Raw genomic sequence first — 144179 nt, forward strand, 5'->3', positions numbered from 1 at the left:
TTGGGGAAGGGAAAGTGTCTTTTCCTTTTACTGCCTTTATAGTCTGTAGTGTTGAATCCCCTCTACTCAGTGTTTTACTATAACCTTCTTACCACTTTTGGTTATTCTGGCAGTCCAATCCATAGGCTGGTTTTATAGCGAACAACCTTTTGAACATCTAAAATTAAAAGAAAACCACTAGCCCCCCTCAGCTAGGCTAGGAAGCAATGGCTCACCTTGACTGCTCTATGAGAACACCTGAGAAAACGAAGAGACTCGTGTCAGAAAGTGTCCTCCAAGTCATCTTTGGGTAACAATGTCAGGCTCAGATGAGAGGCGTCTCCCTTCACCCGGGAGATGTCATTTCAAAAGAAAATAGTGTAACAAATAATGTGTATCTCTTTTAGAAGCAATGCAAACACCTCCCTACCCTCCCTCTACTTCTGTGCCCTCACTCATATCTTCTTCCCTTCTTTAGTTACTGCTCAACAAGACCAAAGAATTTATTAGTAGCTGTTTATTGATCAACGGTTTGATATAAAGTTATTTCAGATCTTCAGAATTTGCCCAAATGGAATCACAAGCATTACAAAGTTTTCTTTTTCCCTTAAAAAAAGGATAGGGGCAGGTTGGGAGTACTAGCAGTAGTGACATTTGAGAATAAATTAACAAAAAAAAATTTAGTCTTATCATTTATTGGTGACAAACACTAAGTTTTACTTACATTCCATGGGAAGAAAAATTCCAGCGTAAACAATGAATCAAAGCAGTACTTGCAAGCTACCGTGCTTTCCATCTGGACCATGTGCAGGACCTTACCGCACACATTTCTGTGCACAGTAACACAACATCAAAAGCAACAGTTTTAGAGATAAACATAGGTAGGTCATTCTTTTCAGCCCTACATGGAGATGTAATCAACAGTATAAAGCACTCGGGAAAACCAATCTGCAGTTTTATATGTACTACGTGGAGATCATATCCTATAGTGTAGTGAAAGCTATGTGTCCTCAAGAGCCATATGTATATACACACAATTTTAATAACCTTTAAAACAAAGATCAAAGTTCATTTAAGTCCTGTTGCATTAAAAATGAAATAGCAAAGGAGCCAAATGATCGTTTAAAGTTTAAAATTCCTAAATTGTCCAATTTATACAACTGTGGGAGACTTCATCAAGATTTCTGAGAAATCCAGGACTGTTTCAGCTAAACCAGAGGGCACACAATTTGCTTCACTGAAATGGTCCTGGGTTAGTCCAATAAAATGAAAATGTATAACCATGTACACATGGATTTAACCTTTGCCGGTTAGATTATTGATAAAGTCAGTCTCAGAAAAGTTTCTAAACTGTGCTATATAACTAGATACAACTGGGAAACTCAAATGAAAATTTATATAGTGTCATTTCAATGGAAAGAAGATAATGAAACAGAATATGTATGTCTTTTGGAAAAGAAAGCAGTGGTGATGGTGATGGTGTAGGTACCACAGGAGGTGATGGGCCAGCACGCTAGAAAGGTTAGTTTGCGCTGAGTAGGAAGCATTTGATTTTTCTCTGGTGCTTTCAGCTCTGGGCCGGCTGGTCCAAGGCCTCTCTCTGACGTGGGTGTCCAGGATTTGTCCCAAAGTGTTTGAGTGAGCCAGTTTGAGAAGGGGTCGCGCTTTCTGCTTTCTTTTTCTTCTTTCACACAGCGAAACAATACAAACAAAAATGCACCTCAAAACCAAGCAATGAGGTGCCTGGGGCATAGACCTGCTGGTTTCCAATTGAGCCGGGGCTGCTTGGCAGGCCCCATCTTCCCTTCCCCTGCAGCAGCTGCTGCTGTGTGAGGACAAACCATAGCACACATGAGCACAGCCATGGCACCTCCTTGCGTTCCCGCCTTCGTCACCACTGCTGTCTCCAGTTCTTTACCCATCATGTCTCTCGGCCCACTGGAGGTATCAGAAATTCCAAATTTTCAAAGCAGTTTCAGTATTTTCAGTATATGTTGGGGATTTTACAATGGTTCATGGCCAGAAGGGGTTCAGCACCTCCCACACCTTTAAGGAAGAAAAAAATGAAAATGGCATTCGTTTTGAAACTTAGGGAGAATTACACACATGATAAAAAAAAAAAATCATAGATAATGAAGTCCAAAAGCACAGGCCCTAGTTTATGATAACTGGATTACAGTCAAGTTTTCACAGGATATACTGTCAAGGGAAAAAAGCAGGGAGGAGAATGTGTGCATGGATGTTATCTGGGGGGGAAAGGAGGAAAATAAAAGTATATAATGTATTTGCATACAGAATGAGGAAGTGTCCATACATAAGAAACTAATAAAAATGTGACTTCTAGGTAGGGGGTGGGGATAATGAGATGGATCGGGATAGCATGAGGGCAAGAGTTACCACAGCATACCTTTTAAAATTATTTTGATTTTGGAAACATGAATGTATTAACTATTCAAAATTAAATTTAAAAAGAAAATGGAGCTGCACCAGTGTGACTCAGTAGTTGAGCACTGACCCATGAACCAGGAGGTCATAGTTCGATTCCTGGTCAGGGCACCGGGTTATGGGCTCCATCCTCAGTAGAGGGTATGCAGGAGGCAGTCAATCAATGATTTTCTCTCATCACTGATGTTGCTCTCCCTCTGTCTTCCTCTCTCTGAAATCAGTAATAATGTATTTTTTTAAAAGTGGAGTTCTACCGAAGCCGGTTTGGCTCAGTGGATGGAGCGTCGGCCTGCGGACTGAAGGGTCCCGGGTTCGATTCCGGTCAAGGGCATGTACCTTGGTTGCGGGCACATCCCCAGTGGGAGGTGTGCAGGAGGCAGCTGATCGGTGTTTCTCTCTCATCGATGTTTCTAGCTCTCTATCCCTCTCTCTTCCTGTCTGTAAAAATATCAATAAAATATATTAAAAAAAAAAAAAAAAAAAAAGTGGAGTTCTTTGTCCCAGACTTGGAAAGCTTTCCAGAGAACAGGACAGGAAGGGACTGAGGCAAATGTTTCACTACTGAGTTGAGCATACAGTTTTTATTTAATGCAAACAAGGACAGAACTGCCTTTCCATGTAAATCAGCTCACTCACACAGACATTGGTCCATTTCCTGTTCTTGGCATCTCTGTACTTTGTTGGTCCAACTCAGACAGCAACTTTAAAATATTCAGTGCAGCCTAACAGGGAATAAAAAGAAAAGTCTGACCTTAGCCACTGCTCGAGACCACAGCATAAGACACTGATTAGGGAGGGGAGAGATTTTCCTATTGCCCAACAAAGAGGTGGTCCCACTAAATAACCTTTTTCTTTAATGTTTGAACTTTTAATTTAAAATTTACATTATTAAATCACCTGTTAATTTTATTATATATTTCCTTCTAGTATTTTTAACCTTGTGGTAACGGGACTGTTATATCCTGCTTTAAACCAAAAACCATATTTCCTTGTTAGAATACATTATCTTTGGAGACATTAATTTGATGGATGCATTATATTCCATCAGGTGAATATGCCAAAGTTTATGCAGATAAATCAATTTCTTTTCGATTTTAGTATTTCTTATAACAATTTCATCTGAACATAATACCACAGTAAGGGGCTTTCTGTAGCTGCCAGAACTTGGGCCTGCAATTCCTGCTTCTGGTAAGAGGTGGACTGAATATGGTATCTGGAAGAGTTCCAGGATCCACAGTCCACAAGGGAAGGGTTGGCTAAAGCTAATGAGTTCCCATAAACATAATGTGAAATCAATCCAGGCGACTAAGGAAAAAATCTTCAGAAATATGAAATCTATACAATAATTAACTGTCTACAGTCTGTTGGAGACCCCTTTACCTATCTTTCTGAGACCAGTAACAGGGTGGAACCAGACCCCCAGTGTGGGAGAACATACCATGTCATGGCAGGACTCCAAATCCTTTCCAATACCATGGCTGATCAGAGGTGGCTGAGAGGAGCAATTGATAAGAGATACAAACTCGTTCTTGTTGTTTTTGGGGAAGTCTTTGTATTCAACCTAAGGAGGAAAAGAAAACTGAGGCAAAGGTAGGGAAGTATGCATATGAACTGGACTATGGCTCTGGGCCCAGCAAAGTGGGAAATAACACGTCTCTCTCCCTGGTCTCAGCACCTGACATGCTCAGTCAGCCATGAGGAGGGCCTGGGGCTGCAGGCAGAGCATGGCCACAGTTTCCAGGAACCTAAATGTCTACTCAAAAACCCATCTAAAGAAGCCATGCCCTTCCCTACCAGGCAGAAAGGGCCAGCACAATGAATGTGTTCTCACTGAAATCTAAATTCTTAACTACCGCTAGGTCAGACGCTGTTATTATTATGGTTGGCTTGGATAGTTAAAATTTTTATTACCAAAAGTCACAGATTTTCTCTTACCATACAGGCTTGTGATACTTTCCATACCTTTCTACCCTTCCTCAGGATGACCCTTTTACCATGCTTGCCTTACCCATCCCCTAGACAAAGAACTTGATTTAAAGAAAAAGATACAGCCCTGGCTGGTGTAGCTCTGTTAGTTGTACGTTATCCAGTCTACCTAAAGGTGGCCAGTTCGATTCTCGGTCAGGGCACATGTCTGGGTTGCAGGCTCGGAGGCAGCTGATCAACGTTTGGCCTCCAATCAATGTTTCTCTCTCTCTCCTTCTAAAAGTCAATAAAAAATCTTTTCAAAAAAGCCCGGCATAGCTCAGTGGTTGAGCATCGACCTATCAGGGCACATGACAAGGTTGTGGGCATAATCCCCACTGGGGGTGTGTAGGAGGCAGCCAATCAATGATTCTCTCATCATTGATGCTTCTATCTATCTATCTCCTTTCCTCTCTGAAATCAATAAAAATATATTTTTAAAAAATCTTCAAAACAAAACAGGAACAAGGTGCAAAGCTTGTTTTCTGAGAGAAACCCAAAGATGCCTGCACTGAGGTACAGACTACACGGCTCAGGCTTAGCAGTTACCTGGAATCCCTGGACTCTGGAAAGATAATCCAACTGCTCAGAGGGTCTTGTGAGAGGTCCATGGGGTACGTGGCCTGAAGAGATATTATTCTTTAAAATGGTCTCAGCTGTGGGCGAGGTGCCCCCATACAACAATTCACGGGCTATCATGGCAGTTACTGTGGCCTTGGCAGGATTCGGAGCTGCCCGGGTAAAATCTTTGGTGTGATGTCCTTGACTGACTCCTACGGCCTGGGCAACCTCGGGCACCATAGGAAGAATTCCAGCAGGCAGCTGCTGATGACTAAGATAAGGCATCCTAAACTCGTCCTCTTTATTGCCTAGAAAGGGACACACAGACGAATCAATGCAAGTGCACACACACTGCCTGCCTGGAAAGACGTTAACAAAACCCCACCCTGGCCTATTCTCAGTGCACACATTAGCACACAATGATGCAGAACTGAACACATTGTAACTCATTCACTGGGCACCTGCTATTACCAGGAACCATGCAAATCCCAGAAACACATTCAGATTGAAACAATATTAACATCACACTTACTAGTCCCATTTTCATCCCCAGAGACAGGCTCAAAAAAGGTTACTTTTCTTCCATCCCCTGGTTTCTTTATGGGTGTCTTTAAAACAAACAAACAAACAAAAGGGTATGAGTATAAAACAAACTGTTGGAAAATTAGTTCCTCTTTCTAAAAAAAAATTATGAATTCCAACCAGCATAATCTTTGATTTTTACACTTTAGGAATCTGAGGAGGCAATCAGCAGGAAGCCCTCCTCCCAAAGCCTGACCACCATATTGCTTCAGCCGCCCAGCAAGCCTTAAGGCAAAGCCTGTGCTCCCCCCAGTGTACAGACCCACCCATGCCAGCCTGCCCATCAGAGCATCTAACAGTGCACCGGACCAAATGCTGAGCCTCCTTCTGCACTCACAGGAAGAGGGGAACACTAAACCAAAAAAGAAGAAGATACTAGATTGGCAGAGCCCAAGGTGGAGAAGCTACACAATATTTCTTGGAGCTAAAATCCAATTAAAAGATAAGGTGACATTTCTGTACATTGACAAACTTAGGGGGAAATGTTACTAGATGAAAATTTTGTCAAACACAAGGTCTCCTTTCTGAGAAGGTACCCGAAAGCCAAGTCAAAGATCTACACAGATTCTCTGATGAGTGTTTGGGGTCCTACTTATTAACTATGTGGCCACAGTGGGTGCCACTTCTCACCACTGATACAACTAACTGGCAGAGGTGAATGAATCAGTCCTGGGTTTTTCACGTTTATTCCAATAGGAGCTTTCAGTAACTAGAGAAAGGTCAGTCAAGGTTAAGGGTACTGCTTAACAATCTTGGCAGAAGTAAAATTTTCAATATAGGGTTAGTTTTACATAGTTTTAAATTTATAAAGAAACTAGTGGCCCAGTGCATGGATTTGTGCACATTGAAAGGAAATTAGAAGAAATATTTTAATATCGCTATTTGCCCTTTCTCTATAATAGAAGTGTCAGAGATGAAAGAAAATTAGTAGAATGTATATGAAAATAATAAATTGGTTAATAAACAACATGATATAACAAAGACATGATATAAAGACAATAAAAACATATAAAAACACTGATTAAAGCAATGACTGATAAATTGATTAAACTTATTCAATATCTCCCTGTACACCACATAAAAGTAAAAACACTTTCAGAGTGCTTGAATAATTTCCCTTGTGAAGAAGTATTTACAATTTTAACGTCATAAGCTCTTCGAACTTGAGAGAAAGCAAAATATCACTGACCATGTGTAAAAACAGGTTCAGGCAGGAATAGTCCTAATCTGTCTAGAGTATGTCCTTGTGATTTATTAATAGTCATTGCAAATGCTGGCATCACGGGAAACTGTCTTCGAAATAATTCAAATGGGAGGCCAGTGTCAGACAGGGACAAATCAATTCTTGGAATCAGAACAATCTCTCCTTCTGCAGATCCTGTTAATACTTCAGCTTCAATTATGTTAGGTCACAATCTTTTTTTTTTTTTTTTTTTTTAATATATTTTATTGATTTTTCACAGAGAGGAAGGGAGAGGGATAGAGAGCTAGGAACATCGATGAGAGAGAAACATCGATCAGCTGCCTCCTGCACACCTCCTACTGGGGATGTGCCCGCAACCAAGGTACATGCCCTTGACCGGAATCGAACCTGGGACCCTTCAGTCCGCAGGCCGACGCTCTATCCACTGAGCCAAACCGGTTTCGGCTAGGTCACAATCTTTTGATAATAAATCTAGTACCATTACAAAGACCCCATTTACTATTTTTTTAATAAATCTTTATTGTTCATATTACAGATTTCCCTCTTTCCCCCCCCCCCCATAGCTCCCCTCCACCCGATTCCCTCTACTTCTGCCCCATGCCCTTACCCCCCGCCACTGTCCTCATCCATAGGTGTAAGATTTTTGTCCAATCTCTTCCCTCACCCCTCACACCCCTTTCCCCCTGAGAATTATCAGTCCACTCCCTTTCTATGCCCCTGATTCTATTATATTCACCATTTATTCTGTTCATCAGATTTTTTATTGACTTTTTAGATTCACTTGTTGATATGTATTTGTTGTCACTTTGTTGTTCATAATTTTTATCTTTACCTTTTTCTTCTTTTTCCTCTTCTTAAAGAATACCCTTCAGCATTTCATGTAATCCTGGTTTGGTGGTGATGAACTCCTTTAGCTTTTTCTTATCTGTGAAGCTCTTTATCTGACCTTCAACTCTTAATGATAGCTTTGCTGGGTAGAGTAATCTTGGTTGTAGTTTCTTGCTGTTCATCACTTTGAATATTTCTTGCCACTCCCTTCTGGCCTGCATAGTTTCTATTGAGAAATCAGCTTACAGTCTTATGGGTACTCCCTTATAGGTAACTGTTTTTCTTTTGCTGCTTTTAAGATTCTCTCTTTGAATTTTGCCCTTGGCATTTTAATTATGATGTGTCCTGGTGTGGTCCTCTTTGGATTCCTCTTGTTTGGGGTTCTCTGCGCTTCCTGGACTTGTAAATCTATTTCTTTCACCAGGTAGGGAAAGTTTTCTGTCATATTTCTTCTAATAGGTTTTCAATATTTTGCTCTCTCTCTTCTTCTGGAACCCCCATAATTCGGATGTTGGTACGCTTGAAGTTGTCCCAGAGGCTCCTTACACTATCTTCATATTTTTGAATTCTTTTTTTTGTTTTTCTGGTTGCATGTTTTTTGCTTCCTCATATTTCAAATCTTTGGTTTGATTCTTGGGGTCCTCTAGTCTACTGTTGAATTTTTATTATTCTTTATTTCAGACAGTGTACGCTTAATTTCTGACTGGTCCTTTTCCATTATTTTGGCATTCTCATTAAGATCCTTGAAGGTCTAAGTTTCTCGGAGGTTTCTACAAGATTCTTGAGTAACCTTATAACTGTGGTTTTAAACTCTATATCCAGTAGTTTGCTTTCTTCCATTTCTTTCATTTGTGACGTTTGTCTCCGCATTTTGGCTGCTTCCCTGTGTTGATGAAGTGGCTTTGTGTGGTAGGTGACCTTTAGGGGCTAGTGGCTCAGCCTCCCCAATCACCTGAGGTGGACACTGTTGGTGCACCCCTTTGTGGGCTGGGTGCACAGTCTTGTTGTAGTTAAGCCTTGATTGCTGTTGATACACTGGGAGGAATTGACCTCCAGGCCAATTGGCTGTGAGGATCAGCTGTGTCTGTAATGGAAGAACTGCTGTGCTAGAGACACCCTTATGGGGCAGAACTTGCTTCAGTGGGGCTTTGGTGCTCACCGAGTCTGCCTCTTGAGTGTGTCACTTATGGATGTGAGGCATTGAAATCTGGTATGGTCTCACACTGACCACTAGGTACACTGGCTCCTGGATCTCCAAAGGAAGTGCGAGTCAGCTACTGCCTGAGGCCACTCTGCAGGAGCTACAGGGAGATCTGCAGATTTCTCCTCTTTGCTTGGGGTTTGAAAGTTTTGGAGCTGACCCAGCTGCAGTGTGTTAGGTTAAGCTGCGAAAGGGCAGGCCATTTTTATGCAAAAGCCGCTGCGCAGTTTGGGTGGGTTTGTAAATTGGGTGGGGCGGGGTCTCAGGGAATCACCAGGGTGTAGCAAACAGCGATGGCTGCCAGTCAGCTGTCTCTGTGTCTCCGGGTCTCTGCGTCCCGCGCCCCAGCACAGTAAACAATGATTACTGCGAGCACCTCTGCAAGAAAGACACCCTCACTTTCCGACCTGACGCCAGACAGTCCAGCTTCTCCCCATAGGAAACTGGAGTTCAGAGCAGTAGGGAGCTTGTATCTCCTTCCTGATTGAAAATAACAGCGCACTCAGTCACCAGCCCGATTCGCGCGCCTCCGTACCTCTGCTTTTCCGCGCCCCTACACGTCCTACCCGGTCTCAATGTGCTTTTTTCTTTCCTTCTAGTTGTAGAACTTCTACTCAGCCAGCTTTCCCGTGGTTCTGGGTGATAGCCGTTTTGTCTTTTAGTTATAGTTTTGGTGTGGTTGTGAGAGGCAGCACGTACAGGTGTATACCTTATGCCGCCATCTTGGTTTCTCCCCACTTACTATTAAGATTTCTCAATAGCATGATGAGTACACCTACTATCAATTTTAATTTATGACATGGCATTCCCAAAGGAATAATACTATTAAGAAATTCGCCTTGGCTGGTTTGGCTCAGTGGATAGAGCGTCGGCCTGCAGACTGAAGGGTTCCAGGTTCGATTCTGGTTAAGGGCACATACCTGGGTTGTGGACTTGATCCCCAGTAGGGGGCGTGCAGGAGGCAGCTGATCAATGATTCTCATCATTGATATTTCTCTCTCTACCCTCTCCCTTCCTCTCTGAAATCAATTATTTATACACACACACACACACACACACACACACACACACACACACACATATGAAACTCAATGGGAAAATTTTCCTTTTTGGCATCATCTGATGAATCGATGGAATCATCACTCAAATAGGTGTGAAAATCTCCATGGAGTATATCCAAAATGTCATTTAATTTATGAACATGCTCATTTTTAGGACAAAGAAATGATCAACGACAGATCGAAACACACGCGTGCGACTGGCACCAGCGAGAGCATTATATGTATCTCACATATGAAAGTCAATGTTTATTTTTAAACTAGAGGCCCAGTGCATGAAATTCGTGCATGGGGGGCTGGGGGGGAATCCCCTCAGTGCAGCCTGCACCCTCTCCAATCTGGGACCCCTCAGGGGATGTCCGACTGCCAGACATCCCTCTCACAATCCTGGACTGCTGGCTCCTAATCGCTCACCTGCCTGCATGCCTGGTTGCCCCTAACTGCCCCCCGCCCCCACTGGCCTGATCACCTCTTACTGCCCCCCTACTGCCGGCCTGGTCACCCCCAACTGCCCCTCTCTGACGGCCTGGTCACCCCCAACTGCACCCTGCCCCCCCTCCACCCCCGTCGGCCTGGTCGCCTCTTATTGCCATCCCCCATTGCCAGCCTGGTCACCTCCAAATGACCCCCTCTGCCGGCCTGGTCACCCGTAACTGCCCGCCTGCCAGCCTGGTCGCCCCCAACTGCCCCCCCTGCCAGCCTGGTTGCCCCCAACTGCCCCCCCCCTGCTGGCCTGGTCACTCCCAACTGCCCCCCCCCCCCTGCTATCCCGGTCGCCCCTCACGGCCCCCCCCCCGCCAGCCTGTTCGCCCCACACAGCCTGCTTGTTCAGTCATTTGGTCGTTCCTCACTAACCCCCCTGCCAGCCTGGTCATAGGCAGCCATCTTGTGAGGGCATGAAGGTTAATTTGCGTATTACCTCTTTATTATATAGGACTGCCAGTGTGCATCATATGTACCAGATGGTCAGTCAGTTGGACAGACACATGGTAGGTCACTTAGCCCTTTACATCCTCCTATATAATAAAAGCCTAATATGCTAAGCGTCCGACCCTTCGACCAGTCGCTATGATGTGCACTGATCACCAGGGGGCAGATGCTCCGACCGGTAAGTTAGCTTGTTGCTAGGGTCCAGCTGATCAGGACTGGGCGAGATGGGCCAGACACGCCCTGGAGACCTCCCTCAGTCCCTCCCCAGCCCCAATCATGCACCAGGCCTCTAGTATATAGATAAGAAAACTCAAGTCTAAATGATGGCTTTTGCCCTAACTCTAAAATCACACTGTCTCAATGTCACAGAAAAATCAAAGCCTGCTCCACAACTCATGATAGCCCAAGTTGATGCATCTTTTATATAGACCTCATTCTAAGAGTGCAAATGATAGAATCACACATTCATTAATTTCAAACCCTATTATCCAGCAACCCACTAACGGAAAGGAACAAGCTGCTCTCCAGCAAAGCATCCTAGACCACAAAGATACTGGTACAATAACATGACGCAGAGTCATTTTTGTGGCCATGGGCATGCAACTCTCTTTCTGACTACATTATAATAGTCCAAATGGAGAAGATGCTGCACAGCAGGGCTGCTTTATGGCCAAGAGGTGCCAGAGTCCCCCAGATTAAGGGGAGGTCTTCTTGCAATTAGAGAGCAAGGACACAGAGCCTCAAGCAGTCACCTTCTCTTCTGATTTGAGGGCTGGTTTGGTGGGCTGAGCCTGCGGGACTTTGAAACCAAGAATCTCCAGCATGTTCTCAGCTGCATTGCGTTTTGCCACCTTCTTATTGGTGCCTGTTCCCTCCGCGGTATGGTTTCCAACCTTCACCTGCAGAAAGAAGGCAGGACTCATATCAGTGCTTAAACCTTCAGCGTAAAGACCAGTCAGGAACTGATGTGCTGGCCAAAGAATCCAGCAATGGTCAGAAGCCAGACAGCTTACCAGTGGCACCTGGGAGCTGGTCTGCACCAGCTGCGAGAGCAGACTGGCAAATATGCAAGAATTGGGAGAGCTCATTTTTAAAGGCAGCCATTATCAAACAGTATATTACATAAGCTTATAATTAAATAAATTATTTTAACAGGTAATGAATACTTAAGACACATCACTTTCTCATTAGACTACATTTGACAGTTACCTATGCTTTTGAAGTACTTTACATGTTATATTTGAATATTTTTACTGATTTTGAAAGAGAGAAGAAGGGAAAGAGAGAAAGACAGAAATGTTGATGTGAGAACACACTGATTTGCTGCCTCTTGCACACCCCCTACTGGGGATCGAGCCCGCAATCCAGGCATGTGCCCAACTGGGAATTGAGCCAACTTTTTGGTGCACGGGACAATGCTCAACCAACTGAGCCACACCGGCAAGGGCACATCTGTTATATTTGTATGGTGGAAATATTATATAATTGTGTGCTGCTGCTCATCTCTTCCCAGCTTCATAACCAGATGTGGAAACAGCCATGATTGGGGTTTTACACCACCAAAATCTGCAAACACTATAGAGCAAGAATTAAGTTGTTTTGTTGAGTGTCTATTCTGGACTTAAGTGATGGAGAAAGGGTAATAATGCAGATTAAGTTTAAAAGTATGTCAAGTCTCAGCTATGACATTATAACTAGAAAAAACTGAAAATTCTTCTAGTCTTCAAAAATTATTATGATTGAGCAGAGAAGTTGCTTCTATTATTTACAAATAAGAGAAGTTCCAACATGTCTTTGATGTTTTACTTTCATCTCACTTGTTAATGTAAACAAAAATACCAACCAATATTAATGCTAGAACTACACTCATTTGTCAGTGACATGAGTAGCCTGGAAAGTACAGGCATTTATCTATAGTCTGATTTTATAACACTGCTGTTACTGATAGTCACACTGAAGTTAACAATGTATCAGATTTACAATAAAGACTATTATACATGTGTAATATATTACTTGTAAACTGTGTGCTACACATCCTTTCTTATCAGTGAAATTTATAAAATATCTATGTATATATTTATATATATACATACACAGGGTACGGCAAAAGTAGGTTTATAGTTGTGAGTACACAAAACACAGAATTTATTCTTATATTAGTATTTATTAATTATTGTACTACTTCACATATGAACAACTATAAACCTACTTTTGACCTACTCTGTATGTGTGTAGATCCATACATGCATCCCTCCACCACACTCACTACCCTCACCTGAGAGCTGGTTGGTTGTTAAACATATTCCAGGACAAACCACAGTCTATAATCCCCTTCCAAGATAGTCTGAACCAAATCAAAAGTCCTATGTGACAACATTGACAGTATCAAGAAAGCCTTCCTGGCCTGTGAAGAGGGGCCTGGGATTGAACCCCCTGACTAGCCATCTACCAGCCATTTGACCTTGGGCAAGTTAATTAGCGATCCTCTAAGCAAGCTGGTTTCCTCTCCTAGAAGAGATGGATCATTCCTCTTCTTGCCTGTGACTGGGTAGGTGAAACACACCAAGCTAAGTAATGATGCTTTAAGTTGTAAACTGCTACACTAAAGTATCCTGATTTTCACCAGAATACACTATTAAATGCAAATCACAAATTAAGCTGCCCATGTGAACATCCACTTAATAAGCTAAGTATGAAGAGAAACCCTCTGAACTAATCTGAAGTGCCACCACAACCTAAGGAAGAGCAACTTGGACTCCAGATTCCACAGAAGGTTTATGAGGAACAGGAAGAGAACATTTAATGTAACTTATAAAATTTATCTTCTGAAAATAATATAAACCATCAGGTAGATGTAATAAAGAAATAAATCTACCCCAAATCCCACCATCCCAATGCTCTTCTAACGGACCCCATTTGTGTCCAAGCTCCTACCTGCTGACAGCAGCCCTGTACAGAGAAATAAGGCTTTAAGGCACCAAGTTACTGCAAGCAACATGGACTTAACATGGACAATGTTGATGACAGGGAGCGGATCACTGGCCCAACACGCTGGACCTGGGATCTCGTCAGGCTCTGAGATGGGACAAGGTCAGAGAAGGGCCCTCCACAAGCTGCACTAACCCACCTGCATCACAAACTCCCTGCGGCGCGGGAGGCCTCGCTCTGTGAGAAGCATGTACTCCGGCTCCTTCTCCTTTTTCGCCTGCTGGATCTGGGCCAGTCTGCTAATAGGGTTCATCACCTGGCCATGTTCTGGGCCGCTCTGTACCTGAGAAACAATTATTACAGAAACCATGTGCCATGTTAGTCACAGAAACAACCTTGCCAATTCAGAGATCAGGACATGACAAGAGTTACTTTTATATTGATCCAATAGCTCCAAATTTAAGCTCCTCTTTTTTAAAACTATTTTTAATTGAAAGATGTTTAATGATTTTCTATGATTGTTCTAAAGTGATTTTAAGGTCTTCCTGGCAAACCAACATCAACATTTCACTATGATTAGGCAAGCATCATTGTAATCTCTGCTTTTTAACAATTTCAACAAATTACAATGAAAAGGTAAAAAAAAATAAGAACACTATTCCTAAAACTTCCCATAACTCTGTACTGTAAGATGGGTTCCCAGCTTTCTTAACAATGACTCAAAATCCAGAAACCATTAAAAACATACTAAAAGAAAAAAAATTTTTTTTTTTTTTAAAGAAAAAATTTTTTTTCAAGCTGATGCCACATAGAAAGAAGAACCCCACAGTGGGCATCTTCAGCTCCAAGGAGTCCTCACCTATTCTGACAAGGAGTGACTTCCAAGAGAAAAATAAAATTGCTGAAGTATGCTAACTATTAAACAAATAAAGAAAACTTCAAAAGCATGCTAACTTTTCTATGTATAGATGCTAACTTATGTGTAAGAAAAATTTGGATGTTGATACAGCATGTAACCATATTGACAATACTGACATTCATAAACGTCCCCTCATGGACTCCTGTCCCTTCTTTGGGGTTGGGGTGGAGAAGCAGTATAATTTTTGATAGATTCATTGGCATGACTCAAAACTCCAAATCAAGGTTTATACTGAGATGTCTTGCTCCTATATCTGCCCCTAGCCAGCTTTCCTCCCATGAATCTCCTTCACAGTGGAACAGTACAGCAGTCCACGAGATAGAGGAAGCTCGGTTCACTGCTCTTCCCGCGAGTGGGCACTGACTGCCCTTATGATCACAGGGCTGTGAGCACACCCACTTCCAACAGACATGTGCAAGCCAGCGGGTAACTCCACTGAACCCAGCTCAGTGTCCTTATTCCCCTGACCTGGGACTCCCAAGAGAACTAGAAAAAGTGGCCGTGTAAAGGGTGTCTGGGGCCTGGTGTGTGCACATTAGCTCCCTCCCCTTCCACTAGAGTCAGTAGCCAGCGTCTTGGGCTCCCCAATCGTCTGCAGGCAGTGAAAACACCCTCTTCATTCAGATAGGTGCTTACCCTGACTATGGGTTTTGTTTTCTTTTTGATTCGGGGCTTCACCCGTTCAACTACAGGCAGGGGTGGTAACTTCTTCAACTCCTCAAGAATAGCTATAGCAGCATTTTTCTTTGAAATCTTCTTGCTCTTCCCTTCACCTTCCCTCACAAACTCCCCAACGGACACCTTGGTCACAAAGCTCTTCATGTGGGGTGGGCCAGTCTCCCGGGCGACCTGTTTTAGAGGGAAAGACTGAGTGAAAGCATGACAGACACTTATTACAAGCTGCAGGGAACACTGGTTAATACACTACTTCACATGAGACACAGGTAAAGGGGAACTAAGGACAAAATCCATTAAGTGAAGGGAGCCTAAATGTCGGCAAAATGAAACAGTGATCATGCTGAATACTTTTTCTTATTTTTCAAACTTTTTAATGTTCTGGGGTCTGAAGTGTCCAACACAGGGAAACATTTTCTATTACCACCTTCCTATAAAAATGGCTCACATCTCCACAGGGTCACAGAATGTCCTGAGTTTAGGGTGATCCACCGCAAACAGCATAAAGGAAGCTGGCCCAGCAAAGCCCAGAAATAACTGCAGCACAAAGAGTTTGAGTTTAATATTTGCTCTGAGCCTCCAGCCAAGTTTGACTTTATTAAATACTGGCTGCTATGCAGCTGTAAAGAAGAATGAGAAAACCTCTAACATTGAAAGTGATTAAAATCTACTGGCTCAGTAAGTTAAAAAAGCAAACTGCAGAAGAGTATACATACTGAGTGGCCAGATTATTATGATCTCTGAACGCATAATAATCTGGCCACTCAGTGTGTGTACATATATACATATATACGTATATACAGACACACACACACACACACACACACACACACACACACACACACACACATATGTATATTAGAGGCCTGGTGCATGAATTCGTGCATGGGTGGGGTTCAGCCAGCCTGGCCAGGGGTAGGGGACATGGGCGGTTGGCTGGCCTGCCTGCTGGTCGAACTCCTGGTTGAGGGGACAATTTGCATATTAGCCTTTTATTATATAGGATATACACTGAGTGGCCAAATTATTATGCGTTCAGAGATCATAATAATCTGGCCACTCAGTGTATATGATTCCGCTAACTTCTGTGTTAAAAATAGAGTTTTACATATGTTTACATATACACATGTATGTATAGATATGTGCTTATATGGTGATTTAAAACATACACACACACACACACAAAACAAAAACAAAAGAACAGGAAGGACAAAGCAGAAAGCAATGGAATTAGTTCCCTACAGCAGGTGGGAGGGATTGGGGTAGAGAGGGAACAAGATGACACTTCTGAATGTGTCTTTTGTCCAGTTTTGACTTTTGAAACCATTTAGTGTTCTAAATATTAAAAATAAATCAACAAAGAGGGAAAAACACTAAAATGGAATATGAACAGAAACCTAACTGCATATCAAAATTATTACATACTCACACAAAAGGAAAATAAAAATCGAATTCTACCCACTCAGCCAAGACACCCTTGGAAAGAACTAAGAAGACTTAGATTACCAGATTTCAAGACTTTCTATAAAGTTACAGCAACTGCAGCATCATGGTATTGTTGAAGGACAAACCGATCAATAAAACAGACAGAATGCAGAAACAGACCTATACATATAGTCGCTTGATTTTTGGCAAAACACCAAAGCAAATCCAAAGTCATCTTTAAAAATATGGTACTGAAGCAACTAGATATCCACATGAGAAAAAAACTAAACCATAATCTCAAATTCAATCACCAACAAAAATTAACTGGCACTAGAATACAAACCTAAAGGTGAAAACTAAAACTATACAGCTTCTTACCCTGGCTGGTGGGCTCGCTGGTTAGAGCAAGGGGCGGGGAACCTTTTTTTTTTTTTGACAAGTGCCATTTGGATATTTACAGCATCATTCATGGGCCATACAAATTTATCAACTTAAAAATTAGCCTGCATTTAATTAACTCACCCCTAATGCCTTGGAAGGGCCAGGCCAAATAATTTCGTGGGCCTTATAAAGCCTGCAAGCCAGATGTTCCCCACCTCTGGGTTAGCACATCGGCCCGCACACCAAAGGCTCGTGGGTTTGGTTCCTGGTCAAGGGCACATACCTAGGTTGCAAGTTTGATCCCCAGCCTGGTCAGAGTGCATGCAGAAGGGAACCAATTGATATGTCTTTTTCACATCAATGTTTCTCTCTCTCTCTCTCTCTCTCTCTCTCTCCCCCCACCCCCCTCCATTCCACTTTCTAAAAAAAAAACTAAAAAAACCCCAGCTCTACAGCTTTCAGAAAACATGAGAATTCATGAAATTAGAAAAGAATTCTGGAACACAAAAAACACTAATGATAAAAAAATTTTTCTCAAAATTAAAACTGCTCATTAAAAAACATTTAAAAAGTGAAAAAGGGAACCTATAAAATGACAGCAAATATTTGCAATATATGTATCTGAAACAAAGGAATGATATCCAGAATATTTAGAGGGAATGATATCCAGAATATTTAGAGAACTCCTACAAGTCAATAATAAAAAGATAAACTACTCAATTAAAGAAAAGCTTGAACAGGTATTTTACAAAGTAAGAGCTCTAGCCCTAACCGGTTTGGGTCAGTGGACAGAGCACGGCCCGAGGACTAAAGAGTCCCAGGTTCAATTCTGGTCTGATACCTCAGTAGCAGGCTTGATCCCTGGCCCTGGTCAGGATGCATGTGGGAGGCAACCAATCAATGTGTGTCTCTCTCTGTCTCTCCCCTGCCTTCCACTCTCTCCAAAAAAAAGTCAATGAAAAAATATCCTCTGGTGAGTATTAACACAACAAACAAACAAATAAAAATAAGAGCTCTACATGGCCAATAAGCATTTAAAAGAGTGCTCACCATCAGTCTTGTGTTCCCAAGATGAGAACAAGAGGCATCTCAACAGAGGCCTTGACTGCCCTACACCGAAAGAGGTGTGCTGTCAAGAGCCCAGCTTGCACAGTCCCTGCAGACTGATTTTAGGGAGCTCCTCCAGGTTACCTCCCCCACCACCCCTCCTGACAGACTAGATTCCAAAATTCTCCCTCCCTGAACAGTGCTCTCCATGTCCTCAGAGCAGCCACCCTGATGGCTCATGTCAAATTCAAAGCCCCAACCTGGTCCCTCAGCAACCATTTTCACTGTCTATTCACATCATGATCCCACCAATCTACACTTGGAGTTTGACCTAGAATGTATTTACTGTGGTCAAATCACAACAGCCTCCCAGTGATTTTCTAACTAAAACTATGTATTTTATAAAAAAATCAAGTTGTATACTTTTTTTGAAGTACTGTATGCATGGCTCCTGTCTTCTACCAAACACCTAACCCAGCTTCCTATGTGACAGAATTCACTATCAAAAGCTTAGTTAAGCCGAAACCGGTTTGGCTCAGTGGATAGAGCGTCGGCCTGCGGACTGAAAGGTCCCAGGTTCGATTCCGGTCGGGGGCATGTGCCTTGGTTGCCGGCACGTCCCCAGTGGGGGGTGTGCAGGAGGCAGCTGATCGATGTTTCTCTCTCATCGATGTTTCTAACTCTCTGTCCCTCTCCCTTCCTCTCTGTAAAAAATCAATAAAATATATTTTTAAAAAAAACAAAAACAAAAAAAACAACTTATGAATTTTTTTTTAAAAAAAAAAAGCTTAGTTAAGAAAAAATATTCTGTTCATTTAGTCAATAAATATTTGCGGAGCATCCGATATAAGCCAGGTAATCTGTCAGGCACAAGAGATACAACTGTTAGGAAAAATGGAAGCCCAAATTTGTTCAACTTTTGATATACGAGTTATTTAATATAAGTATTCATATCAACTGGTTTGGTTCTCAATGCCACAAACTGTAATGTTTTAAATTATTACTTTAAAATAAATAAATACTTTAAAAGATATTCACCACCAGAGGGCAATCCCACAATTTCTTTTGTGACTACTTGAGAAATCCCGGCTACAGTTACATATTCCTGCACACACATCTGAAAGCCAAATCTGAAACCTAAGCAAAAGTGGAAGTGCAATGAAAGAACATCTGGTCCCTAAATCCCACAGAGCCACACCTAAAATGGCAATCCCTCACTAAGGTTCCAGAAAGCTCCATGACTCTCAGGCAGGGTTGCAGTGTGAGCAAGTGATAAGCTTCACAGGGATTCAAGGCCCTGGCCCCAGTAGTCATCTCTGTAACCCTGAAGTGACCCAGGAAGCCAGACATCTGACTCTTACAATCTTGATACCACTCCCTCCAATATTTGCAAATCCATTTTTTGTGCCATTCTAGTCCCTCAGGAGGTGGGGAAAAGGAACATTTCTTCCCTTCCCAAGGATATCTTGTGTCTTCTTGGGGTAAAGCTCCCACCTAGTTCCCACCTAACAACTAGTCCTGTCATTCTGTATGTCCCCTGTCTCACTGCCTCCCCAATCCCTATCTCCCACCCCCAACAGAGGGGAAAAAGCTGGAAAGAATGAAGGTCCAGGTAAGAAGATACCAGCCCTAGAACCACCTGGTGCTCTGAGCTCTGGAAGGGGAACAATATAAACCTGGTCTTAAATGCCAGAACAGGAAAGGGGTAGGTGTGGGGGGATGTGGGGTGGCCCTGTGATTCAAGTGCACCTCTCCACCACCACCCGTGCCCCATGGCAGGCAGGTTAGCACTGCTAAGCTGTAGGAAAGAAATCATCATCAATCAGCTGATGGCAGGGATAGGGAACATCTGGCCCCCCTGAGGGCTGTTTAAGGCCTGTGAAATAATTTGGTTTGGTCCTGTCCAGGCAAATAAGGGTGAGTTAGTTAAATGTTTGACCAACTATAGCATGCTAATTTTTATGTCCACAATTTTGTATGGCCCCTGAATGATGTTATGGCAAATTAGACATATGGCAAATTTATAAATATCTAAATGGCCCTTAGCAGAAAAAAGGTTCCCCACCCCTAAAGACTGATTAGGATGCTAGCACATAATATAAGATAGATTAGATAGATAGATTTATTTCAGAGAGGAAATAAGAGGGGGAGATAGACACATCAATGACGAGAATCATTGGTCAGTTGCCTCCTGATGCTACACTGGGGATGAAGCCTGCAACCCGGGCATGTGCTTTGACCGGGAATCAAACCGTGACCTCCTGGTTACAGGTCAATGCTCAATCATTGAGACACACGGGTCGGGCAGAAGGTATATGAAAAGTCAGGCATAAAATATGGGGATCAGCTTTAACTGCAAAAACACTACAAAAGTTTATGAATCACTTTAAATTGTTTTAAGCACAGTGGGATTGTGCCCATAGCCAGAAAGAAAAGGAGTAGATTTTGGTAGACTCTGTATTTTAATATTGCTTATAAGATAAATTTACAGCACCTGGGTGAGGCTGGCAGTGCAGGGATGACTGGGCTAAGTTAAAGACGGAGGAAATTGAGGCTCCGAGATCACACAGCTGCTAAGTGATAGAGGTGGGAAGAAGCCCAGACCTTCTGACCCACAGTCCAGGGCTGCACCCACTCTGCTGGGCTTCCTGACTCAGAGTTTGTTTTCATAAACCACTTGTTTTAGTGCTGCTTTAGGAACAGCCTGAGTTAACCTCAATAGCTATGATTTCATTGACAATAAAACAGATTTACTACAAAAAAAATTGTTTTAAGCATATGTCCCACTGCAAATTACGTTTGCCTAAAATAACAATGTGTGAGTTTAAAGCTCTTTGGAAGACTAAATCTATCCTATTTACAATGTTGAAAGACCAAAGGATTGATAAAGAAATCTGCATTGTATATTAAAACATAACCTTGGGGGGTGAGAGTGGCGGGGAGAGGTCAATTGGGGGGAAAAGGAGACATATGTAATACTTTCAACAATAAAGAATTTAAAAAAAAAACATAACCTTGCATAACCAAGCGTGGAAATCAAAAGAAAATAGACATATGGCAAATTTTAAGGAAAATGTTTCAAAAAATTCTCCTTTACCTGCCTAGTCTATTTGGACTCACTTTGTCTTTGAACGAAAAACACTGTTATTGTCCATTTTCTTTTTTTAGACATTTTATTTCTTAAAATTTTTATTGTTGAAAGTATTACAAATATCCCCTTCCTTTTCTCTCCATTGCCCCTCTCCACCTGGACCCCACCCCACTCCAGGCCTTCACCACCCTATTGTCTGTGTCCATGGGTAATGCATATATGGATGTAAGTTATGTGTTTATTAATCTCTTCCCACCCCCTCACCCCTTTTCCGAGATTTATCAGTCTGCTCCATGTTTCCATGCCTCTGGTTCTATTTTATTCATCAGTTTATTTTATTTGATTCTTTGTTCATTTGTTTTGACTTTTAGATTCAATTGTTGATAAACATGTATTTATTGCCATTTTATTGTTCATATTTTTTATCTTTCCCCCCACCCTCTTCTTCTTAAAAAAGGACCCTTCAAAATTTCATGTAATACTGGTTTGGTGGATGATCTCCTTTAGCTTTTTCTTGTCTGGGAAGCTCTTTATCTGACCTTCAATTAGAAATGATAGCTTTGCTGGGTAGAGTAACTGGTTGTAGGTCTTTGAGTTTCGTCATTTTGAATACTAGTATTTCTTGCCACTCCCTTCTGACTGCAAAGTTTCTGTAGAGAAATCAGATGACAGTGGTATGGGCCTTCCCTTTTCTCTTGCTGCTTTTAAGACTCTCTCTGTCTCTTTAATATTTGGCATTTTAATTATGATGTGTCTTGGTGCAAACCTCTTTGGGTTCCTCTTTTTTTGGGACTCTCTGCCCTTCCTGAACTTGTATGTCTATTTCTTTCACCAGGCAGGGTAAGTTTTCGGTCATTATTTTTTCAAATAGGTTTTCAATTTCTTGCTCCCTCTCTTCTCCTTCTGGCACCCTCATAATTCAAATATTGGTACGCTTGACATTATCCCAGAGGCTCCTTACACTATCTTCATATTTTTGGATTCTTTTTTCTTTTTGCTCTTCGGATTGGGATTTTTGTTTTGTGTTTTGTTTTGTCTTTTGCTTCCTCATATTCCAAATAGCTGGTTTGGTTCTCAGCGTCCTCTACTTTATTGTTGATTCCCTATAAATTATTCTTCATTTCAGTTAGTGCATCCTTCATTTCTGACTTTTTTTAGTTGGTGATAACAAAGTTCCTTGAATTTCTCACTATGTTCCTTGAAGTTCTCAGTAAGTTTCTTGAGTATCCTTATAACCACTGTTTTGAACGCTGTATCTAGTAGTTTGTTTGCTTCCATTTAATTTATTTCTTTTCCTGGAGATTCCTTCTGTTCTTTCATTTGTGACATGTTTGTTTCCGCATTTTGGCTGCTTCCCTGTGTTTGTTAGAGCCCCTATGTCTCCTGGAATTGGTAGAGTGTGGCCTTGTGCAGTAGGTGTCTTGTAGGGCCCACTAGCTCAGCCTCCCAAATCACCTGAGCTGGACACTCTAGGTGCTCCCGTTTAAGCTGTGTGCACTGTCCTGCTATTGGTGCCACTGGGAGGGATTGACGCTCCAGGCCATTCGGCTGTGAGAACCAGCTGCGACCACAGTGGAAGAGCTGCTGTGTAGGAGATGCCCCTATGGAGCAGGACTTGCTTCAGTGGAACTATGGTGCTCATTGAGTCTACCCCGTGAGTGTGTTGCTCATGGATGTGGTAGGTGTCCATTTTCAACTAACAGTGGTTAATTATTGTTTTTAGACCGTAAAGCTCCGAGTATTTTCCAACATGGTGGCCGGTAGAACTGGAGTGAGGAAGAGAGTGTAAGGGAATGAGAGGGGAGTGTGTGGATGTGCGGGTGTGTGAGTGTGTGGTGTGTGTGTGTGTGTGTAAAACAATCAGATCTCACAGGAGTCTTGGGGGCAGGCAGTTCAGGCTTTCCTGGACAAAGAGCCCCTGCTACGGCCACAGGCACTCTCTAGGCAGGTGGGGCTCTAGATGAGAAACCACACCATCTTGAAAGGGGGAGCAGCAGAAGCTAGGAGCCCAGCCTCTCCACCTTGACCAACTATAGCATGCTAATTTTTATGTCCACAATTTTGTATGGCCCCTGAATGATGTTATGGCAAATTAGACATATGGCAAATTTATAAATATCTAAATGGCCCTTAGCAGAAAAAAGGTTCCCCACCCCTAAAGACTGATTAGGATGCTAGCACATAATATAAGATGATAGATAGATAGATAGATAGATAGATAGATAGATTTATTTCAGAGAGGAAATAAGAGGGGGAGATAGACACATCAGACTAGCCTTGGACACCACCCTGGACCTCACAGTGAGTTGAACGCCAGCGGGACATTGCACGGGCTCCCACCCAGACATACTGTGAGGCAAAAGCCAGAGGGACCCTGAGTGCCTGCAACTGACACCTGCAGGACCAGTTCTGTGGGGGAAAGGAGTACAGCTCAGAACAGGGACAATCAAGGCGTGAGACTCAGGGAAGACCCAACCTCTAGGCTAAGGAGTCACCAACCACTAGATTACTAGGTAGACTCTGTATTTTAATATTTTAACCTCTGGGACCTCAATCAGGTTGCTCAGGGCCAGAAGGGACAGTGACTCATATTCACCTACACTGGAGCAATTTCCAGGAAGCCCAGGTCCACCAAGGAACCAGATTCAACAACATCAGAGCAAAATCTAGAGAGGCCCACAAACAGCAGACCCAAAGGTATTTGAGTTTGTGTGTGTGGTTGTTTTTTTTTTTTTTTTTTTTTTCAGAGTGTGTGTGTATTTTTTGGTTTTTGTTTTCTCCTTTTTTTTCTTTCTTCTTGCATATCTCAAATTTCTCTCTTTCCTTTGATTCTACTCTACTTTAGCCTGTTCTTTTTTTTTTAATATATTTATTGACTTTAGAAGGGAACGGAGAGGGAGAGATAGAGAAACAACAATGAGAGAATCATTGATCAGCTGCCTCCTGCACACCCCCCATGGGGGATTGAGCCCACAATCCCGGCATGTGCCCTAGACTGGAATTGAACCTGAGACTCGTCAGTCCACAGGCTAACGTTCTATCCACTGAGCCAAACTGGCTAGGGCTAGCCTATTCTTATTAATTTTTCTTGTTTTATTTTTCTTCTCATTTCTTCATTTTACTATCTATATCTTAATATACCCATTATTACATTTTAAAATCATTATTATTATTTCATTTATTTTGTTTCCTCTTCTTTTTTCCTCCTATACTAGATCTTTTAGCTTTCTTCTTGCTTCCATGTAGCCATTTTTTCATCTTCTTCTTTCTCCCTTTTTCTTTACATCCCCTCTAAGTTTTTGGTCATGTGTCTTTTAGTATACTTTTTATTTTTTCTTCCCTTTGCTTTCTCTTCTTTTTCATTCTTAGTTTATCCTGTTGTTGCTGCACTGAATAGCTTGATTTTTGTGGTGTCTTTGGTTTGGCCCTGTTGTGTCTTATTCTGTTCCCCCATCAGCACCTATAGAACAACTGGCACGATGACACTGGGGGTGAACCTCATTGGCAGCAAGTCAGAGGGAAGATCCTTCCTACAAATGGGACATCAACAATCAAGTCCCAATTACAACAGGCGAGCCCAAATAACACAAACAAGGGGCATCCCTGGAGCATACAACGCAGGTGAACAAAGACTGCACCACTGGACTCTGAAGACACTTTCTACATTAGGCAATCCCACAAACACTGGGAGGCATAACAGTTATATCTAATATATAAAAGCAAATACAAAGAGACAGCTAAAATGAGGAGATAAAGAAGCAACCCCCAAATAGGAAAAAAGAAGGAATCTCCAGAAAAAGAACTAAGTGAAATGGAGGCAAGCAACCTATCAGACATAGAGTACAAAGCTGTGGAGAGTGGCTACAGGGTTTGAACAGGTTCAAGCCTCGGACTGACTTGTGGCAAAGCCACATACAAGTCGCAAAAGGCTATACTTGTAAGCTTGACCTTATATTCCGACCCTGCAGTCCTAGGTAGCTGAGGGCTGAGGGCTGTGGGCTGTGGGCTCTGCGGGGGGGCAAGGGGAGTGCAGCAAGTGCTGCCTAAATGAAGCTTGATAGAGTTCAGAGAATGGCAACAACAGGAAAAAAAGCAGATTTGAAATTCGCAAGAACATTGTAAACATCTTGCCCTTGTTTTGCTTTATGTGATCTGACTATAAAATAAAGCTTTGGCTTACAGGCTGTGTCACTGTTTCCTCATCCAGGCACTGTGATCCTACCTGGCCCCAACTGTATTCTCTTGTCTGTATTCTTTAATCCTTCACCGCCCCTCCTCAGGTTCACCCCTGGCCATCCTGGATGTGGTTCACAAAGCAATGGTATAAAGATGCTTAAGGAACTTGGTGCAAATTGCAACAGCATGAAAAAGAAAATAGAGGCCATGAACAAGAACCATACAGAAATGAAGAATTATATATCTTACATCAAGAACACACTGGAAGATATGAAAAGTAGACTGGATGAAGCAGAGGATCTAATCAGCGATTTGGAAGACAAGGTAGAAATAAATACCCAATTAGAACAGCAAATAGAAAAAAATAATTAAAAAGCAGGAACGTAGCTTATGGGAGCTCTGGGACAACATGAAAGGTAACAACATCCGAAGTATACTATCTAATAAAAGAGTAATATGCAAATTGACCGTCACTCCAAGACACAAGATGGCTGCCTCCATGTGATCAAAGATGGCTGCCCCCATTAGGACACAAGATGGCCACCACAAGATGGCCTGCAGGGGAGAACAGTTGTGGGCAGTTAGGGGTGACCAGGCCGGCAGAGGAGGGCAGCTGGGGGAGACCAGGCCAGCAAGGGAGGGCAGTTGGGGGCGATCAGGCAAGCAGGGAGGGCAGTTAGGGGTGACCGGGCCAGCAGAGGAGGGCATTTGGGGGAGACCAGGTCAGCAGGGGAGGGCAGTTGGGGGGGGGGCAGGCCTGCATGGGAGAGCAGTTGGCGGGGGACCAGGCCTGCAGGGGAGGGAAGTTGGGGGGGACCAGGCCAGCAGGGGAGGGCAGTTGGGGGGACCAGGCCTGCAGGGGAGGGCAGTTGGGGGTACCAGGCCTGCAGGGGAGAGCAGTTGTGGGCGATCAGGCCAGCAGGGAGGGCAGTTAGGGGTGACCGTGCCAGCAGAGAAAGGCAGTTGGGGGAGACCAGGTCTACAGGGGAGGGCAGTTGTGGGCGATCAGGCCAGCAGGGAGGGCAGTTAGGGGTGACCGGGCCGGCAAAGGAGGGCATTTGGGAGAGACCAGGTCAGCAGGGGAGGGCAGTTGGGAGGAGCCAGGCCTACAGGGGAGAGCAGTTGGGGGGACCCAGGCCTACAGGGGAGGGCAGCTGGGGGGGACCCAGGCCTGCAGGGGAGGGCAGTTGGGGGGGACCAGGCCTGCAGGGGAGGGAAGTTGGGGGGGACCAGGCCAGCAGGGGAGGGCAGTTGGGGGGACCAGGCCTGCAGGGGAGAGCAATTGTGGGCGATCAGGCCAGCAGGGAGGGCAGTTAGGGGTGACCGAGCTGACAGAGGAGGGAAGTTGGGGGAGACCAGGTCTGCAGGGGAGGGCAGTTGTGGGCGATCAGGCCAGCAGGGAGGACAGTTAGGGGTGACCGGGCCAGCAGGGGAGGGCAGTTGGGGGCGACCATGCCTGCAGGGGAGGGCAGTTGGGGGGGGGCCAGGCCTGCAGGGAGGGCAGTTAGGGGTGACCGGGCCAGCAGAGGAGGGCAGTTAGGGGTCACCAGGCCAGCAGGGGACGGCAGTTGGGGGAGGCCAGACCTGCAGGGAGGGCAGTTGGGGGTGACCGGGCCAGCAAAGGAGGGCAGTTAGTGGTGACCGGGCCAACAGAGGAGGGCAGTTGGGGGAGACCAGGTCTGCAGGGAAGGGCAGTTAGGGATGACCAGGCCAGCAGGGGAGGGCAGTTAAGGTGACTGGGCCAGCAGAGGAGGGCAGTTGGGAGCGACCAGGCCTACAGGGGAGGGCAGTTGGGGGTGGCCAGGCCTGCAGGGGAGGGCAGTTAGGGGCAATCGGGCTGGCTGGGGAGCTGTTAAGCGTCGACCAGGCCTGCAGGGGAGTGGCTAGGGGTGATCAGGCTGGCAGGCAGAAGAGGTTAGGGGCAATCAGGCAGAGGCAGGCAAGTGGTTGGGAGCCAGCAGTCCTGGATTGTGAGAGGGATGTCCCAGATTGGAGAGGGTGCAGGCTGGGCTGAGGGACACCCCCCCCCATGCACGAATTTCGTGCACCGGGCCTCTAGTAGACTATAAAGCAGGGGTCCTCAAACTACGGCCCATGGGCCACATGCGGCCCACCGAGGACATTTATCCGGCCCGCCAGGTGCCGCTGCCTGTCCTGCTTAGCAGCTGACTCGTCCCGGGTCCGCAGTGCGCATAGGAATTTGTTCATAGTTCGTTTTTTTTAAACTATAGTCTGGCCCTCCAACTGTCTGAGGGACAGTGAACTGGCCCCCTGTTTAAAAAGTTTGAGGACCCCTGCTATAAAGTCTCCAACAATTAAGTTATTAATGGGTGAACTAGGGGGTGGATGGGGCAGATGCTGGATGACAAAGCCTGTGTCCTTTTAAAATTTACTCTAACAAGGCCTAGCCGGTTTTGCACAGTGGATAGGGCATCGACCCAAGGACTGAAGAGTCCCAGGTTCAATTCCAGTCAAGGGCATGTACCTCAGTTGCAGACTCGATTCCTGGCTCCAACTGGAGCACATGCGGGAGGCAACCAATCGATGATGTGTCTTTTTCACATTGATGTTTTTCTCTGTCTCTCCCCTCCCACTCTCTAAAAATCAATGGAAAAGTATTCTTGGGTGAGGATTAACAAAAACAACAACAACAAATTCTCTAACAAGGTTTTTAGGGAACACTTAAGATTCTTAACATTTGGGATAACAGATGCTTTTGAGTCTTATGAAAATAATTGACCCTCTCTAGAATACACATGTGAGCATAAATGCAATGTTCCTCAGCCCATTTTAGGAGGTTTATAGACCTACTGAGGCCATCCATGGACCCACTACCCCTAACAACTCCTAGAAGGAGAGAACACTGCACTTGGCTAAACATACAGTTTGAATCTTAAATTTGAAGTTCACATATATGTGATTATTCTAATGTTATTTAGGAAAAATATAATTCCAACTATGAATGCAACAGAACTTTATAATACAAAATCCTACATGTAAAATAAACTTACCTCAAAATTCACAGGCAAGTTCCGTTTAAGTGCAATCTCAAACACTTGACTTATTTCAGATTTATTGAGATTTTCTTCCTCTGATTCTCTTCCATTCACCTAAAAGAATAATGATTGTTTAGTAGTTAACTCTTACTAAAACCATCAACATCCCAGCTGTGATAAATCTTAAAAACACTGAACCTTGGCTTTATGGATTGAGCATCAAACCAGTGAGAACAAGGCCACACGCTACCATGTGTCAGTGAATTTAAAAGGTTAAAAAAAAGTGTTCTATCAAACTTAGGTCAGACTACACCTCATAAATCCACCATAAACAATGTACACATAATGGACTTTTGGGTATGAAAATTAGCCTAATCATGGCATAGCGAGATGCCCTGGCTGCTCAGGCAGAGTGACTTCTAAAGCCCTCCTCAAGGACTGGCAAGTCAGATTTTGGAAAAAGTCAAAATACAGGCAGACTTGTGTGGGACTTGGCAAGTTCAAATATAAGTCTCTCCACCTAAGGTTTCTTATCTGGATATGAAGTCCTTGGAAACCACTTTTTCCAAAAGGATGCAGTGGAACTATTATAAAACAGCCAAGCATCTCATACTTACTGCTGCTGGTAAAAATAAAAAACTAATAAAGTCTCCTGAACAAAGGCTGAAACTCTATATCTGTAACCAGGTTCATTTACAGTCCTCCAGCCAGGGATTGACCCTAAAGAGGGACAGAGATCAATTCTGTGCATGCTGATAACACTATTCTATATTGCGCTGCCATGATAATAGAAAAAATTAAATAAGCTTGGTAATAGCAAAGTGCTCCCAAAACATGGCAAGAAAGCTGTGCTTTTCCTCATATTATTGGGACTCTGCAGTCATAAAATTGTAAAATCCCACTTCCAAGATCTGAACTATCTGACAGGAACTTGCGGCTGAAATTGTTGAGTGGGCAAGGTGTATAGGACCATCCAGGATTTTCTTACGTCTTATCAAGTAGATCCTACACCTACACTGGATCATTATTTTAAGGTGTAATTAAAATAAATAAAATTGAAAGTTTTTTTTAAAAAAATACAATCAAGAATATAATCTTGTACAAATAAGTTTACCCCAGATATTATTTATAATGCTTTCTCTACCTTCTAATGTTCTTCCAATCTGGTTTCATGTCACTCTCTGCCTGGTCAAAACTAGTTGCATAGTATTTCTGGTGGTTTATTAAGCTAAACACACTTTTATTCCTGTTTTTTAAACCCTCAGGAGAAAGAAGGCCTGCCTTTTTATAACTGAATCCTTAAAGCCAGAAATCTTCAATCAAGGTACCTTAAAAGGCGTAGGTTTCACAGAGGTTTGGGTTGACATTTATTTGTTAAATTGGTTTTAAACTAAAAAAAATAATAATAGTAATACTGTATTTTAAAGTTAAGTATGTTCAACAAATGGTGCTGGGAAAACTAGATATTCACACGCAAAAAAATGAAGTTGGACCCTTACCTTACATCATATACAAAAATTAACTCAAGATGGATCAAAGACCTAAACATAAGAGCAAAAATTATAATAAAATTCTTAGAAGAAAACATCGGGGAAAGTTTCATGACACTGGGTTTGGCATGACTTCTTGGATGTAACACCAAAAGCATGGGAAACAAAAGAAACAAATAAATTGAATATCATAAAAATTAAAAACTTTTGTGCATTAAAGGACACTATCAACAGAATAAAGACAACCTACAGAATGGGAGAAAATATATCTGGTAAAAAACTGATATCCAGAAAAGAACTCCGACAAAACTCAACAACAACAAACAACCGAACTCAAATATAGGAAAGGCTTTGAATAGACATGTCTTTAAAGAAGATATGATGGCCAAAAAGCATGTGAAATAATGCTCAACATCACTAGGGAAATGCAAATCAAAACCACAATGAGATACCACTTTACTCCCATAAGAATGGCCACAGAAAATAGCAAGTGTTGACAGGGATGTGGAGAAATTGGAACCCTTCTATGTTGCTGGTGAGAATGTAAAATGGTGCAGCCTCTATGGAAAAGTTTGGTGGTTTCTCAAAAAGTTAAAACACAGATTTACAATATGATCCAGCAATTCCACTTCTAGCTCTATACTCAAAAGAATTTAAAGAAAGGACTCAAACTGATACCTATTAGCAACATTATTCACAATCACTAAAAGGTGAAAACCCAAACATCCATCAATAGATGAATGGATAAGCAAAATGTGGCATAGTCATACAATGCAATATTATTCAGCCTTAAAAAGGAATTAAATCTTGAAACATGCTACACCATGGATGAAAACATTATGATACCTTGAAAACATTATGATAAATGAAATAAGCCAAACACAAAAGATAAATTTATCTATTTAGATGATGTATCTAGAACAGGCAAGTGCATAGAGACAGAAGAATAGAGGTTATCAGAGAATGGGGACAAGACAGGGGGAGTTACTGTTTAACAGGTACAGAGTTTCTATGTGGAATGATGAAAAGGTTCTATAAATGACTAGTGGTGATAGTTGCACAACATTGAGAATATATTTAATGCCAAAGAACAGTACACTTAAAAAATGGTCAAAATGGCAACCTTTATGTTAATGTATATTTTATCTAAATGTTTTTAAAGCAGCAAAAAGTATGTTTCATACCAAGTATTAACACACAGAAGTCTGTCAGCACATTAACTTGTGCTAACAGGTTAACCCACCTTTGTGCACAAAAGAATTTTTGACAGCTATTTATTTGAAGAGTATCCAGAAAAATTTTAAAATAAATTAACTTTTAAAAAAATGATAAATTCTCATGCTAAGTAACTGTATCAATGAGTATGTTCTCCTTATGTGCAACCAGAACAAAAGTTGGAAATAAACTAGGTGGTGAGGCTGATATAAGACATCAATTGCCATGCTTGTGCCCAATTTTCAATGTTTTTGTTCATTATTACCAGTCCAATTAATTTTAACTTTTATTTTTAATTATGACCTATTTCAAACATACAGGAAAGTACAAACAATGTAACAGGCAACTGTACTGGATTTAACAAATGTCAACATTAAGTACTATTGACATTAAATTTTTTTTTATGAGGAACATAATGAAGCCCTTCTCATTCTCCTTTCCAAGGCAGAGTTAACCACTCTTCTAAAATTAAGACTATCTTTCCCAGCCATGTGTGCTTTTTTAACGGATGAAAACAATATATATAAAATTCTGTGATGTAAAAAATCACATAAATTGTTTTAACTAATTGTCTTAATAAATATTATAAAATTCAAAATTTTAAGTTTACACTAATGAAATGTTACTTTTCTTTTTTATATATTGAAGTTCCACATAGGTCTGATAGAAAACAGTAGTCTACTGCTAAATCTAAACTCTAAGCTAGTGGCTCTCAACCACAGTAATATTAGAATCACTTTGGAGCTTTACAAAGACAGCTGTTGGAGCCCCATCCAAACAAATAAATTCAAATTTTTGTAGGTAGGGCTTGAATATACATTTTATTTACAGTATTTGTTTGTTTGTTCGTTTTTAAAGTCCCCAGGTGACTTTACTAGCAACCAGAGTTGAGATTCATTGCTCTAAGCCGTTGCTTCCAAGGGAATTTCAATAGGGACAAAGCAGCCAGTAAAATAAAAATGCAAAAGAGGAAACAAAGATATACATTTATTTGGAAGTGAGATTATGTTGCTCTTTTACATAAATAATTTTGATTTTATCTAAATTGCACAAAATGTTGCAATGGGGAAGCAGCAAATGACTCAAAACAAATCCACAAATACCATTCCCAGTAAGATGGGGAAAGTGTAGTAGGCCCTTAGTCTTACCTTCTTGAAGTGGGAATTACTGTTAACATCAATCCCATAGTGTATGGTTCAGCAATAAAATCTAGGCAACATTAAGAAAAGAAAAAAACACTCTGAACCATGCTTAACCCTCATTATGCCAGGAAAAAATAGTTATCACCATTTACCATCTGGCTCCAATAGACCCTTTTTATTTTTCTATATTTCAAGTCATTTTACAAATAATACAGAATAAAGGATAACAAAAATCATTCCAAAAAGAAGTCAAAATAGCAAACCCAAGTTTTTATCCTAGGTTTGTAGTTTGGAAGGCATACGTACTTGAAATGAGCAAGGTCCTTTTATACAACCAACTGCTCATCAGCTGGCAAACCTGAATCTAGAGCAAAGCCCACTTGTAATGATGCCAGATTTTAAATCCATCTCCAATAGGTTCTAGCTTATCACAACTCTGATTCTTCTTGTACTGGTACTGTCAAAACACACTCTTGAAACCAACTCATAACTTTGTTGACGGGAGAACAGCCATCTTCTTTGTTCCATAACTAAAAAAATGCTTTCATTTTTAGAATAACCCCAAAGAAGGATCAATCTAATGGTGTTTTGTTTTTTTTTTTCATTGCTGTTATCATCTATTTCCTTCCAAACATCTTTGTATGTACTCTCCTCTTACATTTGTTCACTTATTTTGTGGACGGTAAGTGTTAAGAAATTCTGGTGCCCAAATGTCATAAAGGATCAAAGGATGTTGTCATACATACTTAAAAAAAAAAATCAAAGCTGGATGGTCCAGGTTTATGTTAGAAAATATAGTGTGATGAAGTTCTTCTTGCTGAATGACTAAAAGAGAATACACGTTTCCTTTTCATACACCATAGGAATATATTATTCACTCGCCGATTCTTGAGTATGGGAAAACTTATCTAAGGTATCTTCTGAAGAGTCACAATTTGAGATTTTACTTAAATAATCTCACCATCGCAATTAGAGTTTAGAAATGCTGCTATCTGTCTCTTTGCATTTATTTTCTGATTTGTCTAATAATAATTTGTCTTCCTCTGTCAATTTTCTTCTCTTTGCCAGTAAGGATGGAAAAAGAAAAATTCTGAATTCTCACCTGGGTTCAATGAATGCTAAAAGTAGAGTAAAAAGATGGCATCTCTAGTCTTCTTTTGTATCTTCTTAAAAGACAATGCAATACATTAGGCAATGCAATAAGAACATTACAGGATGATGTAATAATGACAATTACTTTACTACTATATCATCTACCTAGAGATTTCATCATTCTTCCATTTTCTTATTATTTTAGTCTTGCTTAGCATATTTGGGAATATATGATGAATAGTACTGAAATGATATGTAGGATGACAAACAGCAAAAATGTTTAAAAACTAGAAGAATTAAAATTCCATAAAGATTTATAAAAAGGTCCATGGACCTACATAATCATTGTAAGATAGAATAAATAAGTATATTTTCTCTTTTCTTTGTAAGACATCTAAAAAAGAATAGAAGTCATGCAGTGTAAATCCTTACAGAGCTTGGAAATAAAGCTCAAAAATAAAAACTGAGTTCAATGGACCCTGATCATGTAATGAGGATTAAAGTCTCCAGTTTTAGTTTTAGTTCTACCTAAATATATCCCTGGTCCAAATGACGATAAGGACTCAAGACCAGGAAGAAACTTCAAACAGTACAATCTCTGAAAAGTTTGTCGTTTACCACTACCACCAAGAAAAAACTTTAAAGTTTGATATAACCGTCAGGACAGAAACTGCACTCACACACACATGGCTTTTTTGTTTACCTAAACACAATCAGGATCACACTACATGCACAATAACAGCTCTGGTCTTGAGTCCCTCCATTTAATAGATTATGAGCCTCCTTTCATGCCTATGTATACAGATTTACCACACTCTGGTTCTCCCTTTGATAAATGTATACATATAGCCATTTTCTTACTAATGGAAATGGCTATCCCCATTTAGGCTAGCTCCTGTTTTTCCCTATTACTGATACTGTAGCTATGACCATTTTACTCCTAACAGCTTAGACACTTAAATACTTTATTAGCACAAGCCTTAGATTTAAAATAAAAATGCTTTCCCAATCTTTGCATGATGGGCTGCTCCCTTGGCTGGGAAGGTACTTCCTGCCCTGCTCTTTTGCTCATCCTTGGTCTCAGCTTTAATGACTTCCTCAGAGAGAACTTCTCTAAATATTCCATCATTACTCCACTCTAAACAGGCGTTTTATGCTTTCAATACATGCTGTTTTTCCATTCTAGCACTCACTGCACTTTTTGATACTAATGTTAAGGTCTGTCAACTCCATTCAACTAAGTCCCACAGGGGGAGGGTCCCAGCACAAAGCCTGTTATCAAGGGACCAGACTATCCCAGCCTTGTAGACAGAAACTACTGCCTTTAGTGGCTATGTTCTAGAGAAGATGAACTGATTCACCACACAATCACATGTTCCAAAACTTTCAACAGCACAAAGGACAATTTGTTTAAAATGACAACTTCCAATGCTGGTAGGCTGTGGGCAAACAGGCTGCTCACGCCCTGTTGGGAGAGGACTAAAATGGTACCATGTTTCTGGTGGGGATCCTAGTCACATACATGACCTGAAATTCCACTTCTAGGACTGTGGCTCCCAAAAATAGCCACAGACATACACAAAGATTTAAGTACAACAAGGTTCTAGACGACATATTTTGTAACAGGAAAAACGGCAAATAACCTAAATAACCATGCCTCTGATGAAAAAAAATAAACTGGTATGTGCATACAATGGAACTATTAAAAGGTGCTTAGAGCCGAAACCGGTTTGGCTCAGTGGATAGAGCATCAGCCTGCGGACTGAAAGGTACCAGGTTCAATTCCGGTCAAGGGCATGTACCTTGGTTGCGGGCACATCCCCAGTAGGAGTTGTGCAAGAGGCAGCTGATCGATATTTCTCTCTCATCGATGTTTCTAACTCTATCCTTCTCCCTTCCTCTCTGTAAAAAATCAATAAAATATATATTTAAAAAACAAAATAAATAAAAGGTGCTTAGAGACTTCACTGGTTTTCTCAGTGGTTAGAGCATCGGCCCACGTACCAAAGGGTTGCAGGTTTGATTCCTGGTCTAGGGCACAGTCAAGGGCACATACCTGGATTGCAGCTTCACTTCCCCACACCTGGTTGGGGCAAGTGCAAGAGGCAACCAGTTGATGTCTGTCTCTGTCTCTGTCTCTGTCTCTCTCTCTCTCCCCCTCCCTATCTGAAAAGCAATGGGAAAAATGTCCTCAGGTGAGGGTTTCAAAATAAATGAGGATTTTTTAAAAAGGTGCTTAGATACACGTTGAATCTGAGTCCTCCATGGAATTAAGTGGCATGACATTCATGATATGCACATCAGTGAAACAATTCGGTTACTGTACAATATCATCCCTTTTTTATTTAAATATGGTTTATTGATTTCAGAGAGAGGGAGAGATAGAAACATCAATGAGAGATAGAATCATCGATCAGCTGCCTCCTGCATGCCCCCTCCTGCAACCCGGGCATGTGCCCTGACCTGGAATTGAACTATGACCTCCTGGATCATGGGCTCAATCTCAGTGCAACATCAGCCAGCACATCATCCCATTTTGGGAAAATTGGTAGGTGCATGTATTTACTTGTATATACACTGACATCACCAATATGTTTATGATTATCTACAAGTGGTAAATTTATAAATCATTTTTCTTTTTTTGAATTAAAGAATGTGTATAGTTCATATGCATTACTTATAAAAAAAAAAATCAAATTTTCTTTTGAAAATATCTCTCTTTACCCCCCCACTACCCATCTACCAGGGGACCTGGTAAATCAGGGGCAGCTTGTTTAGGTGGCAGGCCAAGTGTTTCATTTACTACTTCAAAGAAAAAGTTTTATCCTTTTCAATTCTCATTTCTGAAGCACTAGTTAAGGCCAGTCTCTGAGCCATTTCTTGAAGGTCACTGTCTCTACCTCAGCTATACAGAACTAGAGAAGGGGCAAAGAGGAGAAAACAAAGGGCACAAGTAGATTTGAACCTTACTCTTGGCAAAGCTCCTCACAGACATGAGATGAGCCCAAAAGAGCATGTCTCCTACAGCTCTGCCCACAGGCCTGAGCCAAGCACCACTGCTCTAGTAACTGATGGTAGGCACTTTCCTTTCTGACAATAAACTGAGTACTTCCAAGGGGAAAAATGGCCTGGGAAACACTGATAATACTTAGGACTTGCGGTTCCTGAACCCTGACCATACTTTACAATTACTCCAAGAGCACATTAAAAAAAGCAAAAGACAAACCTCTGGATCTCACCCTAGAGTCCAGCCGTGGGCAAACTACGGCCCGTTTGGCTGTTCTATCGGGCCCGCGGAGCCGAAAGAGCGGAGGGTTCTCTTGCTCTCCCCTCCGCTCCTTTACTTTGAATTTATATTAGTTCACACAAACACTCCATCCATGCTTTTGTTCCGGCCCTCCGGTCGTTTAAGAACCCATTGTGGCCCTCGAGTCAAAAAGTTTGCCCACCCCTGCCCTAGACCTACTGTATTAGAATCATGTAGGTTGGGCCAAGGGATTTAAAAAAAAAAAATTCCAAATGATTCTGAAGCAGACAACCCATATATCAGTATTCAGCGATCTTTTAACAACTGCTGGCTAGGAGGAACCAAGAAATACCTGTTCCATCTGACTCCAATTAGATTAGCATCAAAGTCAAGTCAAAAAATGAAAAGTCTCCAACATGACTCAAATTACACTAGCTTTGGTGTTTTACCAAATCTCATCACTGAGAAGCTCATCCTTTTAACTTCACCAAATCCTCCTCTTCTAAATTACAGTCCATTCTCTTTTATTTGGTTGCAGTGGACCCTGGAAACAGATCATCTCTGTTAAAATGTGTGATTACATTGGAAGATGGAGATAAGCTGTAATAAAACAAAAAGAACTCCTCCTTCCCCTGTGTGAGACCAGCCCTGAAGCCACAGAGCACCATCCTGAGCTGGGGCATCTTGAGGGGGGCAAGTGAACACAATGAAGCACAGCAAGCACCCTGCCAAGGGTCATACCTATCACCACACATTTAGACCAGTGTTCTATGCAAGATCTTTTTCTCTGTGAACCTGTTTCTTGAACAGGAAAAATCCAATGCTTCCCAGGCATATTTTTAGGTGGTATTTCATGCTGTGATTCAACAACATCATGAAATCTCAATGTTTTCTACCTAGTGAGTTTCTTCTGGACCTAGGAAGGTAAGACTATGCCTTACCAGAGATATTTACTAAGGTTCTGACCCCTCACAGTGGCATGGAGTCGCTGATTTCCTAAGTCCCATATTCCTATTTATCACAAAGAGTTAAAATACTTTTCCTATTGTGTTAGTTTTAAAACATGGCCCAAGTTCTCTGATACTCCTTTCATCCAAAAGTAGGGTTCTCAACACTGTGAAATGTACTAAAAGCCACTGAACTGTAGGCTTAAAATGATTTAAATTGTGAATTTATATTATGTGAATTTTACCTGAATTTTTTAAAAAGTACAATTCTCGCCTGGCCAGTGTGAGCGTAAACCTATGAACCAGGAGGTCACAATTCATAACACATGTGGGCTCAATCCCCCGTGGGGGACATGCAGGTGGCAGCCAGATAAAAAATTCTCTTTCATCATTGATGTTTCTAGCTCTCTTTTCCTCTCCCTTCCTCTCTGAAATCAATAAAAATATATTTTTTAAATTAAAAAAAATTTTTTTTTAGGTACTATTCTCTATCTCCTCCTCTTGAATCTAGAGTCTGTGCCTGCTTGACCTGTAGAATAGGGCAGAAACGATGCTAAACAAACTGGCAATTGTTTCTATTCCGTCTTCTATGATATTCACTCTTAGAACTCAGACACCATACCGTGAAGATGTGTAAGCAGTCTTTGCACAGTTAATTAAGAGAGGAACTGCGGTCTCCGAACCCAAGCCCTCAGTTCCTAGACAACAGCCAGCAATGACTTACCAGCCATGTGAGGGATTCTCCAGCCCCTGCAGAGCTGCCTCAGCCAAAGCTATGAGGAACAGATAAACTCTCCCTGCCGAACTCCGCCTAACTTGCAGATTCGTGAGCAAAATAAATGCCCATAGGTGTTTAAGCCACTAAGTTTTAAGATAGTTTGTTATGCAGCAATAGAGAACTGGTACTTGAATATAATAAAGAGTGGCTGGTCAAAAATGGCTTCAGAAAATTCTCTAACCTGGTACCGTAAATCACAGTAGATTCTGACAAGCATAATCTTTAGCACCAAAGAATTCATTCATGCATGTTCTTCACAACTTAACTGAGTCACATTCTTTCTAACATATTCACTCAAAACTATGCATTTGACTTCCTTGTTAAGAAATGTTTTTAAAGAGAGAAAATAGGCAAGAAAGCTACCAGGGCACAAAATCTCTTAAGCTATCAAGCAACAAAAAGTATGGACAGCTCTCAATGCATCTTCTTAGAAAAAGCAACTTGAGGTGAATTTTTCATACCACCCTCTTGCTCAGCCCAAAGCGTCTAGGAGCTTCAACTCTGCTCTCTCCTTACCTCCACCCTCTCAGGCGGGGGCTCATTCTGCAGGATTCTCAAAGCTTTTGCAGCAGCATCGTGTTTTGCAGCTTGTCTTGTCTTTCCTTTCCCGTTAAATTGCTGTCCTCCCACAGAGAGTTCAACTTGATAAAGTAAGGGTGGTACTGGAAATGGGTAAAAGTACCTAAAAATAAAAGGGGGTGAGGAAAATTAGTCTCAGATTGATAAATCACCCATACATTCTCTGGAAAATTGCAGGTACTTCCTTCATTATGGGTCTTAATTGTATTAGTGTTTGCTTGCCAATGAGGACTCCTCATCATACATGCAGGGCAAATTTATTCAGGATTAAAACTGTCACATAGTATTTACAAAATCTAAAGTGAATAAGCTTTGCTGAATCAGAAAACTTAACTTGCTCTACTTTCTCATATCTGAGAGTCTTACTTGCATGTCTCCACAAAAGGCTGGGAATTTTTTAACAGAAGTCTTTTCAAAAGGACCCTCATTTCTGGAAATCCCAAAAGCCTGTAGCCTGGGAGAGGCTGGATTACAAACTTCAGAGTTTGTATTTTTAAAATGGTTCTGATTCCCCCCAAGTAGGGCAGGGAAATGAAGACTTCCAATTTTAATCATCTCTCTATCCACTAATGTCTTATGACCGAGAGCACATGGCTTTCAGTTTGAATGAGTATTGTACTATACCTATACGCCAAGGCTATTAAAAAAGCACAGAAGTTCAAATGTCAAAAAGTACCCACCAAATAATAATCAGGTAATCACTGAATGCTGAGATTCCCAGTATTGGGGGAATCATGATAAAAAGTGACTCAGTTACACAAAGCAGTTACAAGGGTGATCTTTAACCAAACTGCTTGGGGGCACACAGTGAGGAACATGCTCAGGCCCTTTCCAATGACAAAAGACAAAAGAGCATCAAGATGCATTCCAGCCGAAACCGGTTTGGCTCAGTGGATGGAGCGTCGGCCTGTGGACTGAAGGGTCCCAGGTTCGATTCCGGTCAGGGGCATGTGCCTTGGTTGCGGGCACGTCCCCAGTGGGGGGTGTGCAGGAGGCAGCTGGTCGATGTTTCTCTCTCATCGATGTTTCTAACTCTCTATCCCTCTCCCTTCCTCTCTGTAAAAAATCAATAAAAATATATTTAAAAAAAAAAAAAAGATGCATTCCAAAGATACCAACACAATGAAGACTGACTTCAACATCTGGCAGGCCAAAGATGACCAAATTATCATGTGCCCCACAATGTACAGATTTCATTATTCTGTGTGAAAGATGAGATAAATTTTCACCTGTATTTAAAACACATACATACCTTGGGGGATAAGCACCTCCTCTCATGTTGTAGTTATAGGTGGATTGCATCCGAGAATAAGGGTCAACAGGCTTATACATTGGTTTTTTTCCAAGTTTCATGCACAGTGCATTTAGCTCTACAGTAGGGGTTATGCTGTCTGCAACACAGAATTAACACAAGAACTGTTTCTTTTTTCTTACATGAGAATGATAGTCACTAAAATAAAAAAGAATAGCATGCTTTCTATTAATTGAATTCATGATACAGTTCATGAAAGAGTCTAAGTACTTCACTGGTAGGCATCAGGTCAGGAAATCCAAGAATCTGCTATGATCTCTAGATATTAATACACAGTTAAAGACACAAAATGTACTCTAAGGCCGCAATCGCCAACCTTTCAGACCTCATGGACCACCAAGTGGTCCATGGACCACTGGATAGCAACTGCTGCTCTAAGGGCTATTAGAGGGAGCGACAATTTAACACAACATGTTATCAGTGAAAGCCACATATTCCAGTTGTCACAAATATAACTTCCATGATTAAAAAATCCCAGATGACCCCAGCTGGTATGGATCAGTGGTTGAGCATCGACCCATGAACCGGGAGGCCATGGTTCGATTCCCGGTCAGGGTACATGCCTGGGTTGTGGGCTTGATCCCTAGTAGGGGGCATGTAGGAGGAAGCCGATCAATGATTCTCTCTCAACATTGATGTTTCTATCCCTCTCTCCCTCTCCCTTCCTCTCTCTGAAATCAATAAAAATGTATTTTAGAAAATCCCAGGTAAGCCCTAGCCGGGTGGCTCAGTTGGTTGAAGCATCATCCTGTACACCAATAAAGGTTACGGGTTCGATTCCCAGTTGGGGCACATACAGGAGGCAACCAATTGATGTTTCTCCCTCACATTAATGTTTCTTTCTCTTTCTCTTTCTCTCTCTCTCTCTCTCTCTCTCTCTCTCTCTCAATAAAGCCTGACTGGCATGGCTCAGTGGTTGAGCATCAACCTATGAACCAGTAGGTCACAGTTCAATTCCCAGGGGCTGCGGGCTCAATCCCCAGTGGGGGGCTTGCTGGAGGCAGCCAATCATGATTCTCTCTCACCATTGATGTTTCTATCCTTCCCTCTCCCTTCCTCTCTGAAATCAATTTAAAAACTGTATTTTTAAAGTAATAAATAAAATCAATAAAAATATATCCCTGAGCCCTGGCCAGTGTTCTCAGTGGTTAGAACATAGGTCTGCACACTGAAGGGTCTTGGTTCAATTCCCGGTCAAGGGTACATACTGGGTTGCAGGTTTGCTCCATGCCCCAGGTAGTTGGGAGCATGTGGGAGGCAACCAGTCAATCTCTCTCTCTCTCTCTCATCAATTTCTCTCTCTCTTGGCCCCCAACTCTTCCTCCCTTCCACTCTCTCTGAAAATCAATGGAAAAAATATCCTCGGATGAAGATTAACAAAAACAAAACATATCCTCAGGTGAGGGAAAAAAAATCTTAGGTGACTGCCCAAATCATTTTATTGTTTGGGAACACTTAACCGATATAACTTTTATTTTTTTTAATATATTTTTATTAATTTCAGAGAGGAAGGGAGAGGGAGAGAGAGAAATATCAATGGTGAGAGAGAATCATTGATCGGCTGCCTCCTGCATGCCCCACACTAGGGATCGAGCCCGCAACCCAGGGATGTGCCCTAACAAGGAATTGAACTGTGATCTCCTGGTTCATAAGTCGATGCTCAACCACTAAGCCAGGCCAGCCAGGCCTGATATAACTTTGGTTGTACTGATTTACTGGGTTATTGGCTTACACTTAGAAGTATGTTTGTACACACTATTTTATAGAACAATGCATTTATTAAGTACTATCTGGATGCAAAGGACCGTGCTAAGCTTCAAGGACACATTCTTGCCCCAGAGGAGCTCAAAGAAAACAAAATACACTCGAAGAACTACAACACAATGTGTAATAAAGGCAGGTATAGTAACACTGAGAAGACAAGTAAATTCTATCTGGTGAAGTTAAATGAGAACCACAAAATATTCAGGTATTTCCATTCTCACTATTTATAATGGGATTTGGCGAATCAATCATGTGGCTATACTTGTTAGGAAAAGGAATTGTTTTCACACAACAGGAGCAAATATATCTTGGGTTACCTCAGAATTATCAACTTTAGAAAATACACACTATTCATTTTTCAATTTTTTTCTAAGTTCATCCAATTCATAACTCTTCAAAAAAACAACAACACACAACTTGGAAACATGAGTGTCAGTGCACAACCACATTTAAAAACTCTTTCATATCAAACACAGAACAACACTAGCAATGGCAAAGTTCAATTTAAATGCACACAAAAAGCCACTTTAAAATGCTTCTTTTGGGTATTATATAAAGGAAAACAAAAATGTCCTGATTCTGTACTATAACTGGTCTAAATTTAGTGCATGAATCAAATTTGTAAGAATATTTCTGCATTTGAAAAATCAGAGGGTCACATGAATAACCAACCCATTTCTACCTAACATCAGAATTACATTTTACTTAATTCATCTAGTTGCATATTAAATATAACTTGAATCATTTTAAGATCAACTCTGACCCATCACATTTATCTGCAGAAGAGAATGAATTTAAAGACACAATATCACAAAGAAATCAAAAGCAATGAGAAAAGTGGAGTAAAGTCTTCCAGGATCATTCCTGCATACAAAAGGCCTGGGATAACTTCATGTACTTCAAGGGTAACTGCTAAAATAGCCATTCCTCCCACAGCCGCCAGGTCAGGGGTTCCCAACCTTTCAGCAGACACTCTTCTTTATTAGTATTTTTCTCACTTGGTTTCCTTGTTTGAAGAGATATTATCTACTGATTTGTATTTATATTCTCATTCTTTTTAAAGATCAGGAGACATATAACTGATAATCAGGGTTCCTGATCAACATGTTATAATCACTATCAGCACACTGAGTTGAAGTGATTCTAACTAAAACCTACATTCGTGGCAATCTGTACAAACTTATCAAGGGGGAAAAATGTATTTTCACTTAGCTTTTCTGAAGTTTTAGTAATTATTTGGTGACACCGCCACCTCCCATGAATGCCTCTCCAGACCGTCAGGAATGGAGGGACCACAGATTGGGAACCACTGCTTTATAGAGTTGGGATAAGCATTTGCCACTGGTAGTGCAGAATCTGTGCTTTCAAAATTCAACAAGTTAGTTAAGAAATAATTCATATACATACTAAATGGGTACCTCTAGACATACTTTTGAAAGGAACCTGTCTTGGCTCATGCATAATACCTGGATTCCTTCCTTCGCTACGAAAAGGGCGGGCTATGGGTTTAGGAAATTTTGTTCCTTCCAAAGCTTTGGCAGCAGCTGTGTGTTGGGCTTTTTTAATACTAGTTCCTTCAGCTTCCCAGCGCTGATCTCCAAGTGTTAGCTGTACTGTAAACACCTACAAATGAAAATTGTGAGCTCTCAATTCATGAAACCTGCTGTTAGTTGTAATGTCATTTGGACCTTGAACATATTTTATGTCATGGTTTAAAAGGCCTGGTCATTATATTGGTAATTTATCTCATCACCACCTTTTTTGGTTTTTATAAACACAAAAAGATTATATATATATATATATATATATATATATATATATATATATATATATATATATATAAAAATAAATAAAATAGCACTCCATGAAAAAACTATGCTTTAAAAGATGGGGGTACATACAGACATTGTAAAATGTTTTCTTATATATTAAAATATTAGACACATTATTTGGAAGTCATCCAAATAGATATTGTCTTCCAATTACTTATTATGGAAGAAATTTAGCAAACTTGATTTAGATACATTACAGCAACTCATATAAAATTAAGGTATTTGTTTTGATGTTGTAATGTATTTGTGGACTCTTGCCTGAAAACACAACCCCAGTAGGACAAAACTTGAATAAATTTGGGAATGTCAGCCAGGTTCTAAAATGCTGCCTTTCACTTTTCTAAGATTGCACTATTCAGACGCTGCCTCCACTTCCTCGAAGAAAATCAGATCCACAGCAAGCAGAGTTAAAAAAATGTTTCAGAATTCAATTTTAAGGAGGCATCCAAAACAGCTAATTTCGTTCTCAACAAATGGCCTCTTTTTTAAGTATAAAGGTAACTGCACTCCACTCTTAAAATTAGGTTATGTTAATGCTATCAGTATTGAGTTAATACCGTCAGAAATGATGACCCATCAGAGCACTGTGATTCATTAATTTCGGTGTGCAACTGAAGAATAACCTAAGAAGCATGGTAAAATACACACCCCGAGAGATTTCCAATTAATAACATGAGGGACAACTGAACATGTCTAATTTTAATGAGTTCCAAAGTGATCATGATGCACTCCAAAGTGAGACTCACTACTTTGGAGCTTTATTCTCCTGATTTTATCACTGAATAAAACTTTATTTCATTTAAAATAATTTATATGAGAAATCTTGACTTCAGTATGTCTAGGTCCGTGGTCGGCAAACTGCGGCTCGCGAGCCACATGCGGCTCTTCGGCACCTTGAGTGTGGCTCTTCCACAAAATACCACGTGCGGGCGTGCACGTACAGTGCGATTGAAACTTCATGGCCCATGCGCAGAAGTCGGTTTTCGGCTTTCAAAAGAAATTTCAATCGTTGTACTGTTTGATATTTGGCTCTGTTGACTAATGAGTTTGCCAACCACTGGTCTAGGTCATTTCAGTATGGTGCATAAAGGCGGGGGGTGGGGGGGGGGCGGTGACTAGCCTTCATAGCTGATTTTTCTTATAGGTCTTAACTTTAGGATTCCCTCAGTGCACAGCTTCCACTAAAGGGGAAAAATGAAAGACTCCTTCATCCCCCTTGAAACACGGGGCTTTCTGGATTTATGCTGCATTTCACAAGGTTAGTTATTTAAGCACCAATAGCATGAACACAAACCCCTGGCTGGCCTATGAAGTCTGAGCAGAAGCCTGCAATGCTGTGCAAGCCCTGGGTCATGATCGTGATTCTTTCATGGAAAGGCACTGAAGGAGAAATGCTAAAAAACAAAATTAAGAGTTAGCCGAAACCGGTTTGGCTCAGTGGATAGAGCGTCGGCCTGCGGACTGAAGGGTCCCGGGTTCGATTCCGGTCAAGGGCATGTACCTTGGTTGCGGGCACATCCCCAGTGGGAGGTGTGCAGGAGGCAGCTGATCGATGTTTCTCTCTCATCGATGTTTCTAGCTTTCTATCCCTCTCCTTTCCTCTCTGTAAAATATCAATAAAATATATTTTTTTTAAAAAAAAAAAGAGTTAATTCCAGCCCTAACCGGTTTGGCTCAGTGGATAGAGCATCGGCCTGCGGACTGAAAGGTCCCAGGGTCGATTCCGGTCAAGGGCATGTACCTTGGTTGCGGACACATCCCCAGTAGGTGGTGTGCAGAAGGCAGCTGATCGATGTTTCTCTCTCATCGATGTTTCTAACTCTCTATCCCTCTCTCTTCCTCTCTATAAAAAAATCAATAAAATATATTTTTTTAAAAAAAAAGAGTTAATTCCATTAACAGTTTTGCCTTTCAGCAGAACCTTACTCATCCAGAGCTGTTGTCACTCTGTTGCCTTCTGTGTGGAGGGGTGGTAGCAAGTCAGAATCTTAGTTTTTATAAAATTAAGTGTACACCAGACCTCTGACTTTTTAAATAGTCTAACAGTCAACTAGGAGGGAATAATTCTTCCTCTTTGAACGAGTTGTAAGTTTAAAAAAAAATGCAGTTATAGATTGACCACACAGCCAAATTACTTAGAGTATCAAAGTTTAAGTAAGAAAGTACATATTTTAAAAATATCAAAATAGTTAATAAAGGGAATCTCAAAGTTATGGTATGCAAAAAAAAATCCTGTAGAAGAAACAGAACAGTTATAGAAAATGACTAACTGCCTGCTGAAAGTAAAGTAACTTTTCAAAATATGCTTTAGAATAATGTTAAAACTAGCTTCATGTGAGTGGAAAATCTGTTTTTCTTAAATGCATAATTGTTTAATAATAATAGCTACCAATTCTCAAGCATTTACTAAGTGCCAGGCATTGTGCTCCATACTTTATCATATTCTCTCATTTAGTTTTTACAATAAACCTATTTGGTAGGTATTATTATTCCCATTTTACAGATGAGGAAACTGAGGTTCAAAAAAAGTAGTAACTTGCTCAAGTTCACAAAACTAGTAAGAAGCTAGGATTCAAACCCAATTCTGTCTGACTCCAAAGGCCATTTACCTAACCTATGCTATGGTTCCTAATTATGATAGTGGTTGGTGTTACTTTTAGTCAAATGAAAAGAAAACTTATTATTTAAGACTTCAGGTGTGCATGTCAACAAAAATGAGACATAAAGAGACAATTCATTAAAACTAGGATCAGAAATAGGAGGCTGAATTCCTTATCTCTCATACTATAACTTCTCATACTATATCCTCTCATACTACACTGGCAACAGATAAAACTAGATATGCAAACATTTAAGTTCCAAGATCTGCATTAGCAAGAATATTAAACAAGCTTAAAAAACTGAATTCCTGAACTAATAGTAAAGATTTACATTATAGTCATTTTTCATTCTCTAAGATAAGGGGAATGACAAGGATAACTGACACCAGAGACAATCCAAAAATACTCACTTTGAGACTGATTCCTACCTCTCATCTTCAAACTTTTTACCTGATGGCTAATAAGTGGCAAAACTGATTTTCAGTTCACCCCTCTCCCTGCCCTAAGGTACTCTTGTAAACAAGCAGGAAAGAAGCCAGAGGTAGGCCGTAGCCAGGATGGCAGAGAGCCTGGAAAACTCACAGGAAATCATTTGCAGGTGGTTGAGAATATACTAATTGGAGCTTTAAAAGCAAAATGTCCTAAACAGAAGTATATCTTTTATTTGACCCATTCTACAAGGATGAAAAAAGAATCAACTTGCCAAAATCTATATCTTTTAATCTCTTTAAGACAACCACAGTAGTTTGAAAATATGTATTTTGAATCATAGCACCACTCGCAATAGTATAAAAAAAGAGAGAAAACATTCCTGGTGGGTTATAAATGCACAAGCAGTATGAACAATATTTACCTTACAGTGAGCTGGACCTTGCTCACGCAAAAGCTTATACTCAGGCTGAATCTTGTTGAAACGGGCTAACTCATTCACAAGACACATTGGGGTTTTCTCTTTGGGGTGTGCCATGCTAGAAGGAACTGAAAAATAACGTAAGAGCATTGAAGTCAAGTACACAGACTGCTGCTCTCCTATGGATATGAAAAAGAGGGAAAACAAACTAAAGGTCTGAGGATTTAGAGCAGCAGTAATGCAAAACTGCAAACCACAATGGGGGCACGTGCCTGAAGACAGCTGGGAACTTTTCTGAACCAGCTGAGTCCAGCTCACCTGGGAGAGGGTGTCTTTAAAAGAAAGAGAGTAAGAAGTCAGGGGAATAACTAAACCATGGCAGGCAAGCAAGATCTGAAATCAGATGAAGCACTGCTATTACAACTAACCAAGAGAGTAACAAGGAGGTCTTTTGAGCAGACATATACTGGTTACGGCAACAGCTGTCAGCTGTATTCTAGTCGTTATTTCACAACACACAACATGCCAACACCATTTCTCAAACAATAACTGTCATTTTCCACACACTTAACTTCTCATTCCAGGGTGTCCCCTAGTCTGATCTCCAGAGGCTGCCATCCTCAGACCTTAGCTATTTTTGAAAATTATATTAAGTTAAATAAAATGGCCTCGGTGGGCATGAGTTTTACAAAGTCAATAGAATGTAGATATAAGACACATTAGAAGAAAAAGCAATACATCACAGAGAACTGAAATAGTTGGTGCCATTGCCTTTTAAGCCAGACTCAAATGGCAAATGTGGGTAAAACTGAATCTCTAGGATTATGACAAGTCAAGAATGCTATCTGGTGAGCCAGTCAAACGATGTCTAGAGCCATGCAGCTCAGAGTGGGACAAGCTAACACTCTAAGAATAGCTTTACAAAGTAAAGGAAATAAAATAATGAAATGCAAAGGAAATTATCAGGTGTAAGGGATAGAAAGGCACTTGTTAAAAGGTGACTCTGCATGGAGACAACCATGCTCACACTCCATTTAATTGGTTTTGCCACTTTGGGGAGTGAGAGGGAGAATATTGTTTTTAGCTGATTTTTTATTCAGGTGTTTCAAGTCTTTTCTAATCAATGAGCACATTTTTAGTTTCCTAATAATCAAATTTCAGTGCCTCTAAACTTATTTCCTTTTTATAAATCTCTGCTTCTTCGTTCAATCTCTAATTGATCCTCACTAGGATTTCCAAACTACCTCTGGAATCTCAACTTAAACTTATTCAAAATAAAAATTAACAAATGCCAATGCACTCTTCTGCTTGCCAGTAAAGCTGACTGCCCCCTTGCTTGGGATAAATTCTTAGAGACATACAAAAAGGGGGCTTACAAGAGTTGTCAGTTCTGGGAAATAATTTTAAAAGCAGGATTTTCCCATACAACAATGACTATCCAAAGTGGAATTTATTTTTCAATTCTCTCTGCCAGCCACCACTTTATAACAGACTAGACATTATAATTTAGTTTTCAATTCTCTTTTTTTACATTTTGAAATGGCCTGTCAACCAAGCCCTCCATTCAATCCAATGCACAACCAAGTGTTTTATATCTGAGATAAAAAAGCTTGGGCAGTAATATTTTCTTCTGCTTCTTAAAGATAAATATGAGAGCTCCCTAGCTCTGCAAATCTACTTAGATCAAAAAACAGGCTGAGAACACATTTGAAACAGAAGACACTTGGATTCATACGCTTGCTTACCTGCAGCTGCAATGGTGGGTGTAATAGATGCAGAGGGTAAAGCAGAGTTTTGAATAGGTCTACCTGCATTTTCAAAGGGCAGAGAGCTAGTAGTAGAAGGAATACTCATCAAAGGCTGTGAGAGAAGAGACTGGTTCTTGTTCAGTATTTGGCTCCCTGAGAGAGCAGCAGATGGGTTCTGAACTTGCACTTGAACTTGAGACATGGTCACTTTCAACAAAAGTGAACAACTGCAGGTAAACAGCTTTCAGTGCAGGTTAATTCAGTGCTATGAAGTCTAAAGTTCTACCTAAAAGTTGTAAGGGAAAGAAAATAAAAAGGTAAATTATAGAGGAGATATGTAATTGCCAATGTTCAGTCAAAACTGGTGTCACCTTCTCAAGCATGAAAACAGCCCAATTTAGCATGTAGCTATGACCATGTATTAGAACTGTTTCTCCTTGGTATACAAGAAGGTTCCTGGTTTTGTGACTTTCTCAGTGTTTTTAAATTACTTACAATACCCTTATGCTCTGCATGTTCATTTTATGAAGAAAATCAATAGGGTATCATATTTATTGGTGACTATTAAGAATTATAAATTGCAGCTTATATTTAAAAATATAAAAATGTTAAAATATGGAGAGGTTTTTTCATACCATATGGGATATGGTAAAAGTTTCTGGCCTCAAAATTCTAGGAAGCTGAAAGCAAATGGGTTGTAACACCATTAATAGGTGAATGTAAATACTGCTTCCATTTAAGGGCAACGTGCTCAGATTGGCACCTTTAGAGCTTTCCTTTAAGTTGACTGAAGAGAAGAATTTCTCTTCTGCTGTTTCTTTTTATGATGATAAAAGATCAATTTGTTTTCCTAAGAGTTTTGTTTTGAGATGGTCTCAGTTACAGACCCCAAAGAAAACGGTTGCTTGATCCTGAGAAATCTGAATAGCAGAAAACATTCTATTAATTTATACAACTAAAAGCAAAAATAGAGAAGATGAAGAAGAGAGGAACAGATTTCAGACTGGCAATTTTACTGCTGTGGCTGGTAAGGCCTCATAGAGAAGCAGAGGAGATTGTTGACTGTATTCTAAGCTCCAAAGGCATTCTTTCTAAATACACTGATTTCTCCACAAGTCCAAAATAAGGACAGTTCTGCTCATTTTCATGACCATTATTCAAATAGCTGAAAATACTGAAGGCAAATGTACTCAAAAAAATAACCAGTAGCAACAAAGAACAGAAAGCAGAAACCAGCCAACAAATGAGAGGTTTTATTACAGAGTAATTGTTCATCACTTTAATTTTTTCAAAAGTCTCAAAAATGATTTTTAAAGAAAGCTAGACCTCTAGAAAGAGATGAATGAGCAGAACAATTAAGGTACTTGAGGATTCCTGACATACTCTCTCTTGCTGAAAGCAAAAAGGACTGCAAACCTCAACCAAACCAAACCAAATCCCAAACCTCAACTACAATATGACTGGATCACAGAGGCATAAACAATACCCTGTTCAACAAAATTGCCCAATATTGCAGTTGTTTCTTTTGTTTACTTTTGGAGTCAGAACCAAATAGCAGTTCCACTGAGGATCTAGATAATGATCTTAGCAGACAAGCTGCCAATATCAAGAAACAAGTCCAGAACCATTGTTTCATTGTTTTTATTTCCTTCAGCTGCCAAAATATATTTCTCTCTCAATCTTCCTCCTCCCTCTCTTATTCACCTTCTTCCTCTCCCTCTCCTTCTAAACTCTGTCTTGAGGGCATTTTTCTACAAAAAAAAAAAAAAAAAAAAGAAGTCATTTATAGTATACTCACAACACTTCAGGACACCAACTACAGGCCAAAAAGTAGCCAAAAGGACATAGCTGGTTTGGCTCAGTGGATAGTGTCAGCCTGCAGAATGAAGGGTCCCGGGTTCGATTCCAATCAAGGGCACATGCCCAGTAGGGTGCATGCAGGAGGCAGCTGACCAAGTCTCTCTTATCATTGACTAGAGGACCGGTGCACGGATTCGTGTACTAGTGGGGTCCCTCAGCCTGGCCTGCGCCCTCTCGCAATACGGGACCCCTCAGGGGATGTAGAAGTGCACAAAGTGGCAGGTGGCCAGGGAGGAGCCCGAGCCCAAGCTGGGCACCACTCCCGCTCATCCTGGCCCCACGGTGACTGCCACACACTGCCCGGAGGTGAGGCAAGAGAGGCTCACACCACTACAGCTGTGCTGGCCAGCGTGAGCCTGGCTTCTGGAGCCTATAGGTCAGCTAAGTGGCTCTCCAGCTGTGGGAGCGCACTGACTACCAGGGGGAAGATCCTGTGTTGAGCATCTGCCCCCTGGTGGTCAGTGCACTTCAGCGCTTAGGGTTTTATATATATATAAATGTTTCTACTTCTCTCTCCCTCTCCCTTCCTCTCTGAAATCAATAAAAATATATTAAAAAAAAAAAAAAAAGTAGCCAAAACCGGTTTGGCTCAGTGGATAGAGCGTCGGCCTGCGGACTCAAGGGTCCCAGGTTCGATTCTGGTCAAGGGCATGTACCTTGGTTGCGGGCACATCCCCAGTGGGGGGCGTGCAGGAGGCAGCTGATCGATGTTTCTAGCTCTCTATCCCTCTCCCTTCCTCTCTTCCTCTCTGTAAAAAATCAATAAAATATATATTTAAAAAAAAAAAAAAAAGTAGCCAAAAGCAAGTGTTTGCTTCAGAGTCTACCCATACCCCAGAAGGAACAATCCAACTCTGCTCTCCAACTCTGCTCTCAGTAACTCCTGAGAGTCTGAGACTTGAATGGATGACTTAAATTTAGAAAGGGAGGGGCCCAAAGGGATCTATTTTGGCGAATGCTATCTACAGCAGGCCCACTGCCAGCATTTCCATCACAGACAAAAATATACAGATTTTCTAGAAGTTGAGAAAGGGAACAAACAAGCTTTTTAAGTAAGAATGTCCCAGAAATGTTAACCTCAAGTTCACCTGAAGTTATGTCTTTATAACAACTGGTTGAAAACAAGTAGTTCAAAACATAATAAAATAAAAAAATAACTCTCCTAATAAGGCTGTGTACTTTACAAATTTTTAACTTCCAACACTAAAATCCAACAAACAGTACTCATTTGCTAATAAATTTTTAGTCATTTGCTAATGTAACACTTCTATGTGTCTTCAGGCCTGAAAAGAGAATCTAAAGCAGTGGTTCTAAAGAGGGGGTAATTGTGTTCCCCAAAGACATGTGACAGTACCTGGAGACATTATTTGGATGTAACAACTGGGGGACGCGGGGACCTACTGGTATCTAGTGGGTAGAGGGGTCAAGGATGTTGTTTCAAGTATACATATACTAATCCACAAAATAAAATCTTACACTAATATAACAAGTAGCTTATATATTTTCTAATAGAGAAAAAGAAACCCCCTTTTCACCTCAAAGGCTCTAAAAAACTGATGCTAATATTTTACCCAAACAAATGCTCCTCTCCTAAAGAGAAGCCTGGCAGCTATCATAGTTATAAATGAGGAAAAATATATTGTTTACCCACATAATTCAAAGAACAAATAAAGCTTTTGACTACTGCTGTTTATATAGTTCACAGCAGCCTTCAGGGGAATCATGGAATTTTGGATATATTACGTCTGTATAAATTTAGAAAACTTGGTGCTCAACAGTAGTCTGTCCTGAAGATTAAATCCTAAACTGAAAACTTGTTTTTTCTTTTTAACCTATCTTTAAGTACTGTTTTCCACCATATAGATTAGGGACTCGAGAGATTAAAATACTTCGTTGGAGTTTTCTTATAGAACATTGGTATTTTACACACAGTAAAATTAGGTTGAAAAGTTTGAAACACAAAGACTCTTCAGTTTTTCCCAGAGCTGAAAACACCTTTGACTGTAAAGCCTGTGTTATGCTATTTCCCTGCCTCCTGCCTCCAGCAGAGATGAGGGCCTTGGTCTTTTCCTATATGAAGAGTTTTAGACACCAACTCAGGAAAACACATTTATTTTATTCTCAAATCCAGAATTTACAAAGCATATATCAGCACTATACCACAAAGAGGGGTGATATAACAGAATTATGGGTACGCCTTTTGAAAAGACTCCTCCTAATTCCAAGCCTCCCCTCCTTGGCCCTGTCCCCTGCCCAACCCATCCTGGGTCCTAACTTTGGCTTGGTGATACAAAAATCTTTTCATAAAAACGGAGTCTCACCTTGGCTGGCAGCTTCCATTTTACAAGTGCCAAGTACTTTTTAATGGGTTGTGGGAAGAGGAACAGGAGCACATTAAACATTACAATAGCATTCTTTAAATAATACATGATGTGCTAAAAAGTGATCAGGCACAAAATGCATATTCCTCACTAAGCAGTGAATCTACCAAGACTAGGCCATACTGAGTACAATGTGAATGATTTAATGCACAAGGCAGACCCTTCTAGAAACAGTTTACAGAACTATCTACAATAATGGTTAGTCTTATTCACTCTCAACTAACGTTAAATCATTGTGGTATGACATAACTGCTTTAACAAATATAGAAAAACATCGTTTTTAATATCTAATATTTAACTGCATTAACTTATAATTTATAATGAAGTATCTGTACTTTTGTGTAATCAACATATCATTGGCCATTATAATAAGTGATGTCTCCAAACAAGATGTGTTTAAAAAGAAAAAAGGAAAGAAGTCATCCTAATTCTAAGATTTTAAGATAGCCACAAACATTTCACTAAACATCTCTCCACTGAACTCCTTTATTAAATCTTGAGTGGTATGGAAACACAGATACAAAGGAGTACTCCAGTTCCTTGCCATGATAAAGCACTTGTAGTATCAATAGCAACTTTAGGATATATTTATTCAATATTCAACAGAAATTTATTAAGCATCTACTACATGTGAACCCTTATATGTCAGATTGTACATTCTCCAGTGATAGAATCAATTTGTTAAAGTTTTCCTCAATGATACAGAAGAGATCTTTTTTTTAAAATATGTTTTTATTGATTTCAGAGAGGAAGGGAGAGGGAGAAAGAGACAGAAACATCAATGATGAGAATCATTGCAGAAGAGATCTTTAGGCAGCCAACTGTAAATCTATTCATCTGTTCTCTTTAATTTTTGAGAGGCTCCATTCTCAGAGAAACTTTGTAAACAACATGGAAAAGTTAAGGAAGAAACCACTTTTCCTACAATAACCTTGAAATACGCCTAAATACCTTTATTTCCAAGATACTTCTCTGATACATCTTTCTAGTTGTAATGTGCTTGTATGTTTTCTGCAAGTAAACTTACTCCCAACTTTACCCCCCACCAGCACCTGCCATTCCCTGTCCCTGGAAAACAGCAATTCATTGACTCCAATAATTATCCAAACATCTACAGACAGGGCATCCACAAGTATAGAAACATGACAATCACTATCATCATAAAAAATAATTTCCAAAGAGACAACGTCAAGCAAGTAATGTCCAATAGCAGGCCCTTATGTCAAATCACAATACTAAAAGGTTCTTTAAAAGAAATATAACCAAACTACTTAAAAGAAAGAGAGAGAGAAAAAAAGACCATTATGTACTTGGTACTCAAGAGGATAACACAGGAAAAGTAACCCTGACAAGACACAATCACCTACAAGACAATAAAATCAGCCAAAAATAATGCCTGGAAATAATCCAGGCTGTTCAAGACCTTTGCATCCAATACAAGTGACTGAATGTGGTCCCTGTCTTACAGTTGGCCCAATGTCAACTGGGCAAGGGAGGATTTTCTTTCCACACAAATGTAACCATTGGGTGGTCCATTTAAAGAAACACTTCCTAAAAGAGAATTCATTATTTAAGGTTCATCCTAGAAAAACCATCACACCATACTGTGTACTAAAGAAAAAAAAATTACCTCTGCAACCTAACAAGCTGCAAATCTTAGTTTCTTTTTTAGCTCTAAACCTTATCAAGCTCCTCTCTCTTCCCTAGATAAATTCTTTTTTTTTTAAATATATTTTATTGATTTGTTACAGAGAGGAAGGGAGAGGGACAGAGTTAGAAACATCGATGAGAGAGAAACATCGATCAGCTGCCTCCTGCACACCTCCTACTGGGGATGTGCCCGCAACCAAGGTACATGCCCTTGACTGGAATCGAACCTGGGACCTTTCAGTCCGCAGGCCGACGCTCTATCCACTGAGCCAAACCGGTTAGGGCTTCCCTAGATAAATTCTTAAACTAAACTCAAATACATTATTTTTATAAACTGGAGGTCTTTTTAAAATCTAAACTTATAAAAACATAGAAAATTGTTTTAAACCAACCAAAATGAATATCTATAATATGCTAGAGATTTTTAAGAAGTACCTTGTGACATATCCTCCTATATAATAAAGAGGTAATATGCAAATTGACCATCATGCCTTCACACAAGATGGCCACCCCCATGTGGTCATAAGATGGCCGCGCCCATGTTGTCACAAGATGGCCGCCAGGGGAGGGCAGTTAGGGGCAACCAGGCCAGTAGGGGAAGGCAGTTAGGGGTGACGAGGCCGGCAGGGAAGGCAGTTGTGGGGGACGGGGCCTGCAGGAGAGGGCAGTTGGGGGGACCAGGCTGGCAGGGGAGGGCAGTTGGGGGCGATCGGGCAGGCAGGGGAGCAGTTAGGCGTCAATCAGGCTGACAGGGGAATGGTTAGGGGGTGATCAGGCTGGCAGGCAGAAGCGGCTAGGGGTAATCAGGCAGGCAGGCAGGCAGGCAGGCAGGCAGGCAAGCAGGCGAGCAGTTGGGAGCCAGCAGTCCTGGATTGTGAGAGGGATGTCCGGCTGCCAGTTTAGGCCCTATCCCTATGGGGTCCCAGATTGGAGAGGGTGCAGGCTGTGGGATCGGGCCTAAACCGGCAGCCGGACATCCCCTGAGGGGTCCCAGATTGGAGAGGGTGCAGGCTGGGCTGAGGGACACACACACACACCCAGTGCATGAATTTCGTGCACCGGGCCTCTAGTTCTCAAATAAGGGGCTTGGTTCAACATAATAGTAAACTGGCTTTTCCTTTCAGAAAAGGAAAATTGTAGTCTGTAACCATGTGCCATCTTCCCAGAAACAAACATGACTGCATTTACCATCATCTTCATGCAAAACAGACTAGTGCCAAGACCCAGTTTCTAAGAAACCAGTCTTGCTGCTAAGTAGCAACCAAAAATTTTAAATTAAATCAGACTGAGTTGTGGCTTTCAGTTTTACTCCCAATTCAGATAGCAATTACACATACAACTTTTGGCAAGCCACTGCCCAGAGCCTCAGTTTCCCCAAATCACTTTGTAATCAAATATTTGACAAAGCCGAGACCGGTTTGGCTCAGTGGATAGAGCGTCGGCCTGCGGACTGAAGGGTCCCGGGTTCGATTCCGGTCAGGGGCATGTACCTTGGTTGCGGGCACATCCTCAGTGGGGGGTGTGCAGGAGGCAGCTGATCGATGTTTCTCTCTCATCGATGTTTCTAGCTCTCTATCCCTCTCCCTTCCTCTCTGTGAAATATCAATAAAATATATTTAAAAATATATATATATATTTGACAAAGCCTCAGTCCTAGCAATCTGAAAGCTAAAACCCTGAAGGAATCCTGAGGTGTGATAAGTTATTCAGTTCTTTGGCGGGGGTGGGGGGAAAGGCATTATACAAAGTCAGTGTGATGAGTGTAAATCCATTCACTGAGCTTTGTATAATTTCTCTAATTTCCTGATGCTTCAATTTCCTCATTCCAAAGGATGTTGGATTAATCTGTCCACTACTGCCACCTCAGAGATATGATATGATGATGTGCTTTCAATTCTTAGAAAGTGCTAAAAAACACAAAGCAGTGTATTTTGCAGATAAAAGACTGTAAAATCCTAGGAGCACTCTTATAAAACTTTTCTGGTCTAAATGATCACAGCCAGTGGTAAACAGAATTTGAATCCTAACCCTATCTCATAATAGAAAACAAAGCTGAATTAGTTCCACAGTTTTGAAAAACAAGTTTAACATGAACAATCTGAGAAATCAAAGGCAAACTACAAAAGTTTCTATAAACAAGACACTTATTTGACGAGTAATGTTAATGACTTCAGTATTCAATTTTTACATCTATACATTTAAAGTATATGGCAATGCCGGCTAGCAGGTTTTACATCTTGCCAACAATTTCCCCTGCATTTAATTACTTTCTAATTAAATCTCAAGAGTAAAAAGAAATTCAAACTGTATAAAATCTCTTCTGTTTCTCTAATATTATAGCCAGAAGTAAATGTCATTTTCCACATTAGTCAATGAAAATTTTAAAAAATATTATGAATTATGAACAGGCCTGAAATTACAGAGCCAAATTATGAATACCTTAAAAAGAGGTGTTCCAGGAACAATGTTGTTGTGTTTCAGGTCTGAGAGGTTATGTGGCTAGAAAATCCCTGGAAAATAAGAAATAATAATTTACAGAGGATATCTTTTTCTGAAAATGAATATATATATATATATATATACATATATATATATATATATATATGGCTAAAGTTTTGGGGAAATCTAAAACTTCCAAGTAGGGAAGTTTCCAAAAACATGATGTCCTGGATTGGCACACTCTAGAGTCTACAAAAGGCACGACTCCATAAACATGAACATAGGAGACAGTAGAAATTTCCTTTTAAGTCTCAATTACTTCCTGATAACAGAGCTGTGAATGCCTAAGATTTAGTTTTCAAAGAAGGAACTGGACATCATATATTGCCTGATCACACAAGCCTGATTTTTAAACTGCTTAACTACTAATAAGTATTTTATTTATAAATGTCCTTACCATGTGCTTGGTGTGCAAATACAATTTAGATAGGAAATTTTACAAAATGGTTAGTTTAAGTTGCAAAATACGAAAAAGCACATTATCTCTAGTAAATCCAAATCATAATCCTTTAGGATTTTAAGTGACATAAGAGTTTAATTCTCTAACTCTCAGGTCTGCTTTATCTAGAGTTGTCCCACCTTTTAACATGTTAAGTGCCCAGTCACCCATGACTGACACTATACTTTCTGTCCGGAAGACAAAACAGAAAGGGCGCTTAACGTGTTAAATTGCAGGAGTCAGTAGCAAATAGAATTTCTCACTTTGAGATGCTTTTTGCACTTTTAGAACATAATTTTGCTCACTTCAATTTCTCACTGCTACTGTGACTTATTAAACAATAAAAAATAGCTGTTTACTGTCCAAATGATTTTAGAAATAAAAGCAAGTGCTCTTATTAGCTCTACAATATTTTAACAACTCAAGCTCTTCTTTTTGTAATATACTATAATAACAACTTTCCAATCTAGAACCATTTGTTCCATAATCTCACCCAATCAAAAACTAACATGAATGAAAAGTGGAAAAGGCTTCTGAGCAGCCCAAACAGATGTCTAAGACTCACCTAATTGAGTCCATGCCTTTTACCAATGGGGCTTTCCTCCATTCAAACCCATCTATAATGAACAATTATGGTAGATTTGGTTATCTAAGTTTCTAGCCCAAAACGGAAGTTAAATAATTAAGATTGGAGAAAAAGGAGCTGCTAAAGTCAGACATAACGAAAATAGTTAGAAACAACCGCCAACAACTCAAAGCAAAGTAAAAAGGAGGAAAGGGAAGAAATGTAGTAGTCTGCAACCATTTGGACTTCAAACATCGTTACACAACACAAGTGACGGCTGAGATTGATATACACATTCACACTTCCATAAATAAACATTTTTAAAAATCCTCCAACCATTTTCAAATGATAATCCAAAACCATCATGTTTATTACCAATATATGCCATACAGCACTTACTCCAAACAGCAGCAAAGAACAAAGACTGTGGGTTAAACACAATTCTCCCCCACCCCCTTTTTTTTTTACCAATAAAAATGAGTTTATTTGCTGGAGGCAAGTGAGAAAGAAGCTATGCTACAGGGTGAGAAGGTGCTGGCTATGAACGAGGGGTTCAGTGGAAGCTGCAGGCAGCCATTTTGCTCCTGAGGCGGCAGCCTGAGATGAAGCAGACAGTGCAGAGCGCAGAGGGGAGGTAGGAAGAAACTGGGTATTTGGTGAAATTGTTCATCTGCTGCCAATACCCCTGGACTTCTCAGTTTTGTAAACCGGTAAGTTTCCTTTATTGTTTAAACCAATTTCCTTTATGGTTAAACCAATGATTGGAAACCAAAAGCAGCCTGGCTGAAATAGTCCTTTTTGGATCAAAGTCTCACATTCACCTTTAGTGCTATTGAAAATTTCAACATAAAATTCCTGACTCAGAATAAAGGAGAGCGTTGGCAAGTCTGTCACGTGAGCTGCTAGATCACACGGGCTCCCATGCAGGCCCTGCTGTCTGATATTCCCAGCTCTCAGGTGGGGCCAGGGGCTTCCATCTGCTCTTCAAATCCTTCGCCCAGAAGGCCTCTGTCCGTCTTCCCAGCCCAGGGCCTCAGGCAGGGAGGGTGGCAGGACTCGGATACCCATCCTCCTGTGCACACGGCTTCCTTCCAGCCTCAAGTGCCCTGGGTGACCTCCTCCAAGGAGCAGGTGCCTAGGTGAACTCTAGTGCCCACTTACCAGGCAGGTGGGAGGACCAGTGCCACCAGGCTGTGCTTCTGCCCACTCCCTGGCACTCCGAGGTTTCCTTTTGGGCAGAGTGAGGGGCGTGCAAAGTGAAAGCCCTGTGCACATGTGGTGGGGGGAGGGTCTGCTTCCATTCTGTGGGTGAGCAAATGGCATGGGGGCCGGGCTGAGGCCTGGCTCTGGCACTGCCTTGCTGAGTCACCTCAAGCCAGTCACCTATCCTTAAGGAGCAGGAACTACCCGTGTCCAGCGGGAGTCAAGTACAGAGGGTGCCCAGGGAAGAGCTTGACAGGAAGGGCCAGGCCACCCCATCTCTGGGTCATGCTTGGCTATTGCTTGGCTTCTGGCCTCAGTTTATGGAACGTAAAGGAGAGGGCCGCTGCAGACACCCACCCCGCCCCGCCCCAGGTCTGGAGTCAGGATGAAGGAAACTGAGTGAGGTTTAAGGAGTGGCTTTCATTGGGCAGAGTCAATGGCTGGAGACCAACATGGCACAGGGACTTGCCTGAGGTCACACCACAGAGCTGGGCGATGTTCACCCACGCTGCTTTTCCTTCATTGCGTGCACACTGGCTGCAGCAGCTGGGGGGCCCGGGACTGGCTGGCACTCGGCCTCCCACCCAGGCTGGACCTGCCAGAGGTCTGCAAAGGAATCACTTGAGGGTTTAGACTCAGTGGGCTCAACACCAGATGCCCAAGCCCATCCCTCGGCATCTTCCAGACAGCCCCTTTCTCTTTCTCATTCTGAGGCACTTAGAGAAGTTGGCTGGACTCGGGTTTGAGCTCCTTCACTTCGCTGCAAGGAGTCTTGGCCGTCCCACCTTTTGTTCGAGGTGGAGGAGCCAACCCAGGTCAAGTGCTTTCAGCGGTGCCTGGCACCTCGCAAGAGCCGGGTACAAGTTCCTGGGTACCCACCAGCTAGTATTATAAGCCAAATTGCAACATGAGAACACATTTAATGCTACATGCAGCATTTATTGAATGAATAAAGCAATGAAATTTAACGTTACATGCAGCTTGCAGCCTGGCCGGGCTCATCCCCACACTCCGTGAATCTTATTTAGAGAACCCCTTCTCCTTAACTTCAGTGACTTCGGGGTGCAGGAAGCGGCTAGCTAAACGTTCGATGTCATCCAGGGTCAGGCGGCTCAGGGACTTCTCATAATCCCTCTGTAGTTGATCTAGGACCCTGCTGGCAACTGCAGCACTGAAGTGGCGGGCCAAGACTTTGGCGATCAGCTGCCAGGCCAGTAGGCGCAGGGGCGGGGCCTCAGCCACTTTCTGCGTGGCGCTTTCTTCCAGTAACACCTTCTCCAGAGGTTTGACCACGAGGTTGAGCTTGGAATTGGGCCCAATGCTGTAATCAGAGAGTCTTTTCCCATCTGCCAGGGCCTTGCCCTTGAACAGCAGCCGCTGCTGGGGCACAGGAATGTTCAGCTTCACCGAGACCAGATGTTTCAGCGTGGACACCAGCTCATCCTCCGACACCTGCAGGCTGCACTCACGTCCCTGGAGCGCCTTCACTGTAAGCTTCATGGCGGCCGCGGCAGCATCCGGATCAACACGCACCCCTCAGCCCCCTGCCGCGCGCCAGAATCCACAATTCCCTTTTTGTCCACTAAAAAAAAACATACTAGAATTCAAGCACATGAATTAAATTCATTGCTTTAGCCCTAGCCAGTTTGGCTCAGTGGATATAGTGTTGGCCTATGGACTGAAGGGTCCTGGGTTCGATTCCAGTCAAGTGCACATGCCTGGGTTGCGGGCTCCACCCCAGTAGGGGACGTGCAGGAAGCAGCCAAACAATGATTCTCTCTCCCTCTCCCTTCCTCTCTGAAATCAATAAAAATATATTTAATAACAAAATTTCATTGCTTTATTCATTGAATAAATAATTATTGAACACCTACTATTTGTAGGCACTATTCTAGACATTGAGGAGAGAGGAGACAAATAAGATACAGTCTCTGTCTTCGTGGACTTCACATTTGTATAGGAATAACCTTGAACCCAACACAAATTTAAATAAATAATTCACAGTGGCATTTTAATTAGCAGTAACAAATCATTTATAATACACATCACCTCATAACTAAAGAAGACACAAGAGAACATAAAAAATCTCTTGGCTACAAAATGCTGATTTAGGATAAGGGCAAACCAGCTAGCACATGGTTGCCTGCGTATGGTGGGTAAAGCTCTTGATTGGAGATCTGAGGTTTTGGGTCCCAAACTCTGGAGCTCAGATGAATAATCCTGACCAAGTTACTCTTGTAGGCCTCAACCTTTTAATGTATTAAGTGATATTACCTCCACCAATTTCATGATTAATAAAACAATAATCATATGAATCTTGAATGACTCGTCATGTAAATAAAATGCTTATAAACTGACATGTCATACGAAAGTTAGCTGTTAAACATCACTTTCTTAGGATATACAGTAAATAATACATAAAATGATATTAATAAATCACATTCAAAACACACTAAGAAAAAAAATGTAGCCAACTTAAAAAGAACCTCATCCTTCCAAAAAGAATATTTTTTACTTTATTTTTTTTTTATGTTTGGTGCTTATATTGATAAATTCTCAGTTAAAAGGGAAATTAGTAGCTAGTCTAAATGTTCCAGACTATAAAGATTCACTCTTTCACAAACCAGAAGAAAACTTATTGACTTAACTATATTTGACTGTCATCTAGGTAAAGGGTCATGGAGCCTTAATGAGCAGGTTGGTTAAATTATGCAACAAAGAACATAAGCATCCAAGCATAATCAGACTTATTATTACATGTAAATTATCTTCTTTCTGACTGAGGAAAGGACTGCCTAGCATTTTGTACAAAATCACAATGGCTCCAGCAGACAATGGCCCTATTTCTATCAGGGCGGAATCTGCAAAGGTAGAAAATTCATGCATCAGTTAATTTTAATCTACCTAAAGCATGAACTTCAAAAAAGCAAAAACGTGTTTAGCTCAGTGGATAGAGCTTCGGCCTGCAGACTGAAGGGTCCCATGTTCGATTCCGGTCAAGGGCACTTACCTTGGTTACAGGTTCCCTGGCCCTGGTCAGGGTGCATGCAGGAGACAACCAATCGATGTATCTCTCTCACATCGATGTTTCCCTCTGTCTCTCCCTCTCCCTTCCACACTCTCTAAAAATCAATGGAAAAATATCCTCGGGTGAGGATTAATAAAAAATAAAAAAGCAAAAACCTGAGAATCAGATAAAATCTAATTAGATCATAAAGCTCATGCCTGAGGGGAACCATTACAGTAACAATTTAAGAAGTATTATCTGCTCAATTCATCCCCAGAAAAAAACATATTTCCAACACCTTTTCATGATTAATGAGACACACATATGTCATTATAGACTACACAGTTGCCTGAGTTAAGATTAAACACAGAATGGAAACTCATACACCATCTCTCACTAAAACCCCAATCCAAAAGCAGATTTAATTTAATTGATCTAGCCTTTTAAGGCTAGCAATAAGAGATGACTACTATCTGGGTGGACAATCAAAGAGGCTTCTTATTCAGAAGATCACTGATTCAAAGAAATTGTTCAGGATGCAGTTCTACACCAAACAGAACATTACAGTAAGTATTCCTAATACCATCAGCCAGGAAATGGTTATCAGAAATGGCTGGGAAGCAAAAAGAGCAATCACCACTTAACCCTATAAAGTTAACTAGAAGCTTATTTAACTCACTTCCAATTAAGCAGAATACTATAATTCTAAAGAAACTAATTTTTCTGCCCTAGCTGGTTTGGCTCAGTGGATAAAGCGTCAGCCTGCGGACTGAAGGGTCCCAGGCTCAGCTCCAGTCAAGGGCACATACCCAGGTTTCGGGCTCAATCCCCAATGTGGGGTGTGCAGGAGGCAACCAATTGATGACTCTCATCACTGATGTTTCTATCTCTCTCCCTCTCCCTTCCTCTCTGAAATCAATATATATATTTTTTAAAAAACTAATTTTCTTAGCAACAACCTGGTGTATATAGTTAATAAATCATTTTTAACAAACTTCATGAAGAATTATAGCAATAATTTAGAGTAAAGCCTCCTTCAACACAAAAAGTTACCGAAACATCCTCCTCCCCATTTACTAAGTACTCCCCAAACCTTTGAATCAGCTTAAAAATTTCAGTTTAATAAGAGATCAACCGAAGGACTTGTGCGCAGGCATATAAGCATAACCAATGGATAAAAGACACTGGGGGGGGGGGGGCAGGTAAAGGCATGTACTGGGGGGAAGGGGAGGGTGGGGGGAGGTCAATGGGGGAAAAAAAGAGACATATGTACTACTATTTTTAATACTTCAAACAATTTAAAAAAATGTAAAAAAATAAAATAAAATAAAAAAATTTTCAGTTTAATTTGACTGCAGCAATCTATCACAACAAACAAAAATAAACAGTAGCCCTGGCCAGTGCTGCGCAATGTTTAGAGCAGGCGTCCTCAAACTGCGGCCCGCCAAGGACATTTATCCGGCCCGCCGGGTGCCGCTGCCTGTCCTGCTTAGCAGCCAACTCGTCCCGGCCCACAGTGCGCATAGGAATTTGTTCATAGTTTTTTTTTTATACTATAGTCCGGCCCTCCAACGGTCTGAGGGACAGTGAACTGGCCCCCTGTTTAAAAAGTGTGAGGACCCCTGGTTTAGAGCATCAGCCTGCACACTGAAGAGTCTCAGGTTCGATTCCCTGATTCCCAGTCAAGGGCACATACCTCGGTTGCTGGTTCCCTACCCACCCCACTTTGGGGTGCATGAGGAAGGCAACCAATCAATGTCTCCCACACAACATACAGTGTCTACTTCAACTCCTGGCACAAAGTAAGAGCTGGATAAACAGCAGCTTTTATATTATTAGATAAATTCAATCTGACCTTTCAGATTCCTTTCCTGCATCAAATAACCTTCACTGGGTAATTTTAACCTGGTGCATGGTAAGAAAGAACAGCAAATATTATTATCCAGCAAATTCACTAATCCTGTGCTCAGTCACATAAACATCTATAAATATAAACTTACAGGTACTTATAAAATTACACTTATAAAATTACACAATAAATGGAAAGAGAAAACATGTTGACTAAAATCAATCTACTCAGTGGGCAACCAGTTCTAAAAGCTACAACAAAGAGAGAGACAATCTGATTTAGAGAAAAGACCCGGCCGCTGCTGTAGAGCCTAAGACCATCGGAAAAAACAGGTATTTACATTAGGATTCATAACAGTAGCAAAATTACAGTTATGAAGTAGCAACGAAAATAATTTTATGGTTGGGGGTCACCACAACATGAGGAACTGTATTAAAGGGTCGCGGCATTAGAAAGGGCAGTGGTCAGCAAACTCACTAGTCAACAGAGCCAAATATCAACAGTACAACGATTCAAATTTCTTTTGAGAGCCAAATTTTTTAAACTTAAACTTCTTCTAACGCCACTTCTTCAAAATAGACTCACCCAGGCCATGGTATTTTGTGGAAGAGCCACACTCAAGGGGCCAAAGAGCTGCATGTGGCTCGCAAGACGCAGTTTGCCAACCACTGCCCGAGGGCACTTAAATAGATTTTCTTAGTTTGTCATCTCATAGACATGACAAAAACAAACATCTAGGACAATTATGACCTCTGTATCATATTATAATAAAATGGCCTGTTTTGCTTACATTACTGTTATAAAGTCAAAGCCATCATCACACTTCTCTCCCAAATCAGATTCCATATTAAACAGAAACAGGTGAGCCACAGGTGTAATATTTAAAAAACTAATTTTAAAAAAATAAATAAATAAATAAATAATAAAAAAATAAAAATAAATAATTTTTAATTGAAAGCAAATACTTTCTTGGATATATTTCCCTCCTTTGCTTTCATTGAATATATTTAATGAAATAGAATTAATGAAATAGAGGGAGCACACTGAATATACTCTTTTAACAAATAAATGAATGTGTGTAATTCTGGAAAACAAGTCTGCAGATAATTTGCTTCTACCTCCACTTTCCTGGTGACATAAATCACTTTTACATCAACCTTATTCACTATGATGGGAACATAGATATTTTTAAAATAAGCTATTTGCAATAATTTCACAATTTTATTATTTTAAAAATAATTATATTCTTTGGTAAGGTTTTTTAGTTCAGAGCATTAAGTTGTGGGCAAAACAGATATGCAAACTATGCACCTGGTGGTATTTAAAATCAACACAGCTAAAAATAAATAAATAAATAAATAAATAAATAAAATAAACACAGCTATATATTATAATCCTACCCATAGTAAGTAAAAACATAGGATTTGGTCAACATTATTCAAGGTTTTAATACTCGATTTATCGATTAAGCACATCTTGGTTCATTAAACAATTTCCTTTAAAAAGCAAAGAGTGCCCTAACCGGTTTGGCTCAGTGGATGGAGCGTCGGCCTGCAGACTCAGGGGTCCCAGGTTTGATTCTGGTCAAAGGCATGTATGTACCTTGGTTGCAGGCACATCTCCAGTGGGGGGCGTGCAGGGAGGCGGCTGATCGATGCTTCTCTCTCATCGATGTTTCTGACTCTCTATCCCTCTCCCTTCCTCTCTGTAAAAAATCAATAAAAATATTTTTAAAAAATAAAAAGCAAGGAGTTCTGGCCCTAGCTGGTTTGGCTCAGCAGATAGTGCATTGACTGAAGGGTCCCGGGTTCAATTCTGATCAAGGGCACATGCCCAGGTTGCAGGCTAGGTCCCCAGTAGGGGACGTACAGGAGGCAGCCAATCAGTGATTCTCTCTCATCATTGATGTTTCTCTCTCCCCAGACCCTTCCTCTCTGAAATAAAAATACATTTAAAAAAAAAAAAAAAAAAGGCAGAGCTCTGACCCAGCCAGTATGGCTCAGTGGTTGAGCATTGACCCAGGAACCAAGAGGTCACAGTTTGATTCTGGGTTAGGGAACATGCTCGGGTTGTGGGCTCGATCCCCAGGGGAGGGTATGCAGGAGGCAGCTTATCAATAATTCTCTCTCATCCTCTCCCTTCCTCTCTCTGAAATCAATTAAAAAAAAAAAAAAAAAAAAAAAACATTTAAAAGAGACGGACAAGTAGAAGAGAGGTGATAAAGCAAGGGTAGTAAAATGTTAATGGCACAGAGTAAGTGATAGATATAGAGATGACATTAAAATTCTTTAAACTTTGTTATATATTTGTAATTTTTCATAATGAAATATTCAGTAAAAATAACCATAGCAACCATGTCTTCTCATAGTTCAATCTCTAACTTGTAAATTATATTTTTCAGGATAGCATAAATGCTATATAGTCTTCTTTTTTTTTATTGATTTTTTTAAAGAGAGGGAGAGAGAGTTAGAAACATTGATTAGAGAGAAACATCAACCAGCTGCCTCCTGTACACCCCCTATCGGGGATGTGCCCGCAACCAAGGTACATGCCCTTGACCGGAATCAAACCTGGTACCCTTGTGTCCGCAGGCCGACGCTCTATCCACTGAGCCAAACCGGTTAGGGCATATAGTCTTAATTTTGATAAAGTTTTACTTAAGGAAAAGTTCAAGTAGAAAATTGTACCAGAGCATATTAACCACAAAGGTCTCCATCACCACAAGTTAATTTAAAATAACCTGTCATAGGTCTAGTGGAGAACAAAATATGTCATAAAATTCTCTGAAAACTTCTGAAGGCTCCAAAATCCAAAATGAGAGCAAGGCCAAAAGCTCTCATTTGAGGGGAGGAGTTTACATTTCCCCAAATTGAGCAATTCTGTGTCACTAAGTTGGACGTGAAATATGATCCAGTTTGGAGACTAATAAAAACAAGGCCCTATAACATCCCACAAAAAGATACCTGTTTCATGAAAGTTTCACCTTTATTTATACCGGTAAATTTCACTCTCACTCCATCCAATAAAAGGGCATCAGAGAAAGTTGCCCTGTAAGCTAGACCCACTCTGTGCCTCTAGATTAAATACTTCTTCATTGTTTTATGGGGGAAGAGACTCTGGATGAAGCAGCACAGGATATTCCCATGTTTAATGATTACACCCAGAATAATGTTAACGGTTGGACTTCAGAACTGGAGGAGGGGAGGGAATTCTACGAGTCATGCTCATTTTTAAACTTAAGATAATCTGTATATAAATGAGCTTTCTGGCTGAATTTTAAAAGAGAATGATAGACTGAATAAATTGTACAGTATTTATAATAACAATTCCAAAAACATAAAAGTTTTACTTTAAGCCAACTAGGACAGTGGTCGGCAAACTCATTAGTCAACAGAGCCAAATATCAACAGTACAACGATTGAAATTTCTTTTGAGAGCCACAATTTTTTAAACTTAAACTTCTTCTAACGCCACTTCTTCAAAATAGACTCGCCCAGGCCGTGGTATTTTGTGGAAGAGCCATACTCAAGGGGCCAAAGAACCACATGTGGCTCATGAGCCACAGTTTGCCGACCACTAAACTAGGAACTATTAAGCATTTTTTTTATTTTTTAAATGTATGTTTATTGATTTCAGAGAGGAAGGGCGAGGGAGAGAAAGATAGAAACATCAATGATGAGAGTCATCGATCGGCTGCCTCCTGCAGCCCCCTATGGGGGATGGAGCCCGCAACCTGGGCATGTGCCTTTGACTGGAATAGAACACAGGACCCTTCAGTCCACAGGTCAACGTTCTATCCACTGAGCCAAACCGGCTAGGACCTAAGCATTTTTTAAAATAAAGTACATTCTGTGTCCTTTCTTAGACACCAAATTAGATTATCCCCCTAAGTTAATTTTAAGAGGTATGCATATCCCTCCCCATCTCTCAGGTTGTAATAACTGAAATATACATTTTTGCCATACCTGATAAAGTTCAAAAACAAACCTACATAACTGAAATAATGTTATAGGTCTAAAAGCTAGAAACTGTTCATGACCAGAAATGTGAAAATTAAGTAATAATGACAAACAATATTCCTGTCAACTTCCATTCTAGGAGAGACTTTCCTTTAAGCAAGAAAGAAAAATATGAATACCTATGCTATGAATTCATATTTACTAAATTTGTTTATAAATACAGCATATGGGAAGGTGGGGTCTTTGGAAAATAATTCTACAACAGTTTTGAAATCAAATATCCTTGGCTTAATTCTTTTTTTTTTTTTTTAAATATATTTTATTGATTTTTTACAGAGAGGAAGGGAGAAGGATAGAGAGTCAGAAACATTGATGAGAGAGAAACATCGATCAGCTGCCTTCTGCACACTCCCCACTGGGTATGTGCCTGCAACCAAGGTACATGCCCTTGGCCGGAATCGAACCTGGGACCCTTGAGTCCACAGGCCGATGCTCTATCCACTGAGCCAAACCGGTTAGGGCTCCTTGGCTTAATTCTTAACCTAAGGTAACAGCAGCATATTTACACAAGAACTGTAAAGAAACTTTGAAAGTTATTATGAATTATTTACTGTTGTTTAACTTTGACACAAAGCTATTCTCCATTAAAAGTGATTTAACAGGTAGATCTCTCCACCAAAACAGGATTAGGGATATCTGTATTTCTGATTGCTTTTCAATTACAATCATTAATAGCTCAAGAATTGTTGCTTTTGTACACAAAGAAGCAAAGAAGTATTTTGGATATAACTTTGAAGGGAGGAGGCAAGCACTGAATCAAGAGCTAATATGGTTGCTAATTTTTTTTCCTGCTGTATAGTAATCATGTATAAAGAAGAGAAGCCCAATAAACAAAATAAGAACTATGATGCTACTAAAAGTAAATTTTGTGACAGATTAAGAGTCTGGGGCAATCTGGTAAAATTATATGTTTAGGATTTATTTCAAAATAACCTAGTTGACCTGGCTATAATTTAACAACTGTCAAAGCTGAGTGACCAATATATGGAGATTCACTATACTACTTGAGTTTTGTTATGTTTTCCATAATAAAAACTTTTTTAAAAAAAACTAGATTACCTACTGCAGTAGTAAAACATTTCCCAAACATTACAATTTGTGATATGGCAGAAAAAATTGCTATGTCTTCTTTTGCTTGTATAGTTGTTTATTTGGGTGTTTTTAAAGAGTCATCCAAACAAAGATTTTAAACTAGAAATGATGGTAAGATTATGTCAAAAGATTCTAAGAAAAAGTCAAAAACAGAGAGGCCACTTTGCATCGTGAGTTACTGAGAGGTGGGTGTAAATTAAAACAGTTTTAAATTCAGTAAGGAAATCTACCTAAAATAATCCAATGTACAGGAGGATCAGTGACTAGAACACACACACACCTCCTAGTCTTTTGTAAATTTGAACCTCCATGAGTTGCATTTCCTTAATGAAAGGTATACCCCAAACAACTGAGTACAGAATTAAGAGAAACTCGGTATTTCTTAGAGTTGCTGTTTTATAAATCCCACCTGTCACCAGGATGACTGAAACTGCTCCCTGTACAATCCAACTGTATTTTTAGTTTTTACTTCAACAAGCAGCAATGTAATTTACATTTGGCAAGCACAACGATTCTTGAGAGCCCAAAATCAACCAAAAAATCTGGTTTAACTCTATTCCCGTCACTACAAGCAGAATGCAAGAGTGACCTTAAAAATGTCCCCACAGCCAAAGAACAGGGGCAGAACAGACAGAAGCACACATCTTCGCCGGAACAGAAGAAAACTTCCACATAAGCAATACTGCGACAGGGAGGTGGGGCAAGGGCTTAAAAGGAAAGTCGGCCAACAAGGACGAGGGAATAAAAGCACAGCTGCAGCGAAAAAAAAGTTAGAAGTTAGAGTTATAGCGCAAGTAAGGTCAGACATTTTCCAGCTTCGCACACCCCCCACCCCCTCCAGAGCCTGACACACAGCAAGAACTCCAAAAAGGCTTGCTGAACTCAAGGAAAGCTTCTGCCAGCAACTTTCCCAGGAATGGAATGACAACAAGAAGCCTGATGATGGCAGGAAAACAGGGAGCTGGTGAAAATCTTGCAGCTGGCTCAGCTGAGGAGATGGAAATAACGCATCTTTTACAGACTGCCTACTTACAGAGCGTCCCAATTAAATGTACACTCGTTCAGATATTAACTCCCCAAATAATAAATCGGCGCTGCAAGTGGGCATGCTGAACATTTCTGCCTCTAAGGAAACCCAAACAGGGAGGTAGGTCAACTTCTGTCCACTCTACCCACTAAGTTATAGCTTACGGTAATATCACGCTAATAAATTATGCAGATGGTTTATTGGGACACGCTGTGGGTCTGGCACTTTGATAAGCGCTTTATACGCCCCAATTCACTGAACCTTAACAACCTTAAGAGGCAGGGACCTCGTTAGCCCCTTTTTCCAACTAAGACACAGGGAGGAGTTTAAGTGATTTGCCTAAAAAGGCACAGGTGGGACTCATACCCGCCTCGGACACCTGAGCGGTGCTGTTAACTACTATGCTACAGACCCGGCTGGGTTCTTTCAGGTGCTCCGGCCCTCAGGGGCTTGACGCGGGGACCCTGTGTCCCTGGCCCGGGAATAGCCTCCTCACCCCGCGCGCGAGGAGGAATGAGGAAAGGCGGCGTGGCACCTGTTTCTGGCCCCAACAAGGGGCGGAGGAACTGGGAGCGACCAGGGTCCAGGCCGCGGGGCGTCCCGACGCGGGGGGCGCGGGAGGATCCTCCTCTCCGGGAAGGTCCCGCAGGCTGCGAGAGGCCCGGGGAAGGAGGCGGGGCGCGCGGTCCCGCCGAGGCCTAGGCCCCCACTCGCCGCCCACCTCCCCGCGGCGCAGCCCCGGCGCGGGCCCCGTCAGGCCCCGGCCGCCTCACCTGGCTGCTGCCTGGAGCTTGTCCCCCCGACCGGCGGTCCTGGGCGGCGACGGCAAGGAGGGGAAGAAGGAAGGAAGGAGGGAGAGAAGGAAGGGACGGCGGGAGGGAAGAGGCGGAGTGGCCGCGGAGGAGGCGGGCGCCGCCGGGCCGGGGGGGGGGGGGGCGGTCTGAGGAAGGGGGAGCCGAATCTGACGCGGCCGCCGCGAGCGCAAACGCTGAAGAGCCGCTCCGGCGCCCGCAGCCCGGCAGGAAGTGACGGGGGAGGGGCCTATGCCCGCCCCCCAGCCCCTGCCCAACTCCCTCTCGGCCCCACCCCCGCCCGCGGTCCGGACCACAAATTCCAGCGGGCTCTGCGGCAGCGCCTGCGCTCGCAAGGCACACCGGCAGCCTAGCGGGCTGGGGCCTGGTCTTGCTTGAGCCGCCTAGTCCCGCCCTAGGCGCTTGGACCTGCTGGGAGTTGTAGTTCGGCTGGGAGATGGGTCTGGGCTGCTCTCGAGAAGCAGGGCGGGGCCTTTCTTTTTCCTCACCGCGTTCTTTCTTCCGGTTTTCCTCTCAGTCCTTCTCTCCCCTCGGTTCCTTCTTTTCCTCCATCCCTCAATTTCTCCTTTCGTAAATGTTTATTAAACGCCTGCTGTATGCAAAGAGCTGACAATACAGTATGGTGGTAAAGAGAAAGACAAAAATTCCTGCCTTCATGGAGCTTACGTTCTATGAATGAGAGGTGACCAATCTAGGGGGTAAAACACAAAAATAAAATCAGTAACTTTTATAGTGAGTTAAAAGGCAAGAAGTGCCAAATTACTATTACTCTCACCCAATTCTAGATAAACTAAAAGTATTTTAACAGCCATCTTATATGGCAGGTTGAGGTTTGGGGTGGGGAATCTTGGACCTCTAGAATCACACAACAAAGAATAATGCAGCATTGTGAGAGGTCCAGGAAACTAAAGGACCGCAGATGCCCAAGCCTCCTCCTGCTTCCCCACTCTTTAAAAAGTTTATTTTCTCTCTCTCTGCTTCTCTCTTTGATTTTCTTCCGGATAGGAAGGGAGAGGGAAAGAGAGAGAGAGAAAGATCAATGATGAGAGAGAATCACTGATCCGCTGCTTCCTGCAGCCCCCACTGGGAATCCAGCCAGCAACCCAGGCAAGTGCCCTGACCAGGAATCAAAACGTGACCTCCTGAGTCATAGGTCAACGCTCAACTACTGAGCCATGCTGGTCTTTGCTTCTCTCTTAATCCAACTATTGTTCAATCTTTCCAAAGCAATATAGTTTAATTTGTATAAATTCATAATACTAGGTCCTGTGGCTGAAGGGTTCCCTCCAAACAATGCTTTGGGACTTTTCCAGAGCCACAGAGGACTCCTTTCTGTGGACCAGGACTTTGTAAATTCATTGAAACTGAATCCCAGGACACCAATAACAATCCAAGGACTTAAACTGTCCCTGAGTGCCCAACCATGACAGTACTAAACAACAAATATTGTCCAGCCCTCTGCTGAAGGTGAATTATTTTTCTTTCTAACTTCCAAGCAGTCTGATTCCATAGATCACGTCAGTAAAGGAGCAGACATGGAGGTGTTTCCCTAAATCCAAAGCTGGGGTCCCTGTACAATCACACAATCTCTTCAAAGGTGTAAAGGTAGAAGGTGGTGTTCTGACCCATTTTACCATCACCCATGAGGGTTCAGGTGATGGGCTTTTGACTTCCAATCTTAAAATTCTTCCCTTATTCTATACATTGAGGGGGAGGTCCCTCTATTTTTTTTTCTTTCAAATACAGGCTTTGGATTTTATTTTATAACTTGGACGGACCACAGTACAGTTGGACCTCTGTTTCCTCGTTAGTTAATAGATTAGAAACAACCATTTCCTCTCTTACCCAGAGATCATAAGAATTTGTAGAGCTTGATACCCTGTTTCATCTTCCCCATCTGAAGAGTGAAAGGTCTCTCCTCAGTGTAGTGATGTCCTAAGTGTGATTCTCTGAGCTACTCAGGCTACTATCTGCTCCTGTTAGTGATTGGTCACCTCTCATTCTATGGGTCAGGCATCCTTACAGCATTCTGTTCCCCTCTTTCCCCCCAACCACTGATCTTTCTGTCTCCATAGTTTTGCCTTTCCAAAATGTCATATACATAGTTGGAATAGGCCAGTATAATCCTTTAAGATTGGCTTCTTTCACTTAGTAATAAATATTTTTAAGTTTCCTCCATGTCTTTTCATGGCTAATAGCTCATTTTTTTTATTTTTGATAGCTCACTGTTTTCCTATTTTTAATAGATACAATAAATAACTATAATTTTTAGATAAAAATCAACTTCTCACAGGGCTTTTATGAGCATTGCATGTTCCCATTCCTTGTTACAAACACATATAATTTATCTTCTAGGAAGGAACATGCAGAATTTAGTGTAACTTCATCGTCACAGTTTCTTACTTCCATCTTCTTCCTAAAGAAAAATAAATACGTCTTTTATTATTTGGCAAGAATCAAAAAGTCTTCATGCCCTTGGAAGAGAATATGACAGACAATCTCTAGGTACAAATAGAGAAAACAAATCTAAGTGACCCCCTCCTGAACCCCACCAGCTCCATGGCTAACCTATGCCTCTAACTACTATTCCTTGGTTATACAAAACGAAAGTTCAGAGTCATTTTCAAAACACAAGGACTATTAAATCTTTAGATTGTTGTTTTTTCTTTTTCTACTGTGTTTTTAGTTTTAATTAGTTGCTATCACTCTAACACTTACATAATAATCTGAGTTTGTATCATCTCTTTAAAAATGAGGCAGATTTGGCTGCACAGAGCCTATGAGTGGCAGCTGCTCCCTGAAGATAGACATATTCTTCTCATTTCACCACAGACCCTAACCTGCCCACATCTCCCATTTACGTTACTTTCCTCTTCGTGTTGACATTTAAGTTTGCAATGCCTAGCCTACTGTGTAACTGCATGGACTAAGGATGGTCTATGGAGCTGAAAACCAACCAAAAAGACAAAAAATCTCCAAATGTAAGTATGATAAACACAGGAAGGAAAGGTACATAGTATTATGGGGGCCCTTATTAGCATCGTGAGCATGGCAGAGGTAGCAAAGATTTAAAGGAAATGAAGAAGGTAACTAGGCCCTGACCGGTTTGGCTCAGTGGATAGAGCGTCGGCCTGCGGACTGAGGGGTCCCAGGTTCGATTCCAGTCAGGGGCGTGTGCCTGGGTTCCGGGCACATCCCCAGTGGGGGGCATGCAGGAGGCAGCTGATCGATGTCTCTCTCATCAATGTTTCTAACTTTCTATCCCTCTCTCTTCCTCTCTGTAAAAAATCAATAAAATATATTAAAAAAAAAAGAAGAAGGTAACTAGGCAAAAATGATGTGGGAAGTGTTCTAACCAGTCCAAGTAGGGTGGAAAGCATGTACAAAACCCTGTGGCAAGACAGCATGTGGCCCAGGCTCCAGTTACTATTGCTACAAAACAAATCACTCCCAAATTTAGTGGCTTAAAAGAACAGCAATCATTTAATTATCTTTCATAGATGTGGGTCAGGAATTCAGAAAGGGTTTGGCTGAGTTCTTCTAACTTGGCATCTCTAATATGGAGCTGGACCACTGGGGGATAGAGTACCTGGGCACTGACTGGGTGCTTTCCGGCCTATCCATGTGGTCTCTGCATGGGCTACTTTGAGCTTCCTCACAGCATGGCAGCTTCAGGGCCCTCTAGTTGTTAATTAGAATAGTTAATACTTAAGCTGCAGTGGAATGGCAGCTGAAGGCTTCAAAAGAGCAAGGCAGAGCCTCATTGCACTGCCTTATGTGACTTCGTCTTAGACTTCACATAGAGCCATGTCAACTGTAATTTATTGGCTACAAGCAAGACACAAGCCTGTCCAAATCCAATGGTAGGAGAATTAGACTCTACGGGGAGAGGAAATGGCAGTCCTGGAACTCAGAGGAAAGGCAGGGCTGGATACACAACATGTGAATATTATTTGGGAGGCAATTGAAGCCTTGGGTATGGCTGTTAATAAATGTTAACACTTTTTTTAAAAAATATATTTTATTGATTTTTTATAGAGAGGAAGGGAGAGGGATAGAGAGTCAGAAACATTTATGGGAGAGAAACATCGATCAGCTGCCTCCTGCACACCTCCTAGTGGGGATGTGCCCGCAACCAAGGTACATGCCCTTGACTGGAATCGAACCTGGGACCTTTCAGTCCGCAGGCTGACGCTCTACCCACTGAGACAAACCAGTTAGGGCGACAAATTATTTCTGTTCCACTCTCATAGCCCCTTAGCACAACTTTGCAACCTTATAATTATTCAATTATTTGCTGAATTTGCTCTGTTTGGCTAGGAGTATATGATCAACTTTCAGGAGGGCATACACTCAGACTACCTTAGTCACCATGGTGTCTCTGGCCCCTAATACAGTGCCTGCTACACACAAATTTCCATTAACTGTTGATGAATTACAACCTCTGTTATCTTTGTTGGAGTCCCTAAAAAAAAAGAAACACCTGTCAGATTGATTAGTGTATGTCAAGGTCACTTATACTATGTGTTACAAGGGAAAACAAGGTTGAGAACTATTTGCTAGTCTAGATGAGTAATCCTCAAGATTATTTGTGGTAGACTGTTCCCCTAAGACTGTGGTCGGCAAACTGCAGCTCGCGAGCCACATGCGGCTCTTTGGCCCCTTGAGTGTGGCTCTTCCACAAAATACCACGGCCTGGGCAAGTCTATTTTGAAGAAGTGGCATTAGAAGAAGTTTAAGTTTAAAAAATTTGGCTCTCAAAAGAAATTTCAATCGTTGTACTGTTGATATTTGGCTCTGTTTACTAATGAGTTTGCCGACCACTGCCCTAACACTATTTCAGAATCTTAGGGTGACAACAATTAGAAGATATAATGAATAAAAAAAGATATAATGGGCCCTATCCGGTTTTGCTCAGTGGATAGAGCGTTGGCCTGCGGACTGAAGGGTCCCAGGTTCGATTTCGGCCAGGGACACATGCCTGGGTTGCGGGCTCAATCCCCAGTAGGGGGCGTGCAGGAGGCAGCTGATCACTGATTCTCTCTCATCATTGATGTTTCTATCTCTCCCTCTCCCTTCCTTCCACTCTTAAATTAATAAAATATATATTTTTAAAAAAAGATATAATGGAAGACCCCATTTATAAGGCAATTAAAAATTCCTAGGAACGCCCTGGCCGGTTTGGCTCAGTGGATAGAGCGTCAGCCTGCGGACTGAAAGGTCCCAGGTTCGATTCCGGTCAAGGGCATGTAACTTGGTTGCGGGCACATCCCCAGTGGGAGGTGTGCAGGAGGCAGCTGGTCGATGTTTTTCTCTCATCGATGTTTCTGACTATCTATCACTCTTCCTTCCTCTCTGTAAAAAATCAATAAAATATATTTAAAAAATATATATATATATTATATTGATATTTTACAGAGGGGAAGGGAGAGGGATAGAGAGCTAGAAACATCGATGAGAGAGAAACATCGATCAGCTGCCTCCTGCACACCCCCCACTGGGGATGTGCCCGCAACTAAGGTACATGCCCTTGACCGGAATCGAACCCGGGACCCTTGAGTCCGCAGGCCGACGCTCTATCCACTGAGCCAAACTGGTTTCGGCAATAAAAGATATTTTTTAAAAAAAATTCCTAGGAATAAACTTTACAGTAACAATGCACAATCTATGTGAAGAAAAAATTTTAATTCTACAGAACACAGGAAAAAGACTTGAAGAAATAGAAACATAAACTATGTTCTTGCCTAGCAAGACTCGGCATCGTTAAGATAGATGTTTGATGAGATCCCAATAAAAACACAAACAGGATTTTGTTTTGGAATTAGATGAACCATGTCTAAAATTTTTATGGAATAATTAACAAGAAAATATTTCTAAAAATGCCTGCCCAAGTAGTCAACATACTACAAAACCTTACTAATTAAAACTGTTAGGTGCTAGTGCCTAATTCCACAAACCAGTGGAAGATAAGAAAAATTCCCAAATAGAACAAAACACATGTAGGCATTTAGTATTCAATAAAGATGGCATTTCAAATTGGTGAAAATAAGGTGGGTTTTATTCAATAAATGGTTTGAGACAATTATGTAGCCTCTATGGCATAAAAAACAACAGCAACAACAAAAAAAGTTAAATACATACTTCATATCTTATACCAGGAAAGAGTCATAATGGATCAAGGACTTAAATGGAAAGAAGAAAACCATAAAAAGATGGAAAGAATCCATAATTCCTTATGACCATGATGGAGAAGGCCCTTTTAACTATATTTGGACTGCAACTAGTGCCCATTTGTAAATAGTTTATTACCTGCTCAGCACAATATAAGTACAGAAATTGAGAATAAGCTCTCAGAAAGTTTTCTAGCAAGATGATATTGCCACATTTTATTGTATTTTAACTAAAGTACCAGTCTGGTTCTAACCAGTTTGGCTCAGTGGATAGAGTGTCGGCCTGTAGAGTGAAAGGTCCCGGGTTCAATTCTGGTCAAGGGCAAGTACCTTGGTTCCAGGCTCAATCCCTAGCAGGGGGCGTGCAGGAGGCAGCTGGTTGATGTTTCTAAGTCTCTATTCCTCTCCCTTCCTCTCTGTAGAATCAATAAAATAAATGTATTTTAAAAAGCTTCCGATGGATTTATTTATTTATTTTTAAATATATTTTATTGATTTTTTTTACAGAGAGGAAGGGAGAAGGAGAGAGAGTTAGAAACATCGATGAGAGAGAAACATCAATCAGCTGCCTCCTGCACACCCCCTACTGGGGATGTGCCCGCAACCAAGGTACATGCCCTTAACCAGAATCGAACCTGGGACCCTTGAGTCTGCAGGCCGACGCTCTATCTACTGAGCCAAACCAGTTAGGACTGATATTTTTTTTTAATGTATTTTTTAAAAAAAGGTTGCTAGTTCAAATCCCGGCCAAGGCATATGGCCAGATTGCAGGCTCGATTCCTTTTAGGGGCATGCAGGAGGCAGCTGATTGATGTTTCACTCTCACGTCTATGTTGCTCTCTCTTTCTCTCTTCCTCTCTCTCTAAAAAAATCAATTAAAAAATATTTTGTTGCCCTAACCCAATGGTTGGCAAACTCATTAGTCACCAGAGCCAAATATCAACAGTAAAACGATTGAAATTTCTTTTGAGAGCCAAATTTTTTATTATTTTTTTTTATTTTTTATTTTTTTTTAAATATATTTTATTGATTTTTTACAGTGAGTAAGGGAGAGGGACAGAGAGTTAGAAACATCTATGAGAGAGAAACATCAATCAGCTGCCTCCTGCACACCTCCCACTGGGGATGTGCCCGCAACCAAGGTACGTGCCCTTGACCGGAATTGAACCTGGGACCCTTCAGTCCGCAGGCTGACGCTCTATCCACTGAGCCAAACCGGTTTCGGTGAGAGCCAAATTTTTTAAACTTAAACTTCTTCTAACGCCACTTCTTCAAAATAGATTTCCCCAGGCCGTGGTATTTTGTGGAAGAGCCACACTCAAGGGGCCAAAGAGCCGCATGTGGCTTGCGAGCCGCAGTTTGCTGACCATGGCCCTAACCGGTTTGGCTCAGTGGATAGAGCGTCGGCCTGCAGACTGCAAGGTCCCAGGTTCGATTCCAGTCAAGGGCATGTACCTTGGTTGCTGGCACATACCCAGTGGGGAGTGTGCAGGAGGCAGCGGATCGATGTTTCTCTCCCATCGATGTTTCTAACTCTCTATCCCTCTCCTTTCCTCTCTGAAAAAAAATCAATTAAAAATATATTAAAATATATATTTTGTTAATCCTCACGGGAGGATATTTTTTCCATTGATTTTTAAAGAGCGTGGGACGGGAAGAGGGAGAGAGAGAGAGAGACAGAAACATCAATGTGAGAGACACATAGATGGTTGCTTCCCGCAAGCACCCCAACTGGGGCTGGGGATCGAACCTGCAACCCAGGTACATGCTCTTGACCAGGAATTGAACTGGAGACTTCTGTGCTCAGGCTGACACTCTAACCACTGAGAACACTGGCCAGGGCAATAACAATATATATATATATATATATATATATATATATATATATATATATATATATATTTAAATATATTTTTATTGATTTCAGAGAGGAAGGAAGAGGGAGAGAGAGAGAAACATCAACGATGAGAGAGAATCATTGATTGGCTGCCTCCTGCACATCCTCCACTGGAGAGCGAGCCTGAAACCTGGCAATTTCCTGACATGAATGGACCCGTGACCTCCTGGTTCATAGGTCTACACTCAACCACTGAACCACACTGGCTGGGCTATATATATTTTTAATAAAAATTTTTTTTAATATATTTTATTGATTTTTTACAGAGAGGAAGAGAGAGGGATAGAGAGTTAGAAACATCGATGAGAGAGAGACATCGATCAGCTGCCTCCTGCACGCCCCCTACTGGGGATGTGCCCGCAACCCAGGTACATGCCCTTGACCGGAATCGAACCCGGGACCCTTCAGTCCGCAGGCCGACGCTCTATCCACTGAGCCAAACCGGTTAGGGCAAAATATTTTTTTAAATGACAACAGCCAACACAATAGTTGTCTGGTGTGAATGCCATGTCTTGAACCATAAATATATAGGTCATATAATAGAGTTGCTTCTTATTGGTCACATCACATAATAAGGGTGCATCTGATTGGTTAACTCTTGGTACCAGAAATCCTTATATACAAGCATAGGCACCTAACTTTTTTATTTTTATTTTTTTAAAAAATACATTTTATTGTTTTTTTACTGAGAGGAAGGGAGAGGGATAGAGAGTTAGAAACATCAATGAGAGAAACATTGATCAGTTGCCTCCTGCACACCCCCTCACTGGGGATGTGTCCGCAACCAAGGTACGTGCCCTTGACCGGAATCGAACCTGGGACCCTTCAGTCCGCAGGCCGACGCTCTATCCACTGAGCCAAACCGGTCAGGGTGCACCTAACTTTTTTTAAAAAAGTCACTTTGGAGCAAAAAGGGTAAGTAATTACTCTTATTTTTTGTAAATAAATAAAAATTATACCAATTTTTTTTGTCAGATTGGCCAAAAATTCTGGTGTGCTGCCAAATTTTAGTAATTTGTTTATGTGTGCCATAAGATGAAAAAAGTTGAAAATCGCTGATCTAGGAAATAACAATAAAGTGGCAGTAGATGTTCTTCATTCACAAGACTGCATCTAAAATCAAGGTATGAAACTTGCCACCATCACAACCACCATTAAAAGAGATCTAAGGCTATACTTAAAAAAAGAAAAATAACAAGTGTTGGCAAGGATGTGAAGAAATTGGAACCTTAATACCTTACTAATGGGAATGTAAAATGGTGCAGCCATTGTGGAAAACAGTTTGGTGATTCCTCAAAAAGGTAATCATAGAATTTTCATCTTTCCCAGCAATTTCACTCTTAGGCATATACCAAAGGAATTGAAAAGAAGGAATCAATTATATCCTTGTGTGTCAATGTTCATTGCAGCAGTATTCACAATAGCCAAAAGGTGGACACAACCCAAATGTTCATCAGCAGAAAAATGAATAAACAAAATATGGTATAGACCTACAACAAAACATTATTCAGCTATAATGAAGTCCTGATACATGCTTCCATATGGATGAACCTTGAAAGCAGTATGCTAAGTGAAATAAGCCAGATACAAAAGGACTAATATTGTATATTGCAATATATATGAAATATGTAGAATAGGCAAATTTATAGAGACAGTAAGTAGAGGAGAGGTTGCCAAGGACTAGGGAGAGAGAATGGGGAGTTATTGCTTAATGGGTGCAGAGTTTCTGTTTGAGCCCATAAAAAGCTTTGGAAACATACAGTAGTGATGGTTGCACAACACTGTTAATGGAATTAACAGTGAATTGTCCATTTTAAATGGGTAAAAAAAGACAATTGAGCATACTTCGTTGTACAACTACAACTCTGTTGCAAGTAGAAAGTGTTGATATGGAAGGAGCAAACGTCTATGAAGGAGGATGGGCAATGCAAGAGGGCTTCATATAGGAAGTGATGTTTAGGGAAAGTTGTCTAGAGGAAGTAATCACAAGCTGCATTTAAGAGTAATATTTCCAGAAGCAGAAATGAGAGAAGTTTCTAGAAAGCCTGCGCCCTACTTTCTTAATGACCCTGGCACCCCTGCCTAGATTATCTTGGCTCTGTTAACAGTCTCTGTGATCTTCCGACCCCTCTGTGCCTCAGTGTTCCCATCTGTAAAAAGGTGATAGTAATTTTACTTCTGTGAGGGTTACTGTGAGGATTAAATTAATTAATAAATGTAAAAGAACTTAGCAGTATTTGGCACATAGTAAACATTCTATAAGTGTTAGCTATTTTTATTTATTTTTTATGAAAATGTTTATTGTGGAAAATCTAAGAAAATAAAAATCACTTGTAATTCTACCGCCCAGAGAAAATCACTGCTAACCGTTTATTTTCTTCCACAGTTTTATGTACATAAATATACACATACAGAGCTTATCCAGCACCTCTTTAGACTTTCTCGCCCCTCGCACTCTGCAACGTTCCCTTGCTTTTTGAGCACCAAGACAATGGAATTTGAGACAAAGCCCGCCCCTTAATTTTGTCACTAGAAGCCACGCCCCCACATTGCCGCATGCGCAGTCTACTAGTAAGAATTCGGGCGCCGTGGTTCGGCGAGGGCTTCTTCGGAACGGAAGTGATGTAGCAGTGACGAGGGGACGGTCGCGGAAAAGTAAGGGCTGTCGTGTGCAGTGGGCTGGTTTCCGAAAGTGACCGCGGTGGCAGCATGCTGGAGGAGCTGGGTTTCATCGGGACCATCGGCGAAGACGATGAGGTGCCTGTGGAGCCCGAGTCTGACTCCGGAGATGAGGAGGAGGAGGTATGAGCCGATCGGGGGTGAGAACGCAGCGGCAGACGGTCAAGTTTCCTTAACTAGTTTCCCTTCCCTCTGATTCCTCTGCTCTATCCCCAAATCCTCAGCATTCCCCAGCCAGGCCGTCATGTGTCCTTCGAAGGGTCTCACCAGGACCCCAAGATCTTCCTCAGTTTGCTCGCCACGAACTTTTCCTCACCGCCGCACTGTGCCGTGCCATTCCGTGTCGCCTTGGCGAGCTCAGTACCCATTCGCTGAACTGGTATTTCATCCAGGCCGTGTAATAGAGATCCAGAGGCGAAACAAGACCTGGTTTCTGCTCAAGGAGCTGCGGTTATACATTCGTTCGTTATGACAGTATTCAGTCAATACTTATATTTGTTAGACCTGTTGAGCATGTGGGACATAGCAATGAACAATTAAAAAGGGATCAGTGTCATGAAAAAGTGCTCACCCTTCAAAGATCCAGCCGGGGTTTTTTCCCCTCTGCGACCTCATCTGACACCTGCATTTGGGCGTCCTATGGCCTCCACAAAATTCAACTGCTCCAAAGCTGAACTCTAGTCTCTCTCCCTCACCTTCCCAATCTGCTCCATCTCAAGCCAGAAACCTTAGAGGTCATCCTTGACAGCTTCTTCCTCCTCTCCCCCTCCAGTGTTCTGACAGCTAGTTTAGGAATCTCTCTTAAGCTTCTACCCCTCTTTTCAGCCACACTGCTTCCATCCTAGCACAGGCCACTGCCAGCTTGTGCCTGGATACCCAGAATACTAACATACCTGGTCTCCAGCTCTTTCTCTTGCACTCCTCCAGTGTATTCACTTAGCAGCCAGAATGATCTTTTTAATTCTTTTTTTTAAAATTATTGATACTTTACAGAGAGGAAGGGAGAGGGATAGAGAGCTAGAAACATCGATGAGAGAGAAACATCGATCAGCTGCCTCCTGCACACCTCCCACTGGGGATGTGCCCGCAACCAAGGTACATGCCCTTGACTGGAATCGAACCCGGGACCCTTCAGTCCGCAGGCCGACGCTCTATCCACTGAGCCAAACTGGTTTCAGCTGATCTTTTTAATTCTTTAAAAATATTTTTGATCTTTTAAATTCTTGAATGGAAAACTTATAAAAAAGGAGTAAAGCAAATATGGCAAATGATAATGCAAAATGTCAAGAATGAGGTGCCATACAACTCAGTAGTTAAACGAGATACCCGAGAAATTTAATCACTACTAATAATGAAATTTAGGGTAAGAGATTTTATGAGGTTGTTTAACTCAAGGGAAAATGTCAGTATAGCACTCTTTAGTTTTCCAGATTTTTTAAAAATATATTTTTATTGATTTCAGAGAGGAAGGGAGAGGGAGAGAGAGATTGAAACGTCAATGATGAGAGAGAATCATTGATTGGCTTCCTCCTACATGCCCCCTACTGGGGATGGAGCCCACAACCCTAGCATGTGCCCTTGACTGGAATGGGACCTGGGACCCTTTAGTCCAGAGGCTGATGCTCTATCCACTGAGCTAAACCGGCTAGGGCAGTTCTCCAGTTTTTTCTTCTCAATTTATCCTCCTGAAGCCATAGAACAGCCAGTCCTCTTTCCACTTTCCAGATGTATGGGTTTTTTAAGTTATCTTTTTGTTATTGATTCTAACTTAAATGAATTGTGGTCAGAGAACAGATTCTGTATAATACTGATTTTTTTGAAACTTTTAAGATTTGCTTAAAGGTCTATTATGTGATCAGTTTTTTCAATTATTCCATGTGTGCCCAGAAAAATGTTTATTCTCTAATGGTAGGTGCAGTGCTCCCTATATGTTCATTGGAATGAAGCTTGATAATTGTGTTGTTCACATTTTCTACAGAGGTACTCATTTTTTGTCTGCTTGATCTATCAGTTACTGAGAGAGGTGTGTTAAAATCTCAAATAACAATTATAGATTTGTTGGTTTCTTTGTGTCATCTGTCAATTTTTGCTTTGTAGATTTCTCTCTTGTTGGGTACCCCTATTTTCTTCTAACTTTTCTAGTGTTCTCTCATCTCAGTCCCATAGTCACACTTTTTCTTCCTCTTCTCAGGGGCCCATTGTGTTGGGCAGAAAGCAGAAAGCCTTGCAGAAGAACCGCAGCGCTGATTTCAACCCTGACTTCATTTTCACTGAGAAGGAGGGAATGTACGAAAGCAGCTGGGCCATGGCCGATGTTATGAGCCAGCTCAAGAAGAAGGTAGTGATAGGCAGTCCAGGTGTTAAGAGTTCTAACCCTAAGCTCACTGTCTTTGCCATCTGCTTACATTCAGCAGATATTGGAACTTTTTTGGAAATATGTGGTATATTGTTGTTGTTGTTTTTAATTTCAGGGAGGAAGGGAGAGGGAGAGAGAGATAAAAATATCAATGATGAGAGAGAATCATTGATTGGCTGCCTCCTGCATGCCTCCTACTGGGACCGAGCCCAGGCATGTGCCCTTGACTGGAATCGAACCTGGGACCCTTCATTCCCCAGGCCAAGGCTCTATCCACTGAGCCAAACCAGCTAGGTCTGTGGTGTAGTTTTGATGGGATAGGAAGTGATCATAAATTACCCACATTCTTGATTAAAACCAAACAAGTGCAAAATGTTGCAAATGAATTTATTGCAGACTTTAGTTACAAACACATTCATTGATCTACAGACAATATTTAAAAGTATCAATAATATTTTATTACCTTCCTTAAAATGTTCATAACAGCTTTTCCTGGAGGAGGGGTTGGTGAGTTCAGTCTAACTTCAGTTTATATAATAAGAGAGACCCTTCTTGATTTTATAGACATTAAATGTGGGGTGGAAAAGTCTTCGAGGAAACCTGGTAATACCATTCAATAGTTTAGAAATACCAAGCATTACATATACCGTAAATTGCTTGACTTAAAAAAAAAATGGACAGAGCTATGTTAAAAATGGTCTCTTTTTTAGGTGTTCACTCCTTGTTTTGAATATTAGAAAGAAACCTTTGTAACAAAGAACAATCTAGCAGGCACCCTTGGTAGTGATATTTTAATAGCTAGACTCTGTCCCACAGATACTGTCATTCTCTCTCACTTGCCAGGTAATCTCATGTAACGTCATGTTTAGGGTCCCTGGTTCCCACACAGCATAGCTAAAGCTCCCACAAATGTCATTGTCATCTGCTTATCTGCCAAGATCTCATGCTTCTCTCTGAGTTTGGTTAACAAGCTAGAAGATGCATGAAAATTATATTTCATGCACTTCAAAGAGAAATATTGCCTGCTCAGAGCAGTTTAATCGGGCTCTGCTGTCCTTGTTCTGATTGAAATAGCATTGTGTTTTCAAGGTCCTCTTGAGGTGTTTGGTTTTTGTTTCATTTTTTTCTATCCATATGAAATTAAAGACTGCGTCTTATAAAGCTTACAGTCTATAAGTGTAGAAAATAACTAGACAAATAATTACATAGTTAACTGTAGTGCCATTGCAGTTTAGGGAGCTTTGAGCATAAAGAGGGCCTGCCATTACTTACCCTTTCTAAAGTTTTATTACTATCCAGCATTACCTGAATTTGTTCAGATTTCAACATTTTAATTAATAGGCTAATTTATGTCTGGTTGGTAAGTTTTTCTGCATAGTATTCCGATATAATGTGGCATCTCTTAGTAATTGTATTATTCTGAATAGTAAACACCTTCTAAAATGTGAATGTCCTTATTGGTCCCAGGTAATTTGAAGTTTTTCATAAATAGACCACTTATTTAATGTTTTTGGCTGTAAATAATTTATGGATTGATTAATGTTTCCAAGGACAGACAGCCTTTTTGTAAATTAATAGCTGAGATCAGACCCTGAGAGAAACCTTGCTTCGTCTCTTTCCCATATGTATATTCTTTTCATCTCTGTATTTTTACCTGCAGAGGGCAGCCACTACATTAGATGAGAAGATTGAGAAAGTTCGAAAGAAAAGGAAAACAGAGGTAAGAAAGCAAAGCAGTTACTTCTCTTCGCAGTTAAGCCCGCAGCTGTAGTCTCGACACCTCCCCACTGTTTCTCTTCAAGGCTAAGTGGAAGTGCGGCTGGTGCAGGCAGGCCTCTCTGTATGTCTGCTGTTAATATTCATTAACAATCCACGTAGCCCTAGCCGGCTTGGCTCAGTGGATAGAGCGTCGGCCTGCAGACTGAAAGGTCCCAGGTTCGATTTCGGTCAAGGGCATGTACCTTGGTTGCGGGCACATCCCCAGTGGGAGGTGTGCAGGAGGCAGCTGATTGATGTTTCTCTCTCATTGATGTTTCTAACTCTCTATCCCTCTCCCTTCCTCTCTGTTAAAAACCAATAAAATATATATTTAAAAAAAAAAAATCCACGTAGCATAACGTTGCTCTGCGTAGGTTCTGGACATCCTGAAGTTTGTAGTTGCCTTACTTTATTATAATTGTTTTTCCTCAGGACAAAGAAGCCAAGTCTGGGAAGTCAGAGAAGGAGAAAGAAGCAAAGGAGGGCTCTGAACCGGAGGAGCAGGAAGACCTTAAAGGGCAAGATGAGGAAGGCTCAGAAGATGAAGAATCAGAGACTGACTACTCATCAGCTGATGAGAATGTCCTCACCAAAGCAGGTAGGTGATACCGTGTTGCTGTCAGAAACAAGAACAGGACTTTGGAAAGTGTCCGCCTTTACTTTTAGGATTTGCTATGCTCTTTCACTCAGTTAAATTTAAGATCTCCATGTTGAACTCCTTTTTGTAAGCTTCTCTTTTTTCTTGGGATTTTGTTAGGATTGTACTTAGTAGGCAGAATTTACTCTTTTCTTCATCTCCAGCCTCACACAGCTGCCAGCACCTCTGTATCTCGAATTTATTTGGGTGTTGGGGACCCCACATCCCTCATCAGATGGGTCCAGCCATGTAATGTCTATTCCATAAATATTTCTTGCAGAAATGAGAGCTAAAGCATCATGGTATAGCATAGAGGTTGAGAACTTGGTCTCTGGAACTTGATGAGTTTGTTTCCTGTTTACACTGCCTCACAATGACCTCATCTTTGAAATAAGGCTAATGACAGTTGCACCCTGCAGCAAGCTGTCCATATAAAGCACTTAGGACAGTGTCTAGCAGATTGTAAATGCTCAGTAAGGATAAGTCCTGATTATCAGCTATATTTTTCTCCACAGACACACTCAAAGTAAAGGAGCGGAAGAAGAAGAAGAATAAGAAAGGACAAGTGAGTGTGGGCTTGAAAAACAGTATGCAGCTTGTTTTTACATTCTAAAAGGATTTTAAGGTCAGTTTGTTTTCTTGGGCCTTTTTTGCTGAATTCTCATTCTGTGTTTTGATTTTCTGGTGTAGGAAGCAGGAGGATTTTTTGAAGATGCATCTCAGTATGATGAAAACCTCTCATTCCAGGACATGAACCTTTCCCGCCCTCTTCTGAAGGTAGTGGTTTCTTTTTACAGCTGTGGGATTATTGTAGTCATCCTGTAACTGGGCTTCCTAAACTGGGCTCTTTGCCTCCCTAAACTCTCTTGTCCACACAGCTGCCAGGCAACCCTCTTAAACAGAAAGTTCATCTTGGCCTATAAGGCCCAGCCCCTTCTGGGCCCCTATGATGCTGTCTCTTAGCACTCTTCTGCTCTGGCCATACTGGCTTCCTCGCTGGCCCTCAAACAGGTCATGCATCTTCTTCCTCAGGGCCTTTGCACTTGCTCTTCATCCTGCCAGGAAGATTCTTTCACAAATCTGCTTTCATTGCTCTTTGCCTCTTTCAGGGTTCCACTTAGTAACCACTGCTCAATGAGACCTTCCCTGACAATATTCTGTAAATTGCACTGATTCCCTCCCCATTGCCCTCCCCAGCCACCTTTCTCCATAGCATTTATCTCCATATGACATGTGTTTGTTTTGGTCTGTTTTTTCTATCAGATTGTAAGATTCCTGAGGGCACAGTTTTTGTTTCTTTTGTTTACTGCTATATTCTCAAGTGCCTAGAACAGTGCCTCACACACAAGAGGCACAATAAATGCTTGTGGATTGAATGACTGGGTGGACTAAGATACCACTTGTTTGGAAACATGCCTTGTTTGTTTCATGCTGAGACTCTCCCTACTCCTCTGTCTAACTCTCTCTTTTTCCTTCAGGCCATTACAGCCATGAACTTTAAGCAGCCCACCCCGATCCAAAAGGCATGCATACCTGTGGGACTGTTGGGGAAGGACATCTGTGCCTGTGCAGCCACTGGGACAGGTAAAAAGGATAGGGACTTGGAGGGGTGGGGGGGAGACAGAAGGAGGATGTTCAACCTAGAATAGGCTCTAAGTTGACTGACCAAAAGGCCACTTCAGTAAATACACAAATAAAAATTTGATTTTTTTTTTTTTGTTAACCCTCACCTGAGGATATTTTTTCCCCCATTAATATTTTAGAGGGAGTGCAAGGGCGGAAAGGAGCAGGGAGAGAAAGAGACAGAGAGAGAGAAACACCGATGTGAGAGAGACACATTGATTGGTTGCTTCCCACATATGCCCCTTCAGTGTGCGGGCTAACGTTCTAACCACTGAGGACACTGGCCAGTGCCACAAATATAATTTTTAATGCAATAACATTACATATTCTGTTTAGTAGCTCCCTTAAAAAAAAAACTTACTATAGCCTTGGCTGGGCATCGTCCCGTACACCAGAGGTTGCCAGTTCAACTCCTGGTCAGGGCACAAGCCTGGGTTGTGGGCTAGATTCTCAGTAGGGGGTGTGCAGGAGGCAGCGAATCAATGTTTCACTCTCATAGCAATGTTTCTCTCTCTTCCTTTCATCTCTCTAAAAATCAATAAAAAAATAAAACACAAACAATTTACTATATATTTTCCTATTTCTTTAAATACTCTGCTTTTTAAAAATGGTTGCATAGTATTTTATTACATGACTGTTTTTTACTATATAATTAACTGCACTAATATACAATGTTGCATTGAGCATCCCTTTTATAAAAAACTTTCCTCCTATGAAGAGGCCTGTCATGGAAGAGACAGGTAGGTGGTCATAGTCAAGGTGATACCCTGATAGAATTAAAAGAAGAGGACCTTCACTAGACCCCCTGCAACCTGTGACCCATATCTATCATACATATTTCTGTGCTCAGGTGAAGACCTAAACCTTGAAAGGACTGAAGCTCTTCTCCTTGCTTTCTTCCTGCCCTTGTCTCCAGGTAAAACTGCTGCCTTCGCACTGCCCGTCTTGGAGCGTCTAATCTACAAACCCCGCCAGGCTCCAGTAACCCGCGTGCTCGTGCTGGTTCCCACCCGAGAACTGGGCATCCAGGTACACTCGGTCACCAAGCAGCTGGCCCAGTTCTGCAACATTACCACCTGCCTAGCTGTGGGTGAGTATCTGGCCAAGGTCTGCCAGCCCCGAGAGACCATAACACAGTGGAGGATGGATTTGCCCCACTCTCTGAGGTTGACGGGTGCCAAGAAAGCCTTTATGTGATTGAATCCACTTAAAAAGTGGACAGTGTGTTTTTATAGTAGGTAGTGGGGGAGGTGGGGAGAGGATTTGATCGAGACTTAACCAGTCTTGCAGAATAAAACTTCAAAGTTATGGGGAAATTTTTTTCTTGGTACTAAACAAGTTTAAGATACAATTTCTGCTTTGCATGAATAATGAATCAAATATTGTTTGGGTCAGAATTTTTCTGATGTTATATGGATACTGTTTTCTAACCTTCATTTTACCCTCCATATGCCATGGGAAGTCAAAGGTGATGTAGAAAGACATCAGCTTTGCAGTTGCTTCTCTTAATCCTTAGATGCCTGGATCTGAAGTGCCATTGTGTCATCATCTTTTTTGATTTTTGCATTTAATAAAATTGTAGTTAACAAATCTGTCTCACCAAACAGATTGTAAAATCCACACATGTGGGGCCTTTGTCAGTTGTATTCTCTGCTGTTTCTTCTGCATCTGGCATGAGACCTGGCAGGTGGCAGGGCTCAGTCAGTAGCGGTGAATGACTGAACTGGTTGCCTGGTGCGGTTTTTCTTCGCAGGTGGTCTGGATGTGAAGTCTCAGGAAGCAGCTCTTCGGGCAGCGCCTGACATCCTCATTGCCACCCCGGGCCGGCTCATCGATCACCTCCACAACTGCCCTTCCTTCCACCTGAGTAGCATTGAGGTGCTCATCCTGGATGAGGCCGACAGGTACTCATCTGGTGTCCCATGGGCCACAGCCCTGGATGGGAACCTGCCACCCTGGATTATTCTACACTACAGGCCCAGTGCGTGAAATTCGTGCATGGAGAGGGTCCCTAGGCCTGGCCAGCAATCAGGGCCAATCTGTGGGGCAACCGGCGGAGTGATCAGGTGGCCCCCGCTGGCACCTGCCTTGGCCAGCCTGGCTTCGCCCACTCGCCAGCCCTGCCCTCTGCCGCTGCTGCCAGTTGCCTCCATTTGTGGGGCGACTGGCAGAGTGATTGGGGGGCCCCCGCTGGCACCCGCCTTGGCTGGCCTGGGTCCTGTGGGCTGAGTGTCTGCCACCTGGTGGTCAGTGTGCGTCATGGTGACCAGTCATTCCGCTGTTTGGTTGATTTGCATATTAGGCTTTTATTATATAGGATGCCTCTCACCAGTTCAGCTGCTCACGTTTGGGCCTTTGTCCATCCTTAGCCCAGGTTATTCTGCTTTCTTTCTCGTTTGGTAATGTGCCGGTTAAAAGGGAAGGTAGATCAAATCCTGGCTCTGCCACTTCCTGAGATTTGGGGACATTTTTTAGATTATCAAAGCAAAACCTTTTCCTGTTTGTAAGTGGGGGTAAGAATAGCAGCAATCTTGTGGTGTTGAGGATTCAAGGAGGAAGCTGGGACAAGTGCCAGTGCATAGTGAAGACTCCACAGACAGCCTCTCTCAGTGTGATGTGTGGCTCACTCCATCCCTCCTGTCTTCCCCTCCTCCCTTCCTCTCATATGTATCTCATCTGCTCACCTCTTTCCTCAATGACTGCACAGAATAAAGGCTTAATGACCCTAGACCAGTGGTCGGCAAACTGCGGCTCGCGAGCCACATGCGGCTCTTTGGCCCCTTGAGTGTGGCTCTTCCACAAAATACCATGGCCTGGGCGAGTCTATTTTGAAGAAGTGGCATTAGGAGAAGTTTAAGTTTTAAAAATTTGGCTCTCAAAAGAAATTTTAATCATTGTACTGTTGATACTTGGCTCTGTTGACCACTGCCCTAGACTAATGAAGGAGGTGGGGTAGGGGAAGGAGGCAACAAAAAACCCTAAAGCCTGTTGAAGTTTACTCTCAAATTGCAGCATCTCCAAGTGAACAAGTCTTTAACCAAGCTCTGATCTGTATGCCCCTCCCTCTCTCTTCCCATCTCATGATCAGCATTGTAGTCCTATTTGTTGTTCTGGCCAAAATTCTTAACGTCATTTGTGTCTCCTCATTTTCATACTGCACAAAACATCCATAAGTCCTGTCAGCACTTGCCCACTTCGGGGTTTCTGCATTTGCCATTTCATCAGCTTGGAATGACTTCCTTTTTCCTTGGGTTTCGGCTCTAGTTGTCACTTATCTGAGAACAGGTCCTGCCCCCCACCTCATCCTCCCCTTCCTGCCTTACGATCTCCATTCTCTGAGGTGCTATGTCTCGCTAGCCTCTCTGACCTCCCTTATGGTTACCTGAATGCTGGTGTGGTGGTTGTGTCCCACCTCTCCTCTAGAACATCATTTCGTAAAGGGCTGGCTTGGTGTTGCTTGCTGCCGCATCCCAGTGCTACATCTGGAATCCAGTAAATGCTCAGTGAGTGTTGAATAATTGACTGACAGAGCAAATGAGGCCTGAAGGAAGTAAAGGAGGTTGTTCTCAGCCAAGGGAACATGATCTGATTCAGGTTTTAAAGGGGAAGGAAATTGTATTCTTCAAACACGTCAGCATCTTAAAAGACTGGGAAAGGCTATGGAAGTTTTAGATTGAAGAGACTAAGGAGACATGACAAATAAATGTAATACCTGATTCTCAACTGAGCCTGACCTAGAGGAAGAAATACTGTAAAGAACTGCATCATTTGAAAAAAACCTGGAGTCAAAGTAATCTCACAGATTACTATTACCTACAAAGAGAAAAAGGTTCCTTATCAGTAGAAAAACCTGGCAGACACGCCATTAACCAAGTGTTCAAACTGATGATCTTTATCTCCTGATGGACTGGGAGTGAAGTGCACATCCACACCCCTACACATTCTTCCTGCAATGATTTACTGAATACAGTCCCTGGGAAATAGACAAATACAAAGTGTGGAATAGGCTGAGAGGATTCTTCCAGATTAAGGGAGACTAAGACATGCCGACCAAATGCAACATAGGAACTTTGGTTTCTAGACTAAATAACAAGACAGCTACAAAATGATATTTGGGAATAGCTAAGAATATTTGGACTATACTTTAGATGATGTTATTCAAACTTAAAATTCATGGGTGTGATAATGATATTGTGATTATATAGAAGGTCATTGTTCTTAAGAAATGTATGCTGAAATATTTAGGTGTAAAGTGTCATGATGTCTATAACTTACTTGCAAATAGTTCAGCCAAAAAAAAAAAAATAATAGATTAAGCAAATGTGGCCAAATGATAATTCTTAGTGAATCTTGTTAATGCTAATAAAATAATAAAGGAGCCTGAAGCAGAACCAATGACAACATCAAAATATTGCCTGTCTGATGTTTTCTGCCCTTCGACCAAAGCGAGCTTAGTCCATTTCTCTTGATTCCTCCCTTTCCCTGCTCACCAGGATGCTGGACGAGTACTTTGAGGAGCAGATGAAGGAGATCATCCGAATGTGTTCCCATCACCGCCAGACTATGCTCTTCTCGGCCACGATGACGGATGAGGTGGGCTGTGGGGAATCTCCTCGGTGGAGTGAGTAGAGAAGACAGTTCAGAGAACTCTGGTCTGGGCTGGGGGTGGGTATCCCCTCTCTTTGCCCCCTGGCAGGCTGGTGAGCATCCCTATCTTTGTGCCTGGCAGGTCAAAGATCTGGCTTCTGTCTCCTTGAAGAACCCCGTCCGGATATTTGTGAACAGCAACACGGATGTGGCCCCCTTCCTGCGGCAGGAGTTCATCCGGATCCGGCCAAATCGGGAAGGGGACCGGGAAGCCATTGTGGCAGGTGAAAGCCCAGGGTGGGACTGGGCAGGGTGGGGTGCTCAACTCCCATGACCTCAGGAGTGCCATACTGGAGCCTTCTCTATCCATCTTCCCCTAACCCAGTGTGTGGTGCTGACATCCCTTCACGCCATCACTTTCGATATGTCTTTCCTCCCTTTCTTTTATCGCCTCACCTTCCTCCCACCATCCAGTCCTTATGTCCTGCTGAACTCCCAACCATTTCACCTCACTGCAGCTTTGGCCCTTGGTCCAGGCCACTGCTGTGTGTTGCCTGGACTATTGCAGCATCCTCTTATGTGCATATCTTGCTTCCACCCATATCCCTTGGTAATCCACTCTCCACCTACAGGTCATTTAAAATGATGTTTACAAATGAGCATTTGCTCATTACTTCCTTATTTAAAGCCCGCTGGTGTCTTCCATTACTCTTACACTAAAATCCACGCTCCCTAGTGAGTTCTTCAAGGCCCTCTGGGTCTGGTCCCTGCCTGCCTGGTTGCCTTTGCTCCGGCCTTGTTGCCTGGCACTCTGGCCACACTCACCTGCTTTAGTTTCTCAAACCCACAAGCTTGTCCTCGGGGCCTTGACGTTTGCTCTTTCCTCTGCCTGGAGTCTTCCCCCTAATCTTCTCATGGATGATCCTGCCTTGTCATTCAGCTTGAGAGAGGCCAGTGCTGAAGCTACCTCCCCATCCTCCCTTCACTTTCTCAAGGGCAGGACTCACTTTTCTGTCTCAGCCCTGGAATATGAGCTTCACATGGGTAGGGGCGTCGCCTGTCTGTCTCCTTGATGCCAGGCACAGCACTACTTCGCAGGCGAGGAGGGAGTATATTTCAGAGATGGCTGCTGGTTCACTCTTCTCTCCTTGCCAGCTCTGTTGACAAGGACCTTCACCGACCACGTGATGCTGTTCACCCAGACCAAGAAGCAGGCCCACCGCATGCACATCCTCTTGGGTCTCATGGGATTGCAGGTGGGCGAGCTCCACGGCAACCTGTCACAGACACAGCGGCTGGAGTCCCTCCGGTAAACTTGCGGTTAGGGTTGGCTCCTAGCCACCCTTCTTGGGCAGGTCAGAGAGGCTCTCCTAATTCAAATGAAGGAAAATACCACCCAGAAGCTGTGTTAGAGTAATAGCAGGGACGCAGGTAGAACAGTTTCCCTGGAAGGTCACACCTTAGATACATTCAGAACTGACTCCATAGTCTCATAGAAGAGGTAACTCATGCCTCAGGGCTTGTGTATGGGAGCTGCTGAGTGGGCCATGGAAAGAGATTCTGACTTGGGACGATTCAGCATACCTCAGCATACATTTTTGGCTACAGCTGCTCCAGATCAGTGGTCAAACCCGAGTCTGATGGAAGGAAATTTGGAATCAAAGCTGGTCGCCATTTCTTGACCATTTAGTTTGCCAGGCCTGTGCTGTGTGCTTTTCTGTGTGACTCCTCATTTAATTCTCACAAAATGGAGTCAGCCTGGGGGGGCAAAGAGGAACCGTTTAGAGCTTTCCCACCTATCCCTATCCATCATAGATAGCTGAGAGTTGTTTTCTAAAGAAAAGCTCTTTTGAATGCTGAGACATTTGCATATGCTACTTCCTATATAGTCTAGCTCTGTGGTTCCCAAACTTCCATATGTATAGGAATTATTGTGTAAGGGGGTATACACAAAATGACGTTTGCTCCACTTAATGGATTGTTTAAGGGGGAGTGTAAATGTCGATGGGCTGACATTTAGGCTCTGTCCCCACTATGATAGTCTGCACTCTGCTGCTTGATTCCAAATGGAATTGTGTTCTTTCTGCTGGCTCAGGCTCCTGCATAGCATTATTGAGATTGGGAATCTGAATAAACATCTCTTTGTGGCTATTTCCAGGCGCTTTAAGGATGAACAGATTGACATTCTTGTGGCCACGGATGTGGCAGCCCGTGGACTTGACATCGAGGGGGTTAAAACGGTGAGCAGGCCCTGGCCGGTTTGGCTTAGTGGGTAGAGTGTCAATAGGTTCAATTCTGGTCAAGGGCATATACCTCGGTTGCAGGCTCGATCCCCAGTTTGGTTGGGGCGAGTGCAGGAGGCAACCAGTCGATGTGTCTCTCTCACATCAATGTTTCTCTCTCTGTCTCTCCCCGTCACTTCCACTCTCTCTGAAAAATCAATGGCAATATATTCTTGGGTGAGGATTAACAAAACAAAACAAAACACACACACACACACAAAACGGTGAGCAGGCTCCATCTTCCTTGAACTTTGGGTGGGAGTCCTTATGCCTCCTTGTGTTCCAACTCTTTCCCAACTCCCAGATATGAATGATGGTCAACTTTGACCTTCCAGGTAATCAACTTCACAATGCCCAATACCATCAAGCATTACGTCCACCGGGTGGGGCGAACAGCGCGTGCTGGCAAGGCTGGGCGTTCCGTCTCTCTGGTGGGAGAAGAGGAGCGGAAGATGTTGAAGGAGATTGTGAAGGCTGCCAAGGCTCCTGTGAAGGCTCGGATACTTCCCCAAGGTGATCAGACACCGCTGCAGCAGCTCAGGGCAGTTTGGATAGGTGGGGCAGGGGCAGAAGATCATGGGTGAGAGAAGGAGCTTTGCATTCAGGAGCCAAATTTGAATCTCTGCTCTGCCACTTCCTTGCTGAGTAACTCTGGGCAGGTCTTACTTCTCCTCTGGGCTTCAGACTTTGTGTGTAAAAGAGACTCATGATAGACTTATGCCTCAAGTGCCTCATTCATAGGTATTTTACATTCTTTGGGAAGAAAGTTCACTCTTAGGGCAAAATCCCCATTGATTCCCTCCTGTCCCCTAGTCCTTGAGGGGCAAAAGGTGAGGAGATCAGCATTCATTCTTTTTGGATATCTTTCATTCTTTTTTTTTTTTTTTTTAAATATATTTTATTGATATTTCACAGAGAGGAAGGGAGAGGGATAGAGAGCTAGAAACATCGATGAGAGAGAAACATCGATCAGCTGCCTCCTGCACACCTCCCACTGAGGATGTGCCCGCAACCAAGGTACATGCCCTTGACCGGAATCGAACTTGGGACCTTTCAGTCACCAGGCTGATGCTCTATCCACTGAGCCAAACCGGTTTCGGCTCTTTCATTCTTTTTGTTCTCATTCATGGGAGTTTTTTAAAGCACATCCTTTTTTTAAACATATATTTTTTTTTAGTTATAAAAATAATAAGTATTCAGTGTTGGAACTTTATAGTAAATAAAGTAAGAGTAAAATGTAATTGTATGTTAAGGAACTCACCACTGTTAGTTTAGATACATATCCTTTCTGACCTTTTTTCCTTTCATATATGTCTGTCTTTTTTTTTTTTTTCCCCATTTAATTCATTCAGCCAGCAAACAATTATTGAGTACTACTGTATATGCCTGGTGCTATTTATTCTATTCTAGGTTCGGGGATACAGCAGGAAACAAAACAGCTGATCCTGTGGTGGGGAAAGACATAATAAAAAAGCTAATAGAAGATGTGATTTAGAACTACAGGAGGAGAGGAGCCCACTTTAGAAAAGCTGTTTCAGAAAGTCTCTGAACAGGTGGCATTTGAGATGAGTCCTAGATGACAAGAATGAGGTGGCCCTGAGTGGTCTGGGGATAGAGTGTGCCAAGCAGAGAACACCAGGGCAAGGCCGCTGAAGCGGGAGCAAACTTGGTGTGCGAGTAAAAGGGAAGAAAGGCCAGAGGGCCCAAGGCACAGTAAGCAAGGGGGAGACAGAAGGCCAGAGAGGTCGGCAGGGGCCATGCTTAGAAGTTTAGAGTTTATTTTAAGATCAACAGGAAACCTTCAGGCGGGGTTGGAGGGTTGTTAAGCAGAGAAGTCACACACACAAAAACACAATTTTCTAAGTCACTAAATACATATCTACATTATTTTCACCAGCTACATAGGCTTCACCCTTATTTTAAAATATTTTTTGTTCTCTTCCCTCAAGATGTCATCTTGAAGTTTCGGGACAAAATTGAGAAAATGGAGAAAGATATATATGCAGTTCTGCAGCTGGAGGCTGAGGAGAAAGAGATGCAACAGTCGGAAGCCCAGGTGAGGCTGTGAGGAGGGCTCTGATCCCCAGGGTCACTCGGTAAGCACATTGCATCAGCCCCTCTGAAATCCTTTGTCTGCAAACAGATCATCAGAGTCCCAAGCATTTGCAGGCAATGGCTTCCTGCAACTGCCATGTTATATATTATCAGATGTAGGTTCCATGGCAGGCACCCTTTTGCTGTCCCCCCAGATCAACACAGCAAAGCGTCTCCTGGAAAAGGGGAAGGAGGCACAGAACCACGAGCCTGAGAGGAGCTGGTTCCAGACCAAAGAAGAGAGGAAGAAGGAAAAAAGTATGTTGGGAGGTTCCTCAAAAGCTAAACATAGAATTCATAGGACCCAGCAATTCCACTCCTCAATTTAACCCCGTGGTCGGCAAACTGCGACTCGCGAGCCACATGCGGCTCTTTGGCCCCTTGAGTGTGGCTCTTCCACAAAATACCACGGCCTGGGCGAGTCTATTTTGAGGAAATGGCGATAGAAGAAGTTTAAGTTTAAAAAATTTGGCTCTCAAAAGAAATTTCAATCGTTGTACTGTTGATATTTGGCTGTTGACTAATGAGTTTGCTGACCACTGATCTAACCCCAAAGAACCGAAAACAGGGACTCAAATGGATACTTATACGCTAGTGTTCATTGAAGCAGTATTCACAGTAGTCAAAGGGTGGAAGCAACCCATGTCTATCAACAGATGAATGGAGACACAAAATGTGTATACATACAATGGAATAGTCTTCATCAATAATTAAGTTCTGGTGCATATTGTTAAGGATGAATTGTGAAAACCTATTGAGTGAAATAATCCAGACACAAAAGGACAAATATTTGATTCTGCTTATATGAAATACCTAATCAGGCAAATTCATAGACACAGAAAGTAGAATAGAGATTACCAGGGGGTAGAGGAGGGAGTGTTTTTTTAAATAATCTTTTTTTTAAAATATATTTTTATTGATTTCAGAGAGGAAAGGAGAGGGAGAGAAAGATAGAAACATCAATGATGAGAGAGAATCATTGATCAGCTGCCTCCTGCACACCCCACGCTGGGGATCGAGCCTTTGGTGCATGGGCCGATGCTCTAACCTCTGAGCAAACCAGCCAGGGCAAGATGGCAAATTTTATGTTACACATTTTGCCACAAGAGGCAGGAAAATATTTTTAGATATTTCCTGCCTTTCTCTATTTTTAACAATCACAAATGAATTTACCTTGTTCTACACCTTGCTTTTTTCAATTAATTTTATAGCTTAGAGATGATTTTATATGAGCACATGTATAGGTACCTTTTTTTAATATGGCTGTGTGATCTTCCACCAAATGGGTTGATTATAATTTATTTAATTAGTCCCCTGTTGAGGGACATTGAGGTTGTTTCTAATCGTTTGCTATTATTAACAATTCATGTAGTGAATAACTTTGTACAGATGCCCTTGCACAATTAAGCAAATATATTTGATTTGTGGATAAAGTCCTTAAAGTAGAATTGTAGGTCAGAGATTATATGTATTTATTATTTTGTTAGGGATTGCAAAATTACCTTCCAAAAAGATTGTATCAGCAATTTAAGAAAGACTGCCTATATATGATGGGACAAAAAATTAAGGTGTATCTATGTTAAATTTTGTTTAAAACTATATATATAAAAGCCTAAGTGACCGGATGACTGGCCAACTGGCCAACTGGCCAGTTAATTATGATGCAAACTGACCACTAGGGGTCAGACGCTCAACGCAGGAGCTGCCCCCTGGTGGTCAGTGCACTCCCACAGTGGGAGTGCTGCTGGCAAGCGGAGCTGCGGTGGCATGAGCCTCTTCTGCAGACACTCCCCCTATGCGCCCGAGCTGCCATGGTGGCAGGCACAGCGGGGCCGTGATGAGCGGGAGCAGTGCAGCACCCAACCTTGGCTTGGGCTCCTCCCTGGCTGCCTGCCACTTTACGCATTACTTTGTTCTGTGCGGGATCGATGCGGACAGTGGGCTGGAGCCCGACAAGCTGGCGGGTAAGGCCAGGCTGTGGTGGCGTGGAGGTCCACTGATCCCTGCAGGCCAGGCTGAGGGACCCCACCAGTGCATGAATCTGTGCACTGGGCCTCTAGTAGAGTTATAACTATGCAGGGGCATAAGTGAACTAAATCCTTATCTTTAACATCAAGAGGTAGATAATGAAAGTCTCAAATGGATGAATTGAGAAATAGTGGAACAAGCATGCTATTTAGTAAGATGGGGTAATCACCAAGAGTAAGCGATTGCTGCTTCTCATTTTAAGCCCTTACGTACCAATTTAAAATTTGTGTACTTGTTAATGTGGTTTTTTTTTTAAATATGTTTTGATTTCAGGGAGAGGAAGGGAGAGGGGGAGAGGGATAGAAACATCAGTGATGAGAGAGAATCATTGATTGCCTACCTCCTGCATGCCCCCTACTGGGGATGGAGCCCACAACCGTGACCTTCTAGTTCATAGGTTGACACTCAACCACCTAGCCATACTGGCCTGGCTGTAAGTTTAAAGGAAGATATAAAATTACCTGAAATCTGCCGAAACCGGTTTGGCTCAGTGGATAGAGTGTCGGCCTATCCACTCAAGGGTCGGACTCAAGGGTCCCGGGTTCTATTCCGGTCAAGGGCATGTACCTTGGTTGCGTCCACATCCCCAGTAGGAGGTGTGCAGGAGGCAGCTGATCGATGTTTCTCTCTCATCGATGTTTCTAGCTCTCTATCCCTCTCCCTTCCTCTCTGTAAAAAGTCAATAAAAGATATTTAAAAAAGAAAAAATTACCTGAAATCTCATGCTCTCTTCTCATCCCAGTTGCTAAGGCTCTGCAGGAGTTTGACTTGGCCTTAAGAGGAAAGAAGAAAAGGAAGAAGTTTATGAAGGATGCAAAGAAAAAAGGGGAGATGACAGTGAGTGGCCTCCCCTTTCGAGTTGGGTCCCTGCGCAGTGCAATGGGTCAGTGCTGCCTAATGTGTTCCATACTCACATGTCATCCTCTCTAGGCAGAGGAAAGGTCCCAATTCGAAATCCTCAAGGCACAGATGTTTGCTGAGCGGCTGGCCAAGAGGAATCGCAGAGCCAAGCGAGCCCGAGCAATGCCTGAGGAGGAGCCAGCAAGAGGCCCTGGTAGGCATATGGGGAGCCCACAGGGGCTGGTAAGAAGGTTCTTCCTGTAACCTGTGCTTATAGTCAGGGAGAATATTGAAGGGATGGTGATAAGAGCCCACATTTTTTTGAGTAATGAATACATACTAATGTATACAGCTATACCTTTATTGGCTCCAAGTGGTGCAGTGACCTGTGGTTAGTGGGAATAGCTAGGACTTGAAACCAGGCCTTTAGGACTCTGGAGCCTAAGTCCTTATCAGTTGCCACATGGAGGAGCAGGTGAGGGTCAAATGATGTGAAGGTGGTCTTTGGCCCATTTCACATGTAAGTGGTCCATTTCACTTTGGACTACACAAACAGTCTTTGGAGTTGTTCCTTCACACCTGGTACTTCTGATTCCTTATCCCTTTTCTGCCAGGATCTGATGTCTCACCTTCATGTCAATAAATCATCAGTCCAGAGCATCCGCTGAACTTAGGACCATTACCCTGAGCTTAAGGGAATTTAGGAGCCTGGGCCTAAGAGGACATATCTAACCCATTCTTTCTCTGCACAGCCATGAAGCAAAAGCAGGTGAAGAAATCTGTATTTGATGAAGAACTCACCAACACGAGCAAGAAGGCCCTGAAACAGTATCGAGCTGGGTAGGGGTTTAAGTCATAATGGAGCTCTTGGTATTTTGATGAAAGCTATGAAAGCTCTCCCTCCTTCCTCACTCCCACTTCTCAAATACCTATAGCTTTATCTATAATAATAAAAGCATAATATGCTAATTAGACTGGACAGCCGAACAACCTTCTGGACGTCATTCTGGACGCCCTTCCAGATGAAGCTGCGGCGGCGGGGGCCGAGGCAGAGGCAGTTAGGGGCGATCAGGCAGGCAGGCGAGCAGTTAGGGGCGATCAGGTAGGCAGGCAGAGTGGTTAGGGACTAGGGGCGATCAGGCAGGCAGAGTGGTTAGGGGCTAGGGGCAATCAGGCAGGCAGGCAAGCGGTTAGGGGCGATCAGGTAGGCAGTCAAGTAGTTAGGGGCGATCAGGCTGGCAGGCAGAGGTGGTTAGGGGCGATCAGGCAGGTAGGCAGACAAGCGGTTAGGAGCCAGTGTTTCTATATTGTAAGAGGGTGCAGGCCAGCTGAGGCACCGCCCCCTCTTCCCCTCCTCCCCCCTCCCCCCCGCCCCCATCCACTAATTTTGTGCACCAGGCCTCTAGTAATATATAATTTCAGGGGCTTCTGTCTGACCTCCCAGGGTGAGAACAGGAAGAAAGAGGTGTTGAGGCTCTTTTGCCTTGGAGATAAAGTGGTACATTTTTGGTTCAGAAATAGAGCTTTTCCTCAGGAGAGTGATAGAACCCCAAAGGATCCTGGTTTGCTCTTGGGAATGTGTTGTTCATCTTTCCTCTTCCCAATTCCCCTGGCCTGGGTTGGGATGGGGTTAGACTACGCTTCCCAAGTAGTTTTATTATATACACTAGAGGCCTGGTGCACGAAATTCGTGCACGGGGGGGGGGGGGGGGGCCGGTGTGTCCCTCAGCCCAGCCTGCACCCTCTCCAATCTGGAATCCCTCTCATAATCCAGGACTGCTGGCTCCCAACTGCTCGCCTGCCTGCCTTCCTGATTGCCCCTAACCGCTTCTGCCTGCCAGCCTGATCACCCCCTAACCACTCCCCTGCCAGCCTGATTGATGCCTAACTGATCCCCTGCCAACCTGATTGCCCCTAAGTGCCCTCCCCTGCCGGCCTGGTCACCCCTAACTGCCCTCCCCTGCCAGCCTGGTCACCCCCAACTGCCCTCCCCTGCAGGCCTGGGTCCCCCCAAACTGCCCTCCCTTGCATGCCTGGTCACCCCCAACTGCTCTCACCTGCAGGCCTGGTCCCCCCCAACTGCCCTCCCTTGCAGGCCTGGTCACCCCCAACTGCTCTCACCTGCAGGCCTGGGTCCCCCCAATTGCCCTTCCCTGCAGGCCTGGTCGCCTCCAACTTCCCTCCTCTGCCGGCCTGGTCACCCCTAACTGCCCTCCCCTGCAGGCTTGATCGCCCCCAACTGCCCTCCCTTGCAGGCCTGGTCCCTCCCAACTGCCCTCCCCTGCTGGTCATCTTGTGGCAGCCATCTTGTGTGTTGGAGTGATGGTCAAATTGCTATTACTCTTTTATTAGATAGGATGAAAAGGAAGGGTAGATCATCCAGTTTTGTTTTAAAGCTGTGCCCTGACTTGCACAAACCCATATTATCAGGTAGAAAACACACACAGGCTGAGAACCTTAGGATCTGAAAATGATGCATGTATTGATCCTGCTACTATGTGTGGGAGCTGGGTTCAGTGGGGGTGAGACCACCCACTTTTCCAACAGTTTGCCATTTCAGCATCCTGTCTTCTCTCTCACCTACAGCCCCTCCTTTGAAGAAAGGAAACAGTTAGGCTTGTCCCACCAGAGACGAGGAGGAAACTTTAAATCTAAATCCAGGTAATGTTTGCAGCTTTGGAGGACCAAAGGTTATGACTATTTGGGATTAGAGGAGAAACCTTTCATGGGAAAGGAGCTCCTCCCTCCTCATTCTGGCCTTTCATTCTGATTTTTAAAAATTTAAATGTATTAGGGGTAGCATTGGTTATATTTTAGATACCATTCTATGATCCATTTTCTGAATATTGTATTGTGTGCTTACCATCCAAAGTCTAGTCTCCTTCCATCACCATGTATTTGACCCCTTCTGGTTTTCTTAATAGGTACAAGAGGAGGAAGTAGCCGTGGTGGCCTGAAGAAGTTCATGGGATGGCCCTTAGATCATTCCTTGTGGGAAGTCATCCTGGCTTGATCTTTTCTCCATTTGTAAAAAAATTGTTTAAAACTTTAAGAAGTTTGTGTCATTTGTACATTAAGAAAGAAAAACAGTCAGCCAAGGCTCCCTCTTGCTGATTAGTTTTTACATAAAGAATATACCAAGACACTGGGGTGGTGGGGGCTTGACTGGGGTGGGAATGGTTGGGCGGTGTGGGGGAGGGTCAATTGGGGAAAGAGGAGACATATTTAAAACTTTAGACAATAAATAAAAATATATATTTAAAGAAAAAGAATATACCGAATGGAGAAAGTATTTGGGGGGCAGGGGGAAGAAACCGATCTAATTATAAATTTTATGCCTCTCTCTCTTGCCTCAATAGCACCCTGCTCCCAGTGCACTAGCTTGGCACTGCCACATATACTTGGAATGCATCTTTGTGCCTGTAGAGAAGTTAGATGTGGAGGAAATTCTTACTAGTTCTCTTCTATTGATGTCCTAGAACTAAAAGCTGTCATTTAGCACAAATTATTCCAGACATTCTGTGTACTGAGCACTGTCTCATTTAATTTACTACACCCCTATGAGGCAGGTACTATTATCCCTATTTTGCAGATAAGAAATAGGCTTGGAGAGATTGAGTCACTTTCCACTGCAGTTGGGAATTCCGGTTTATGAAACCAGGCTTTACCTAAATTCTTACTCGCTATGGTGTGGAAGTGCTACTGGAGATGGAAGCTCAAAGGGGACAGGAGTCTCCAGATAAATTTGCTCCTTGTTGCAAAAAAGTTTTTACCCCATAGAATGGTGGTTCTCATGCTTTTCTGAATCATAGGTCCCTTTGAGAATTAGATGAAAGCTAGGGGGCATATCTTGAGAAAACTATTTATAGTTTATATCATACAATTTCAAGGAGTACATAGAGATCTCCCCCGCTGCCCCCACCAGCTAAAAAATTATATTACCTAAGTAGTACCCTCACCACTGAAGAGTGTGCTCAGAGCTATTCATTTGGGCTGCACCTAACAGTTGCCAACAGAGGGTTCTAATTCAATTAATAATGGCAAACCTGCATGATAAAATGTGGTTCAGACTCACTGTATGTGCTTATAGAAAGATCCCCAAGTTATCATTAGGCTAAAAGAAGTCTGAAATGCAGAACTGCACTTTCTTAAGGGCTACATATTGCATATGCATAGATTACTCTGGGAGGATTTATGAAACTCAACTCTGGAGAAGGAAACTTCATACACACACACACACACACTTTTGTACAGGTTAAAAAAACTTTTTTGACACGAGTAAAAAAAAAAGACTCCCAGCTACATAAAAACCCAAAACCACATAAACAAAAGTGCCTCTATTCCCATCTTCTCTGTCTCAAGCCACCTGAGCTGCTTCTAACAGGTGAGGACAAACAGACCACTGATCTCTTGCAATCGTTTTTATTAATTAGATTTAGGCTAAAGTGCATAGTAAAGACAAAAAAGGAAATGCATACATAGGAAAGAGATGTAGAAAGACCTGAGATGCCTAAGTGTCAGTTCTAGGGAACATTAGACTGAGGGAATATGTATGCAGAGGGCAAGCCTGGGGGGCTGGTTTTTGACATGGGTCTGGGGCCTGCAGAAGCTGCTGGCATGCTAACCCTGCTCAGGCAAAAGCTGCAATAGAAGGTGTTGGTATGAAAGGCTACACTTTGGATAGGTGCTGGTACCAAATGTGAACTTAGTTACACTGTGGACCCTGGGGAACCAGCACTGCTACCGAACCTTTCCTGGTACAGGCAAAGAAACTTCCACCATCCCAAAGCGCAAGTCACAGGAAAGGGATCCCTCCTTAGTTAGCCTGGCCTGCTTGAACAAGCCCCCAGCTGTGGGTAGTCACACTTTTCCAACTCAGTGAATATGTAACTGGGTCAGCATTAGTCAGTGAAGTCTTTGTCTTATCGCATGCCTCCAACTCTTGGAGTGAGGGTGCCTGAGAAGGGCAGGAGGAATTCTTGTGCTCCTTGAAAGAATAAGCAGTTCATAAAGAACTCTGGGCCTCTGTTTATTAGAATAAAAGTTAGTCTGCAAGTTAAGGCCTGGCACTTAGAGTCTGCTTCACTGAGTGTACACTCTGTGCCCCTGGAACACTGCAGAAAAAACATCTGACTGAGTCAGGAGCCAGAGAGGCCACTATGTACCCTAGGTGGAAGCCCCAAATATGCTCCAGGGAGTCTGTCCACTAACTTGCAGTAGAGGAAAAGAGAAATCTGTTAAGTTTGCTCTCAGTTCTGGAGGTAAAGTGCTTGCTCTAGCGCAGGGGTTAATCTAGGAAAAAATGTGGGAAAGCCCTAAAAGTGGATCCTTAAGTAGGTGCTAAAAGTAAAGGACAATAAAATACAAACTTCAGTTCCTTCATAAGGGAGCTAACCCCAGCCTCACAGTGGCCAGGGCAAAAGGCAGCAGTGTGCCATCTTCCTACATCATCCTCTGGATCTCCTCAAAGTTCATCAGGTTGTTGGCCGTGTCAGACCAGGCAGGATGCTCGGCTCCATCCATCTCAGAAGCAAGCTGGTTACTCCTTTCCAGAGTATGATTTATGCCCCCAATCACTTCCTTACATTCAGGACACGTGCCCCTCTGCATGGCTCCCCCACAATCGCCAATCACATAGATGTGGCCATTGGGACACTTGAACCAGTGGCCACGAGGAAAACCCATGGCTTTGATGATCTGTACACGCTCTTTCTCTGAGATGCCTAGGCCAGAGCAGGGAAGGGTGGCTTTCAGAGCTTCCATTTTTTTCTGCACAAGGTGTTCATCATCCTGGGTGAACTTACATGTTCCCTCAAGGATCTTGCGGACACTCCAGATCTCTTCTGCTACGGTACTGCTCACTTTCCCCTCTGCCATCTTGCAGCGGGCCAGGAGGTTCACCAGGTATGTGAGCCTCTGGATTTCACTTTGGAGGTCATCCAATTCCTGGCTTGTGAAGCTCAAACGCTTCTTGGCTAGCCACTCATGGACCTGTTCTAGTCGAGTCCTCACTTTTCTTTGTTCTGAGGAATGCACCTTTTTCAGGGAATCCAACAGTCCAGCCAAGTGGTCATAGAAGCTGATGGAATTTTCAACAAGGCTCAAGTCCTTCACTGACAGATTTTTCTGGGCCAGCTTCTCCACCAACATCAGGAAGTCTTCGGGAAGCAGCTGCTGAAGGAGGCTCTTCCTCTCCAGCAGGGCCTGAAGTCGTTCCCGGCTGGTTGCAATTTCCCCTGCTGAGCCCTGGATCTTTTCTTTGACTATTTCAATCTCTTCCAGCCGCTGTTTGATGCTGGTTCCATACCTCAGGTTTTTGCGAATGGGCACCTGGCAGATAGGGCAGACTTTCAATCTGATGGCAACTTCATCATCCTTCTGCTCATTCATGTAGCGATCCAGGGCTTGAACCTCAAACATGTGGTTACAGTCTTCCAGCTGCACAAAGCGGGCATCAGGCTCATCCTCAAAGCCAAAGAAAATTTGGGTGACTTCCTCCTGGTGGCAGACACGGCACTTCTTAGGACACGGCTCTCCACACAAACCAATGCAGGGGTGGCCACAAGCCAGCAGCTTAGTGCAAGGCACATAGCATGGGGGTCGGTTGCAGGGCTCACAGCAGAGTTTGGTGCACTTGTAATGTTGGCAGCGCCAAACACAGGGTTCCACGCAGGGGCTACACAGTTCCCCACATTTCTTCTTGCACTGGCTGTGGACACAGCGGTTCTGACAGGTCCGCTGGCAGGGTGGGCACTCACCAATGCATGGCTCCTGGCACTTGTGTGAACAGATGAGCAGTCGCTTGCAGGGCTGCTGACAGCGCTCATGAAAGCGCCCTTCAAAGCAGTTGTGGCAGGAGCCAGGGCAAGGATGCCCACAGTCCAAGATGGTGCCACACTTGGTGGTGCACTTGACTGGTAGGCCATACTTGAGGTCTTCTACATTACCACACTTCACCTGTTGATTGTGCCCACACTTGAGTTTCACGGTGACCATTTCTGAACACAACTGTACACAAAATTCACCACATGGGTGGCTGCATCTATGCCCACATTTCAGAACTTTGGGGCAAGGCTCCTGGCAGCAGAATTCTGACTCAGGCATGGAACAAGGGACCATTTGTTCATGGCCACACCGAAGAATGATTTTGGGCACCTTCACCTGACAAGGCTGACATTCCTGGAAGCAAACAAGGGGGCATCGATGCCCGTCTTGGCAGATAACCTTCTGGCATGGCTTCATACACTGGAACTCCTTGTGCAAGGAGTCATAGGGGTGGCAGGCACGGGTGCAGACATGCCCACAGCCCAGTCGGAACTCACAGGGGAGACTACAGCCTCCTTCTGGAACTTTTTGGAAGTCAGAAGCTTTGGATACTAAAGTGTGTGTATCAGGGTGGTTCTGGCAGCACAGCTGGAGTGCTTGGCCTATTTCATTATTCTCTCGAAGGGTATGGATGATCTTGCTCCACAAAGGTACTTTGGCCAGCATCTGCATGTTTCCAATACAGTACATCCCCTTCTTGGCACGGGACAAGGCCACACAGATGCGGTTGGGTATCTGGAGAAAACCTACCTTGCCTTCCTGGTTGCTCCGCACTAGTGAGAGGATAATGATGTCATTCTCTTCCCCTTGGTATTTGTCCACCACGTGTACCTTGACACCAGCAAATGTCTTAGCTGGCATGAGTTTGCGCAGACAGAATAGCTGCCCAGTGTAGGTGGTGAGGATGGTGATCTGGGAGGGCAGGTATTCCTGGCACAGGAAGTACTTGCACAGCTCCACCACAAAGTGAGCCTCGTGCTGGTTTTGGTGGCTTTTGCCTTCTTGGATTTCCTGTTCAGGAAAGTTGTGTTCTATAAAGAAAAGGTTAGAAGCGACCCCCTGGAAAGGAGAAAAAGTGACATGTTAGAAAGTTCTCTCCTGGCAGTTTTCTCTTTCTATTTTCACATTCGTTGACTATTGACCCTGAAAGCCTTTTGTATACTTGGTATACACAATCTTTAACCCTGTAGTCACCATGTGCTCTGTTTTTTTGGGGGGCATTGACAAATAGTGAAATGGATAAAGAATATATGCCTAATTTTAGTTTTCAAGATACTTATTTGATATTAATATTTATAATGGCCATCCACAATCCCACCATTATAGTTCAGGGAATAAGCAGCTGCTATGATGATGAAGATGAGAGAGAAGATTATTTATGAGCACTCTAGTATGCTGATTGCTTTACATATCTTCTCTCCTTCAACCCAATAATGTAATGAGGCAGCAGACAGTCTCCCTGTACAGAAGACCCTAATATTCAGAATTGGTATATAACTTGCTAAAATGTTACACAGCTACTAACTGGCAGAGCTGGGGTGGATACCTAGGTCTATATTTTCCAATTCTATAATATTCCTCCTTTTAAAAACCAACTTTTTGTAAAGCTGGCTCTATTCCCTTCTAAAAGCCCTTATTCAACCTGAGGAAAATATAGCCTCCTAGGTCACTGACAGCAGCAGATTAGGTAGGATAGACTCACCTTAATCTTCTCATATTTGAGAACAGAGGGATGATTCTCTAGATCCTGGTAAATGTGGGGTGTCAAAAGCCGGGCAATTTCAGGGCGCATGCGGTGCTAAAACAGGACATGTACAACATTAGGACATGGCAGAGAATAAATGCATGGTTTTCTAAAGACTAGGTTACTGGTGGAAAATTGGGGGAAGTAACATTTGAAAATAAGAATAGGGAGAAAAGAGCAGAATGTAAATAGCTCCTTCACCCAACACACACTCAACATGGGTTGATCTTGCGATTGCGATATTTTAAAACGGAAAACAAAATAAGTTTGAGAGTAATTTCATCACTAAAGCAGTTTTATTTTTATGAGAACTTTCTTACTGGCTGTTGGCAGGCTTCCAGGAGCCTTCTCCTAGACAATTCATAACAGAGGCCCAGCTTCTCACCTGGTAATTCAGACGGACAAAGGGAATGTTTACTTTCACCAGCCGTTCAAAGAGGGACACCTCAAGGTTGAAATTCTTGGCGAGATCATACACATTGGCACTGGGACGCAGCTGAAAAAAGAAACATAGCTGAGAATTCTCTACTGAAAACATATTCATCCATCTATCCATCCACCCACCCATAAAATGTTTTTAAGTGCCTTCTATGTGCCAGGCACTGCTCCAGGTGCTGGCAGGCTAAGGATAGAGTGACCAGGGCCACGAAGGACAGAGTGTCCAGGGTTACATGTTCTTTAGCTAGGCCTCTCTGAACAGTGACATTTGAGTTGATGTCAGAATAGAAGAGGTTGCCAGTCATTTGAAAAGCAAGCCATGAGAGGGAGCAGATAGGGAGTGGGAACACAATGAGATGGTGGTATGAGGTGAATTCAGAGAAGCAGGCTGAACCGTGAGAATACTGTAGGCCACTTTATTTTTATTTTTTTAAAATATATTTTATTGATTTTTTACAGAGACTAAGGGAGAGGGATAGAGAGTTTAGAAACATCAATGAGAGAAACATCTATCAACTGCTTCCTGCACACCCCCTACTGCGCATGTGCCCACAACCAAGGTACATACCCTTGACCAGAATCGAACCTGGGACCTTTCAGTCTGCAGGCCAACGCTCTATCCACTGAGCCAAACTGGTTAGGCTGTAGGCCACTTTAAGAAGCTTGATTTTTATATTAAATGTAATGAGAAACCACAGGAGAGTTTTGAGCTGGAAGTGACATGATCTGATTTACTTTAAAAAAAATAAAAATTCACAGCAGCTTTAAGAATGGGTTAGAGGGTGGCAAAAATGGAAGGATGGGGACAGGAAATATGGTATTACAATAGTCCGCTTAAAAGGTCATGATGACTGCCCTAGCTGGTTTGGCTCAGTGGATAGAGCATCAGCCTGCGGACTGAAGGGTCCCAGGCTTGGTTCCAGTCAAGGGCACATGCCTGGGTTGTGGGCTTGATTCCCAGTGTGGGGCATGCAGGAGGCAGCCAATCAATGATTCTCTCTCATCATTGATGTTTCTATTTCTCTCTCTCTCCCTCTTCCTTCCTCTCAGAAACCAGTAAAAAAAAAAAAAAAAAAAAAAAAAAAAAAAAAAAAAAAAAGGCCATGATGGATAAAAAGCAGAGGGAACAGATGAAATGGATGGAGTGCTTCCTCTAGAATATACCACAAATCTAACAGTACATACTCTTAGATTGAACTTGAGAAGTAAGGGGAAGAAGAATCACAGAAAGCCATTTAGAGGCTTGAGACCTGGCGAAGCAGAGGCCAGGGTGTCTTCCTGATGGATTCCACTGCCCTACCTGCTGGTGGTCCCCAATCAGAATAAGGTGCTGGCAAGCCTTGCTCAATGTGGCAATGGTGTGGGCCTCAAGGACTTCAGCAGCCTCTTCCACAATGACAATCCGAGGCTCTACCTTCTGCAGAATCTGGCGATATTTGGCAGCACCTCAGTTCAAGAGAAAAAAGAGGCTCCTCTGAGATGATGTGCTGGACCCACCAGGCCACTGGGTTTCTGGGTCCGTGACAACTGAGCCCTTACATTCATCCAGGGCTGTGGTGACTACTGTATGAGAGAACAAGTGTTGCTGGATGGTCACCAGAGCATTATACCCATGTTGGTCATTGTTGGGATTCTAAATGCAAGAGGAGCAAGTAGGTGAATTTCACCCACAGTTCCTTAAATGCAGCTTGCTTGCTTTCAATAGCTTTTCATGGTATTTTCCTCTAACCTACTAGAAAAGCTTCCTTTACCTGTCGTAGATAATCTGATAGGAGCTTGGCACCAGGAGGAAATGGCTGGAGCAGGTAAATTTCCTCAAGTTCTCTTACCTGTGGTTGTCATTCCTATGACCTGGGCATCTTTCAGAATGTGCAGGTCTTCCTGGAGTCTCAGCTCAGCCATTCTCTCTGCTGATGTGCGGTAGTGGTGCTCATAGTTGAGGATCTTTCGGCGGGTGTCAGCCTGGTACTTCTGTAGCCACAGCCTGAAGAATGTGAAGAACTAGGTAGAGGGGGCTGCATACTCTTTGAGAAGGTGGAATAACTCCCTTTAGTGTGCCCTGTGTTTGAAGTGGAACCTAGACTACTGAGGAGCTTACAGGCAGGCCATAGAGAGAAAGGAGAGACCCAGATGTGCATGGACCCAAGCGTCTAAAATGCCCAACAAAAATATGTGTAGAGATGTGTATTTAAGTAGTCAGGAACTAAAGAAGGAGGTGGGATAAAGAACGGAGGTTAAATATTGGAAATAGAGTGAGGGACTTCAAAAATTTCAAGAATTATTTCTCCAAATTCTTCCTACCCCATCCCTAGCTGAGTCTTCTCCCCTCCCCAATTCTCCAGTCTTCTTTTACAAGTAAAACAGATCATGTCACTACTCTGCTGTAAAATCTTCCAATGGGGCCCTAGCCAGTTTGGCTCAATGGATATATCAGGAAGGATCCTGGGTTCAGTCTCGGTCAAGGGCATGTGCCTCGGTTGCAGACTCATCCCTGGCCCTGGTTGGGGTACAAGCGGGAGGCAACCAATTGATGTGTCTCTCTCACACTGATGTTTCTTTCTCCTCTTCCTTCCACTCTCTCTAAAAACAAAACACACACACACAAAAAGCAATGGAAAAATATCGAGTGAGGGTTAACTAAAAAATAAAAAAATCGCCCTAACTGGTTTGGCTCAGTGGATAAAGCATCGGCCTGTGGACTGAAGGGTCCCAGGTTTGATTCCGGACAAGGGCATGTACCTTGGTTGTGGGCACATCCCTAGTAGGGGGTGTGCAGGAGCCAGCTGATTGATGTTTCTCTCTCATCAATGTTTCTAACTCTCTATCCCTCTCCCTTCCTCTCTGTAAAAAAATCAAAATATATTAAAAAAAAAGAACAAAAATCTTCCAATTGATTTTTGATACTCTTCAGATAGAAGTCTTCCTCCTCACCTTAGCCCTATGAGGCATGCATTGTCAGGCCTCTGCCCACCTCTTTGACTTGACTTTCCATTTCTTTCTCTAAGCCACAGCCATGCTGGCTGTCTTTCTCAATTTCTCAAACAGATGTTCCCTCCCTTCTCAAGACCTTTATCCATGAGGTCCCCAAAATATCATCTGTTCCCACTTCCCTATTGGCCTTATACCTACTCCTCTTTCAAATCTTGCCTCCAATGTCATTTTCCTGAAAACCTAAGACCAGCCCAGATCTCACATAATATTATTAGCACCCCTAGCTCTTTTCTTTCTTAAGTGTTTAATGTCCATTTGTAACTTTTTATTTGTGGGATTAACTGATTTGTATCCTTGGATAGACTCTAAACTCCATGAGAAGATAGAGCCAAGTGTCTTGTCTCATCGCTGCATCTCCAGCATTCAGCTCAGTGGGGTGGCTCAATCTATCATTAGTTAACATTGTTGAAGGTCTGGGGGCATTATATTCTAGGAAAGAAAAGGAATTTCCTGGGGAAATTACATGGGCTGGCTGGGGGAGGTGAGAGTTGGGCACAGTACCTATAAAGCTGCCAGCGAGAATTCAGGTCCAGCTGCCAAACATCCTGGATTTCATTGGCCTCAGCCTCAGTCATGGTGTTCAGTTTGCGAAGCTCATATTTCATTTTCTTCTTCATTTTCTTTTTCTGGCTACGCTGCGTCTATAGACATCAATACCAGCCAGAGTCACCATCACAGCAGAGGTGGCCCTGTTCCAAGCCATAGGTGTGGGTAACAGTACATAAAAAAAAGAGGCTGCCCCCTCTGATTAACTTCTTTAAGTGTTTCACTCTCTCAACAGATATTCCATTGCAGAGTGGCTAAATGAGGACTCTGGGAGCTATGTGCCTGGATTCAAAGCCCCATCTACCTCTTATTAGTTGCTGGACTTAAAGTAAGTTACTGAACCTCTATGAGCCTCAGCATCGCTTCTATAAAATGGGAATAGAATAGTACCTCGTCACAGAGTTGTTGGATTGACTAAAGGAGTAATACATGGAAAGCACTTAGAATAGTGCTGGCACCAGTTTCACTGAACATCTTTTGACCAGTTTGTTTCTCATTCCTAAAACTTGTGTCATGAAAGTAGTGGAGATGAGTCTTTCTTGTTAAATACTATACAGAGCCTCCTATACATATATGATAGTGCCTTTAAGAAGTGGGTTAAAGGCACCATTTAGGAGAAAGTGCTCTCCCATGGATGTGACTCTGGCATGCGAGACAAATGTCACAATATTATGGACCTTGTCCCACTTCAAAACCAAACAAACTCCTGAGGCCACATGGCAGAGAGATGCCCAATCCACATTTCAAACTATTGGGATGATGACTCCACCCATTATATATAGTGATGTTGAACTGAACTAAGCGATCAGGTTCAAAGCCATCAGACTAATGAAAATTCCATCCAAAGTTACCCCTGAAAGTCCTTTAAATCAACAGGTTTCAGAAAATGTTATTTTGAATATCTAGTCCTCTATTATCATAGTAATGCATGCTAAATTTTGAGGACCACTGGGTTCTACCAAAGTAAGGAGCAGAGGGAAAGTCCATAAGTGGGCTTCTGAGTATTCACACTATTCTGGCTTTAAGAGAAATATCAAATTCCAGGGTGAAGTATTCTATCCCTGTATGGCTTGTTTCATTCCATTTTACTTAAGTCCTCTAAAATCTTAATGCATGTTCAGACTTGAACACCCATGGAAGCATCGAGCACTAAGACCATACATATTTGATCTGACCCATATGTGCTGCATTTTTTCTGAAAGTTCAAGGGAAGCACTTGACTACCTCCTCCCTGTATAAGTTGGTATTTCTTGCCAGGGCCCCTCTGAAGGGCCATAATCTTTATATTCTTGGGAATTAGATTTATCCTATACTAGGGTATGGTTGTAAAAGGGGTAAATTCAGCTAACTGTGATGATGAGGTGAATACACTGTAATAAAAGTGGGTGAAAAAAAGGGGCTGCCTTTCTGATCAGAACAGATGTTCTCAGGCCTATTTCAGCAGAGTCTAACCCCCACCTGCCAGGCAGTAATAACTGAACTCCCATTTCCCATTGTTAGGACTTTAAGGGAAGTGAGTTTACCTCCCACTCTCCTGCGGCTTGCTCCTGCCCAGCTGCTGTCCCAGGGCCACTGTTTTCTATCCTCGTGGCCAGAAGCAATTTAGCCAATTCCTGGACTGCCCCATTCTCTTCCTTCTTCCGCCGCCGGGGTCTCACCACCTCTTCCTCCTCAATCACCCGGTCTGCTTGAATCAGGTCAGCCTCCTCTGCGATCTCAATCAGAGAACCCTCCTCTTCTCCTTCTTCCTCCTCCTCCTCATCCCCTTCTGCCTGGGCTAAGAGAGAAAAACAGGCAGGACAAGGATGAAGACCTCCTGAAACCAAAGGATGAAAGAGGGCACCGACAAGAGCTTAGATGGATGAAGACATTCTCAAAGAAATTTAAGTGGTTACCTTTAGGGAGGGACACTGGGAGGAATGAGAGGAGATGAAGACTTAGGTTTCCTTAAATATATTTTTGTTACAATTTTTTAAAAATATATTTTTATTGATTTCAGAGAGGAAGAGAGAGGGAGATAGAAACCAATGATGAGAGAGAATCCTTGATCGGCTGCCTCCTGCATGCCCCCTGGTGGGGAATGAGCCCGCAACTCAGGTATGTGCTCTTGACCAGAATTGAACCAGGACCCTTCAGTCCGCAGGCCAACGCTCTATCCACTGAGCCAAACCAGCCAGGGCTGTTACAATTTTATAATACTCATTTTCTCCTTTAAACGATATCTTTAGCCCTGGCTGGTTTTGCTCAGTGGTTAGAGCATCAACTTGCACACCAAAGGGTCACAGGTTCGATTCCCAGTCGAGGGCACATACCTGGATTGCGGGTTTGCTCCCCAGCCCCCAGTGAGGCACGTCCATATCAATGTTTCTCTCTCTCTCTGTCCCCCTCCCTACATCCCTTCTATTCTCTCTGACAAGCAATGGAAAACATATCCTCAGGTGATGGTTAACAACAAGAAAAATCTTTGCCTCATACAGGGAAAGGCAAAGGTGGGTTTACAGTTGTTCATATAGAACAGTGGTTCTCAACCTTTCTAATGCCGCGACCCTTTAATACAGTTCCTCATGTTGTGGTGACCCCCAACCATAAAATTATTTTCATTGCTACTTCGTAACTAATTTTGCTACTGTTATGAATCATAATGTAAATATCAGTGTTTTCCGATGGTCTTAGGCTCTACAGCAGCAGTTCTCAACCTGTGGGTGCACAGGTTGAGAACCGCTAGCAGGGTCGCCTAAGACCATCGGAAAACACAGATATTTACATTACGATTCATAACAGTAGCAAAATTAGTTATGAAGTAGCAATGAAAATAATTTTATGGTTGGGGGTCACCACAACATGAGGAACTGTATTAAAGGGTCGCGGCATTAGAAAGGTTGAGAACCACTGATACAGAAAGTAATACAATAATTAATAATTTAATACAGGAATAAACTCTGTGTTTTGTGTGCTCACAACTGTAAACATACTTTTGCCCCACCCCATATAATGTATATATATATATACCTCTATAACATATTGTCTAGTCTTGACTTTTTTGAGCACTAACTGAAATCATATTGTATCTTTTCCCTTGCCTTTTTCATTCAGCATGTTAAGATTCATATGTTGCCATATATTCTCTAATTCCTTTTCACTATTGTACAGCATTTCACTATCTGAACAGACTATAATTGATCAGCAGCATCCATTGTACAAATGTGGATAGACACTTGAGTTCTTTGTTTTTCCATTATCATAAAGTGGTGTGCTGACTACTATCCCCACTAACAGTGTATCAGAGCTCCCACTGCTTCACATTCTTATCAATGTGGGGTTATATACAACTTTTAAATTTTTGCCAAACTAGTGGCATAATAATACTTCATTGTTGTTTTAATTTCTCTAGTTTCTAATGAGCAACTCTCATATGTTTACTATTAGGATTTCCTATTTTGTGATGTGTCTGTTAAAAGTGTTTTATCTATTTTCCTACTAAGCTATTATTTCTCTTTTCTGATTGATTAAAGCTCTTTACATATCCTAGGTATTATTTTTATGTTCTGCTCTTCTGGTCTTTACCATATTCCACCTTACAATGTGATTGTAGGTAGACATGCACTTCTTACCTATATTTTCAGGTCCCGCTGGAGCAACACTTTGGGTGAAAGAAACGACACCCAGACCCAGCCACTCCAGCATCATGGAATGCTTCCAGCCTTGGAAGCAAACCCATTCACTATCCTGAGGAAGGAAGAATGATCAGTCATGAGAATTCTATGACAACCAGTGTGAAGGAAAGTTCTCCTTGATGGATCAAAAGTAATTTCCTTAAAATTCAGAGGCTACAAATTGGCAACTGTGGGCAATTGGATCATTTAATATGACTTGCATAGAATTTTGAAAATAAGAATTTCCGGCCTCTAGAATGGCTTATTTCACTTAGCATAATACTCTCCAGGTCCATCCATGCTGTGGCAAAAGAAAGGATATTCTGACCTGGCAGGGAGTTGTATGTCCCCAGGACCTGGGAGTCAACCTTGGACCTGGAAGTCAACTTTGGAATTTGGTCCATTCTCATTGAAGAACTGCCTATTATCATGGAAAGATTAATAACCTTGTTGCCCAAACAATGGAGTCCCACCCCACATTGCCTACTTCCCCATTCCTGTAATCCCTATTTCCCCATGTAATCCCTGACCTACCCTATATAAGCAGTTGGCTTATGGGGGGCTGCAGAGCAGATTTTTGTGGATGACCTGCTGCTTTCCCATACTGCCAGGAATACTGGAATAAACCCTCATATATGATTAAAAAAAAAAAATTCCTGCCTCCCTTGACAAAATCAGGAGCTATGGCAGCAACGAGGTTGCATTCCTAAATGGCAACAAATGAGCTGGCAATGGGTTGCTGCTACCCCTTTTCCAGTTTGCCATAGTCCTCTCTATTTCCCAATGTCTCACATCTAATCTGCTTCAGTCATTTTTAGTACCTAATGGACTCCTTTAGGCTTTTGGGTTTGTAACCCTGAAATTCACCAACCCATTAATAATAGACGTGCCATTTCACTAGACTCCTGGCCAGCCACTTTACAGAGATTGTGTTAGTTACTTCTCATGATATTTTTTGAAGGCAGGCATTATTATTATCCTTGTCTGAGACCAAGTCATATAATCAGTCTGTGTGACTTAAGTCTGTTGACCCCAGGCTCTCTGTACGTGCTAGGTTGTCTTGTTACGATATTTCATTTAATAAGTATTTATAGCACACTCATTAAGAGGTCTACAAGTATTAACTTGTTTATCCAAATAAAAATCCTGTAAGAAACTCCACTTTCGCAAGTCAAATTTACAAAATAGCAATTTCATATGGTTCAATTTAATATCATTATCCCTACTTTATAAATGAGGAAACAGGCACAGAAAAATCAAGTAACTTGCTCAGAGCAAAACCAGGATTCCAACCCAGAATGCTAGCTCCACAGTCTTGTTCTTGACTAGTATACTCAGCTGTCTTTCCTCATGAAACAAAACTTCTAACATGGCAGCATCAGATTACCAAACAGCTAATGCTTTGGACTGCTGCTTCTGCTGAAGGCTCCTTCCAAGTACTGAGTCAAGACAGATGCTTGTACGCCCCAAGATGACTCCTACCTGTATTGGTCCACTTATCAGGCTTTTCCAGTGCTGGGAGGAAATGTACTTCTCCAGGTACTGTTCCCGTACTACGCCACGCATGGTACACTCCAGAGTCCGGGCCCCTACATGCAGCTCTTGTTCTGACTCCTTCATTTGTGTCATGATCTGCCAAGAACAATGGTAAAGAAATGAAAAGGAAGTATCATCCCCCAACCTCAGTCCCTGCCTTGAGGGAAAACAAAGCTAAGACAGGAACAGCAAGAAGAAAGAATAAATAAATAGGTCAGTCAACAAACCAATTTCCCAAAGCACATTACTGTGGTCTTAAAACAAAAGGTTTAGTATCTAAATTGTCTAAAACAGCGGTCACCAACTGGTGGTCTGTGAAGTCTGAAAGGTTGGCGACTGCCAGTCTAAAAGACTCCTACCAATCAATAAGGCAACAAATACATTAGAAATATAGGCAAAGGATACTGTGATAGAGACTTCTCTTTTTCCCACAGTAAAAACTCAGAGTTTTAGTTGGGCACATGGCTGACCAGCTAGAAGATGGTTAATAGGCTATAAGTAAAAGTGCTGTGGGTAGTTTGGGGGAATCAGCCTGAGGTCCTTGCAGGAGTTGGGAGGGGGCAGCATTCCCGTTTTTGCCCTTTCTGCAACTCGGGTTATAAGGGCAAAGGTCACACCACAGGATTAGCAGAATGTAATGCTGGAATAAATTTGGGTCCTTCATAGCTTTGTGGAGCTTCTATCTGCCTTGGACCGTCTACCCAGAAAGCCAATGCTATCTTGTTGTTTAGTTCCCCTTTGAGCTACCTCCAATATCCATAGCTGGGACTTACACTCATGTAGGCCCTCCGGAGGTGCATGGGGAGATTTCGGCGAAATTCTCGCTTGTTCCTCAGCTCCCTCAGCGTAAATTGCTTCAAGAGGTCACTGCTGCTCCTTCCACCTACCCGCACGATGCTGGGCTTTTGACACTTGTAGATACCTGTGAAGAAAGGTGAAGCACAGTAAAGCTGAGAGAAGTTATGCTGGATTCTCTCCGATGAGAAAGGTATGTGTTTGGGGTGTTGTGTCAGCTGGTCTATTAGGGAACTGGTGCTTACAGGAAATCTACCCCATTAATGAGCAAGGCCCCAGAGATGATATGACCTGCACAGCAGTAAAGTGTGGTGCGTAAGAGCACAGGCTTTAGAATCAGACAACTGAGAACTCAACTTACTGGCTCCACAACTTATTGCTATGTAACCTGGGGCAAGTTACTTAACTTGAGCCTCAGTTTCTTCATCTGTGATTTGAAAACAGTAATACTTTCCTTATAAGGCTAGTCTGTATAAACTAGAGAATATCTTTATAGCTCCTATTTAGGGACTGGCATAAAGTAAGCTCTTAGTAAATGCTCTCTATAATTCACTCTACATATATTTACTGCTATATTTACTGCTTGCTTACTATGCGCCAGACATATGCTAGGATCTGAAGATATATATAGCAGTAAAAACACAGACTCCATTTCTAATTTGTTATCATGTCTCACAGTCTGGGAGACAATATACACATTAAACAATTTATCACTATAGTGAAAATATGGTAATTACTATAAATATGTGATGTATACATATGTAACAAGGGACCTTACCTAGTTTGGATGAGGTAGGGATCTAATTCTTGAGGATCTAATATTTAAACTGAGAATCCAAGAATAAGGAAGATTTGTCCGGCTGGTGTGGCTCAGTGGTTGAGCATTGACCTATGAACCAGGAGGTCACAGTTGGATTCCTGGTCAGGGCACATGCCTGGGTTGCGGGCTCAATCCCCACCCAGTGTGGGGTATGCAGGAGGCAGCCGATCAATGACTCTCTCTCATCATTGATGTTTCTATCTCTCTCTCCATCTCCCTTCCTCTCTGAAATAAAAACATAAAAATAAAAAAAAAGAATAAGGAAGATTTAATCTAGGTGAATGGAGGATACAGGAGAATTCAGAAAATAATATTCTAAACAAAAGGAAAAACACACTTATTCATTCATTAATGCAGTTAGTATTTTTTCAATGCCTAGAATGTGCCAGGATCTGTGAATATAGCAAGAAACAGGACCAGCCCTCATGATGTTTATAGTCTAGGGCAGTGGTCGGCAAACTCATTAGTCAACAGAGCTGCAGTTTGCTGACCACTGGTCTAGGGTAGAGCCACATAAAAATAAATGGTTAGGTATGTGCTAAATCTCTGAAGAAAAAATACAAAAGGAGACTTAACCTTGGCTTGGGGCAATATTAAAGTGCACCTGAAGAGAGATTTAAGGTGAAACCTGAAGAATGAATAAGAGTTTGAGCCAGCTAGGCTGGATGGGGTCAAGATGGAGAGAGAGGTAAAGAGAAAAAATGCATTCTAAGCAAGGGGAACAAAATGGACCGAGGAAGAAGCTGAGGGATTCAAGGCATTGAAGACAATGGGAAGAAGTAGGAGATAAGATTCAGAGTCAGGCTGGAGCAGATGACACAGCCTTACAGGTAATGGTTAGTACTGTGGACTTTATTCAAAGAGCAATAGAAAGCTACTGAAGTTGCTAATGGTTCAATGATAAAAGTTTTGATAGAGACCAATTTTGCATAGACATTACCTTCCAAAAACTGATCCAAAGCATGATTAGTATAACACACAACCAAGATGGGGAACTTCTGGAGGCTAATTTGCCAAACAGTCTCATTGGTAAGAAGGGCCTGAACAATTTTTAGACCCACATAGGTTTTGCCTAGAAAATAAGAAAAAAGGAAAATTAGAAAACTTGGAGACTTACTAAAAGTAGTAATTTTAAAAAATTGTTATTATTATTTAAGGTAATACACTGAAATGGCTTAAAATCCAAGAAGCACAAATGAGCATATTATAAAAAGCCCTCTCGCTCTTCAGTCCCCCAGCTACCCACTTCCTCCTAAAAGCAACCAATGTTACCAGTTTCTTGTCTTTCAATGCATATATAAACAAATATGAATATAGTTATTTTCCAGCCTACCCTCTTTCTTTTTTTAAATACAAATAGTAGCAGACTATTTTCACTGTTTTACATCTTTCATTTAATCTTGGAGGTAGTTCTCTATCAATACATAAAAAGAATCCTCCCTCTTTTTGTTTTTCACAGCTGCAAGGTTATTTTTAGCCAGTTCCCTATTGATGGACATATAATTTGTTTCCAATCTCATGCAGCAAATTATTTAGAAATGCTTTTAATATACGACAATGGGTTTGCCTTTGTAATAGGAGGGAAAACCAGAAATCAACAACAGAGTTACAGTTGTGTGTTTATCAGCAAATGTCCAATAATTAATTAAATAAGTCTACAAACAGCTCAATTTTTACAGTGTCAATGAACAACATAAACTGATGAACAAAAACAGACCCAGAGACAGGGAAGCATCGATCAGTCTGTCAAACCACAGAGGGAAGGTAGGGGAGGGTAGGGGTAAGAGGGAGAGATCAACCAAAGGACTTGTATGCATGCATATAAGCCTAACCAGTGGTCACGGACAACAGAGGGGTGGGGGCATGAGTGGGGAGGGGGTTTGGGATGGGAATGGGGGGATGAGGACAAATATGTGATACCTTAATCAATAAAGAAATTTAAAAAAATTTTTTTACATAGTGTCAAGCTGAGAAAGCAGCCACTGTCCTCAAAAAACTCAGAGGAGGAAGAGATACAAGAAAAATCAAAGATTTCAGTATAGCATGATAAGAAACAAATTTTTTCTTCCTCCCTGCAACCCAACCCATCCTAACAATATGTACTGAATGCCTAACAGTGGCAGGCATTGAATTAGGTGCAAAAAATAAAATAGAGCACAACAGCCATGGTTATTATTTTCCCAGACCCTTGAGACCTGTTGTAGAAGAGGAAGGTAATCATACAAACAAATGTAAAATCATAAATGTGGGAAATGAGAAACACATGGTATCAAGAAAACATATAGACCGGGCCAGTTGTTCAGTGATCTGAGGGTTCGATTCCCGGTAAAGGCCATGGGTTGCAGGTTCCCCAGCTCCAGTAGGGGCGAGTGCAGGAAGCAACCAATCAATGTCTCTCTCTCTTGTCCACGTTTCTTTGTCTCCCTGCCTCCCCTTCCACTCTCTCTAAAAAAAAAAAAATCAACGAAACAAATATCCTCAAGTGAGGATTAACAACAACAAAAAAAGTGGAGGGGAATAAATATATGAATTCATTTGCTTGAATATTCTTAAGAGTATCTTTGGAAGGATACATAGGAAGATAACATTGTTTACTTTATAGAAGGGAATGGGCGAGGTGGTAGGAGGAGGGAGACAGGGATTTTTAAAAATGTTTCAACATTTTTTATTAAAACTTAAGATTAAAATTAATAATGTGCCAAAATTTTCAACCTCACAGATGAGCAAAAAAAGATGTAAGGAAATGGAACATTAATTCAATCTTGGGCCCTAACCAGTTTGGCTCAGTGAATAGTGCATTGGCCTGCAGACTGTAGGGTCCCAGGTTCGATTCCGGTCAAGGGCATGTACCTGGTTGCAGGCACATCCCCAGTAGGGGGTGTGCAAGAGGCAGCTGATCGATGTTTCTCTCTCATCAATGTTTCTCTCTATCCCTCTCCCTTCCTCTCTGTAAAAAAATCACTAAAACAGCCGAAACCGGTTTGGCTCAGTGGATAGAGCGTCGGCCTGCGGACTGAAAGGTCCCGGGTTCGATTCCGGTCAAGGGCATGTACCTTGGTTGCGGGCACATCCCCGGTGGGAGGTGTGCAGGAGGCAGCTGATCGATGTTTCTCTCTCATCGATGTTTCTAGCTCTCTATCTCTCTCCCTTCCTCTCTGTGAAATATCAATAAAATATATTTTAAAAAAAAATCACTAAAATATATTTCAAAAAAAAAAAAATTCAATCTTGGTGAGAGTACTAATTGATACTTGTTTTTTTAAATCCTCAAAACAACACTTTAATTATGCATATTTTTTCATTATATAGGTGTTTCTTATTAGAAAGACCTTTCCTTCTATTACATTAATTTTTTATCATGAGTTTCTATTAATTTATCAGTGTTTTTTAAAGACCTCTGTTGTTGTTTTTTTTGTTGTTTTTTTATATACCCTTTTGAGAGGGTAATTTAGCAGTACCTAGTATAACTATTAATGTGAATTCCCACTTTAGGGGAAAAAAATTAAAGAAATAATAAGCAGAGTACCCAAAGACAAACACACACACAGATATAGACATATGGATACTTATCGCAGCACTGATGTAACAACAACAACAAATATATATATACTAGAGACCTGGTGCATGAAATTGGTGCACGGGAGGGTGTGTCTCTCAGCCCAGCCTGCACCCTCTCGAATCTGGGATCCCTCTCACAATCCAGGACTGCTGGCTCCCAACTGCTTGCCTGCCTGCCTTCCTGATTGCCCCTAACCGCTTCTGCCTGACAGCCTGATCACCCCCTAATCAGTTGCAGGCACCCAGGACTGTGGGCAGCTTCACCCAGGCCTGGCTTTGTCAGGAAGTACGTCTGGAAGGTCGTCTGGAAGGTCGTCTGGAAGACGTCCAGTCTAATGAGCATATTACCCTTTTATTAGTATAGGTTATAGACCAATAATGGAAAGATACACATTAAACTACTAATAGCAGTTATGAAGCCAGAGTAGGATTAGTAGGGGGAAAAGGTATAGAGAGGTATATTTTCATGAGAAGCAAGTAGAGCATAGGGGAGCCAGGACTCTAGAACCAAAATGCCTGACATCAAATTCTACGTCTGTCACTTACTATCTGTGTGAACTTCAACATATTATTCAAGCTCTCTTTGCCTTAAGTTTTTCATCTATAAAATGGAATGGTTTCTGCCTCACTGAGTTATTGTGAGGAGGCAGCTGATCAATGATTCTCTCTCATCATTGATATTTCTATTTCTCTCCCTCTCCCTTCCTCTCTGAAATAAAAATATATTTTTAAAAATAAATAAATAAAAGTAAATAAATATTATAACAAAATGATGTTTAATGAGTTAACATATGTAATGAATGTGAAATAGTACTTGGCACCTAGGCCATTATTATGTACAGTTAAGTCTTCACTTGTTGATAGGTTCTTGGAAACTGAGTCTTTAAGTGAAATAACATATAACAAAACCAATTTTCCCATAGGCTAATTGATAGAAACAAGAGTAAGTTCTATGGCATATTTCTGGTCAGAAAAACATCACTAAACTTCTAAATAAAGACCCAAAATACTCCTATTATTAAACATTGAAATGTGAGCTATACATACATTTAAGAAAGATTAATAAAAATTAGTAAGAGAATTATTCTCCAACCCACTTATTCCAGTTCAGGGCCAGGGGTAGCTGGAGCCAACCCTGGCAGCTCAGGGTACAAGATGGGACATACCTTGGACAGGAAGCCCTTCCATCATAAGGCACACTCACACACACTGGGACAATGCAGACACACCAATTCACCTCATGTGCACATCTCTGGGATGTGGGAGAAATATGGAGTCCCTGAAGAAAACCCACAGACATGGGGAGACCATACAAACTCCACAGTGGCCCTGGCCGGGAATCAATACTTTTTCCTGATCAATGTTATAACAGCTTGGCTGGCATCTATCTCTATATATAAAAGGATAATTTGCTAAGTGTCCGACTGTCTGACCGGTCGCTATGATGCACACTGACCACTAGGGGGCAGATGCCCAATGCAGGAACTGCTGAGCTGCAGGGACTTGGCAGTGGCAGTTCTCTGGTGACGCACCCCTGTAACCAGAGAGGAGGGAGCCTAATTTCTGTGGGGCCGCTCGATTCCACCTTCGGCTGTGGGTTATGCTGTTGCTGGGGTACTGTCGTCCCAAATCTGGTTTACTGCATACTTGCGTTTGCATTTCACACCCTGTACGACAGTAACTTTGCAGAGAGCCCTCTCGCACTACGGGACCCCTTGGGGGATGTCAGAGAGCCAGTTTGGGCCCGATCCCAGCACGCCAGGCCGAGGGACCTCCCCTGCCAGAGGGACCCCGCTCACTCCACAGATGCTGGGAACAGAGCACAGGAGGTTGGCTCCAAGGTGTGTCCAGCCCATCTCGCCCAGTCCCGCTGGCCAACTTCTAACTAATTTCCTTTCAATGTGCACGAATCCGTGCACCGAGTCACTAGGCTAAGTAGTAGCTGAGTGTCAACCTATGAATCAGGAGGTCACGGGTTGATTTCCAGTCAGGGCATATGCCCAGATTGTGGGCTCAGTTCCCAGTGTGGGGTGTGCAGGAGGCAGCTGATCAATGATTCTCTCTCATCATTGATGTTTCTATCTCTCTGAAAAATATATTTTTAAATAAATAAATGTAAATAAATATAACAAAATGATGTTGAATGAAATAACGTTATATGAAGACCTGCTGTACTTGATATTTAATTAGAAATCAAACAAATTAATATAGCCTTTGATGAAGCAGAAGTAATGTATCTTCTGAAGCTTGACCCCTAGCAGTCTTTTCTAATCTTGCAATTTGGGTTTATTACTATGAATGCCAATGGGTCCCCACTGGAAAATCACCATAATAAGCAGCAATTTTATAAACAAATTTGATGCCCATTTCATGAGAACGTTTCTTTTTTTCTTTAATTGAAGTTATTGGTGTAACATTGGTTAATAAATTTATGTAGGTTCCCAGTGTACAATTTTATAATTCATTATATGTATACTGTATTTTGAATTCACCACCCCAAGTCAAGTCTCCTTCCATCACCATTTATCCCCTCCACCCACTCATGGGAATGTTTCTAACCAAGACATTCTAGAAACCTAGAGTCAAGCCTCCCTTCCCTATCTCCTAAGGTAGATGACATGTGGTCTGAAAAATTCTCTCTCTTACCTGTTCCAGGAGGTCCTTGAATAATAGCCAGTTCCCTTGTGAGAGCAAACTGCAAAGCTTCCATCTGGGAGTCATCCAGCTTTAGGGCTTCTTTGGAGGGCCACTGTCTAGGGTCTAAGACATTAACTCTGAGATATCTCAAGCCCTCAGCATTCCTCAGAGATTCCCCGGTGTCTGAGGGATTCTTTATTAAGGGAGTGAAATCATAGCTGCTTCCCATTAGCAAGTACCTTGGCTCCTTCACATGAGAGTCACATTCTACAATGTTTCTCTGGAAGGGGACGTCTTCCTGTTGGATCTCCTGGAGTCCTTCCAGGACATGCCTATAGGCCTCAAAATATGCGGTTGTCTCCACCATTAGGAAAGAGTCAGAGGGCTGGACCTCTGCTAGTAGCTGTTGGCTCTGCTCATTGAAGCAGAGCTGGACAAATCCTTGGTAGAGATCCTCCTGCTCCCGGTTAGACACTGTGGCAAAAAGAAATGTCTCAAAATTGTCCTTGGACATGCACACCAAGGACCCATAGAGCAATCGCTTGGAATTCTGCCAGCGAACAAACTTCAGTGGTTTTGTGTCAAACTGCACCTTATAGACAATGCCTGATGATGCACATACAGGGCTGATAATCCTGGTATCAAAGTAGATTCGAATGTCATCAAACTTTCTCTTCCTCAGGCCTTGGTCTTCAAAGCTTTGGAGAAGTTCCAAAATGCCTTCTCGTAGGGGCCTGACAAAATCTTCTCTAAGTAGTCGGAAGTGAGTATCCAGATAGACAGCAGTGCTCTCATATTTTCCAGAAATGATGTTGGGGCGAAGGAATGGTTTCTCATCCAAGTGCACCTCATTGTAGGTAGGGTAAATGGGCATGGTCTGGTAGCTATCAACATTGTCTTCTGCCTTGGGCTGTACTAAAGTGTAGGTATCTTCTCTTAAAGTGTCCTCTCGCCTCTTTTCCTGCAAATGTTTGATAATGGTTTGCACCTTTTCCAGGTTCTTCTCAGTCTCCTCTTCTATGTCAACACCAGAGGCTCTCAAAGCATTAAGAGAAGCTGGCAGGAGGGAAATGAGCATGGAAGTTTCCTGCACAGAACTGGCAGGGAAGACACTTACAAGGTCCTGGAGGAGGGAGATAATGTTGCTAATGTGTTCTGGATACTGGTTTCGAATGTCAGGGATGGGTTCAGTGATCATCCCTACCACATAAGCTGGCAGGCAGACTTTGAGGAATTTTGAATTCTTCAATATGCCCAGGACATGGAGAATACTCTTGCGATCCATTCTGGAACTGCAAGCCTTCCGAAGAACCTGACAAATGAGCTCAAGGAAGTTGGGTTTCATAAAAGAATGAGACAGAAGCTCCTTCAGTCCTATACTTGTGGCAAGTGTGATGACCACCTCAGAAGGGTCTTTCTGCAGAAGACTTTCTAGGAACTTATAGCCCAGTTTCTTCACCTGCTGTGGCTGTTCTGCAGGCTTCTGGTGAGGGATCCGCCACTGTTGGAAGTTTTCATCAGACCATGGTGGTCTGCGGTTCCTTTCTTCCTGACTGCCATTTCTCTGTCTGGTGTCGTTCTCCTGACCATGTCTTTGGCCTCTAGGTTCATCATTGGCACGTCCCCTACGGTTCCTCCTTTCTGGATGTGGGTTCCTTCCCATGGCTGCAAACCTAAGCTCTTCTCTTTGCCAGTAAGGACCAAGTTGGTTGTTGGCCCTAGGATGCCTTCCCAGTTGGTTGGCTCCTCCTCTGAGAGCATTGGCTGGTGGATTATTGGCCTGATTTCTAGCTCTTGGTGGTAATTCACCATCCATAGGCCCTAAACACAATGGGAATAGTAGTTAAGCATAAAAATAAAGGTGCAAGGAAATTGTTGTAGGACAACAATGCACATGTTCTCATTTTCCCAAACATCCTAAGGAGCTTTGGTTTTATTTGGAGAGAAATAAGTCATGTGCTGAATGTAAAACAGTTACTATGTTGCTGTATATATTATAAAAATATTGCTTTTTTTCACAGGGTGCAAAAGGGAAAAGGAATAAACATTTGTTGAATGCCTAATACATGCTAGAAAATAAATGCTTGCAGTATATAATTTAATCTTTACAAAATAGGATTATTTCAGAGCATCAAAAAGATCAGCTCATTGTTTCTAGTTTCTTGTCAGTACCAAACAATAGTCAGCACATGAGTTTCAGAGCCAAACAGACATGGTTCAAATCTTGACCTGGGTACTTCCTCACTGTATTACCAAGTTGCATAATTTCTCTAAGCTTCAGTATCTGGGTTGTTGTAAAGATTAAATGTTCAAGATGCTTAGTATAGTGTAGTACCTGTTATATAAAAAGCTCTCATTAATGTTAATTATGACTAGTAACACTAGTAATAATTTTCAGTTGGCCTACCCTATTGATTTTTAGAGCCATTGGTTCTGCCATGAAACAATTATACTATAGGCAACACAGGCATCAAAGGAGATAAAGCTATAAAAGGAAATGTTTCTTAAACTTTGCCCAGCATCAGATAGAAAAGAGGAAGATGGGGCTTTCCTTACTAAGATGTTTTTGAGCTAATAGTCTGTAAAGGAAACTGAAAAATGAAACTCAAGTTTTCCTCCTTTCTCCAGCACAAGTTCATTTACAAAGTATTTACCTATTATCAACCCTCAGAAAAGAGAGAGTGGGGAGGGAGGTGACACACCCAGTATACATGGGAAAGCTAACATCACCCAGTGGATGAAGCCGAACTTGTCTCCCTGGATCTGCCACACATTTCATAAGTGACCTTGGCCCACATACCCATGTCCAGTTTTTTTCACTTTCGTTTTCTCTAAAACTGATTCTGGAGTTGATCCAACTTATCAGAATGACTTGGAGATTTTAAAAACAAACAAACAAAAAATAAGACTGCATACAATAATTTGATGATAAAAAATATTGTAAAAATTTCAAATGCACATTATATTCAAAACGATAGTTCCACTTAATGACATTAGATACAAAATCCATTTATGTACTTTTTCTTATTTTGTATTTTTTAGAGAAAATTTTAATGTGAAACAAAGGAATATTTGGTAAAATATGAAAACTGTATACTACTGAACTCTAAATTTTTATAATTATGATTTCAAACTTCCAGGATATCAGAAGAAAGTCCCACTTTTAATATTTTGATCTGATTAGAAAACTAGAACAGAAAATTGTACCGTTTCTCATTATTTCAATATTCGTACAGCTCATAAAATAAAATTCTATAGTTCTTCCTCATTTGTTCTACAGCTAAACTCAGATGACATATTACAAGCTTAGCGAAAAGCAAAATTCATTTGGTTGTTTTGTTTTAGAAAGTTCTGAGCAAACAGAACCACGACTGAGGTAGAGTAATGCTTTTGGAACTAACTTCGCTTTGTTGGCTAAGACTCCAGACACATGCTATCAAATACATAATCACTAGCTATGTATAGATATTATGCATCTTAAATGTGGCTAGTCTGAATTAAGATGTGTAAAATAATAAATGGGATTTTTAAGTTAATACCAAAAAAAGTTAAATATCTCATTAAAATTTTTTATATTGATAAAACCTTAAAATGTTAATACTTGACTATATGGGAGGTAAATAAAAACATTAAAATTATTAAAGTACTAGGACAATAAAAATATATTCAATTATACTAAAATGGTATTTGAGTATATTGGCTTAAATAAGACAAGTACTAAATCATTAAATTTTGTTAAATTAGTATTAAATTTAAAAAATGGATTGCCCCTGTTTTGTTTTAAGTATATTTTTATTGATTTCAGAGAGGAAGGGAGAGGGAGAGATTGAAAATTTTTAAATTACATTTTTGGCTTCTATTATGTTTCTACTGGACAGTGCTGCTCTAAACAGAGTGTTATTCCCACTTCTGACACTCATCATTATGTTTGTTTAAGTGCACCAATTCATTAGATCTCTTAGGGAAAGGGGAAAGCTATCTTGTTTTTCAGAGTCAATCATACTGTAGCTAAGAAATATGCCATTCTTTACTTGAGAGATACAATCAATCTTAGGTGGGCCTGCTGGTCATTCGTAGGGAACTCAGTTTCCTTCCCATTAATTAGAAAACGTTGCTCACCTCTGTGGTTGATATGGGGATTCCTGGGCCTGACATCTGGACAAGGTCTTCTGTCCTCCATGATTGAATAACCTTGAATTCCTCCGCGTTCACGTTCCTTTAAGTTACCTGGAAATCTGTACAGGTTAAGAGAAATTAGTGCCCTTGAAACACAGCATCTAGCAGAAAAAAACAGAACAGCATTAAACCAATCCTTCTGCCTCCACATCGTAATTATTTAACTAAGAGTTAAACACATTACGTTTGTTGTTGTTAATCCTCTCCCGAGGATATTTTTTCCATTGATTTTTAGAGAGAGTGGAAGGGAGAGACAAAGAGAGAGTCACATCTATGAGAGAGACACATCTATCGGTTGCCTTTCCGGGACCTTTCAGTCCTTGGGGCGATTCTCTATCCACTGAGCCAAACCAGCTAGGGCTAAACACAGATTTTAATCATGGGCACAGTGTTCAACTCTGTAAACACCCAGTTATGATATGAAAACATTAAATTCACAATTTAGATGATTTCAAAGGCTCAAATTACCCCTCCCCCTTCTCTTTATCCTTGCACTTTCTGAAGGTGTCGTTAATTCCCATTCAAAACTACTGTTTGGTTTATGCCTTTGGCCCAATTACTTAACCAGTTGCTAGGTTTCAATTTCCTCTTCCACAAAGCAGATAAATATTGTTGCCAGGACAGAGAGAAGTACATTTTTGTTAATGCAAAAACTATGTATGTATCACACTATTCAGCATTTGTTATATAGTAGCATTCTATAGCTTACAGTTCTCTACAGTCTGTAAATAAGTAGCGAGCAGTTAACCCTTACCCTACTCTTTGGAATGCAGCCAAACTGGATCAAAAGAAAGATAAAGATGTTTCCATAATCAGGAGGCTTAGCATCTGCGGAATGTTTCCTCAACCAGCTAGAAAAATCTGCAGGACTTTTCTCCTCCTCTTCCTACCGTGATAATTTTTAAGAGTGGTCCTATAAGAGGAAGAGGAAGCTCCTTTAAGGCAACTTCTCAACACAATCATGCACATCCTGTGGGGTGGGGCCAGGGAAAAAGTTGATGGCTCAGAGTCCTCAGCAAGGGGATTTTTGAGACGGTCTTTCTCACTGAGTTTTTAAACATTCATGGTTGAAAACTGTGAATAGATTTGGCATTATATGAGGAGTAGCTTTTATCCTCATCAAAAAAAGGAGTCCCTTTCCTTACTGCTGGCAATATTTTTGGTGATCTGCTGCTTCATCACATCAAACGTGGCTCTCATGACGCAGGTTCAATATTTAGAGTTTACTTTCAATTTAAAAATTTGTCTGAGGGGAAAATTCTTTCTTTCTCTTGTTGAAAAAAAATACTAAAATAGAAACTCAGAAATTTTCTGGGATAAAAGGAAGGAAAGAAAAAAAAAAGGCAAGGAAAGGGAGGAGCAGAAAGAAACAGGAAATGCTATGAAAAAGGCAGACTAAAGTGGGTTTCTTTGGGAGTCCAGGCCTCAAGGGGAGGAAGAAGGAAATCAGTGATGGCCAAGCTGGTACAGGGATCAACTGATAGAAGGGTAATTACCAGGGCGGATGAAAGAGGTTGAAACAAGGGGCCAGAGCGGGGTTTGGGGAAGGCGGGGGGGGGGGGGGGTGTCTCCAGGGCCCGAGGGTATAAGAAGGGATGGAGGAGCCACCCGGGAGCCCACCTCGTCCGGATGGGAATATTATGGGGTCAGGGAGAGCCAGGGCTGTGTGGTGGTTGAGGAAGGTGCCATGGCAGGGCTGAAGCAGGGAGTGGCAGGTGAGGTGGGGAGACTATGGGGCCTCAGGAAAAAGGGGGGCTGACCTCAATTGGGGTGCTTGCTGAAGTGATGGGGGACCTGGAAACAGGAATGGGGTGTACAGATGTTGAGGGTGCTTCGCAGAAGATGGGGGACGGACATGGTGAGGACTGAGGAAGATGAAGGGGGTGGGTAGGTAAAGATGGGGGTGGGAGGCAGAGGACAGCGAGATGACGAGGCCGGAGGCAGAGGCGGTGATGGAGGGCACTGGGTGGATAATGGAGGCCCTGGGGGCAGAGGAGGTGAATGGGGGCCGACGTGGGGCTGAGGCGGGGGATGGCGGTGATAGGGAAGCTCACGGGGGAACAGGGGCGCTGAGGAGAAGGGACAGGGACTCTGAGGTGGAAGATGGGGGCCCTGAGGAGGGTGATGGAAGTGACAGGCGCGCTGAGGAAGGGGGATCATGTAAGTGACAGGTGCTGAGAAGGAAAACGGGGGCGCCAGGGTCTGAGGAGGCGGCGGGGTGGCCGAGGCGGGCGCCGGGGGTCGCGAGGGGCAAGAGCAGGTGCGGGGCCGGGACGCGGGTCAGAGGTCACTCACCCGGCTACAGCGCGTCCTCTCGCCGCCGCCGCCGCCACCGCCGTCTGGTCTGGAGCTCGGACCCTGGCGGGTCTGCGACTCCGCCCGGCGCTGCGCTTTCGGTTTCCTTTCCTCACAAACACGGGGCGGGGGGGAGGAAGGGGGAGGCTGGGCGGGCTGACGCGAGGACCAGGAGCAGAAGAAGGAGAAGGAGGAGGAGGAGCTCCGGCACTGCCCGCTCCCCCGCCCTCAGGCACGGCAGGGGCGGTCGGGCGTCGCCTCAGCTCCCCGCCGCGCCTTGGGCTGGTGCGCCTGAGGGGAGGAGACTGCGGGGATCGGGTTAACAGTACACAGGTCCTTTGAAAGCCTCAGCGGGCCCCGAAAATGGGGAGAACCCAGGGACTTCTTGATGCGTGTGAGGCACGACATGGCGGCGAGGCCAATGCGCCCGGGCGGCCCAGTGTGTACGGGGGAAGAGGGCGGAGCTAGAGCGGCCTGGACTACCATTAGGTATAGCTGGAGACTACATTCCCCGCGCTGCTCCGGGGAACCGGAAGCAACTCGGTGCCAGTGCGCAGGCGCAAAAAAGCCCCCTCTGGTTATATAAGGGAGGTCCTGAGACTGGCTCGTCCTTTTGCATCCACTTCGCCTTCTCTCTAGCAGGTTCGGTCCCATGCTTCATCATCATCCGATGTCATCCCGCCTCGGGAACTCGGGGTTATTACTGTGTGTGGTGAGTTGAGATCTGTTTTCCCTTCGATATCTCCGTTCCTCTCTTCTCTTTCCATCTCCCCTGCCCGTGGCTCCTCTTGCCCTGATGCTAATAGGCCAAGGGCCGTTGGTGAGATCACGTAGAGTTGGGAAGACCCACGCACTGACCTGAGGAGTCCTTGGCTGGTGAAAATGATGACTTTACTTTTTTCCCCATCTAATCGACCATGTTGATATCTTTGAATACTTGCCAGTTAGTTCTGATACACCGGCCTCAAAAGGCCCGGCCATGTTCTTTTTCTACTGTGGGAAGATGGCGACTGATGCCCTTTCTTTGTTGTCTCGCAGATTAGCGTGATCCAAAGGTACAGAATGGATCTTGAAGGAAAGGGTCCTTGCTGGGCCTCCAAAGGAGCCCCGTGTAGACATCGAGAACCTTTGGCCTCCTGACCTCTGGGGTAAGCATTTGTCCCCTGGCCTACTGTAGGAACCACGTGCTCTCGGGAGCTGCTTCCTTTGCTAGCGGAACTGGGAAATGAATTAACCAAGGCTAATTTGTATTAGGCATATATTAGGTATTCTTTAAAGTCCTCTGAATGCTTTATTATAATCCTCAGGAATGTAACTATAAGACCTATGTTGCTGAAGAAACATTGAAGAGAAATAATCTCCCAAAGTGGAATAAACTCTTTAAAGTTGTGGTAACAAACCTCTAGACTGGAGCATTTGAATTTGAGCCAAACATATGCCAGCAAGATCTCAGTGGATTGATATTGGCAAGTTTTGCAGCTTTATAAATTGGAGCAGCGATTTTCAACCTTTTCTATCTTGTGGCACACATAAACTGGTTCCTAAAGTTTTGTGGCACACCAAATATATTTTTTGTCGATTTGACAAAATAGGTGTACTTTTGATTCAGTCACACAGGACAACTATTGTTCTTGGCTCTTGTTTTTTAAAGAATTGATTTTTGAGAGGGGAAAGTTGGCTGCCTCCTGCATGCCCCCTAGTGGGGATTGAGTCTGCAACCTGGGCATGTACCCTGACCAGGAATCAACTGTCCACCAATTCCCATGTGCCTATTTAGAGTCCAGGATTGACGCCCCTAAGGGCAGGACTTCTTGGGAGATGTGTTTTTCTTAACCTTGCTGTTCCAGACTATCCCAGGTTTTTAGTGATAACACCTTACATTAAAATGTAACATCCTGACATGACACTTGGTCAAAACCCTGTGCACAAAAGCTGACTCCAGCCGCACAGGCCTGTATCAAATATAAGTTCGGAAGGCAGGTTTGTTTGTCTTTTTATTTACTGGTTTTTCACAGAGAGGAAGGGAGAGAGAGTCAGAAACATCGATCAGATGCCTCCTGCACACTCCCCACTGGGAATGTACCCGCAACCAAGGTACATGCCCTTGACCAGAATCGAACCCGGGACCCTTCAGTCCGCAGGCCGACGCTCTATCCACTGAGCCAAACCAGTCAGGGCAGGTTTGTTTGTCTTAGCTGCTAGTTTATTTCCAACAAATAGGACATGTGTTCAAATATTGCATGAAATTTTTTTTTTAAATATATTTTATTGATTTTTTACAGAGAGGAAGGGAGAGGGACAGAGAGCCAGAAACATCGATGAGAGAGAAACATCGATCAGCTGCCTCCTGCACACCTCCCACTGGGGATGTGCCCGCAACCAAGGTACGTGCCCTTCACCGGAATCGAACCCGGGACCCCTCAGTCCGCAGGCCGACGCTCCATCCACTGAGCCAAACCGGCCCTGGCATGAAATTTTTTTTAAGTGCAGAAGTATACCAACAAAATGTTATTTCTGATTCAGGGCTTTCTGTAACTGTAGAGTCCCAGAGCTTTCTACTGGCATATATGATGACTGAACTTTTTTCCCCGGCAGATCGGCCTTGGTGATACAGCTTATCTAAGCCAGTTTATCTGATATGCCAGTTTGAGCAGCTCTTCAATCCCCCACTTCCTTGGACATTTGATTGATTGGTGGCCCTTATGTTTCATGTTCTCCCCCAGGTTTACTGTTGGCAGAAAGCAGACTTTGAGTGGAGCAAGATAAATCCAGGAGTGGGGAAATGATGAAGTGATGTGCATATTTCTAAGTGCCCATGCGCACATGGCTGAATAGATATAGAATCTGAAGAATGGAGAAGGTAGTAACTGCTTTCCTTTGGATGTGAGGCTATCCCCTTTGCTCTTTTCAGTGGCTCAACTGTGGCCATTGCAGCTGATGACATAACTTTTTTCCCCATCAGATCGACCCTGTTGATCTAAGTAAACTATTTGCCAGTTTTTGTCTGATGCATTGGCCCAGTTTTCCAGACCACTTTTCTGTATGTGGGTTTTTATTTTGAAGTGGGGATTGGGCTCTATAGGGTGTTTTTTTTTGTTTTTCCCTTAACATAGCACATCCAGGTCATTTATCTTTGCTTCATCTTTTAACTTCATGCAGGTCAGGAACCCTGTGTGCCATTGGTCAGAAAGTAGATTGATTATAGTCTGATCTTCCCCTTGGCTTGGTTCAGTCTGTCCAGTAGCAGGTAAGGTTTCTGCAAATGGTTGGTGTCAACCCCCTAATAAAATGACTATTAAATGTGCCCAGTGTACAGGAATGTTGAGTTTGCTCACTTGGGACTAACCTGGGGACCCAGTTCCAAATTGGGCATATAAAACAAGAGTGGAGAATAGTCTTCAATAGAAGACTATTGACCTATTGGTACTACTAGGTCTTTTAAGGCAAAAATGTCTATGCCTCCAGTCCCCATTTTCAAACAACACCCCCTTTCTCTATCCTTTGTCAATGATCAAGTAATGCATTGCATTTGGTCCTGTGTCCCTCTAGAATCAACAAAAACCTTTTGGTATGTTGGATTTGTCTTGACTGTTACCTCTAACAAAGGATTTAAACTGAGGTTGAACATTTTGACATAATATAGACTTCACTGAGGTGCTAAAGAGACAGGTCATCTCAAGAGAGGGAATCTTGTTCGGTAATGGAATGTCTGTTCCATCTAATTCCTAGAGTTTAAACCAGGTACTCCTACATCCCAAACAAGTAGCACTTCAGAATTAACTAATTGTAATCTCTTTTCTTTCTAGTTTCTGGCCCATGGAGTTGAAATACAAGGCCTCTTGGAGAAGACTGATCCTATATTTTCCTGATAAAGCACAATAAATTTTGTAGGCTTCCTATCTGGAAAAGGAAAAATAAAAAGTTCTTAAAATCAAAATGCTCTTGGATTTGGTCATTGGGGATTAAGAAACACTGAACAAGGGTAATGACCAAATCTCTCCAGTTTCACAGTGGTAGGCATTTAAGTTTTTAGTATTTATGAAAAAAAATCATCTATAAAAAATGGGTATGAGATCTGAGAATGCTTAGTGTAGCACTTGGCATGGGGTAAGTGTTCAATTAGTAATAGCTGCCCTTGATCTGTCTATAGGAATGAACTGGTTACATAGGACAACTTGATGCATCCCAAAGACATTACCCTGAGGGAAGAAGCCAGTCTCAAATGCTTGCATACTCTTTATTACCTTGACATTCTAGAAAAAGACAAAACTTGATGGGGAACATGATCAGAGGTTGCCAGAAGTTCTGCTGGTAGGGGGTGAAAGTGTAAAGGAAGAGTATGAGTATTTTGGGGGGTATTACAGTAGTCACATTTATGCATATATTAAAGTTCATAGAATTGAACAAGTCAATTGTATGGTAACCTCTCTAAAGTCAAAGATTTATTTTTAAAAGTAGGGACTTGAATCAGGTTTTGGTTTGAATCCTGGCTCTACTGCTTATTAGCCATGTGACAAGTGATTCACATTTCTGACCCTCAATTGCTTCATCAGAGATGGTCTAAATGTCCATCAACATGAATAGATTAAACAAAAGGTCTATACATACAACAGAATATTCAACCTTAAAAAGGGAGGAAAGTCTGACACGTGCTAAAAGGTGGATAGCCTTGAAGATATCCTTAAAATAAGCCAGTCCCCAAAAGACCAAAAAAAAAAATACGATTCCATTTATATGAGGTATCTAGAGTAGTCAAACTCAGAAACAGAAAGTAAAAAAAAAAAAAAGTAGAAGGTGGTTGCCCACTCCCCCCTCCCCGGGGACAGTTGTTCAATGGGTATAGAGTTTCAGTTTTACAAGATGAAAAAATTCTGGAGATTGGTTGCATAACTTAAAGCTACTGAACTATAAACTTAAAATGGTTAAGATAGTACATTTTGTGTGTATTTTTATCACAATTTAAAAAAATGTTCAAGGGCAACAATAAACTCTGGTAATATGGAATGAGCAATACCCACCACAGTGTTAACATAAAAAGTAACTTTCTGTGACACAGAGACATAAAAGAATTTCACTCAAGTAACTCGTCTTAGAGCTGGTCCCCTCTTATGAGGCTACTAACATATGACTCTTCAGGAAAAAAATATTTGCCTCGCCTGTTTATGGCTTAAGGTATATTTGGTAACTTTTAGACATCACCTGCCAGAGATATAAGAGCTGTTGGAAATTATTTTGCCCCTCTACCCTAGCCTCATTTTATATATTCAGGAAACTGAGTCCCAGAGAGAGAGCTTGACTTGTCCAAGAACACATAGTAGATTTCTTCTGATATTTGGTTCACGGTCCTTTCTCATTGAGGAATAATGAAGAACTCTCCAGCAACGCCAGAGAGGACTTATCATTAGACTATATTATTTTTGGTCCTGGCTGGGTAGCTCAGTTGGTTAGAATGTAATCCTGATAAGCCAAGGTTGTGGGTTCAATCCCCAGTCAGGGCATGTACAAGAGTCAACTAATGAATGCATGAATGAGTGGAACAGCAATTGACATTTCTCTCTCTCTCTCTCTCTCTCTCTCTCTCTCTCTCCTTTCTCTAAAATAAAAAAGAGTTAAAAGAAAAGAATATATAATTTTCAAAAAAACTTCCATTTTAAGATAAAATGGCTTTTAGGAAAAATTTGCAAGATTTTTTATATAATTAAAAAATGATTCTTGCAGCCTATCAAGATGCACATAAAAACATTCAATGTTTCAGAACATAAAAATAATATATGGCTGTTGTGAAAAATATGTAAAATTTAGAAAAGAAAACAGAACTAATATTAAAATACAAAACAGCCCTTTGTTCAGATTTCCCAGCTAGGAAAAGTCACAGGAAATGCTGTGGGAGCCAGAGTGTTGCTAAGAAGGGAAAATCCTTTGTGTGTGTTAGAGTCAGTCCCCCACCTCCCACCCCCACCCCAAATACTAATCTCATTTGGATTGGCATCCCATCCTGGGAACAATCACTTCCCAACTGTGTGACCTTGGAAAATCATGTAATTTTTCCTTGCCTCAGTTTTCTTACCTGTAAAATGGAACTCATAAAAAATGTCTCGCCAAAACCGGTTTGGTTCAGTGGATAGAGCGTCGGCCTGTGGACTCAAGGGTCCCGGGTTCGATTCTGGTCAAGGGCATGTACCTTGGTTGCGGGCACATCCCCAGTGGGGGGCGTGCAGGAGGCAGCTGATCCATGTTTCTCTCTCATCGATGTTTCTGGCTCTCTATCCCTCTCCCTTCCTCTCTTCCTCTCTGTAAAAAAAATCAATAAAAAATATATTTAAAAAAAAATGTCTCACTGGATGGCTGCAAAAATGCAGTATGAAAAAATATCTGGCATGAAAGCTCAATAAAGATGCTCAGAAAAAAAAACTGTCCTATGGACAAACAATGGCCACCAAAGATATTAGCAAAATAGGGGAATGAGTGGAGTTGGCAATTTAATGTCAAGCTTATTTAATTTAACCATGGGGTGCTGCCACTAGGGCTTTTTATTTTTCAATCTAGAAAAAGTGAAAAAATTGAGTTCTCTTCCTCTTTTAGATCCATTTAAAATAATTGTGTGTTTTTTTCTGCTGCCTCCCTTCCCCCTTTTAAATCTTCTTCCATATGCTGAGTCCCTAATTAAGCAAATGCAAACCTAGGTTTAGAAGTTCTCCCAAGTGAAAATCTTCTAATTTGCTGATTATTACTGGAAAAGCTGGCCAGTGATGGACCTCACCTAAAGTCAGAGAAAAGGCCTCAGCCTAATATTATTTGTCCAACCAATATATTATCTGATGCCAAATCCCAGGCTCTTAAAAACTCTTTTGATGCAGAAGAGTTTGGGTGAGATGCGCCTAACCCAAAAAAGATGCTAAAGAAACCATCCCTACAGGAGCACTGGATTATTTAAATTATTTTTTATCCTAAATCTCTAAATAGTAGCGCCTGGTAGTTTAGCAGGAGTGTAAAGTCAGGCAATGAATGTAAATCACTAAAAAGATGGCTAGAATGTTGCAAATGCTCACAAAATAATCTCTATCATTTTTATTTCTAAGCTTTAGTTTTCTTATGGGTAGAAAGGTAACTTAGGATCTCTAACTCACAGTGTTGGGAGGATAAAAGAAACTAGTTTGTAATTCTCAAGTCCTATGCAAATATTAGTCAGTGTTCCTGGCTCTGGCATTTACTAGCTGGGTGACTTGGACAAGTTACATAACTTCTAGTGCCTATTTTCTTATAGAAAAATGGGATAATGCTAATTGTACCTAATTCATAGGGTTGTTGTAAGGACTGTATGCAACCATATATGTAAACCTCTGGCACTTAAACACGTAATAACCGTAGTTGCTTTTATTATAAAACTAAAGGCTTGGTGCACAAAATTTGTGCACTGGGGGCGGGGAGCTCCCTCAGCCCAGCCTGTGCCCTCTTGCAGTCTGAAAGCCCTTGAGGGATGTCCAACTGATGCAGTGGGACATCCTTAGCACTGCTGCAGAGGTGGGAGAGGCTTCTGCCACTGTACTGCGCTTGCTAGCCGTGAGCCAAGCTTCTGGCTGAGCAGCACTCCCCCTGTGGGAGTGTACTGACCACCGGGGGGCAGCTCCTGCAGTTGAGCGTCAGCCCCCTGGTGGTCAGTGTGCGTCATAGCGACCAGTCATTTCACTGGTCGATTTGCATATTAGCCTTTTATGCCTGCAGGATCGGGCTGAAACCAGTTCTCCGACATCCCCCGAGGGGTCCCGGATTGCGAGAGGGCACAGGCCAGGCCGAGGGACCCCACGGGTGCACGATTGGGGCCAGGGAGGGATGCAGGAGGTTGACCAGCTGGGGAGGGATCGCAAGAGGGCTCCAGGGCATGTCTGGCCCATCTCGCTCAGTCCTGATTGGCCAGACCCCAGCAGCAAGCTAACCTACCAGTCGGAGCGTCTGCCCCCTGGTGGTCAGTGCACATCATAGTGAGCGGTTGAGTGGCCTTAGCATATCATTAGCATATTATGCTTTGATTGGTTGAACGAATGACCCGACACTTAGCATATTAGGCTTTTATTATATAGGATGGATTTTGGAGTTCTTAGCTCTGGGTGCAAATATGGCATGCTAGGCAGCTTCTACATTAATTCCCAATGATCCTTGCCTCTTGGTAGTCACATTCTTTTCTAATCCCCTCCTCTCTCTCTCTTTTTTTTTAATGTATTTTTATTGAATTCAATAAAAGGGAGAGAGAGCAACATCAATGAGAGAGAATCACTGATCGGCTGCCTCCCGCACCCCCCACACTAGGGATTGAGCCCACAACCCGGGCATGTGCCCTGACTGGGAATTGAACTGTGATCTCCTGGTTCATAGGTCGATGCTCAACCACTGAGCCACGGTGGCTGGATCTCTCCTTTTTTTTTTTAAGTGTATTTATTGATTTGAGAGAGAGAGAGTTTTATTCCACTTATTTATGCAGTCATTGATTGCTTCTTGTATGTGCCCTAACGGGAAATCGAACTCGTAACCTTGGTGTATTGGGACGATGCTCTAATTAATTGAGCTACCTGGCTAGGGCTAATCCCCTCCTCTTGAGTGTGACTTGATTCTAATTAATAGAATATGGCAAAAGTGACGGAATGTCACTTTTAAGATTAGGTTACAAAAAGGCAGTGCCTTCCAACTAGGAGGAATTTTCCTTGTCTATAACTCACAATTCCCAGACTCTTTCTCTGCTGGGAGGGAAATTGAGCTGGAAAGTTAACCATGCAGAGAGGGCCAGGAACCAGGATCCACCCTGACCTTCATCACTTACCAGTGGAGCGAGCTGGACATTTGACAGGAAATGGTGAAAAATAACATTTTCCTGTGTGTCCAAGGGTGCCATGCTGGGTTTTGATGGTGTCCAAAAGCAGCTAAGAAAACTCCAGTTTTATCAGGCACCTGTCTTTTTTCTATGTGGCTAGCCACACAAGAAATCTTGCAGATACTGATTGCCTACTGAGTTAGTTTTGTCCTTAAAAAACATAATTTAAGCCTGGCCAGCATGGCTCAGTGGTTGAACATCGACATTTGAACCAGGAGGTCACGGGTTGATTCCCGGTCTGGGCACATGCCCAGGTTATGGGCTCGATCTCAAGTGTGGGGCGTGCAGGAGGCAGCTGATCAATGATTCTCTCTCATCACTGATGTTTCTATCTCTCCCTCTCCCTTCCTCTCTGAAATCAATAAAAATATTTTAAAAAACACATTATTTAAGATACAAAGGCACACAAAGGGCAAGAGGAAGGCAGCTTAAAGAAGTGGCTAAATGATTTTTGGTCACCAGGGGATCTGGGTTCAAGGCTCAGCTTAGACACTGACTCAGCCATCCTCATTTATAAAAATGTATCAGTTTTCTACAAAGTGGCAAAGTACTTTCTAATTATGTGGCCTTAGGCAAGTGACTCTATACCTCTGAGTTTAGTCTCACCTCTGAAAAAGGTCATGAATGGTATTTATTTGTGGTAGACAATGCTGGTTCCTACCCAACCCATATCCTTGCTGGCAGAGCTGGCCTCTCATGATAGAGGCCAATAAAATCAGACACTCATCTTCCCAGCATCCTTTGCATTAAGGCATGTGACTCACTTCTGACCAATGATATACAAGGGAACCTGACCTGGAGGCTTCTGGAAAAGGTGCTTGTGATATCTTTTCAAATGATTATCAATAATAACATGATTTCATGCAGCTATTAGATGTGGGAGGAGGCTCACAGAAAGGCTCAGAACACCCAAGGCATATGTGCTGCTGTCCAGGTTAGAACAGTTTTCTCAGGCCTTACTGTGGGGTTCTTGTTAAAATACAATCTTATTTCAGTAGGTCTGCAGTGGGGCCTGAGATTCTGCACTTTTAGTTGATAAAGTTAATTTGTATATCAGGACCCACAAAATGAAGGCCACCCTTGTCACAAATCTAAATTTAAATCAACCTACACCTACAGGAAATACCTACATGTCAAGGAGACCTACCATACAGTGGTCACAGTGCTCCAACTCAGCTTTAGCCAGCTTACCTTACCCAGAAAATAGGACCTTCAAGCCAGTCATGTCCTGTTTCATGTGGCCTCTTCTAGGCTCTATAAAACTCGCTCTTGTTATGGGCAGTTGGACAGATGAGCAGAGCAAGGACGATGGGCCAGGTATAGAAACTCACCAGGGCAGAGAGCCTAGCAAGGGGCAAAACTGGGAAAACAAGAACCTCACCCCCAGGGTAACCTGTCCTCCCCTAGCATATTACTGGTCAAGGGGTTTGCACCCTGATCTCTCATATCCCACTGGTCATACGGTTTATTTTATTATTTTTAAAAAAACAATTTAAGCCAAAACCGGTTTGGCTCAGTGGATAGAGCGTCGGCCTGCGGACTCAAGGGTCCCAGGTTCGATTCCGGTCAAGGGCATGTGCCTTGGTTGCGGGCACATCCCCAGTAGGGGGCGTGCAAGAGGCAGCTGATCGATGTTTCTCTCTCATCGATGTTTCTAGCTCTCTATCCCTCTCCCTTCCTCTCTTCCTCTCTGTAAAAAAATCAATAAAATATATTAAAAAAAAACAATTTAAAAAAATACATTTTTATTGATTTCAGAGAGGAAGGGAGAGGGAGAGAGATAGAAATATCATTAATGAGAGGGAATCATTGATTGGCTGCCTCCTGCATGCCCCCCACTTGGGATGGAGGCCGCAATCCTGGACACATGCTCTTGACAGGAACTGAACCCAGGACCCTTCAGTCCGCAGGCCAATGCTCTATCCACAGAGCCAAACTGGCTAGGGCTGGTGATATGGTTTAGATCCCCTGACTTTTTCCTCCCTAAAGATAATATCTAGGCCTCAGTTGTATTTCAGCTTCAAGCCCAGAAAAGCAGTAAAACCAGACAAGTGATGCCCTGTCTGCCTCAGGACCAGCTACATTGACTTATGGCACCCACCAATCAGTGGAGACCACGACTCTGAAAGAGCACACCTGTAAAGCTGATGAATATTCTATTAAGACTCTCCCCTGCCTGGCCGGAGTAGCTCAGTGGTTGATGTTTCTATCTCTCTCTCTCTCTCTCCCTTCCTCTCTGAAATCAATAAAAATAGATTTAAAAAAAACCCACAAACAACTCTCCCTTGATACCTCCGCTAAGATTTCCACAAGCGAGAGATAAATAACCTCAGGATGAAGGACCCAGTGCACGCTCTCCCCCAGGGGAGTACACCAGCACCATTCCCCTCCCCTTCTTCCCTCTAAGGGACCCCATGAGACTTGCAAGCAGAGGAGCAATGGGCAGCAGCAGCTTCTCCCAGGTTAACTCCCTGAACCTGTCCCCAAGGTCCCCTTTTCTCTGACTTCGCGGTAAGCTAAAGCCGCCCAGCCTAGGCTCTCCTGTTACTTCTTCTGTGCACCTTCCTACCCCACGGGTTGTTTCCCCTTGCTAGTGCTGCTGGTTCTTGGACCACACTTTGAATAGCAGGGCACTACAAACTTTTGAACGCAAATAAGAGAAGCCAATTATATGTTTTGGGGTGTGTGTGGGGGGGCGGGGTGGGGGCGGGGCGGGGGGTGGGTACGATTCAACAGTTCAACAACTTCTGCAAGGACTCAGGTTCTCTCCCGCTTTCCTCTCCCCCATCCTGGGTGTTTAGTCCTCACGCTTGTTGAGTCAAGGTCAGCAGGCAGCTCCAGGGACCGCACTTAGACACCACTGAACTTTCAAAGGAAGTGGAGAGCTTCCCTCCCATGCATCTCTCACTGAGAAAATCTTCAGGAGCTCCCCTTCCGCCTTTCCCCACCCAGGGGTGCTAA

General features: G+C 42.5%; 4 protein-coding genes and 1 long non-coding RNA gene across 23 annotated transcripts; 2 read left to right on the forward strand and 3 right to left on the reverse strand.

The window, feature by feature from the left end:
- Positions 1 to 481: 481 nt before the first annotated feature.
- STAU1 (staufen double-stranded RNA binding protein 1) lies at positions 482 to 71786 on the reverse strand (the record flags this gene model as incomplete). 14 transcript variants are annotated; one of them, XM_080682892.1, is made up of 14 exons in its annotated part: positions 482 to 2025; positions 3061 to 3146; positions 3863 to 3985; positions 4939 to 5258; positions 5483 to 5558; positions 11506 to 11652; positions 13881 to 14024; positions 15237 to 15449; positions 28407 to 28505; positions 38819 to 38984; positions 40134 to 40272; positions 43424 to 43580; positions 47243 to 47367; positions 71352 to 71592. In XM_080682892.1, the coding sequence occupies 13 exons, from the start codon at positions 47354 to 47356 to the stop codon at positions 2010 to 2012; spliced, it is 1800 nt and encodes a 599-aa protein (XP_080539018.1). In that variant the 3' UTR covers positions 482 to 2009. The 14 variants fall into 14 exon arrangements, with proteins under 14 accessions (XP_080539018.1, XP_080539015.1, XP_080539017.1 ...); XM_080682889.1 differs by having other exon boundaries at positions 15237 to 15467; positions 71352 to 71495; XM_080682891.1 differs by lacking the exon at positions 71352 to 71592 and adding an exon at positions 48985 to 49189.
- On the reverse strand, positions 60505 to 61162 carry LOC308255459 (ubiquitin-like protein 4A). The gene has a single exon (XM_080682899.1). It carries the CDS (start codon positions 61082 to 61084, stop codon positions 60605 to 60607), a length of 480 nt encoding a protein of 159 aa, XP_080539025.1. The 5' UTR covers positions 61085 to 61162; the 3' UTR covers positions 60505 to 60604.
- Positions 71787 to 82067: 10281 nt separating the features above from the next.
- On the forward strand, positions 82068 to 103580 carry DDX27 (DEAD-box helicase 27). Its single transcript, XM_080682867.1, has 21 exons — positions 82068 to 82259; positions 84328 to 84474; positions 86153 to 86212; positions 86683 to 86848; positions 87403 to 87452; positions 87578 to 87664; positions 88366 to 88471; positions 89427 to 89600; positions 90264 to 90414; positions 93004 to 93103; positions 93240 to 93381; positions 94253 to 94406; positions 95256 to 95337; positions 95715 to 95892; positions 97329 to 97435; positions 97629 to 97731; positions 100244 to 100338; positions 100432 to 100555; positions 101094 to 101181; positions 102928 to 103002; positions 103266 to 103580. The coding sequence occupies exons 1-21, from the start codon at positions 82167 to 82169 to the stop codon at positions 103282 to 103284; spliced, it is 2301 nt and encodes a 766-aa protein (XP_080538993.1). The 5' UTR covers positions 82068 to 82166; the 3' UTR covers positions 103285 to 103580.
- A 1167-nt stretch (positions 103581 to 104747) lies between these two features.
- ZNFX1 (zinc finger NFX1-type containing 1) lies at positions 104748 to 132564 on the reverse strand. Of its 2 annotated transcripts, XM_080682868.1 has the most exons (15): positions 132356 to 132564; positions 130815 to 130973; positions 130004 to 130119; positions 125894 to 127705; positions 120630 to 120761; positions 118848 to 118996; positions 118021 to 118170; positions 116497 to 116611; positions 114409 to 114662; positions 112841 to 112980; positions 111178 to 111332; positions 110649 to 110794; positions 109296 to 109406; positions 108869 to 108964; positions 104748 to 108225 (listed from the first exon to the last, which is right to left on the reverse strand). In XM_080682868.1, the coding sequence occupies exons 3-15, from the start codon at positions 130062 to 130064 to the stop codon at positions 105784 to 105786; spliced, it is 5763 nt and encodes a 1920-aa protein (XP_080538994.1). In that variant the 5' UTR covers positions 130065 to 130119; positions 130815 to 130973; positions 132356 to 132564; the 3' UTR covers positions 104748 to 105783. The 2 variants fall into 2 exon arrangements, with proteins under 2 accessions (XP_080538994.1, XP_080538995.1); XM_080682869.1 differs by lacking the exon at positions 130815 to 130973.
- Positions 131422 to 136292, forward strand: LOC308255448. 5 transcript variants are annotated; one of them, XR_013961339.1, is made up of 6 exons: positions 131422 to 131548; positions 132998 to 133067; positions 133394 to 133503; positions 135079 to 135215; positions 135515 to 135602; positions 136162 to 136292. It is a non-coding gene; the product is annotated as an uncharacterized lncRNA (long non-coding RNA). The 5 variants fall into 5 exon arrangements; XR_013961340.1 differs by lacking the exon at positions 131422 to 131548 and adding an exon at positions 131673 to 131775; XR_013961341.1 differs by lacking the exon at positions 131422 to 131548 and adding an exon at positions 132528 to 132688.
- The last annotated feature ends 7887 nt before the right edge of the window (positions 136293 to 144179 follow it).

This window comes from Plecotus auritus (genome assembly GCF_963455305.1).
Source record: "Plecotus auritus genome assembly, chromosome: 8".
NCBI classification, from domain to species: domain Eukaryota; kingdom Metazoa; phylum Chordata; class Mammalia; order Chiroptera; family Vespertilionidae; genus Plecotus; species Plecotus auritus.

Bases quoted from the DNA above. Each gene is read 5' to 3' on its own strand.
- ZNFX1 (XM_080682869.1), bottom strand. From the start codon at position 130,064: ATGGAGGACAGAAGACCTTGTCCAGATGTCAGGCCCAGGAATCCCCAT. The intron at 108,965-109,295 runs GTGAGAAGCTGG...GTCCTGTTTTAG, and splicing joins TTGTCCGTCTGAATTACCAG to CACCGCATGCGCCCTGAAAT. The intron at 108,226-108,868 runs GTGAGTCTATCC...TCTCCTTTCCAG, and splicing joins TCAAATATGAGAAGATTAAG to GGGGTCGCTTCTAACCTTTT.
- DDX27 (XM_080682867.1), top strand. From the start codon at position 82,167: ATGCTGGAGGAGCTGGGTTTCATCGGGACCATCGGCGAAGACGATGAG. The intron at 86,849-87,402 runs GTAGGTGATACC...TTTTCTCCACAG, and splicing joins GAATGTCCTCACCAAAGCAG to ACACACTCAAAGTAAAGGAG. The intron at 95,338-95,714 runs GTGAGCAGGCCC...TTGACCTTCCAG, and splicing joins ACATCGAGGGGGTTAAAACG to GTAATCAACTTCACAATGCC.
- LOC308255459 (XM_080682899.1), bottom strand. From the start codon at position 61,084: ATGAAGCTTACAGTGAAGGCGCTCCAGGGACGTGAGTGCAGCCTGCAG.